This window comes from Acomys minous, assembly GCF_964271855.1.
Source record: "Acomys minous genome assembly, chromosome: 5".
Classification (NCBI taxonomy): domain Eukaryota; kingdom Metazoa; phylum Chordata; class Mammalia; order Rodentia; family Muridae; genus Acomys; species Acomys minous.
Window position 1 is genome coordinate 98,469,634 of NC_140494.1, and position 143,469 is coordinate 98,613,102.

Genomic DNA, 143,469 nt, shown 5'->3' on the forward strand with positions numbered 1-143,469 from the left:
TGATCTGGCTGGCTGGCTGCAAACTGGAGGAGGTGGTCTTGTGGCTGCCTCTCTTCGTGTCCTCGATTTCCCGTTGGAAGTTTAAGTTCCCAAATTTTGGAGCTGGCAAGGCAGCACCTCCCCCACCCCACCACGCACTGCACCAGTGTTCCTGGGCTGGGTAATAATGCCTGTCATTTCCTCTCCCGGGGGAGTGGGGCTGCAACCGCCCTGACAGCCCCGAGGGATTGAAGGCAACTAAAAATAGTGCATTAAATATAATCTGTTGAGGGGCACATTTGCATTGCTTTTCTTTCCCCCCGCCTATCTCTTCATCCTTACTGGTGTGCCAGGCCTAGGTCTAGCTCTGGGCATTGAGACTCAGGTTCTGGGTACCAGCTGTTCTCACTTAGTGGTAGAACGATTGGCACTATTCGAGGTCTGGGGGCGTAATCCATCAAAAGTACAGTTGAGGGTCCTCAGGGGTGCTCCTGGCACTCCTCACCACCTTCTTCTGGGCCTCTGGGTCCTTTGGAACCCTTCCATGCAGGAAGAGGAGTTGGAAGTGGGGGAGGCAGTGTTGACAAGGAGAGCCAGCCAGGGCTTTGTTCTCCCATCAGCCACTTCCGTCTGCTACACAATCTCTCTGAGGTTAAATATTAATTAAGAGCAGAATGACAGTGAGAACTGAACAGTGTCACTTTCTGTCCCAACATAAATGCTAATTTCCTTACAGGTATAAAGTAACTCTGGGTGGGATTGGCAGCCCAGAGAGAAACGCTGGAGAAGAAAAGGATGCAGGAGATGAGTGGTGGGGGTGGGGTCCTCGTCAGGACTATCGAGACGGGGAAGGCCTGGGTGCTTCCGTTTGAGAGGAAGGCCGAGGCTTGCCTGATTACAGAGAACATAGCTGCAGTGTAGTCCTAGGCTCTTTCCATTTTAACAGCAGAGATCTGAGAAACTAGGATAATACTGGCTCCTTTCACTTCTCTAAGACAAGGTTCTTTATCTTTTCTTTATATAAAGCTTTTATGGTTAAAAAAATAATAAATAAAACATACACCCAGGCTTAGTACCTCAGGGCAAAAATCCCAACTGCTCGGGAGGCTGAGGCAGGGAGATTGATTATATAGGTTCAAGGCCACCTTGGTTAGCTCTGTGAGAAATAAAATAGTCAAAATAAAAAAATCAAAAAAGGGCTGAGGAAGCCAGGTGGGATGGCATACACTTGTAATCTCAGCATTTGGGGAGGCAGAGGCAGGTGGAACTCTGTAAGTTCGAGGCCAGCCTGGTCTACAAAGTGAGTCCAGTCTAGGATAGCCAGCTACATAGAAAAACCTTGTCTTGGATTTAAAAAAAAAAAGGTTGAGGATATAGCTCAGGGTTAAAGTACTTGCTTATCTTGCAAGAGGCTTTGGGTTCATACCTAATATAGCAAAACCCAAGAATAATAACAGAATAATTGACAAAGCAGCATTAATGTAATAAACTATATAAATGGTCAATATATGAAACCAAGTCTCAGACTCTTGCAGTAGATCAGAGCCTCCAAGGCACTCAATAGAGTGCCGAGACTAAGAGACCATCTTTGTACTAAGAGACCATCTTTGCAAAGTTCAGAGCACATTCCTGTAATCTGTGTCTTCTGGAGAAATGTGAGGCTCTGAACTTGAACTTTATGCGTTGCTTTAATGGTTTGCCAGACTCTGGAAACTGCTTACAAAACTGCCCGTGTGCACATCAGCAGGTCTTTGGAGACAGAGTTGTGAGTTTCCAATGGGGCTGGTAGATCTACGGTGTCATTCTCAGTATGTGATACTTATCAGGAGAGTCACCCTATACTTACCTTAGCTGAACGTCTGTATTCTAGGCAGGAAGAGGAGAAAGAGAGGGGTCAGAGAAGCAGGTAAATGGGTTAATGAATTTCCCCTAGAAATTCACTTCCAACATACTGTCTCCAGAAACCTGCAAGAGGGACTAGAAAATATAATCTTCTAGCTGGCTGCGTGTAGCTCCACATAAAACCAGTGTTTTTGTTAATGAGAACCAAAGTGGAGCAAATGGTAGCTGACCAGGAGTTTCTGTCTCAGAAAAGATACGAACCTCTGGTGCTGAGGAGAGAGATGTTTGGAAGATTCTAAGTTCAAATCTCCAGACAAAACTGATGGAAGGCAGGTGCCTGGCCTGGAAATGGCTGCTTTGGTCTGAGTTCCATCAGCTTCCCCTAAGCTCACAGCTGGGCTTCCGAAGCTGATTGTTCTAAGTGAAGCTGGCAGGGCTTGTCTTTTACCAAGGCTCAGTTACTTGAAAAGACGCTTATCTTACTCAGCTAGGGGCCCTGGAAACGACAGCCCCTACCTACCAGGCTAGATGTGCCTACTGATGCAACAGTGGCATGACGGTTATGGTATGTAATCAATTGCTTTTTAATAAAATAAAATAAAATAAAATAAAATAAAATAAAATAAAATAAAATAAAATTAGACCTGAGGCCTACTCTGCAGGAGGGATCTCACACTTATTACTTTAAATCTGTTTAAAAGTCCAGGGTTGAGGAGGTCATAGGCCCCAGCAGGAAACCTATTACTGTCGTTTTGCTAAATGGACATGATGTCAAATCTCTTTCCAAATATTTGTTTATACCCACAGATTAATGCTGCAGTTTGCCTTGGCTAGAGAAAAAGCTTCTCTGACTTGAAGTTAGCGACGGTTCATATAAAGACTCCTGATTGAGGTCTTGAGAATAAGTGACTGTTGAGTGCTCATTCCTAAGTGGATATCTGTATAACACCAAATGCTAAGGCTCAGGGAGTATCCTGAGGGGCATGGGAGGGACATAGGAAACAGAGGATAAGGAGGAGGCCTGTAAAACGCTGTGCTCTGGACATGACATGGCCATTGTACTCGTGAACTCACAGCAGTTGTGATTTATTACCTGTGCGAGATCTGCACAAGATGGAATGCATCAACATTCCACCATGGGTATAAGAGGGGCCTTTAATGGATGCCGAGGGAGGAGGAGTTCATTTTCTGCATTGGTGTAGCTATTGGTAAACTGCCCGTGCCTTAGTAAATACTCCCTCACTCATGCCCACGAAGGCAACCCTACCATGAATCTCAGTGGGTCACACACACAAAAGAACAACAAAACGCTGTGAACATAGGAGGGGGGACTTGCTGGGCAGAAGAGGGGTTCAGTGGAGTGGGGGAAGGGTGGGCGATTATAATGGGGAGCTTGAAAACTGATCAGAGTGCATTATACATGTATGAAAAATCTCAAATAATAACGGGGATCATAAGAATAAGAATTAAAGAGGCGCTCATTTCCCCGAGGAGCGAGGCTCGGCAGGGTCTTCATGGTGTGTATCTTTGGGGCTTTGCTTTGGTTCCTGACAAGTGCTCTGGCAGCACTTTGCTCCCCACATCTGGAACAGATGGACAAAGGAAGAGAAGAAATTTTTTCCCTTCTTGAAAAAGCTACAATTGGGGGAAAAAAAAATGTAGAAAGGGTGAATTGAACTGTCTGGTTAGGACCACAGCGATAGGGTATAGTCAGGTCAGCCTGTTTCTTCTGGATCTTTGCACCTTGGCACAGCTGGCATGTCTGACTTCAGTGGACATCTGGAGTGGATTCTCAGTCCTTCTTCAAGGGTCTGCTCTAAGAAACTACTCTTTATTACTCTTCTTTATCTCAACCTTGTCCTGGGGGCCTTCTTGCAACTCTCTGATCGTCTCGTATCTTTATTACCATATTCATCACATTATTCAAAATCTCTTTCCCAACAAGGATACAGCTTTCTGGTGGTAGAAAGGTTTCATGGCGTACGCTTCTTACTGGGGCTCAATTTGTGTTTGCTGGGGATGGACAAAGGGTTTTTTTTTTAATTGAAATTATTCTTTTCTCACGTAATATATTCTGATCACAGTTTCCCATCCCTCTATTCCTCCCACCTCTCTCCCCATTCCTTTTCTACCTCTCATTGGAAAAGAACAGGCTTCTAAGAGATAATATTAAAATGTAACACAATAAAGTATAATAATAAGATAAAACAAAAATAATGCATTTAAATTTAAAGAGTATTGAAGAACACCTACTAAGACCAAGATGCTACAAAAGCAAGAAAAGGAGCTAGCATTAAAAAAACAAAAATGACTTCGATATCAGCTTCTAGAAGCACAGAGATAGAAGACTTAATTCTTGGGCTCACAAAAAAAAGGCAGTGGTATCAGAGGCTAGGATTCTTAGAACAGAAGGTAGTCTACAAAGGCAACACAGGTTTCAGTGATGGCTTGCAGGAAAAGTAGTGTGTATATCTGCGAGACCTGGGAGATGGTGAACCAGGGCACAGGAGAAAGCTGGAGCATGCCTGGATATCAGGTATTTGGGGTCTCAAAGAATTTCTATTTGGCTGAGGGTTTTTTTTTTTTTTTAAATGAGCAGAAACTCTGTGTGTTAGGTAGGTTCAAATTCTGACTTCTGCTTTTCCTGGAAGAAAATTGTGCTAACATGTTCCCATGTAGCTGGAAGGTGCTGGAAGGTGCTGGAAGGTGCTGGAAGGTGTCAGAACTAGTGCGTGGTGCTGCTAGGGGAAAAAAGAAGAGGCAGGAGGCTGGCTGGGGTGGGGTCTGGAATGTCTATTGCCTTTGGTCTGTGTATGCGGGAGGACCTTGGGAAGGAGGACTCACGTTCCGTTCTCCCCTCACCCTTTCTTTTTCTGTCTCTCTTAAAATACCCCGTGTTCTTGCAGCAGCGTGGCTGCTAATCTAAAATAAAAACAGCAGGAAATGTAAATGGTCAGGTTCTCCTAGCAACAGGAGCCAGCCCACGCAGGGCGTGTGGAGCAGAGCAAAACTGTCCTGAGGCTGAGACGCTGGTGGCTAGGGTAAGGAGCAAGTCTCCTCTTCCTGCTGGCCTCCTCTAACTTCCGGGGAGGGACTGATTAGTGGGCAGCCACCTGCTGGGCAGAAGAACCCCCCCCCCACCCCACCCTCTTGTCCCCCCTGTAAGCTGGATTGGCAGAGGACCAAGTGTGGGGAGAAGGTGCAGGGCAAAGAACAGGGGTCAGAAAGCAATATCCTGGCGTGACAGCCCTCCCTTGTCCGGTGGCTGGAGCGGCATCTCTCAGAGAACTTGATGTAAGAGAGGTGACTCCGTGAGTGCCTGGATGGCTGCCGGGAAGGGCTCTGGGCTGGTGTGCATGCTTGTGTGGTCCATTGCAGTCAACTCATGGAGCCTTGCCATTTCCAAAGCTACGGAATGAAAGGAGATGTTAGGTAGTTCATGCTCCCAAGAAAAGGAAACTGACTGCAAAGACTCTCTAAGACTTTTAGTTTAACCCCCTGCTGTGAAGGAAGGAACCCGAGGTCAAGAGAGGTAAGTGAATTTCCCAGGACACAGAAGTAATTAGTAGCGGAGGAGGAATTGGAAAACAGGGTTTCAGGCTGAGACATTTCATCTTAAGTAGAAACTGCTGACATCCCTCCTCTGCTCACAGCTTGATAATTAGAAGCCATGATAACCTGGCTGGGCCCCTTGGGAGAAAAAAAAAAAAAGCCAGACATCTTAGGCATTTCCAAAAAGGCTGAAGGCAAATGAGAGAAAAACTGGGGGTGGGCACAAGCCCAGAGAGGTGCCATGAAAAGGTGAGAATGTGAAAGTGAAAAAGGCATTACCTGGGAGTGATGGGCCTTGGCATGCCTTGGGGCAGGGGTTTCTCCTGCAGAGAGGGGAAGAAGAACGCCTCTTGGTCCAGGAGACTGGGGAAGGCGACCATGACTCGCTCAAGAGGACTGACCCAAATGGGAAAGAACTTGAGAGAGCACCTTGGAAAAGGTTCTGGGTCCTCGGTTCCCAGCGAGGTCCATGTACCCTAGGTGGTGTGGATTCCTATTACATAAGCAACGCCTTCCATTACTCACGCCCTGGCTTGCTGCTGCAATACTCCTACAGCATCTCACCTAGAAAACACCAGGGAGAAAAGGGTTTGGTTCCAGCTGGCTCCCAGAGACTTGGATACACGCTTTGCTCCTACAGGTTCCAGGGGTTGTGGGCAGGGTAGATAAAACAAATGCATCAGGAGAACTGATGTGCGTACATGCATGCCATGGACATCCTCACGGCACCTAGGAGTGCCTTTGGTGCTTGTTTTCCTGGCCAAACCCCAAATGGAAGTGATCAGTTGATGATTAGAAGGACCATGGACTTGTCGTGTCTGTAGCTTGACTCAAGCGTTTAGGTTATTGACTTTGTGACCTTAGACAACTTCTCTAGCTGCTGAGTGCTGGCTTCTTCAACTGTAAAGAGAGAGAGAGAGAGAGAGAGAGAGAGAGAGAGAGAGAGAGAGAGAGAGAGAGAGAGAGACAGAGAGAGACAGAGACACACAGAGAGACAGAGACAGAGAGAGAGACAGAGAGAGAGACAGAGAGAGAGAGACAGAGCGCAACGATGCCTATTTCAAAGATCTGTACGAAAACCTAATATAGACAGGCACTCAGTAAATATTGCTTTCTACTCTTCTTACTTGTGGTTGCAGTTGCTCAGGGACCAGGTGGGAAATTCAGCTGCTATTGCCAAGGCAGGGAATGCTATTCTCTGGGTAGCCCAAGATGGAGCTGCCATTCCAGTTCTTTTTCACACACACACAAAAAAATGCCTTTGCTTTTCCAGTTGATGGAAGCAGCTTTGATGATTGATCTAGGAATGCCATTTCTCTGTCTCGCTTTTTTCATCATCGTATCCCAGGTACGGCAAGCACACCACAGACATTTGCTGAAGTCGTTTACATGCAAAAGGATACATCAAATTATAGCTAGTCAAATGACAAAAGGACACCTGAGTCAGTGAGTGGATGTTTGGTCTGCTTCCGGATTCTCTTTACGGCTAGGTCTAAGAAGACAGCCCAGCAAGCTATAACCCTATGGAGAGTTCTTTCACTCAGTTGAGACAACAGGTTGCAAGAATTCTTGTAGATTTTGAGGAGGTAGGAGTGTGTGTGTGTATGTGTGTGCACGTGTGTGCATGTGTGTGTTTTCCAGCAGCACAGATGCAGGTCATATTTGACTGAAGTCTCTTTCGAGGAATTTGCTCTTTCGTCTTAGTTAGGACTCCACCCTCCCTCCACCTCTGTCGCTACCTCTCATACACAGAGCTGTGAGTTTGAATTTTTTTGTTTTGTTTTGTTTTTTCGAGACAGGGTTTCTCTGTGTAGCCTTGGCTGTCCTGAACTGGCTTTGTAGACCAGGCTGGCGTCGAACTCACAGAGATCCGCCTGCTTCTGCCTCTCTGAGTGGCCAGCTTGTGAGTTTTGATCCTGTCATTTTAAACTCTAGTCTCTGTTACTGTGCATAATGCTGGCTTGTTCATTGTTGCCTTGTTGCTGGAGTAGTAAAAAATCAATGTCCCATTGATGAGATGGTGGCTCCTACATCTAAAAGAGCTCTCTGGGAAATCCCAGAGACCTACCGATGGGCTCAGCATGTGATGACCCCAGAGAATCACAGCCCACCCCTCCTGAGAAGTGTGCACCTGCTGAGCTCCCCACATCTCCTGGAGTCTCAAAAACACCAGAGTTCAGATTCCTTCCTCTTTACTTCCTGCACAAACATACCCCACTCATGCAACAGGGATTAAAACCCCAGACTTCCATAGTGAAAAATAGGGTGTTTGACTTTTCTTTTTCCTTTCTGAAATAAAGGTCCTGGCTCCCAGGAATGAAAGCTGCCTGATAGCATTATCTGTGAAACTGGTAGAAAGTAAGAAAATTGTATTTCTCTTCATGGGTGGGAAATCAGGTCAGCCTCTGCCAAGGTATAGAAAACTCCCTCGGGCTGTAGAGAGCGTGTTCTGGTTTCTGCCCAGAAAAACTATAGAGGCAAACTGTGACTGCCTACTACTGACTATCGGGGTGGTGGCGGGGAGGGGAGTGGGGAGTGGAGATATTTTTAACATACAGAATATCAGTGAACAGAATGCTAAGGAACTAGGAAACTTATTCCAACGAATACGAAGCATATGCTCTGCTCAAAGCAAACCCAGCTTTTGCTACATACAAATTTCACAAAGGAAAAATATGTCGGAAATTGCATTATCTGATGGAAACTGGGCTACTATACCACTGACTACAGGAGACCTGGAGGATGGCGTGGGAAGAGTGGCTAGTGGGTCAGGGGGCATGGTCCTCAGATAGCTTGTCTTGTGGGTCCGGGCTAGTTTTGGGGCCCTCTGGCATAGAAGACACCCACGCCAACACCCCCCCCCCCATCTGTGATGACAGGGGACTCCAACAGCCATCAGAGCGTCATCTCTAGTTTCTCTATTCTGAATTTTCAGTCATGCAAAATGCCTGTCTTGGTGGCAGAGATTCCTACATTTAGAAAAAAACAACAACCAGAACAAAACAACCCCCCCCCCAAAAAAAACCAAAACCTGGCACTTTGGATTTTATGTGACAGGTTCTTCCTCTTGCAGCTAAGGAAGGCAATTTGTATTCATCTCATTAGTGAGGCTCTAGTAATTGGGGGATATTAATTTTATTGCTAACCCTGACAAATATTTTACTCTCTCCTGTAGAGGGTAATTGCATCCCCAACAGCCTCTCCTTTGTGCTGCCAGATGGAAAGGATGTGTATTTGCCATTTTCATTAATACAATTGGTACCTCAGCATCTCATCTGCCCCCTCCCCAGCTGCACACTGCCTAGGTCCTGGAGGAGGGAGAGTGGGAGGAGGGAAAGGAGGAGGCCAGCCTGCCTTAGACTTAGATGCTGGGGAGGCTGTGCCTAGGGGGCTGGCAGAGAGCTGCTGAGAGCTGTTGAGAGCCAGCTAGCACAGCGCCTGGAGGCTGCCAAGCACTAAACCACAACAATAACACCACCGCTGCCACCACTGACAACTTTGTGGTTAGGGAGCAACAAATCATTATGCTGCCTAGAATTCCCTGGGGTGTCATCATGGTCCAAGAAGGGCGTGCACGCATTTGTGGGTGCCTCTGCCACCCTGGCTCCGGGACTGCCTGAGTGATGATGCTCCTGCTGCGGTCTGGCCTCTACTTGTGCTCTGCCTTCTTTTCTGTCTTTGCAGCAGCTCTTACAGGAGGGCTTGGGGGGCAGCTTCAGAAGAAGCGTGTTTGCCTGCTCTCTACATTGCACTTCGATCAAAGCTCTTCCTGCTTTCCCACCCCAAACTGTTGCCAAGTTTACTGTGCTCTTTGCTCCTTAGCCACCTCAGGCTCAGCTGCTTAGAATCGCTGTCTATGCATTTCTTGAAGAAATGGATGTGATAGCTGAAGCCATAGGATACATGAACTTCAACCTGTGTGCCATGCACAGGATGCCATCTGTGGCATCAGCCCATCTCCAGTTGTTGGTCTGGGGTGTCATGGAGACCCTCAGAATAATACAGGGCATTGTTATTGTTTTTGCTTGCCTACCTGACCTTGATGGTAAGATCTTGCCACTGTGGACACCACACAGTATGACCACAAGACAGTAAGAAATCAAGTTGATACTGACCGAGAAACTTTCTCGCTATCAGCTAGCACCTGAGGTAGCTGTGCAGGCTGTTGGAGTACAAAAGACATCCAAAGTCTTACCCAGTTGTGATTTATAATAATGACAAGCATGGCAAGATACACTCATGGGTGCAGCAGTGGCATCAATGTTATGGGGCTAATCAATTGATGTCTGATGGAATTTAAAGGTTACTCTTTGTGAGGAATTGTGTTGCCTGGTACTGTAAATCTGCCTGGGAGCCAGGGGTAAACCTACTACTACTATTTTGCTGAACGGACCACTCTCTATATTTGCATTTCTATATCAATAGGTTGACCAGTGCAGCTGAAATCTCATCAGCGACGTTTCTTTGTGCAAACCCCCTTAACTGTTCCACATGTAGACTATATGCGTGTATGGAGTGGTCAGCCACAAATGAGACCTCTAACTAGCCCCTTCTCCTCCCAAGGCTCAGAGACCATTGCGAAAGAAGAGGCAGAAAGAGTATAGGGGATACTACAGTGAAATGGTGCCTTTTGGACACGACAGGACTGCTACACACAAGAACTGTAGCGCTGTGGTTCCCTGCACAAGACCCACTCAAATTCAAACCAGTCAACACTCCAGCACAGAGGAGCTAAGGACTGACACACCTCTACTCTTGGCCAAGAAGGTACCGACTTTGATGTCTTCTGGGGGAGGGACAATAGATTTTATTTGATGGTGTTGTCTGTGGAAGGTCAACCATGTTCCAGTGTGTGGCCCTACATCCATGAGTATACGAATAGCACAAGTTGGAATCAGTGGTCTATTAAAAAAAAAAAAAAAGACATGCAGGGAGCAGGAGGTAGGGAGAGTGTGTCTGAGAGGAGATGTATCCAGGCGGGTCTGAATAGAATCAAAATGCATTGTATGCATATATGAAATTCTCAGAAATAAATTAAAAGATTAACGAAGATATATTTACTTAAAAAATAAAAACAGGAAAATAAAAACAAAAAGATTTCCAAGAAAGCACACTCACTATCCACTGGCTATTAGATAGGGCTCCCACGGCCGTAACCGATACACTGGAGACTGAGGTTTAAATGACAAGTGTTTATGTTCTGGACGTTGAAAGACCAAGTCGCAGGAGCTGGCTTATCCAGCATCCTTGGAGAGGGCTATCTTCCTGGTCTACAGGCAACAGCCTTCTCTGTGTATCCTTCCATGGTGAGGGGTGACAGAGGGGAAGCCAGCTCTATTTGCTTTTGTTCTGTTGGCCTAAAACTTGTGAGCGATCTCCTGCTTCTGTTTCCCACTATTGTGAATATAGGCGTGGGCCACCAGGTCTCTCTTTTTGTGAGGTCACTGATCTTACAATAGGGCATCACCCTCGGGGATGAACTGCCTCTAAAGACCCCACCTTAAGATAACATCTCATTGGGTAATAATTTTCAGTACATGGGGGGTGGCAAACATAGGCTCTCCCATCTGTTCATAGATGTCACGAAGGGCGGTGCATAATGCCGCTTATTTTCAACCTGGCCATAGCTGGAGGTAAGGCAGAGGTGATGGGGCATCTGTCCTCTACTCTCTCTGGTCTCTTATTGCTGATTTGGGGACCAATAAAAAGGAATCTCAGGGGCCCGGAGAAGAAGCTCACTTGTTAAGAGAACTGGTTGCTCTGCCAGAGGACCAAGGTTTGAGTCCCAGCACCCAGATGCTGACTCACAACCATCTGTAACTCCAGTTCCAGGGGATCCATTTGACACTCTTTTTTTGGCCACTGTGGACATACATATACTCAGGCACACAAACATTAACAAAATAAATAAATATTAAAAGAAAAAGATTCTCAGAATCCAGCTTTGGACAGCAAGTTCTGACCTCACACACATACAAAAAAAGTCCATTTTTCAGCAAACTGTAGTTATTTTGGAATAGGAAGCATTTTTTAAAAGATGTATTTATTTATTATGTATACTGTGCTCTGCCTGCATGTATGCCTGCACACCAGAAGAGGACACCAGATCTCATTATTGATGGCTGTGAGGAACCACGTGGTTTCTGGGAATTGAACTCAGAACCTTTGGAAGAGTAGCCAGTGTTCTTAACCTCTGAGCCATCTCTGCAAACCATAGGAAATATTTTATAAGAATATTAGTTTTGTGCTGGGCGGTAGTGGCGCACGCCTTTAATCCCAGCACTTGGGAGGCAGAGGCAGGTGGATCGCTGTGAGTTCAAGGCCAGCCTGGTCTACAAAGTTAGTCCAGGACAGCCAGGGCTACACAGAGAAACCCTGTCTTGAAAAAACAAAACAAAACAAAACAAAAAAGAATATTAGTTTTAAATGTTTTCATCATAAATATTGAGTGTTTGAGATCAATGTTTATACTAATTTAAACATTATGCTATATTTACATGTTTTGAAAAATTACATTATAGCACATAAATATGTACAGTTTTATGTTTCTACGGATAACTAAAAATAATTTAAATGGCTGCACAATTGTGGCTTATACCTAAAATCCCAGCTGTTGGGAGGCTGAAGCAGGAGACTTGCCATTAGTTCAAGGCTAGTCTGTGCTGTATACAGTGAGATCCTGTCTCAAAAAAACAAAACAAGGGGGCTGGAGAGATGGCTCAGAGGTTAAGAGCACTGATTGCTCTTTCAGAGGTCCTGAGTTCAATTTCCAGCAACCACATGGTGGCTCACAGCCTTTTACAATCTGATGCCCTCTTCTGGCCTGCAGGTGTACATGCAGGCAGAGCACTGTATACATACATGTATACATGATAAATAAATACATTTTTAAAAAAGCCAAAACAAGTTTTTAAAAAAGATTTACTTATTATGTATACAGTGTTCTGTCTGCATGTGTGACTACCTACCAGATCTCATTATAGATGGTTGTGAGCCACCATGTGCTTGCTGTGAATTGAACTCAGGATCTCTGGAAGAGCAGACAGTGGTCCAAACCTCTGAGCCATCTCTCCAGCCCCCCCCCCCAAAGTTTTTAAAACATAAAATAAAATAAATGATCCTCAGATATTTCCAGGTAAAAGGGGCCACAGCTGCCACACTGAGCAAATGTTCCCCTAGGCATGTTAAGTCCCTTTTCCTCAATTTAGGTTAGTGCCTGATGTCATTTCAGCCACTGACTTCCTTCCTGCATGTCATTCCCGTACCTCTTCCTTCTCTAAGAAGTGTTTTCTTCACTACAGCTGTGCAAAACAACCATTGCAGAGAACTCCTGAAGATCCTGCCCTACCTGCCCTACTCCCTGACTGCTTGGGTTGTGTTGTCTGCTACACTTGAGGGTGTAGCAAGAGACTGTGCTTGGATCTTCGGCACAAAAAAAAAAAATATTTTTTTTTCTTATTCTGGACCCCCACTTGAAACTGACAGCCCCATGGGAGTTTCCAGAGCAAAGGGTGAAAGCAACATATTCACATGTGACACACATCATATTGCTTCTAAAATCTGCAGAGGCCGCCCACTCATCTGGCTTTTTCTTTCTTTCTTTTTCTTTTTTCTTCTGATAGAGCGAAGCATTTGCCCCTCCTTCCTGTCCCCAACAAAGTAAAGTCTATTCAAAGTAGATAGTTTTCTTAGAGTTTAAAGGAGAGACCCCAGGGCAGGCAAGCTCCGAATCTCAGTAGCTACCTGGAGGAGGAGAGAAGGAAGAAACAACAACAACAGCAACCACCTGTGCATGTTGAGTGATGCTGACACGAAGGTCAGAAACAAGATGGACAGGCAGCCATATGGCGAGTAATGCTTTAGAGAACGCATCATGACATGAACTGTGACTTTTTGGATCTTAAGTGACGTGGCAAGTCTCTGAGCGGATCTCTTACCAATGCATAAAGTAAGACAACGTTCCATAGCGGTTCAACCAGGTCATCTCTAGACTGCCTTAGGGTAGGCTGAAATACAAAAGGTAGTGTTCTCCTTTCTTTGCTACAAGAGGTCAAATTGTTTCTCACTACCTTCGATGATAGGGATGGTCGGGAAAAGATTTCCTGAAGCTAATTTCTACATACCGGCTTCCAAGGCCTGCAGTGTTTTGCTTCACAAAATTACCGCGTCCAGAATCGGTCATGAGTGATGCCGCTGGTGCGCACATGGTAATGTACAGTCGTCTTCCAAAGGTCTGTGGAGGCAGAATGAGCCACTGAGGAAACTAACGAGGGATGTGGTTGGATTTACAACTCTGCCTGTGTGGAATCATCATTAAGTAGAATCAAGTCTGTAATCCCTTGGGACGGTGGCCTTGCTTTTGGGATACTAGCTTTTTAAGGGAGACTGGGTTAAGTTGGGCTGATTCTAGGAGCTTCTGTTTGCTACTTGGTACCCGCCCCCCCCCCCCCCTTTCTGGCTGTAGTAGATCCCACTGTATGATTCAGGGACTGTATATAAGAGTCTCCCAGTTACCAAACATTGACTCAAAATGCACATCCTGAGGCCAGAAATCACAAAAGGAATGTAAGTCCCACTGATCTTAGACAAAAATTCCATCTTGGACCTGCTTTTTTTTTTTTTTTAAGTAAATACTTGGTTTCTCTGGATAGCCCCAATTGCCTGGAATTTGCTCTGTAGACCAGGCTAGCCCTGAACTCAGAGATCCTCTTGCCTCTGCCTTCTAAGTGCTAGGATTAAAGGCGTGAGCCACCACTGCCTGGCTTGGACTTTTTTAAAAAAGGACACTTTTGTTAGTCAACCAAGATGTCATTTCAGATTTTATTATTGGAGTCAGTTCAATTAGTTCTTCCTTCCTTCCTTCTTTCCTTCCTTCTTTCCTTCCTTCTTTCCTTCCTTCCTTCCTTCCTGTTTTCTTTTTTTGTTTTTAGAGACAAGGTTTCTCTGTGTAGCCTTGGCTGTCCTAGACTCACTTTGTAGACCAGACTCAGCCTCCTGAGTGCTGGGAATAAAGGCATGTGCCACCACACCTGGTTTCTTTTCTTTTTTTGCCTGCTTTTACTGAAAAAGATTTTTTTCCTCCTATAATGTATTCTGATTAAGTTTCCCCTCCCTCTACTTCTCCTACATCCTTCCCACTTCTCTTATCCAGATCCACAGCTTTCCTGTCTCTAATTAGAAAACAAATAGGCTTCTAAGGGATAATAATAAATAAAATATAGTAAGATAAAACAAAAACTAACCTATTGGAATTGAACAAAACAAAACAAACAAACAGAGCCCAAGAGAAGGCAAAAGAAGCAGAGTCCCACTCGTTTGCACACTCAGGAATCCCGTAAAACCACTAAACTGGAAGCCATAATTTACATGCAAAGGACTGGGTGCAGACCAGTGCAGGGCCCGGCATGGTACCCTGGTCTCTATGTCTTCATATGGACTTTTTTTTTACTCTTTAAAGGGCCTTATTTTCCTAGTGTCCTCCATTCCCTCTGGCTCTTACACTCTTTCTACCTCTTCTTCAGAAGGGTTCTTTGAGCCTTGAAGGGAGAAATTTGATCGAGATATCTCATTTAGGGCTGAGTGTCCCAAGGCCTCTCACTCTATGTGTTATGTCTGGCTGTGAGTCTCTGTATTTGTTCTCATTTGCTATAGGAGGAAGCTTCTCTGATGATGGCTGACCAAGGCACTGATCTATGGTTATAGCAGAATGCCATTAAGAGACATTTTATTGCTATGTGTTGTTGTTGTTGTTGTTGTTTGGTTGGTTGGTTTTGTTTCAGAATAGCAGCAGTAATTGTTTTTACCCTAAAACCATGAGCTATCTTGTCTCAGGCTTTTGGTCATGCAAGCAATGTTGGGTATGGGTTCCATTTCAGGGAGTAAGCTTTGTGTTGTCATTGCTTTAGCATATCTGTAAGTCAGGGTACCATTGCAGACCAAAAGCATTTGTGCTGGGTTGATGTTTAGGTTTCTCTTTTGGCAGAATTCAGACTACCTTCCTGCACCAAAGACACTAGACCACAGGGGTGAAGGGTCCATGTAGGCACCAGTTTGACTTCTCCATGTTCAATGAATTGTGTAGATGTTGTTTTTTAGCAATGGGGCCCTACTGTCAGTTTCTGGAGAGCATGCTATAGTCTTGTCAACAACAGCCTATGTTGTTTGGGAATTCTCATGGGACCCTTTTGACCAGCACCTCAATTAGATGTAACCTAATCTTAGGACTGGAGGAAGCCTTATTTGGTGACAAGAGATGGTCAATTGGGGCTCTGTCTCCCTCATTATTTGGAAATTACATTTAGATCAACTTTATAAATGTATATATTTTAGGATGCTTCTACTGTATTAGGTTTCAATACTACCCCTCAAATGGCCCTTATTGTCTCTCTCTGTCCCTCCCTCATCCTCCCCTCTTCTCGTCTCCCCTTCCCCACTTGATCATCCTGTTCCAGCTCTTCCATCCATCAAGAATTATCTATTCTATTCTCTTCTCTGCATGAAATTATCTGTCACCCCATGTCCCTTATGTTATACCTAATGTCTGTCGTTCTGCAGATTGTATCTTATTAGTGACTTAACAGCTAATATCCACATATAAGTGAATATATACCATACTTGTCTTTCTGGGTCTGGGATATCTCACTCAGGATGATTTTTTTTTTCTAGTTCCATCCATTTACCTGTGAATTTTATGATTTAATTTTTTAATGGCTGAATAATACTCCATTGGATAAATGTACCACATTTTCTTTATCCATTTTCCTGTTGAAGAGCATCTAGTTTATTTCTAATTTCTGGCTATTATGAATAGAGCAGTAATGAACATGGTTGAACAAGTGTCTCTTGGTAGGGTGAAGCATCTTTTGGGTGTATGCCCAAGGATGGTGTAGTTGGATCTTGAGATAGACAGATTCTCATCTTCCTGAGAAACCACTACACTGCTTTCCATGGTGGCTTCACAAGTTTGCACTCCCACCAGCAATGGGTGAGTGTTCCCCTCACTCCACATCCTTAGCAGCATATTGATCTTAGCCACTCTAACAGGTGTATGATGAAATCTCAAAAGTAGTTAAATTTGCATTTCCTGGATGCCTAAGGATGTTGAACCTTTTGTTTCAGTGTTTCTCAGTCTTTCCAGATTCTTATATTGAAAATTCTGTTTAGATCTGTACCCCATTTTAAAATTGGGTTATTTGGTTGGTTTGTTTGCTTGCCCCCTTTTTTTTTTTTGAGACAGTTTCTCTGTGTATTCCTGGCTTTCCTGGAACCAATTCTGTAGACCAGGCTGGCCTTGAACTCACGGAGATCTGCCTGCCTTTGTTTCCCTAGTGCTGGGTTAGTGCTGGATATGTACCACCACTGCCTGGCTATTTGTTTGGTTTTTAAAAATCTAGGTTTTTTTTGCATTCTTTATATATTTGAATATTAGTCCAATATTTGTAGTTGTTAAAAACTCTTCCCATTATGAGGGTTGCCACTTTGTCTAAATGACAGTGACTTTTACCTTACAGAAGCTGTTCAGTTTCGTGAGGTCTCATTTATTAACTGTTGATCTTAGTGCCTGTGCTAATAGAATCCTGTTCAGGAAGTCTTTCCCAGTGCCAATGAATTCAAGGCTACTCCACACTCTCTCTTTTACCAGGTTCAGTGCATCTTGTTTTATGTTGAAGTTTTTGGTCCACTTGAAGTTAGTTTTGTGCAGGGTGATAGGTGTGGATCTATTTGGATTTTTCTATGTTCAGCCATCCAGTTTGATGAGTACCATTTTTTGAAGATGCCGTCTTTCTTCCAGTATGTATTTTCAACTGCTTTATTAAAAAATCAGGTGTTGATAAGTGTGTGGATGTATGTCTGAGTTTTCAGTTTGATTCCATTGATCAATGTGTCTGTTTTTGTGCCACTACCATGCTGTTTTTTATTATTATAGCTCTGTAGTTCAGCTTGAAATTGAAGGTGGTGATAATTCTAGCAGTTCTCTTACTACTTAGGACCGTTTTAGCTCTTCTCTCTCTCTCTCTCTCTCTCTCTCTCTCTCTCTCTCTCTCTCTCTCTCTCTCTCCCTTCTCTCTCTCCCCCCATATAAACCCCATATGAAGCTGAAATTTGTCCTTTCAAGATCCATGAAGAACTGTATTGGAATTTTGATGGGGTTTGAGTTGAATCTGTGGATTGCTTTTATTATGGTGGCCATTTTTTACTATGTTACTATGTTACTCCTACCGATCCGTGATCATGGGAGATCTTTCCATATTCTGATATCTTCTTCAGTTTCTTCCTTCAAAGACGAGAAGTTTTATCATCCAAGTCTTTCACTTGTTTGGTTAGAGTTACACCAGAATATCTTATATTATTTTAGGTTATTGTGAAAGGTGTTATTTCCTGAGTTTTTTCTCTCAGTTCATTTGTCATTTGTATATAGGAGGGCTACTGATTTTTGTGAATTAACTTTGTATCAGGCTACTTTCTGAAAGTGTTTATCAGCTGTAGCAGTTTCAGGTCATTTTGTAATGCTTTTGGTCCTCCAAGGAGAGTGTAGCCAGACAGTCATGGATCAAAACACATACAGCATATCCAGGTTACTTTCTCACTGTCCTTTTTCTTTTTCTTTTTTTTTAAACTCCTTACCCATGTCTCCTATGTTCCAGGGAAGTTCCGCTGTCTCCACTTTGCTCCCTGTAGCTTACTTTTGGATAGCTAGGTGACTCCAAGCTGCATCCTCGGGTCATGATAGGAACCCCACTTTCCCCTTAGGCACCCGCTTCAGCACATTCATCTTAATCAAATCTTGTTATATTCTTCTTGGCCTAACAACCGTAATACTCAGTTGAACACATGATTCCCAGACTCCTGATTTAAGGCTTTGAGCTTCTGTTACTCTTTTGGTAGAAACCCCCATCTCCTTTTAGGCCTGGGTTTTATACTTTATCTTCTGGACTGAGTTGGATTTAATTCTCCTGGTGGGTTTGGAAGCAATGAAAGATCATGGAAACAGATATTTAGGAAAATTATATTTCCTTGCATGGCACCTTCCCAAGGCATGATCCTTGAAATGTTTTAACTCATTGCAAAAGAGCAGCTATAATCCTTTTGTTGGAAGTTTAGGACAGTTTCAGCTCAGATCCTAGTCAATTGTATCTGTATATCTCTCTCCAACATCTCAAGGTCTCATTACTTTCCCATCAGTACAATTAGCTTATTGTGGGAGACTGGAGTTGAAGACTTTAAGGTATTCCCCTTTAAGGTATTCTAGATAAGTGGGGATCTTATCCAGAACCTTCCTCATGCTAGTCAAGCACCTTGTCACTTAGTTGTTATACCATTAGCAGTTATGAGGCTCCAGCCCGAGTCTGCCACCTCTTATAAATAAGCCCTCAGTCCTCTATAGGCCAATTAAACAAACAAGAAATAGGGGAAAGCAGAAAAAGGAGATCTATACAATTTATACACGGGGAAAGAAGGATGTAGATGATTGGCAGCTCGTCAAATCAGTCTTCAGGGTCCTGGCAAGAGATTTCGGCTTAACCACGGTGTGAATAGTAAGTAGTCCCAGCCACAAGTCCCAGTCCGAATTGCTTGAAATCTATGTCCCTTCTAGGCAACCGTTTCCTCCTCTGAATGTCATCAGGCTATTTCTGGGAACACGTCAACTTTTCAGGGACCATTGTTTTTTTTAAATCTGAATGCCAAAACAAGGGACGCAAGTGTCTCTTTAGAACTCTTTCTTCAAGACTGGCTATACCACCAGCTTTTCAGATTTCAGTGCTCAGCTGGGTTTGTAAACCCTACAACCATTAAAAAATGTTTCAGTCTTGGTCCTCATTCATATCAGTCCAGTGACCAAAGGAGATGCTTCTTTTAGAGATGCCAGAGAGACTTCTGGCTTCCCGACAGATTCTGAGTTGGGTACTTAAGGCACTTGAGCAATTTTTCGCCCTTGTTTACTGTCCTTAGAGTCATCAGCAGCCATCACCTGACTACAGTCTTTACAATCACTATGGTTACCATGGCAACTAAGTACTCTAGTCACTTTATTTCTGTTGCCCTCCACCTGAATTCACTCCCTGCGGCCACCAGTGATAGGTTGCCTCTGTTATTTCACTGAATACCTTGGGTTGCCAGCAGTCTACCTTCTCCTGGTGGGGAGGGCAGTTGTGTGCTTTTCAACCACATGAAAGCAGCAAAATATCAGACTACTATTTTGGGAGTGTGTTTTCTTGAGCCCCTCCCGGTACCTATCCCTGCATCTATCTGAAGCCAGGAAGGAAACATATGGCACACTTAAATGGAGGTGACTGAGATGGAGTTAATAAAAGAAATATTTATAAAGATGTAAGCAGGAGTGGGAGATTGATTAATGGCCTTTATTGCTTTTAAGATTTATTTTATGCGTTCAGGTGTTTTGCTGGTATGTATGTATGTGTATTATTGTATGTGCCTGCTGCTTTTGGAGGCCAGAAGAAGACATCATATTTCCTGGAACAGGAGTTATAGACAGTTAATAAGCCACCATGCAGGAAATAAACCTGGGTCCGGTGCAAGAGCAGTAAGTGACCTTAACCACTAAGCCATCTATCTTTCCAATCCCAACTTGATTAAAAATATTTTTATAAGTTTTATTTGTGTTTCTGTATATGCATGTACATGTCTATGCACACATGTGTGAGAGTGCCTGTGGAAGCCAGAAGAGGGCATTGGATCCCGAGGAGCTGAAGTGACAGATGGTTGTAAGCTCCTGGTGTGATGCTGGGAGCCAATCTGGTCCTCTAAAAGAACAGCAAGCTCTCTTAGCTGTTGCGCCATCTCTCTCCAGCCCCAGAGCAGGGGGCTCTCTGTCTGCATTTCTACAGTGTGTGTCTTTCTAATTTTCAGCTTAAGAGATGCCATAGGTAGATATTCCTGTTCAAATTTGAATGTGGAGTGCCCCCACACAGGCTTCTATTTTGCACACTTGCTCCTCAGCTGGTGGTTCTATTTTGGGAGGTTGTGGAACCCTTGGGAAGTGGGGCCAAGCTGGTGAGATCGCTCAATAGGGGCAGACCTCTGAAGATTATAGCAAGTCGCTAAGTTGTGTGCAATATTTAACTTTTTATTGTACTACAGGCTTGATGTTGGTGATTTTGCTCAACTTTAGGCTAATGTGAATTTTCTGAGCACATTTCAGGTAGATGAGTTGAACTAGAATGTTCAGTAGACTAGGAATATCATGGTCATTCCACTTATGGTATGTTCCACTTTGGTGGGTCTATTGGATGTAACGCACTGTTAAGTTGAGGAGCATCTGCACTCTTGTTTATGCTCATGAGCCTCTGCCAGAGCCACTGGAGAGAAATGGCCACTAAGACGGATGGAAAACATGGGAAGAGTACTTGCGACCATGAATTATGTACAGTGTGTAGCACTGTGGTTCTAGGTGCAAAATCTTGAAGCAATGATGTCCCGCTGAGCTCATCCTGACTCAAGCAAGCTCGACCGGGCCTGGACCTGGACCTGGAGCTATAGAAACACATATAGCATTGTGGTGTTAGTGTCACACCCTAGTATCCACCAGGGTAAACAAAGGGAGGGGACAGACGTGAGCTTAAAGGATTGAGGGGAAGAAGTTGCTAAGACTGAGGGAGAGCACCTACAAGAGGAGATGCTTGCCTAGAGCTGTGGCTTTCGGCGGTAGATGCAGGAATCCATGGAAACCAGAGTGGGAGCCAAGGGAAATAAACAGCAGCACCTTGCTGTCCAACGGCCCCATTAGAATAGCTCACTTCTTCATAGCAACTGAGGCAGGCTGAAGGTTTGGAAGGGAAAATTAAAAAAAACATTCAACACACTTGGCATCTTTGAAAATGCCTCTGTTTCATTCTCATGACGGTGTGATGGTTTGGTGGGGAGCAGGATTCTTGGCTTGAGATACTTCTCTGCAGAAATGTGAAGGAGTCCTCAGCAGCCTATTAAGTCATCAGCACTCTTTTTTTTAAAAAGATTTATTTATTATTATTTTATGGGCATTGGAGTTTTGCCTGCATGTATGCCTGTAAAGGTACAAAATCCCTTGGAATGGGAGCTATAAACAGTTGTAAGCGGCCACTCGGAAGCTGGGAATTGAACCTGAGTCCTCTGGAAGAGCAGCCAGTGCTCTTAACTGCTGAGCCATCTCTCCAGCCCCTCTTCTTCAACGCTCTTAACCTTTGTGACTGAGCCATTAATTTCTCTCTATCCCTGGGAACTAGTAGGATTTTTCCTTTTGCCTCAATCAGATTTCACTAATTTATAGCATGCTCCTTGAAACAGCTCTACTTTTATCCATTATTCTAGATCATTTATGAGTCTTTCCATTCTGCAACTATTCTTAGACTGTTGGCTTGTAATAAAAAACAATCGTTCTTCTCTTTGTGTGTGTGTGCTATATAGGGCATGTGCATACCATGATATGTGTGTAGAAGCCAAAGGACATTTGAGAGTCAGTTCTCTTCTTCCATTATATGGGTCACAGGGATTGAATTCAGATTGTTAGGCTTGGTGGTAAGTGCTTTTACCCACTAAGCCATCTCACCAGCCCTTCATAATTTATCCTCTTCTGTTTCTCTGTTCTTTTTTAAAAATTCTTTGTTATTGTTAAAAACATAATTATTTGTTTTTATTAAGTGTGTGTGTGTGTGTGTGTGTGTGTGTGTATGTGTGTGTGTTTGTCCATGTGCATACGCTCATGAGTGCAGGTGCCCATCGAGGCCATATGTGTTGGATCTGCCCCCTGCAGCTGGAGTTACAAGTGAGCCATTTAATGTGGATGTTGGGAACTAAACTAGGTCTCCTGGAGGAGTAGAGGGCTACTCTTGGCCACTAAACCATCTCTCAACCCCTTTTCTTTAAAAAAAAAATTACAAATTTTCTCCTCTATTCTCTTTTTCTCCTTTTCCTCCCCCTCATTCCCCTTTCTTCCTCTCCCCCCAGCCCCTCACTTCTTTATCTTTTTCTTTCTCTCTGTTGGAGACAGGGTCCTGTGTTACCCAGTCTAAAATGAAACTTCTGGGGTCAGATTATCCTCTGGGGAAGTTTCTTTGAAGATGATTGACCTGTGCACTGGGAGCCGACATAGTCCCTGGAAATGTGTTCAGGAAAAGAGTCAGAAAAGGAAATAAGTGAGAGAGGAGGGTACCTTGATTCAAGAGAGGTACCAGTCTGCTTGGCCTATAGATGCTTACTGTGTGAGAACCACAGAGAAGGAGCCTGAACCGTTGTATCCCTCAGGCTCATGGCATAAAAGGTGAAAAACAGCAAGAAGAAAGAAGACAGTGAAGAAAGAAGAAATGGAGATAGAAGAAAGTAAAGAAAGAAGAAAAGTAAAGAAGGAAGAAGAGCAGGAGGATGAGGAAGAACAAGGAAGAAGAAGAGGAGAAGGAGGAGGAGGAGGAGGAGGAGGAGGAGGAGAAGAAGAAGAAGAAGAAGAAGAAGAAGAAGAAGAAGAAGAAGAAGAAGAAGGACACCCCACACCATCCCTTGGGTTGTAAATCTAACCACTCCCCCTCCTTATGCGCCTTGACATACCTCATAGTCTTGGATATTTAGTAGTGATTTTATTCAACAGTGCAGAACCACAAGGCCAACTGTATACTCGTGTATACCTATAGGTGTCCATGGAGCCTAGAGCAGGGCATCAGATCCCTTGGAACTAGAATGACAGGAGGTTGTGAGATACCTAATATAGGTGCAGGGAAACGAACTCTGGCCTCCTACAGGAAAAGGAAGTGGAGCTGGGTGTGGTGGCGCACACCTTTAGTCCCAGCACTTAGCATGCAGAGCCAGGTGGATCACTGTGAGTTAGAGGCCAGACTGATTTACAAAGTGAGCCCAGGGCAGCCAGGGCTACACAGAGAAACCCTGTCCCCCAAGCCAAAACCAAAACCAAAACAAAAACAAAAAAACCCAAACAAACAAAAAAAGAAAAGTAAGTGTTCTTTTACCCCTGTTCCATCTCTCCAGCTCTAGGGACACTGTACTGTCTCTTCTGGGGAAGAAATGAGTTGGGAAGCCCCTTTACTTATGGTGCTTATACTTACTTATACAGTATGCTATTGGATGGGTTCACACCATCTGTGTGGTAGATTGAATGAAAATGGTCTCCATAGGACACAACTACACAAACTCTCTACTGTAACCAACATCAAAAATTAAGGGACTTAACAGTCACTTGTCATTAATATCTCTCAACATCAATGGTTTCAATTCTTCAATAAAAAGACACAGACTAACTGAATGGATGCATAAGCAAGATCCAACATTCCTCTGCATTCAAGAAACACATCTCACCCAGAAGGACAGACATTACTTCAGGGTAAAAGGCTGGGAAAAATATTCCAAGAAAACGGTCACAAGAAGCAAGCTGGTGTAGCCATTTTAATATCTAATAAAATAGACTTTCAACCAAAATTAATCAAAAGCAATGAGGAAGGACACTTCATACCCATCAAAGGTAAAAATCAACCCAGATGATATCACAATTCTGAATATCTGTGCTCCAAATACAAGGGCACCCACATTTGTAAAAGAACTATTAATAAAGCTTAAACCACACATCGATCTGCACACATTAATAGTGGGAGACTTCAGTACTCTACTTTCACTGAAGGATAGGTCATTGAAACAGAAACTAAGCCGAGAAATAACATCATTAACTAATGTCATGAATCAAATGGATCTAACAGATATTTAAATAACTTTTCACCCAAACAGAAAGGATTATACCTTCTTCTCAGCATCCCCTGAAAACGTCTCCAAAATTGATCACATAGTAGGTCACAAAGCAAGCCTCAACAGATACAAGAAGATTGAAATAATAGCTTGTATCCTATCAGATTACCATGGTCTAAGGCTGGACTTCAACCACAACAGAAATAACAAAAAGCCTACACACACATGGAAACTAAACAACTCTCTACTTATTGACACCTGGGTCGGGGAAGAAATAAAGAAGAAAATTCAATGAATTCAATGAAATTCAATGAAAATGAAGGAACAACATACACAAGTTTGTGGGACACATTGAAAGCAGTAAGAGGAAAATTCATAGCACTAAGTATCTTTAAAAAAAAATTGGAAACATCCCACATAAGCAACTTAACAACACATCTGGAAGCCCTAGGAAAAAAAGAAGCAGAAACCCCAAAGAGCAGTAGACATCTGGAAATAATCAAACTCAGAGCTGAAATCAATAAATTAGAAACAAAGAGAACAATTCAAAAAATCAACAAAACCAGGAGCTGGTTCTTTGAGAAAATGAACAAGATAGACAAACCGCTAGCCAAACTAACTAAAAGGCAGAAGACACTATCCAAATCAACAAAATCAGAAATGAAAAGGGAGACATAACAACAGACACTGAAGAAATACAAAGAATCATAAGATCCTATTTTAAAGGCATATATGCCACAAAATTTGAAAATCTAAAGGAAATGAACAATTTTCTTGATTGATTCCACTTGCCAAAGTTGAATCAAGATCAGATAAACAAATTAAATAGTCCTATTTCTTTTATAGAAATGGAAACAATCATTGATAGTCTCAAAAAAAAAAAAAAAAGCCCAGGGCCAGATGGTTTCAGTATAGAATTCTACCAGACCTTCAAAGAAGAGCTAATACTGCTACTCTTCAAGCTACTCCAAAAGATAGATAGACCATTACCAAATTCATTCTATGAGCCTACAGTCATGTTGATACATAAACCCCACAAAGATCCAACAAAGAAAGAAAATTTCAGACCAATTTCTCTTATGAACATTGATGCAAAAATACTCAATAAAATATTTGCAAAACAAATACAAGAACATATTAAAGATATCATTCACCTTGACCAGGAAGGTTTCATTCCAGGCATGCAGGGATGGTTTAATATATGGAAATCTATCAATGTAATCCACCATATAAACAAACTGAAAGAAAAAAACCCACATGATCATCTCCTTAGATACTGAAAAAGCATTTGACAAAATTCAACACCCATTCATGTTTAAAGTTTTGGAGAGATCGGGAACACAAGGCACACACCTAAACATAATAAAGGCTATATACAGCAAGCCAATAGCCAACATCAAATTAAATGGAGAGATACTCAAGGAAATTCCTCTACAATCTGGGACCAGACAAGGCTGCCCACTTTCTCTGTATCTCTTCAATATAGTTCTTGAAGTTCCAGCCAGAGCAATAAGACAACAAAAGGAGGTCATCCAAATGGGAAAGGAGGAAGTAAAATTATCCCTATTTGCAGATGGTATAATAGTGTACATAAGTGACCCCCAAAATTCCACCAGAGAAGTACTACAGCTGATAAACACCTTCAGCAAATTGGCTGGATACAAAATTAACTCAAAAAAGTTAGTAGTCTTCCTATATACAAATGACAAACATGCAGAGGAAGAAATTAGGAAAACTATACCCTTCATGATAGCCACAAGCAATATAAAATATCTATGAGTAACTCTAACCAAGCAAATGAAGGATTTGTTTGAAAAAAAAAAGACTTCAAATCTCTGAAGAAAGAAATTGAAGATGACATCAGAAGATGGAAGGATCTCCCTTGTTCGTGGATAGGGAGTAAAAATGGCCATCTTATCAAAATCAATTTGCAAATTCAATGCAATCCCTATCAAAATACGTATACAATTTTTAAAAGACATTGAAAGATCAATTCTCAACTTCATATGGAAAAACAAAAACCCCAGAATAGCTAAAACAATCCTATACAATAAAAGATCCTCCAGAGCACTCTCCATACCCAGTCTCCAGCTGTACTATAGAGCAACAGTAATTAAAACTACATGGTACTGGCATAACAATAGGCTGGTTGATCAATGGAATTGAATTGAAAACCCAGAAATGAATCCACACACATATAGTCACTTGATTTTTGACAAAGAAGCCAAATCAATTCAAGGGAAAAGGATAGCATCTTTAACAAATGGTGCTGGTCTAACTGGATGTCTATATGTAGAAAAATTCAATTAGACTCATATTTGTCACCATGCACAAAACTCAAGTCCAAGTGGATTAAAGACCTCAACATAAAACCAGAGACACTAAATTGGTTAGAAGGAAAAGTGGTGAAGAGCCAGGAACCATTGGCACAGGAGACAACTTCCTGAACAGAGCACCAACAGCCCAGGCCTTAAGGTCAGCACTTAATAAATGGGACCTCATGAGGCTGAGAAGCTTCTGTAAGGCAGGAGACACTGTCAACAGAACAAAGCGACAGCCTTCAGACTGGGAAAAGATCTTCATCAATCCTACATCTGACAAAGGTCTAATATCCAAAATATATAAAGAACTCAAGAAATTCAACACCACCAAACCAAATAACCCAATTGAGAAATGGGGCACAGAACTAAGCAGAGAATTCTCAACAGAGGAATATCGAATGTCTGAGAAACACTTAAAGAAATGCTCAACCTTTTTGGTCATCAGAGAAATGCAAATCAAAACGATTTTGAGATTCCATCTTATACCCATCAGAATGGCTAAGATCAAAAACTCAAGTGATACCACATGCTGGCGAGGATGTGGAGAAAAAGGAACACTTTTCATTGCTGGTGGGAATGCAAACTTGTACAACCACTGGTGCTTTCTCAGAAAACTGGGAATAGGCCTTCTTCAAGACCCAGCTATTCCACTCCGTGGAATATACCCAGAAAATGCTCCAACACACACCAAGGACATCTGCTAAACTATGTTCATAGCAGCCTTATTCATAATAGCCAGAACCTGGAAACAACCTAAATGTCCCTCAGTAGAAGAATGGATAAAGAAAATATGGTACATTTACACTATGGAATACTACTCAGCTATTAAAAACAAGGAAATCCAGAAATTTGTGGACAAATGGATGGGACTAAAAATGATCATACTGAGTGAGTTAACCCAGAAACAGAAAGACTCACATGGTATATACTCAGTTATAATTGGACACTAGCCCAAAAAGCATGTCCCATGAAAGTCTTCACTATCCCAGGAGGATAGATGTGAGGACATCCCCCTGGGACTCTAGGTAAGAGAAATATAGGAGCTATGGAAATAGAAGGATCTAGAAGGTCCTAGAAACCTATAAGAAGAACATCATGACAGGTGGATCAGGACCCAGGGGCATCTGTTCAAACTATTGCACTAACCAAGGACAATACAAGTAGTAAATATCGAACCCCTACTCTGATCTAGCCAATGGACAGGACATTCTCCACAGTTATGTGGAGAGTGGGGACTGACTCTGACATGAACTCTGGTGCCCCATATTTGACCACCTCCCCAAGATAAGAGTTGATAGCCTATGACCATATAGTGGGGGAGGAGGTCCCCCTCTGTCATAGACCTAGAGGAGAGGAATAGGGTGAAAGTGGGAGGGAGGGAGGAATGGGAGGATACCAGTGATGGGATAGCAATTGAGTTGTAATCTGAATAAATTAAATCAAAATAAAAATTTATCAAATGGTCTCCATAGATTCAGAGAGAATTACTGAAATAGGCATTATTTCAAAGGACTACCACATGTGCCCTTGCTGGAGTAGGTGTGGCCTCTTTGGAGGAACTGTGTTATAGGATGTGGGTTTTGGGGTTTCAGAAGCCCTAGCCAGGTCCAGTGTCATTTCTCTTTCTGCTGCCTGCTGATCCAGATGTAGAACTCTCAGCTCCCTCCCCAGCACCATGTCTGTCTGCATGCTGCCAGGCTTCCCACCATGGTGACAATGGACTAAACCTCTGAACTGCAAGCCAGCCCCAGTGAAAAATATTCCTTGATAGGAGTTGCCATGGTCTTGGTGTGTCTTCACAGCAATAGAAACCCTAAGACACCCAGCATGGCATTTCCATCCTTACAAGCTCTGCATCTCCTGCTGTAGAGACCATATTACTCTTGGGACTAGAAACCCTTAGCTACCTGTTAGGGTAAGGCGTGAACACAGGAAAAAGAATGGAGGGACAGAACCGACTTTCCAACAGTGTTGGTTGCTTTTTTTTTTTCTTAATGCTTATCTGCTTCTCCTGCCTTCACTTCTAGCTCTGGTATCAGACACCTAATAGTCCTTTATTTTTTTGTGAATTTTGTGGCACAACCTGTTTCTCAGACTGCCTCACTAGCAGTTTGTAATTCAGGTGTCCCTGTTCTGCTAAATAAATCTGGCTTCCAGCTTTCACATTCTCCGTGTTTGTTGTTCACTTCCTGTTGTCCTAACCAGGACAACATTTTAAAATAAAAACATTTCTGAAGGACAAAGAATTAGTTGCACATGCTTAATTTTCTATGTTAATCCACAAGTTTCTAAATAAAACAAAATCTGGTATTTTGATTTTCATTTAAATTAATCACTGTCTTACTAGAACTTAGAAACCATTATACTTTACAGAGTTTAGTGTTAAGAACTATTAATCCGGTTCACAGAATTGTTACCATATGACCGAAACTGCTGAAGAGACAGTAGCTGTTACAGAGACAGACACTGCCAGAAGCAGCTACTTGCCAGTTCTTGGTCTAAAAGGACAAAGAAAAGTTGGAATTACTAAAACTTGCTTAGGAAAGGGGCCTCCTGGAGCTGAAATTTGGACATCTGAGGATCCTGGTGGGTGGCTGTGTGTTGAAAACAGGGTACACGTGCTTCTGGACTGAGCTGCTGCTCCGGGGACAGGAAGAACTGCTGGTGATACTGTCAGGCATGGGGAGCAGCCAGGAAGCAGCCAGCAGGTGCACCTTCCTCCTGTGGCCTTGAAGTCTCCTCTTAGGGCCTTTTTCAACACAACCTGAAAGAGGTCCAACTGGCAAAGGGACACGCTGTGTGCAGAGAGCAGGCCCTGCATCACAGAGCCAGTTACAGAGCCTTGGAGCGAGAGGATGGCTTACTAACTGACTGGGTCCACCCCTTCGGATACTCAGGATTTTCATGTGGTTTTACCTTCCTACAAGCAAAGTTAATTCTTATGCCACCCCTGCCCTTCTACGGCCCCATCTCTCCCACTCCTGCCTCCATAAAAAAGGAGACACAAACCCCAGTGTCAATTGTACTCACATAGAAGACTGGAGTCTCACAATATATTTCTGGGCAATGTTGATGACAAGTCAGATCCAGTTGTAGCCCCATCTAATCATTTGGTTCTAAACATTATCTTTGGAACAGAGGAGATGTCTCAGCAAGGTACCAAGGAACCTCATACTGGGAGAGGAGAAAACCGAATCCTGCAAGTTGTCCTCTGACCTCCACTTAGCAGTGTGAGGCACACGCGCGCTCGCGCGCACACACACACACACACACACACACACACACACACACACACACACACACCAAAGCTTTTTAAAAAATGCTTGTCATAGTCACTTTTTTATTGCTGTGACAAAATGCCATGACCAAGGCTACTTAATTTGGGACTCACAGTTCCAGAGGGTTAGAGTCCATGACCATCACAGTGGGGGGCATGGGAACAGGCAGGCAGGCAATGGTGCTGGAGCAGTAGCTGAGAGCTCACATCTTGATACACAAGTGTGAGGCAGAGAGAGCTAGTTGGGAATAGTGTAGGCTTCCGAAGTCTCAAAGTGGCATACTTCTTCCAACTCCTCCTGGCTACAGCTGGCTTTCTTTGTTACAAGTGTGGCAACTTCATTCATAAGAGCAAAATAAGTGGGTTCTGGTCCATGACATTCATTTATGGAACATTAAAGAAATTTGCCAGACTGTACATGAAATGTATGACATAGTTTATCAACTACACAACAAAAGAGCTGTGGCTCAAATTTCCTTCTTTTCTGAGAGTGAGTTTTTTTTCTTTTCCTTTTTAAAAAGTCTGGTGCATGCCTTTAATCCCAGCACTCAGGAGGTAGAAGCAGTTGGATCTCCAAGTTTGAGGCCAGCTTGGCCTCTGGAGAGAGTTCTAGGACAGGCAGGGCTACATAGAGAAACCCTGTCTTGAAAAACCAAACCAAACCAAACCAAACCAAATCAAACCAAACCAAACCAAACCAAACCAAACCAAGAAAAGGTTTACTTTTATGTCTATGAATCTTTCTCTTGCTTGTGTGTATGTCCACCATGTTCATGCTTAGTGTTCACAGAAGCCAGAAGAGGCTGTCAGAGGCCTTCCAAGTGGAGGTACAGATGTGAGCTGCCATATGGGTGCGCAGAACCAACCCTCAGTCCTTTGCAAGAGCAGGAAGTTTTCTTGACCACTGAATACCTCAAGATTGTGTGTGTTTCATCTAGCTGAGGCTGGCCTTGAACTTACTACATTGCCAAAGATGACTTTGAACTCCTAATCCCCTGCCTTGGCCTCCCCAGCTCTGGATTCCAGGCACACCTCACTATACCTGGTTTGAGTTGGTGCTTTGTTGGTGAGGGAGCCTTAACACCATTTCCCATATGTTCACTAGATTTAGGTCTTCTTTTTCTGTTCTTGCATTTTGCCCAGTTTTCTATTTTTTCTTCGTATTGACTTGTAAGAATTCTTAGGGTTTTTTTCTTCCTAAAACATATTTGAAGTATATAGATAAGAATGGAAGTTATAACAATTCATGCTTTCACCACTCAACCTCATTGACTCTCAGCACCATTTCAGCCAATCAGGTTGTCCTCCAACTCACTTACAACTTGCCTTCCTCTGCCATTGTGAGTGCTGGAGTTGTAGGGCTATGTCACTGTTCCCAGTTTATCTCATTAATAGAAAAATAAATAAAATGGGTTAGAGAGGTAGCTCAACCTGTATGAGTGAATACTGCTCTTGCTGAAGGTCAAAGTTCCCAGCTCCCACATTGGGTTGTTCACAGCCTCCTCTGTTTCTAGACCCAGGAGACTCTGGTACATCTAGGCCCTGGAGGCATCTGCGCTTGTGCTCACATAACCCTCACCTGTGCATACAAAAAATTAAAAATAATAAAGCTTTTAAAAAGAGAAACAAAGTACTCCATATATGTTCTTCTGTGGCCTGCCCTGATGCTGCTTCCTCTTGTTCTGCTTCTACCATAATCAGTCCCACAGGCTTAGCATTCACTCTTCCCATGCAGTCTTTATACTGGGTAGGAGTTTGTATTTTGTACCCTAGTTCTTTGTTAATTTTATGCAGTTAGAATTGAAAATATCTCTTCTCATTCTGTTGTTGTTGTTGTTGTGTGTGGCTTTTTTTTGTTTTACCTTGCTTATGGTGTTTTCCTTTTTTAACATATGAAAGTCAAATTTTAACATGATCACATTGAATTTGTGATTTTTCCTGCTTCACTCTTGCCTCTCTTCTCTGTGCTCATTTTGTGAATGTATGTTTCACCTTTTAGGTGATGTCTATGTTGCCTAGAGGACAAGTCCTGATTTAACGTATCTCCTTCAATCCAGTGTCTCCCAGTTGGTAGATCCAGGTGGGCCATGGCTGGCCATGTTTCTCTGCATGTTCAGATCCAGCTGCTTTGTTCAGCCAATAGCTCATATCTTTTTCCTTTTTCCTTTTCCTTCTTATCTTCAGCTTTCTATTCTATTTCTTTGCATCAGATTTACAGCACAGGAGTCTTCAGTCTGTTATAAATTACTGAAAATGATTAAAGTGAAGTCAAAGTCCAAAGATTTTTAGCTTTATTTCACTATGTTTTTGATATAATCATTAAACAAACAGATATAGTATGCTTCTTTTGTCCCCACTTCCTGCTCAGTCAGTTTTATCCTAAATCTTGCTCTCCCTTGGAACTACATGACATTTTTAGTAATACAGGGGTTTTCCACCTTTGGCCTGGATAGTTTTTTGGCGTGGTGGTACATCTACCTACAGATATTTATAACCCTCTCCCTCCCTGCCTCCCTGTTACAACACTGAATGTCTCCAGACATTGACAGATGTCTCCTGAGGTAGAAAATTACCCATTTGAGGCCGACTGTCTTAGTTCATTTTCTCGTTTTAGAACATCTGATGTGGACTAATAAAGGAGTGAATTTAGCTTGCAGCTCTGGGGGCTGTCATCAAGTAGCACAAGGACAGAAGGAGAACTCTACCTTCATAGACTTGCCAGTTCTAAGTTCCCAAAGATTTGATGTCCCAGTACTAGGATCCAGGCCATAAGGGTTTCAGTGGATCAATAGGGGTTGGGTGCAATTCAGTCCACAGCAGAATGGCCATGACAGTTTAGGACCTTCTCCTGTTCATCGCTGAGTCATAGAGACACTGACTGACTACGCTCCATAAAACATTATGAAAGAATAGGGCCCTCCAGGGTACTCTAGGGTTTATTTATAGGAAAAGATCAATGACCATAATGACAACTCCTTTTGTTTAGGTACACTGACAGTAAGATTTAATGAAAAAGAAATGCTAACAAAGCTTGAACTTTATCTTTCTACAAAGCACACTTTTGTGTGTTCATCTTAGCTAGGGTTTTATCACTGTGAAGAGGCCCCATGGCCATGGCAACTCTTGTAAGGGAAAAACATTTAACTGAGGCTGGCTTCCAGTTCAGAGGTTTAGTCTATTGTCATCATGGTGGCGTGCAGACAGACGTGGTGCTGGAGAGGAAGCTGTGAATTCTACATCCCGATCAGCAGGCAGCGGGAAGAAACACTGGGCCTGCCTTGGGCTTCTGAAACCACAAAGCTCACCTCCAGTGGCACAGAGGTTTCTTTGTTTTTGTGTTTTTCATGATAAGGTTTCTCTGTGTAACCCTGGCTGTCTTGGATCTTGTTTTGTAGAGCAGGATGGCCTTGAACTCACAGAGATCCACCTGCCCTGCCTCCCGAGTGCTGGGATTAATGGTGTATGCCACAGCCACCACCACCACCAAAGCCCACTCCTCAGCTACTATCCTTAGTGAAATGAGTCATTGAGATTTAAACCAGAAGGACACTTAATATCATTGGGAGTTGTTGGGGTGGGTTTATGGGCAATTTGTGTGCAAATTTGACTGGGTTAAGGAATGCCCAGCCAGCTTATCCAAACATATTTACGAGTGTTTCTAGAAGTGAGCAGTATTTAAATCAGTACACTAAGGAGGGTAGGTCTCCCCTCACCAGGGGAACTCAACAGAGTGGAAATGCAAAGGAAGAGTGTATTCTCTTTTTGGGAGCTGGGGTAACTCATCTTCTTTTGGCCTTAGATACCATACCTCTTGGGCTCAGACCGCTTGACCTCCAAGACTCACACCACAGGTTCCTTCCCATTTCCTGGCCTTTGCCCTTGGACTGAGAACAAGACTTTTGGCATCTGGTGCTCCTGAGCCTTTCAGATTCAGATTCAATTACATGACTGGGTTTCCTCATTCTTCTCCTTACTGATGGCATATCATTCTGGGCCTCCATAATTTAATCGTGTGTGTGTGTGTGTGTGTGTGTGTGTGTGTGTGTGTGTGTGTGTGTGTGAAGCTTTTTCTTTTCCTTTGGAAAATTCTAAGTCAGAGTAGGAACAGAGAGATGAGATAAATATTACAGCTAAGGGCTTTATTGAAATTTGGATCCAATTCTTGAAAATCTTAGGAAAAAAAAGATGGTCTAGCTTTTAGCACATAGAGTTGACTGCAGTCAAATACATAGAAATGTCACTAATCTTAAAGATAGCTTTATTAGCACCAGTGCTGGAGAGATGTCACAACAGTTAAGAGCACTTGCTGCTCTTGAAGAGGACACAGGTTCCATTCCCAGCATTTACATGGCAGCTTACAACTATCTATAATTCCAGTTCCAGGGTATCTGATGTCCTTTTTGACATCCAAAGACATCAGGCACATATATGGCACACATATGTACACGCAGGCAAACTACTCATACATACACAATGAAAATGAATCTCAGAAGTCATTTAAAATAATTACTACCTTCAAAAGAGAGAAAAACCCGAGTTGTAAATAGCCTCCTGGCCTCTGAAAACAGGAAGCGGGTTGAGAAACTCACTGACTTTTGCAAATGCCAGGTGCAGAGGACATGCCAGGTGCAGAGGACATGCCAGGTGCAGAGGACATGCCAGGTGCAGAGGACATGCCAGGTGTGTTCATGAAGCATTATTCCATCTTTCACCGTACATAGAATCCTGATTACTCAGCAGAATTTCACCATTGTCATTGTTATAGTTGCCTTTTTTTAATTCAAAGGTTTCTACATCCGGAAAAGATACACCTGGACCTGGTAGAGATCATTAGCTCCTAGACGTCAAAGATTTGATGGAACTTTTGTGGGGTTAGGATCGCGACTGAATATTTTACATGTGTGGAGGATGTAAGTATAACCAAGAGAGCAGATTATTTAACAGTAGGCTAAATTGGTCCCCACCACTCCCTACCCTAAACTAGCATAAAGTACCCTAAAGGACAGAATCCTTTGCTATGACTGCAAATAGGCAAAGGGTTGTCCTTTGGACTTTAGATTTGGCCAAATGATTTTCTTCTGTCAACCGGATGAAGTACAAAAACTTGGAATATCTGCCTGTCATTCTTCCTGCTTTTGCTTCTGTGGCCATCATGGGAAGGGTGTGTTTGGGGTCGTGTCTTTCAGCAGAGGCACTGCTGGTGACTCTGAGATTACACGGTGTGCCTCGATGTTGAAGTTTTTGCAGTGCTTCCCAAGAGCGATGATGGGAATTAGGATCAATGTGCTCCCATGGAAGTGGTGAGAGATGTTCAGCTCCTGGGTATACTTTACAGGTAGAGCATATATTTGAATCTGGAGATGTAGGGCTTGGGAAAAAAATGGAAGAATGGAGTGTCCATTTGCAGTGTACATTATATTAGTAAGTGATCATGTGTCTGAATTCACAAAGAAGCTGGCACTGGAAGCTGGTTTGTCCCACCCTCCATCTGTGGACGTATGTCTTCAAAGTGTCCGTCAGGATGAGAGGTTAGAGAGACACAGCCTGATGTGAGTAGCCAGCTCTGCCACCTGAGGCCATGGTGCAGTTCCAGCCTGTGCTGCCTGCTGAGGGCCATGTCTGGGTTCATGACTATCCAGAAGCATGGGCCTGTCTTCATTCCCATGGCTCATATTACCACCAAAGGCCATGCAGACCTCCCTGGTCAGGGCCGCTGCCTGGGACCATGTTAAGATGTCCAAGGGCGGGGTAGAGCTGGCCCTGCCCCTCACTGGTTGTAGCACTGGGAGAGCTGGCCCATCTCTCATCTGCTGTGAGGTGGGGTGGTTGCAGGAGAGCTGCTGCCCCTTTGCCCCTTACCACCTGCACCTTTGGCAGGCTGGGGAGCTACCCTGTCCCCCAAGGGTCATTTGTGTAGGAGAGCTGTCCCTACCCCTTACCAGCTGCAGCACTTGGAGAGCAGGCCCTTGAGCCTTGCTAGAGAAGCACAGTAGAACTGTCCCTGGGTGTGGGAGTGCCTGTGGGCTGGCCCGGAGGTCAGGAGAGCAGGAGAGTTGGTCCTGTCCCTTGCTGGCTTTGGTACTTATTTAAGTTAACAGGGTGGGGAGGTAGGGAGGTGGGGGCTGTCGGGCGGGGGGAGAGTGGAGGATGGGGTGGGTGGGGGTGGGGTGGGGTCAGAGCTGGAGAGCTTGCCCTGGTCCCTGGGGGTGTGGGTGCAGGAGAGCTGGTGGGCTGACAGACTCAGCTACTACCAGGCCCACCCCAACATCTACTCCATCTATAAACTGCTGGAGCTTGTGAAGGGGCCAGTGCTGCAGATCCACAGCTGCAGGATCTCCATGGTACAGGGCAACAGCAGGATATTGAGAGGCATCCTGGTGAGGATCTTGTCTTGATGGTATAGCAGAAGCCAGAGGCCTGAACCAGACTAGTATGACTCACTGCAAGTAGAGATGTGCGGACCAAAGTGTATCCTGTGTGACATACCATTATGTACTGCAGTTTCCACAGAGAGAGGTGTTTTTACTGTTTTCTTTTTTGTTTTAAGAAATTTAATTTTAAAAATGTTCTTTTGTTGGGGAGGATACAAGGGCGGAGGTCAGATGGAAAGGGATGGGAAGATGAGTGGGACTGGGGGTGCATGATGTTAAATTCACAAAGTATCAATAAAAGGTTAAAAGTGTCCTTCAAACTGGATGTGGTAGTACATGTCTTTAATCCCAGCAGTTCAGAGGCAGGCAGATCTCTGTGAGTTCAGGGCCATCTAAAGCTACATAGTGAGACACCCCTCCCAAACACACACACACACCACACACACACACACACACACACACACACACACACACACACACACACACCAAAAAACCCATAAATGTTTACCTCCTTGGCCTCTTGTCTGAGCATAGGCTGCCCCATCACTCTGTGACAAGGAGAGAAGAGAACCTCAAAACAGCCCAGGAACAAAACTTTCTCTTGGTGCCAGCTAGATAGAAGGTAAAGCATCTCCAACAGATGTCACTACTATTTATTGTTTGTCCCACCATGTAAAGAGAATCACACCCACAGACAGGGAACTCCAACAAACCTCAGCTTCTCTGGTGGGTTTCTGCGATAGTGTGAATGCCCAATTTGATGATGCCATCTACATATGTTGCTATTTGTTCTTTTATTTGGAAGCCTCACTAGAGGGGGCTCTGCTTTTTTCCCCCCAAGACAGGGATTCTCTGTATAATAGCCTTGGCTGACCTAGACTCGATTTATAGACCAGGCTGGCCGCAAACGGAGAGATCTGCCTTCCTCTGACTCCCTGAGGGTTGGGATTAAAGGCATGCACCTTCCCCCCACCCCACCCCTAGGAATACTGCTTTTTACCAGGGCTCTAGCTGGCTACCTCAGTGGGGCTTTACCAGTTGATTTTTGCTGAATCTATCTATCTATCTATCTATCTATCTATCTATCTATCTATCTCCTATCCTATTCATTACTTTATTTTAGGCATACTATATATGTAATAAACTCACTCACTCAAATGGGAAAGTATGGCTATCATAGGTCATTAATTCTCTAGGCCACACAGAACACTCTTTTCTGAGGCGAGAAACACCAAGAGAACTGCAGTTGGGGTGGGGGAAGGTGGAGATCAGTATCAGAAGTTGTTGGGTGATTTCATTTTGAGAAGCCAGTAGATACCCCAGTAGAAATATTAAGTAGGCATCTGGCTATACAAGGTTAGGGCTGGAGGAAAGCAAGGCCTAGCAATCATGTGAAATGGGTTATAAAGTCATGAGAATGGATGACAGGGGCAGGTGAATATTAACGAGGAGTCTAGTGATTGGGTGTAGAGGGCCCTCAGTGTCTCGTGCTTGCAGCTGACTAGTAATCAGCAAGAGACTTTCAAGCAGGGCTACATACTCAAGCCTTGTCCCAAGACAAAACAAAACCCGGAAGCTGCGTATTTGAAGCAGCAATATTCACTGCTAATCCAGCACATGAATGGTGGTCAATACATTTTCTTTCTTGCTTGCTTTTCTTTCTTTCTTTTCTTTTCTTTTTTTTTCTTTTCTAGACAGGGAGAGATGGATCAGCAGTTAAGTGCACTAACTGCTCTTCCAGGGTCCTGAGTTCAATAACCAGCAACCACATGGTGGCTCACAACCATCTATCCTGGGATCTGATGTCCTCTTCTGGCATGCAGGCATACATGTAGGCAGAACACTGTATAAACAAACAAATAAATCTTAAAAAAGAGAGCGAGACAGGGCTTCTCTTTATAGCCTTGGCTGTCCTGGACTCGAACTCACAGTGCTCTGCCTGCCTCTGACTCCCTGAGTGCTGAGATTAAAGGGCTGTGCCACCGCGCCTGGTTTGTTCACAATACATTTTCAATGAATGATTGCTTGTTATAACAAGAGAATGCCAGTGGGTGCAATTTACAGGAAGCAGAGTCTTTACTTATCTTTACAATAACCCGAACTATTTAAAAAAACCTTAGGGCTCAGTATATAGTTCACTCAGGATCCTGGGGTTCACCACTATCACCATCACCAAGAGAGAAAGAAAAGAAAAAAGCAGAGTATACTTGTAAGGCAACGAGGTTATCATCAGAAGAGAAACATGAGCTTAAAGCTCAGTGTTTAAGGGTGGGTCAGAGAAACTACTCACCAGGTATTAGACCACATGACCCAAGGTCTCTGAATCCGTAGACACTACTGTTCAGATGCTGAATCCAAAGGTGTTTATACACAGCTTGGGACAAGTCTAGCCAATTCTCCTGTTCCCAGGGAAATCTTCAAGGGGTGTGTTTCAGTGGCATGCTTATTAAACAAATGCTCGTGACAGATTTTCACAACAGCACTGAATGTCACTCCACATCAGATCTCCTTTACTGAGGAAAAAAGACAACCACAACATTGATGGGTTTGGATTACTTTTTCATGTTTTCTGGGGGTTAAACCTGTGACCTCACTCTTGTCCCTCTCTTTTCTCTTGTCCAGTTTTATCTGACTTCATTTTCTTTACTTCTTCTCTGGCCACATGTCCCCGGAAGGCTGACTGGATTTTGAGAGCAGCTTGCTCCTCCTTTTCTTTTTCTTCCTCAGTAGACTCCTCCTTCATTGAAAAGAGAGAAATGAGAGACGTTCCCAGAATGCTGTATGTAGGTCCCGCTGACGTGAGTGTATAGATTTAACCAATTTACACATGCAACTATTCGGAGACTGTTGATTCCTGGGGGATTTTATACATTGTCACGTTGTATGTGTACCAAAGGCTGAATGCCAAAAGAGCAGAGATTAACTTACTCTCGTTAATATGTCTTAATACAAGACCCCTGCAATCTTTTTGTTGTTGTTGTTTCCAGATAGTACCTATTTTAAGTTTCCTGAGAAATCACATTGGTTTAGGGTGGGGAAGCAAGAAAGAATCCCTGAAGTACAGCTCTTGTGTAACATCAGTAGATGTGCTGTTTTGAAATAATCATGGTTATATAAAATGGATTAACATGTTAAATTCTAATCTCTAGATGTTTAGACAACGAAAGCCATACATGCAGAAGTGGAGCATGAAAAAGAAAGTCCCTTTACTAGGCTGGCTGAACAGTGATGCACAGCTTCATTTTTTTTTCTTTTAAAATTTGGTATAATTGACAGATGGCAAAATTTATGGATACTAAATGTAGAAGTTAAAATATATATGGCCCTTAATGTATCTTTTTTAAACCACAAAGATGTTAAACACACATTTAAAAAATCCTCAAGTTATTTATCACTTGTTAAAAATCTGAAAGATTTTCACCTCTCCAAATCTTGCTTCTAAGAAGTAAACCATTAATTGTAAGTTGTGTATTTGTGAATATTTATACAGCCTTTCCAATTTTCTTTACTTTTGAGAACATTTACATGAGGACACATTTGTTTTTCATTTTCAAACAAGAAGATGCTTATGGCAGTGCTCTACAGCGATTACCCCATAGAATAATACATCTGGGTATTCTTTTTTCTTTTCCTTTCTTTCTTTCTTTCTTTTTTTTATTAACAACTGGTTTCTTAAATTTTTAAATTTTTATTTTTAGGTACATCTGGTGTTTGGCCTACATGTTTGTCTGTGTGAGGGTGTTGGATGTTCTGGAGCTGGAGTTACAGACAGCTGTGGGATGCCATGTGAGTATGGTTGCTGGAAATTGAACCTGGGTTCTCTGAAAGAATGGCCAGTGCTCTTAACCTTGGCGCCATCTCTCCAGCCCCTAGGTACCTTTTTATGCTATTATTTTGTACATAATTTTTCTCACTTTTAATGGGAGGGACATGACCGTTGTATCGTTATGCTGATGTCATTCATCAGTGATTTAGTCGCTCAGTCACCTACTGATGGACCTTTGAGTTGTTCAGTCCCCTCCATTACAAACAGTGACGTAAGTTTAACTCTTAAACTTTTAAATACAAATAGACCAACACAAAATTCTTCAAGATAAATCCTTAAATATTGGCAAGTGAATTACTCTTGTAGTAAAGTTGGAAGTTAAAAATCACTGAGATCCTAACCCACACATCATAATGGCCTATAAAGAGCACCCATAAAAGAAGAAATGACTCCATTTCCTGAATTCCTATTACATCTGATGTCAGTGTTAGGCTAATTGGGTTTTATCAATATTATCCTAGAATAATTAAATAGTGTAAGAAAAAGTTGTGTCTCAGTGGGCAGGAAGTGAAGTACTCCTTGATGGGCATGCTCATTTTAGGTATCAGATATTACTAAGATATAAGAACATGAAAAGGAACTCAAAGGTTTGAACTCTGACATTAAACAGAATAAATTCTTATTTTTTCTTTTTCTTTCTTTTTGTTTTTCTGAGACAGGGTTTCTCTGTGTAGCCTTAACTGTCCTAGACTTGCTTTGTAGACCAGGTTGGCCTCAAACTCACAGTGATCTGCCTGCCTCTGCCTCCCTGAGTGACAGAATGAATTTTTTTTACACAAAGCCCAGTCTTTCTTAGTTTGTACTACAAAGACTACAGGCCATGATGTGGGTATTTGTTTATGTTTTACTATAATGTGCTATATTTACAAATGTTTAACTATCTCTACATAGAAATAATAGAATAAAACTCAAGAAATTAAATACTACCAAACCGATTAATCCAATTAAAAAATGGGGTACAGAACTAAACAGAATTCTCAACAGAGGAATATCGAAAGGCTGAGAAACATTTAAAGAAATACTCAACATCCCTAATTATCAGGGAAATGCAAATCAAAACGACTCTGAGATTCCACCTTACACCTATCTGAGTGGCTAAGATAAAAAAACTCAAGTGACAGCACGTGAGAATTTAAACTGCAGAACAAGCAGGAAACTTATATTGCTAATCCCACTATACGGGAATAGCTCTGAGACTGGCGGAGACATTAATGTCTAGGCATAGACAATGCTCCTTGTTGGCTACAGAACCCCTATGAATTATTATTAGATGCCATTCTTCATATGGCATGAATGAAGGTTTACAGATGTCTTTTTTTTTTCCTGCTCATATGAAGAGCAGAAAACCAACCTTAATTGTTTTGTGCATCATGCACACCTTATACACATAATTTTAGGACTGTATAATGCTTGTGAGAAATTTTATGTTTTTCAGAACAAAATAACCTGACACTGACAGTAGAATGGACCTGACAGGATTCATTCTTCTCAGCATGCTAGACACTGACATCCTGTATCCTTTGTGTTCCAGCACCAAGTGCTTCAATTGCTGCTCCTCATCTGAACAAGAGAGCTCCCAGGACACTTTCAAAGAAAGCTTCCTATCCCAATTGGCACAACATTTCAGATTATACCACCCAGGACTCTATTTAAGGCTGGAATTTCGCAACATTTAGAAACTGGGCCACAAATGGAATTCCTAGCTTGTTTAATCATTTCCCCAATTTTATTTGGGTCCCTACTAGGTATTATTCATCCCAGATCAGTCAGAAGAAACCTTAAGAGAACGACGTCCCATTTTCTTTAAGGGGAGTCAGGTAGGTTTTTGATTGCTTTTGTGGGCAATAGAGGGTTATTATCAATGGGAGTTGGTTACAAGTAATTATTGGTCTTATTTAGAAAGAAAACAAGGTTAGACTCAATGATGTCTCTCTTTTCTCTATCTTACATTCTTAGGTTTGGAGATAGGGGATGAAAAGAAAGAAGGGGTAATATAGAAATTTATAGGGAAGATAGAACAAAAAGTAAATTAGTGAATCTACTCCTCAACTTAATGCCTGAATTGTCACTCACAAGGTTATTTTTAATTCACTGGTGTAGAATTTTGTATGTGGATGCAAAATAACTTTAATTCTAGATACAATGGCATAGAATTCAAATGTAAGTTTATTCTTCACACACACACACACTATATATATATATGTATATATATACACACTCTAATATGCGGTATTGTACTCATATAACTCAATTATAATACAAGGTTTACTGAAAGTGCTATTGCAGGCTGTTTAGGATAAATAAATTATACAGGTTAATTGTTAGTTGATCAAATCATGGTCATGTCATTCACTAATCTACTTTTATCACAAGAATATACATCTTAGGTGTGGCAGAGAGATATGATTCTACAGAAAGATAAGGAAGGATAGTTAGATAAGGTCTTCAAAAACCTCAGAGATATGCAGAATATGGCATTTAAAAATGTTTTTTGTTATTTTAAAGATTCACTGACAATGAGACAGGCTAACTCCTGGCAACACCTAGACTACCTCAAAGAAGATGATGAGCATCAGAGAACCTCTGTATGGAGACAGCTTTAAATGTTGCAAAGAAGCCACTGGGGAAAATGTCATTTCTACCACAGACAGAATTCTGCCTAAAAATGGGCAATCTTGGATGCAGGCAGAGTTGATGGCCAAACTCTGCCAAGATAGGGTAAGCAAGTCCTCAATAGTTCCTGCCTCACAAATATGTCTGTCAGATATATTAGGCCAAAAGGCTAAAGAAGATGCTCCAACCTTGTAGAGAGTTTTGAGTGACTATTCAGGTAGAAAACTGTCTCTGTCATCTTCTCATTTGGAAAGTACTAACCTGCACTCTCAGCATACTCAGGTAATCAAGTTTTTCCGTTCTCAAGTCTCTGATGGAGTTGACCAGATAGCTTAGTTTCACAGTGAAGCTTAGTTGTTTAGGGGTTAAGATGTTTTTAGGTCTAGATAGATGTTTTAAGTTGATAATGACAATATGTGATAGAGATTTATTTACATTTAGAATTTTAGATGCATCAAGATAGGAAAGATGTTTTTTTCAAGGCTGTCAAATACAAATACCCAAAACACTAAGAATGTAACATTTATATAATTCCTGATTGTGTCACTGTTCTTCTTACTATAAGTAGTTTATTGTATATATGTGTAATAATATAAATGTATATGTAAAAAATAAAAAATAATTTAAAAATAAATAATAGAATATCTTAAATACTACTGAACTCTGGTTTGCAGCGTTTACCTTAGTGTCAACACTCTCAAGGTGGCTAATTTTCAGTTACTAAAACAATGCTGCATTGTGTACAATTACCTCCAAGTGATGGCTTTATCACACCACTGAATAGAGACAGGTAGTATCTTTGAGGGTGGACTTCCCTATTTCTGGGTGACTTGGATATAGACTATCAAGGCAGGCAAACATTTCCTATGGATCACCTTTCATGGAACATAAGTAAGTCATACCGTGTAAGGCCATTTTATTTGGTAGTATGTAATTGCTTTTCTTTTGTTATCTCTAACCTTTGCCTTTGTGTGGAAGTAACACAAGTAGTGGAGAAATTCCCAAAGTGGAATATGAATCTGAGAGATGAAAGGAAGCCCCAAATTCATGTGTCTGCCTCTTTCTCACGGAAAGATTTTTCTGATATAGATTTTTAAAGGGAAGAATGAGTTTCTGAAAATAATTTGCCATCTTATCCTGATGTTAATTATCTAGAAAGCAAAGTTCTATTTTCAATAATATAACTAGTGTGTTAAAGTATATTTTGTGCACAACTTTAAATTTAGTGATGCTAATGTGTGTAGGAATACAAAAGTAAGTGAAAAATACTACGTACAAAGGGAGTAACTGGTGTTTCTTCTCTCCCAGATGACCTGGCCATTTCTTGTTCACATTTCTCAGGTTGTTCTTGGTTCTAGAGAGAGAGGAGAGGGTCACACAGGCATTGTTTTGAAGATAGTAAACTCTTAGATCATGCTGCTTAAGAACTGGAAGTTAAGGTATTGACAATCAGGGGGAAATTAAAGAATTAAATATATTTGTCTTTTAACAAGAATTTGTCTTCGAAAAAAGGAAGTGAACAAAAACTCAAGGGATAAACCACCACCTCACACTAAAAGTTGATAAGGTTTGGCAATAAATCTTGAAGACAGTATGAAAAAAAGGGTTTCTACAACAGCAATAAAATAAAAGTTATTCTATTCCACAATATGAAGCCAGGCTGACTTTTTAATGATAACTATAGATTAAAAACTAAATCAATATTACAAAGAGAAAGGAATTTTGAGAGAGTGATAGAGGATGAATATGGACAAAACACCTTATGTGTATGCATGAAAATGTCAAACATTATGTTGGGCTTGGTGGCCCATGCCCATAATCCCAGCACTCAAGGAGGCAGATGCAAGCAGGTCTCTGTGAGTTCAAGGCCAGCCTCGTCTACAAAGTGAGTCCAGGATAGCCAAAGTTACAGAGAAAACATGTCTTGAAAAGAACCAAAAAGAAAAATTTCACGAAGAAGAGACTTGATACCCTATGAGCATTTAAAGGGGGAGCAAGTCCCCCTCAGTCACAGTCATAGGGGAGGGGAGTAAGGGGAAAATGGGAAGGAGGGAGGAATGGGAGGAAACAAGGGATGGGATAACCACTGAGATATAATAAGAATAAATTAATAAAATAAAATTTTAAAAAAGAAAATTTTCAATCAGTATTTTATACAATTAATGTATAAAAATATATTAAATCAAGGAAACGAGTTTCACTTTGGAGAAAGATAAATGCTTAAGAAGGAGCCAGCTCAGTTGATTCTGACACAGCTAGTCTAGTCTTCCACCAAACAGAGGCACTGCTAGCTCTCTGTCCTGAGGGACAGTCTTTAACATAAGACCCTAGAAACATCTTGAATTTTCTATGTGACACAGGGACTTAACATTCTCTTTCTTTTTCCTCCTCCTCCTCTCTCTCTCTTCTCTCTCCTGTCTTTTCTCGTCTTTGTCTCTCTGTCTCTGTCTCTCTGTCTCTGTCTCTCTGTCTCTGTCTGTCTCTCTGTCTCTCTCTGTGTTGTGTCTCTCTCCCTCCCTCCTTTCCCCCTCTCTCTCTTTCTCTGTCTCTCTCTCTTCCTCCTCCCTCTTTCTCCCTCCCTCCCTCTCTCTCTCTTGGTTTTTCAAGACAGGGTTTCTCTGTGTAGACCAGGCTGGCCTGGAACTCAGAGACCTGCCTGTCTCTGCCTCCACTACTTGGTGAGCTAAGGGTTTCAGCATTACCTCTTTAATTTAAAAAAAAAAAAAAACCAAAACCAAACCCCACAATCTGGTAACACTAGAAATAAATGGAACAGTCACATACATGCAGGTGTAAATGGATAGAAACTCACTTTTGAAAGCAGAGTGACAGCTTCTACAAAAACATTCTCCAAAGCTGCTGGAGAACATTAAATTCTGAACTTTGTTAATGTCTCTTGTGTAACATGTGAGAAAGTGGCATTTCCACAGCTGCTAGAGTAGTACTCTAAAAATATTAATTCATTGTCTTGTTGTTGTTTAGAGACAGGGTTTCTCTGTTCAACAGCCCTGGCTGTTCCAGAAACACACTCTGTAGACCAGGCTGGCCTAGAACTTAGAGATCTGCTTGCCTCTGTCTCCTGAATGCTGCGATTAAAGGTTTGCACCACCATGGCCAAGCAAATTCTTTGTCTTCATAGTGACTATTATTTATTATTTTTAGGTAAGTTTTACTGCCTCTCACTGAGCCTTTTGCATCAGATGATCCTCCTGCCTCAGTCTTTTTTTTTTGTTTGTTTGTTTTTTGAGACAGGGTCTCTCTGTGTAGCCTTGGCTATCCTGGACTCGCTTTGTAGACCAGGCTAGCCTTGAACTTAGTGATCCGCCTGCCTCTGCCTCCCAAGTGCTGGGATTAAAGGCGTGTGCCACCATTGCCCGCTAAAACAGCAGGTTCAGCCTCTTAATAGCTGGAATTACAGAGCCATGCAGTTGAGACCAGCTAGTTTGTTTGTTTGTTTTTCCTTTCTTTTACATTTTAAAGTATCTGCAAATCACTTTGAGGAATGCTGCTAAAATTTAGCCTTTAATCTGGATATGTGGGGTCTATTGAAACTCAATTTTAAGAGGTTTTCAGTTGATGCCAATGACGTAAACCCCACATATGCTTTCTCTATTAATGCGTCTTCACCCCAAGCACAGAACAGAGAATGTACTGACTGCCAAGGACGGCCCAGAACCAGAATCCCATTAGATGTAAAGAGAGACACTGAGTTCTTACATGTAACAGGTGCCTTCAACTCAGGACAGTTTTTGTGAAGAAAGGCTATCTTTGAGATACTATTAATGAGAAAGATGGGTTCAGTCACTAAAGAGATTAACTTTGTAGAAACACTCTATCATTATCTTTAATTCAAATTAGTCTTTTTGTAACATGTAAGTGAAAAAGTTGGACTAATAGTGTTTTATTTTATAAGATATAATTCATGCCTGTGATGCACAATAAAGCTTAAAGACTATGAGATGGAGGTAATTGTGTGATGATTAAGCCCTTTCTCCTTGGCTATTTTTAAATTCATGCTAAGTATTGGTACTCCATTCAGATATTTTAGAATTTCTCATCATTAATAATTTATAATGCTTCTCAAAAATTGGGGGAGACCGTAATAATTTACTTTATAGACTGAAAAAATTATAGGCAAATCTAGTAGCTTCACAAGACTATACCTTGAATGCGCGGTTGTTGTAGAAGCGGTCCTCTAGCTTAGACCCCCATTCTGCTGGATCAAAGTTGGTTTCTAAATAACAAGAATAATTTCATATTTATTTTGTGTTCATTAAAGTGAGCCTAGAACAATGCAGGAACACAAGTTTTTATTTCAAATCATAGGTTCTTTACTGACAGTTGAAAATCTATTGAAACTGCATAGCCTAGTGATGTAGACATAATTATTTCATATATGATGACCAGCTTAACACCGAATGACCCTTAGGCTCAATAACAAAAGCACTAAATACTTTCATAACTTCTGCCTTCATAAAACTCATAAGAAAATGGAAGAGACAGAACAAACGTCAGCATTTTAAATAAATAGACATTTAGACATGCATTAGCAAATGCAAAAAGACTATAAAATACATATTGAATTAGGAAGTTTGGAAAAGTGAAAAATAAAGGAGAGTTTTCAAAAAAGACACAGTAATGTAGACAGTTAATATAGACAAGTTAACTTTCCATCAGGAAAAACTATAAGCCCCTAGCGTAGGGTGCTCTAATAAACCCCATGTGAATATTACCTAGAGACTACAATTATCAAGGCTTATCATTCTCATTTTATCTATACATTTTCAAGCCATCCCCAAGTATCAGATTAATTTATCTAAAGATATTTAAAGATGTATCTCATTATTATATCTAAAATACGAACAATTCATTATAACCATTGTGTATCCAGGCAACTATCCAAAATTTCCCCATTGTCTAATATACTTGCTCACATCAAAGCCTCAAAATGGACACATAATGTCTTCTGTTGTTTTTTTGAATAATATTTTGTGGAAAATCCACCACTACCTTATTTTTCTGTGTGATTTATTTGCCGATTGGGCCAGTTTTCCTTTGGAATTTTCCGGGGCAGATATTTCTGTCTCCCCAGGGGATTGTAACAGAGTCATTTGCCCTTGAATTCCCTGTAGATTGGTAGTTAGAGCTGCAGGTTTCATCTGACGTAGGTTTGATTGTTTTGGCATGAACACTTGACTGATAGTGCCACCTCGTCATCTCAGAATCATATCCTGTTCTATTTTTAAGTACTTTTTATGGGCTCCTGATGATGGTTCTTACCTTGTGTAGGGGTACAAAGTGGTAATGTCCAAATTAATCAGTACTTATTTTGCGGTGGACTCAATAGAGAAAACAGTCAACCATTTGGTTACCCTGAAATATGGCTCTTACAAGAAAGGAAGGTCAGAGTTGATTCCTGTCCTAGATTTCAAAATGATCAGGTGCTCCCAACAGCTTCATATGGTGACCTAACAAGGAGTGCTGTGTGCCTGGTTTCAGCATTATGAGCTCATAAATATTTAGCAACTTGGATGAATTCTGGTCCCCTGGCTTTCATTATTTTTCTTGATTGTCTATTTGTCCAAAATCTGGTCAGTGGTAGCTTATTCAGACACTCAGATGCTACTCAGGTCTTGGCAAGCAGCCCTGGAAACCACTAGGAGTTTGTTCTCTGGGATGGGAAGATGGTCAGCCTAGACTTTCGGATTTATCCCAAGTGTATGGAACTAACTACAAGTCTGGCTCATGGGAAATGATATTCAGAGATTATAATTTAAGGCGAGATGTCAGCTAACTTTTGGCTAGTCATGATTTTGAGGTCTCAAAAATGTATGGAGCCAGAAACTACTTTCATTAAAAAAAGTGAAATTTAAAATAGCACCGGCATGCATGTGTACATCTCTCTATTTATATATGTATGGACACAAGCATGCTTTGGCACATGTTTGGAAGTCAGAGGACAACTTTCAGAAGTCTGTCCTGTCCTTCCACCATGTGGGTCTTGGAAGTAGGACTCTGGTCTTCCATCTTTTCAGCAGTTGCCTTCACTCTCTGAGCTACTTTCATTTTAAAAGAGAAAAGATCACACTGATATCTTAAAATTCAAGATTACAGAATTTTATTAAACTATTTAAAAAGTTTTTTTTACACTGCAAATTTTATTCCCAATACTATCATACTTACTTGATCAGTTCTTTAATATACAAAGTTTCCAGAATAATGCTACATATTGGTTAGCTTTCATCACTGGCACAAATACCCAAGATAAATCAAATTAAAAGAGAAAAGGTATATTGTGGCTCACAACTTTAGAGGCATTAGTTAAAGACTGATTTACCTTGTTGTTTAAGCCAGTGCAAAAATTAATAAAAAACAACCAACAAACAAATACCCCCCCAATATGTGTATTTGTGTTGTTTTCACAAATAATGGTATAATAAGAAGGTGGAACTTCTGGGCATGCCAGTAATTTTGGCATATACTGCAGAGTTCCTTTTCTTTCAATTGCATTTTGCACCTCTAGTAGTAATGGGTATGAGGGATTATTTTTCTCAGCCTTATCTACAAGCCAGACTGTCAAAGTTTTGGCTTTCTGACAATCTAATGGAGCAGTGGTTGTTGGTACATTAGTGTAATTTCTTCTGTTTTTCTTTACATGTATTTGTGTGTGTGTGTCTATGGAAACAGAGAAGTCAGAGCCCCTGGAACTGCAGTTACAAGCTGCTATGAGCTGCCAGGGGTGAGTGCTGCTATCTGAGCTTGAGTCCTCTGGAAGAGCAAAAGTGCTTTTAGCCCTATGCCATCTTGATATCCCCAGTTGAGTGTAATTTTGATTAGAATTGTTATTATGGGACAGTTTGAGTAGCTCTTCGTGTTAAGGGCTGTCTGCGTTTACCTTTGTGTGACCTGTTTGTTGACCTCTCTTGGTTTAGATGTGTTAAACGCACTATTTTCTAAGCTCTTTATTAGCTTTATTAACTCACTGGGATGTAAACTGAAAGCATGTTTCTCAGTTCTGGGTTTGTTTTCTTCATGGTGCTTTCTCACAGACAAGTTTACTTTTTATGCTGTCAATGCCATCGATCTCTTCTATCATCCTTGGTGCATTTGAGTTTGAAGCAATGGAGGCAACTTAGCAAGAAAGATGTTTTCTTAAGTGAGGGACTCTATTTTTTCCTAGCATCTATATGCTTTTTTAGTATTTAAATTTGGAACCAATTTATAATTCATTTGGGTAAATGATATAAAGAACTGATGCAATTTTGCTTTCTCATTTTTATCTCATCATTAAGAAGTCCATTTTCTTCTAATGATCTGAGATATCATCTACATTGTATTTTAACACGTTTCCTGTCACAAAAACCAAGACTAATCATCATCTGTGAAAAAAGGTGGCAGGGGAATTCTTGCAGTGTGGGAGACTAGATATTGTGGACTCAGAAGTCCACAGTGGCTTACTTTGCCTTTACTTGGGAACACTAAGTTTTTATACTGTATTAGTTGGTAATTCACCTTCAGTTGATAGAGGTAGACATGGGTGTGGTGATTAATTTTTGTTTTCAAATGGCTTTAGCCATTTGTTTATCAGAGAACTAGTACTTTGAGGCTGTTAGTCATCAACTGTTTTTATTACTGTGACCTGGTAACAATGACTCAAATATTTTTTAGTGGTACGTTCCTAAGTTCTAAAATTAAGCAAATAACTAAAGATTTTTACTGCATGAATTTATTAAAACTTATAATAAAATTTATGTTCACAAAACCCACTACTTTTAATCAAATGATTTAATAGCTTTTCTTCCCCAATGTTGCAGACTGTGTAGCAAATATTCACCCTGACTGGATATGGGACAGAGCAACAGTCATCAGGAAACTGGTGGAAATTTTGAATTTTTCAAAGGCAGGATCATAAGGGGCAGGGGTGGAGTTGTTCAGTGTCATGGGAGTTGTTTTGATCCCAGCCTTGTTCTGGGTTTCCTCTCTCTGTAAAATGATTTATGGGGGGAATGTCTGTTTGCTTGGGGATATTTCTAGTCTCCTTTGCCCAAACTAATGATAACAAACCTTATATAACATGATTGTTCCAGGCAAAAGAGTAGGTTTTCAGCACAAACATGACTGTAATCATTCCCCCTTTGACTGCTGGGCTGGATCCTCTAGGTCATGAATCGTCAAGGCTGGGAGCTGGAAACTATACTTAGGAAAGGCAGCTTAGGAACTTCACTTTGGCTTGAAATCAAAGCATTACTGTTAGTATGAACCTCAGACTGTGCCGGATGGGACCTGGAGAGTATACAGAATATAAACTACCTTCCCCAGCTGGTGATGCACTTGCCAAGGCAGTTTGTTTCTGTGCCTTTGTTGAAGAAGTTTCATATACCCCAGTGAAAACCAATTTATTTAATCTAAGGAGTGTTGAATTATTTTTATAACACTTATAATACTTTCAAATGAGGAGAATCAAAATTTAAAGAAAGCTGCAAATTATCCTCTCAGGAAGAACAGGCAGTCAGCTGGCGGGAATGCATGAGAGCAGGTCTACCCCGTTCCACACTGTGGACAGGAGAGGGTACAGTGAGAACGGCCTGGGGGTGGGGGGTAGCTGGCCCTGACTGTTTCAAATAGTAACAACGGTATTTGAAACCAATTGCCTCATAAAGGCTTCCTGTACAATGACCATGATCTTAAGGTTCCCCCCCTTTTTTTGTTTATGTGAATGTTCTCTCTCTCTCTCTCTCTCTCTCTCTCTCTCTCTCTGTGTGTGTGTGTGTGTGTGTGTGTGTGTGTGTATCTGTCTGTCTGTCTCGGTGGCTGTGGACATGACACAGGCTGAAGACATTGTATATTCCTCTATCTTATGCTTCACCATAACAAAATGCTTAGTTTAAACATTTTTTTTTCTTTTAAAAGAGCTTACTCTCTCGTTTCTCTAGTAGGTTCTCAAAATACGCTGCGGCAAAAGCTGGTATATTGTCCGGTTGCTCCCTCAGAATCTCCCGGGTCAGTCCTTCAAGAAGATTTCCAAATCCTTGTGGAATTCGGTAGTGGGTGTTGGAGAAAGGTACCGACATCTCCTTGGAAAGAATTGCCTATGGTACCTGAAGATTTAGGAAAAAGTGTCTAAATTATATAATCACAGCTACCATAAGCCAACTCATAATCACAACTCAAATTATTTCTCAGACACACATATTTTGGACTTTTAAAAGAAAGATTCACACAGTCCAGGCAGGCCTGGTGCTCTATCGCAGTAGATCTGAATTAAATCCCTGCAAACTACAGACTGTCTTCTGACTTCCATAGGCGGGGTGTTTCACCAAGGTGGTACCCATTCACATATGTGCACTAAATGAAAACAAAATTCACACCACCACCTCTATTCATTTGTTCTAGAGTTTTGAATTCTATCACAAGCCATAATTTTTTCTTTTTATTTCAGACAGGTCTCTTTACATAGCTCTGGCTCTCCTGGAACTAAGTAGACGAGGCTGGCTTCTAACTCAAGAGATCCACCTGCCTCTGCCTCCCAAGTGCTGGGATTAAAGGTGTGCAACACTGTACCCGGCATATTTTTAAAGTTAGAGGACCACGGTTTTTACTAGATATTAAGTATTTTGTCTTTCTGTCTTTAAATGGTGAGGGTAGTTTTTGCTAGCTCACAATACTTAAGAGACAATGATTTTCTGAGAAGCTAGTATCATCTCCTTTACATTGATGAGAGGAAACCATTTAAAGTCTAAAATTAAAAATAAAACTGGTCAGAGGGCCACGGTAGTGTATTCCTTTAATTCCAACACTGGCGAGGCAGAGGCAGGTGGATCTCTCTGAGTTCAAGATCAGCCTGGTCTATAGGGTGTGTTCCAGGACAGCCAGGGGCTACTCGGAGAAACTTTGTCTTGAGAAAACCAAAAAGCAAACAAAAGGCAAACCAGCAAACTAGTCTTGGTTCTAGAAATTATTATAATTTGTTGAATAAAGTTTCACTTTTCTCCCCAGCCCTCACGTCTGAAGCATGGCCTATAATGTCTTCAAGCACCTCTGGATTCTGAGGATGGGGTTGAGAACGGAAGGCCGTGGTTTTGGAAGCCAACTTTTGAAGTACGAGGAGTCTGGTTTTCTGCTTTTGTCCGGCCGTCTGTTTGGTTATATAAGGGCTGACTTAACGGTGTTTGACAAACAGCGAATTGGGTATCTGAGTAAAGACTGCTTCAGGGTTGGGCTTGTTACCCGAGAATCACAAGGGCGGCTCCGGGAGGGAGTTTAGGCTGGAGGACTCAAGGTTTAACGACGCCTGACCTGTGGAGTCTTCCCTTTCTTTCTTTGGGGGCGGAAACAGGAGATTAGATATCGAATCTTGAGGGTTGTAAAACCCCCTGGGCATGGCGGGGGAGCGCGGGCGGTCGAGGGGGAAGGCAGGTCTAACCGTGGGCGGGACGTCGACCACCTAACATTCCAGCTTCTCCGAAAAAGGGTTTCCCAGGCTCTCTATCTGCTCCCGGAGCTACGGGAGTGTCGGAGATGCTGAGCTACTAGGACACACGAAGGAAAAAGACGAAGCCTACACGTTGGAGAGGGAGTGGGGTAAACTGCCTCACCTCTTCTTTCTCTTCAAGCTGGTGCGGATGGTTCCAGTTGTTTTATCTCGTTGCTGGGTTACCGTTTTTTTTTTTTTTAAAAACTACGGCGGCCCGGAAGGAGAGGGGCGCGCCTTCCGCCGCGCCGCGGATGGTTTCGCGTACTGAAGGCCCGAGGGTGAGGCTCTCAAAGTAGAGCCAAGGCCCCGCCCATCACGCACAGACCACGCCCGTGTCCCCGCCCCCCAGCCTAAGGGCTCTTCCTGACTATGCTGGGTGTTGACCAGGACTTCTTCAAGTATGGTTTCCCTGGCACTCCTTGAGTTAGTGCTGCTCATAATCGTGCGAGCCAGCAGAAGTGCAGGTGAGGTGTCACGGCCCTGGGGATCTTGGCCTGCGTCCTCTCTAAAGATCTACTTTGTGTCAGAACCGATCTTTTCCCATCTAGGCCTGGGATGAAGGTACTGCTGGGCCCTGGCTGCTGCTGCCTTTGCCACCCAAGGTCCCTCACTTGCAGCATAGGTGGCAGATGGAGACTTCGATTTATCAGTTGGGGGGAGGATCCAGTGTGCCCAGACTGAAGCCTTTAGGAGAGCTCAGAGAGAAGGGGGCGAAGCTAGTTAGATAATATTTGGAAACAGGTGACTGAGTCATCCAAAATACTTCAGCACCTGCCCCCTCAGTGGTGCCCTTAGGGAGGGCTTCTATCGGGATGGGTGTCTTGAGGGAATTAAATTTTTACTAGTTTAAGTGGTTATTAGGGCTAAGAATACAACCTCCTCACTAGCTCAGAATAATTTAAGGTTCAGCTCTGATTTTGGATGCAGATGTTAGAGATATTAGGCGAGGGATAAGACGCATCACACTGGGGGGGGGGGGGGAGTTGACTCACGTTGTCTGTAGTGCTGAGCTGGTCTTCTGACTAACCTGGGCCGGACATTGACACTCAGCATGGAGATACCAAAAGATAGAAATCTAGACATTCAAAGTAAAGTGTTAATGCTGGATCCACTCACCCCCTCCCTTCATCCTTGGATCACTGCAAGAGTGGACCCCAAAGACTCAAAGAATGAAATATGAGGTGTTAAGAATATAGCCCAGTGGCAGAGCTCTTGGCTGGAATGCTGTGAATTTGGGCTTCCTACACTACAGCAAATGAAACAAACGAAGGGGTGTCATGATTGTATTCCACTCAAGGGAGTTTCAAAGCTAGGACTCTGAACCCTCTCGTGATCTTTGGGACCTATCATAGGAGGTGAGGTGGGGAGAAGGTAAACACAGCAGAGCAACTGTTTTCTTAGTCTGTCTGTCTGTCTGTCTGTCTGTCTGTCTGTCTGTCTGTCTGTCTCTCTCTCTCTCTCTCTCTCTCTCTCTCACACACACACACACACACACAGGTGGGGAGTCTCTTTAGAAGCACTTGCTTCCCCAAACACCACTTATGTCAGATTCCTTCCGGTATATGACACAATCACTTCCTTAGCCTTGTCTCCAAAAGGAAGCCCTGAAAAAGACTTGTCTTGCATATCTTCCTCCTCAACCCCTGCCCCAAGCCCTCCTCTGTGGCTCCACCTGTGAACACACACTCTTTCCCTTTGGGTTCAGAACTCTACCTGGGTACAGCCTCAACCCCTCCTACCCTTCTTGCACCTTGTCACTTGCCCTCCTTTCTGCCCACCCCCTTTAAAACCTCTTTTTCTCTCTACTGCACTTTGTTTGTTTGTTTGGTTGGTTTGTTCTGTTTTTTACTTCCTTTGGCTCACATCACATGAGCTTGATGAGCACGTGCCAGTGACCACTCATTCAGGCTCCAGATTTATCTCCCTGAGTTCCCCCTTGCCTATCCTTACCCCTTTCCTTTAACACTCTCCTTTTCTCAGGCTTATAATGAAATATAAAGTTACATTTAGCAGTGGAAGGATCTATAAACTCAGTACCCAGTTTGAGAACTATAGCAATGTGATTTTTATTGAGGTTGCCAGTGAACTCCTCCTCCTTAGTACATCTGCTGGGTTCCTATCACCAGTAACCACTATCCTAAAAAAAAATTTTTTTTTTTTGCTAGTCTACTTATAATGATGGCTTCTTCCCCACAACATTCATTATCGTTTTCCACATCAAATCCCAAATGAAGGGGGAAGAAATCCAACACCTTAAAAAAAAAAATCCATGTTTGAATATGCCTGGTGTTTGAGGTGTGTGTTTCTTTTTTTTGCTCATTACTGTTCATTTCTTCGGTATGCTTCACTGTCTAGTCAGCTTACAATATGAACTTTATAAGGATAGGGCATATAATTTTTCTTTGCATTGCTACCGTAATGTAAATGGAGCAAAAAGGAAATGACGATGCTTTTGGAATTGGATGACGTGGATTCCATTTCTGTCATAAACTACTTCTTGAGGCCAGTCAAGGACATTATTACTGTCTCCAGTATCTTAAGCACTCTGTCACATGAGTAAGCTCCTAGGAGATTGTAAGATCCCAGGCAGCAAGAATTTTTTTTAAATCTATTATTGATATTATTTTCCCTTCCACTGTTATAGTCTCAATGTGTAAAGTAGTGCCTGGCATACAATAGGGATCAATAAAGAGATACTTCTTGAATTCACGGCTGTTCTAATTAGTCTTAAAAATTGCTTAATCTATTTGTGTCCTAGTCCCTTGAGGGGTAATATAATTAGGTTATGTCTCTTGATCAGTAAGTAACATGATTATACTATTGTTATAAAGATATTTCCACCTCTAAAACTATTTAAAAGTATTCCCATCTCTAAATTTATTTTGCTCATCACAAGTCTCTTCACAAAAAGGTTCTATAAATGTGTGTTGGCAAACAGAGATTGGCTTGAAAAGGCGTTCCCCAGCCTATGGACTCCAGTTCGTAAGCAGCATTTTCTTCACTCCGTTCCTCTAGCTCCAGTCCTTTCTCTACTTAGCTCTTATTTATGCATTTGCTTTTCGGCTTTTGTTCTGTATCTATCTACCCAAGACAGGGCCTTCCCACACACATGCCTCCCGGTTTCCCCAGTAGGCTGCCAACCTGCTTATGCAATTCTGGGATGTTGTGGTCCCAGAGTATTTTGCTCATGGTACAGGCATCTTGAGCTTGTTAAGCCTCCTGGATGATCTCTGACTGTCATGTAGGCTTCCTGATCAGACTAGCTGCTGAGTGAGAAAGAGAGCTGAGGGTCCTTAGGATTAGCCTGTTACTCAAAGACCAGTATTAATAGGCCACCACGCTTGTGAGGGGACCCCATTAGCTCTACTGCCCTGTAAGTATAGCCTAAGGGGCCTGCCATTTTTTTTGAGCTTCCGGGGAGGAAAATGTCAGCTTTGTTAATTCTAATTCTCTTCCCTGCCTGTCATTTTATTAGAAAGCAAAACAAAACAAAACAACTCCCCCAACCCCAACTCCAATCCAAAACCCCTTAAATTTGTAAATTATTTTCTTTGGATGATTAAAAAAAAAATCTCCCCTGCTGAGGCAAATTGGGATGTAAGTCCTATGATTTTCCTAGTTAAATTTCTGTGAGCTCACTGGGATTATTTGGATCAATGCTCGTTATTTAAAAAGTACTTCGATATAGGCTACGAGTTAAAAATAGACATGATCTCGTTAAATTCTTATTCAGTCTTGTCAGTGACTCTTAGCGCAGGATCCTATGTGCAAACATGCCTCCTCTTTTCTTTTGCTGGTGACATGGTGACAAGACCTTCTCTCAGAGGTTTTAACCTTTTGTCTCTCCATGATCTTAATTTTGTCTCCTGATTTATCTGAGCTTAACAGAAACAAGGACTTGTCACAGTCATAAGTGTGGTATACTGGTTATCAAAATTCCCCTCCCCCCCCAAGAAAAACCCCAAACAAGAACAGCAGCAATATAAATAACGACAGCAAACCCCAAGAGAAAAGGATTTGAGGGCGTTTGGCCTTGATAGGATGGGAAGGAGATAAAGATGGATGCATCAGTAGAGGAGCTGTGTTGGAGACAGTTGATGCTCTTCTCTTTCCTTCTAGCTTCTAGGAGTGGGCACAGCGATGGAGAGGTAAGGAAGGAAATGGTTTGTTTTTCTTATAAACACCATCTGTGAGGTGCATGGAACGTTCATTTTAGTGATTTGAGGCAGGAAAGTTGAGTTCTAGAGCCAAGTTTTAGAGCAAGTGTCGGAGGTTGACCACGAACTGTGAAGGGGAGGGGAGGGGTGGGGGGTAGGTAATTAGTTGTTGCCCTGGGTTCTAAGTTTTCCTTAATGGCCATGTTCAGCTGCGCTGCATATTGTTGGAAACTGTTCTTGTTATGTGGCTTATTTAATTCGGAGCAACAAGACCTGGTTTTGGAAGATTGAAAGGCTTGAGAGGACTCGTATTCTCCTGTACAGGGACTGCATGTTACTTCCTGTTTTGCCAGCTCCACCTGATGCTGAATTTCCCTCATGATGATCTCCTGAGTGTTTGCTAACCTTTTTAGGTGTTGGTTTTCGCTTTGCTTCATACATTGACAATTACATGGTGCTGCAGAAGGAGCCTTCAGGGGCCGTGATCTGGGGCTTTGGTACACCTGGGGCTACAGTGACAGTGACCTTGGGCCAAGGTCAGGAAACCATCATGAAGAAAGTGACCAGTGTGAAAGGTAAGGCAGCCCATTCTCTGTGCAGTTACTGTCTTCTTCTGCCACCTGCTGGATTATCTGAAAATAGTATTTATGGCTCCAGTTCCATCCACCCATCCATCCATCCACCATCCACCCACCCATCCATCCATCCACCCATCCATCCATCCATCCATCCACCCATTCATCCATCTGTAAGAGTTATTTGAGTATTTACTGTGTGGACAGGCACTGAAGATACCACAAGTGATAACAAGGCTCAAAGTCCCTTTTGCCAAGGAGCTCATTGAACAGAACAAATTATGTGGTAGTTGGATGAACACATAAAATATCTGTGGAGTTCCAAGAGATACAGAAGAGAGGCATCTACCTCAGTCTGGTTACTATGGGAAACTTGCTACAGAAGATAATAGTTGGCCTGAACCATACATGCAAGAGAGGCACACAGTCTGGAGGAGAGGGATGGCTCTCTTGCATGTATGATCCTCTTGTCAAGGACCTGGATTCAGTTTCCAGCACTTACATTGGGTAACTCATAACTCCGTACAACTCCTGCTCCAGGGAATCTGATGCCCTCTTCTGGTTACTCTGGGCACCTGCATGTACATGGTGCACATAAACACACACACACACACACACACACACACACACACACACACTTATTAAAGTCTTGACATTTTAAAAAAGAATAAATTTGGAGATCTGGAAAAGAACTTTGACAGTTTACTGTCTGGGTTCTGATTCTCTGATTGTCATTTCTGGGTATGTAATTTGTACATATTATTAAACATCTCTGTGACAGTTTGTTTTCTATATATAAAGTGGAGGTAGTACTTACTAATTCTTAATGGAGCATTATGAAAAGTAAATGTAAATGCATATAAAGTAGTTGGAACAGTGCTTGGCACATTAACTTGAATGGCCATTATTGTTACTACTGCTGCTACTCTTATTTATTCAGTTATTCAAATATGTATTGAGTACCTATAGTGTGCCAGATACTGTGCTAGGTAAAACAGATGTAGCCTCTCCCTTACTGAAGCCTGAAGGGTAAAGGAGGAAACAGGAAAATAAAGACTGCGTATAGTTATGTGAATCATGTGCCACAATAAGGAAGGGCCGTGTGTGAGCTTAGCAAGATAGTAGGGTAATGAACTTAGTTTAAGACTTGTCTTGAAAGAGGAGGCACAAGTTCAGTAGAGGGAACGTCCTGGATATAGGCACAGGGGTACGAGTCCATTTGTAACGCTGGAGAAGTGCTGTGGAGGTAGGTTGGTCTGGGACACTGGGCTAAGTGTCTGGTGGTGGATGACAGGAGATGGGACAGTACGGAGACGTGTTTGTCTCCGCTAAAGCATTTACCTCCTTGGCCTGTAGATTATAAGCCATAAAAGCACATGAGCAGGGTTTGGCAATCACCAGATAGGGTCGGTAGAACTGTAAACAGGCTCTTATGATATGCAGATGCACGTGATGGGGGCTTGACCTGAAAGTACGGCTGTGAGGATGAAGGTTCAAAGTGAATAAAAGGGTCTCTCTGTAGAAGGGAGAAAGACGTATAAGAGTGGGTGCTGGGAACCAACTCAGGTCGCCTACAAGAGCGGCATCCACTCCTGCCAGCTGAGCCCCTCACTGTGCCAGCTGAGCCCCTCATTGTGATTTGTGAGGTATACTGAAGGTGGAGAATTGCAGAGCTGCCTGTACTTTCTGCCTAGTCTGCTCTCTAATGTTTCTTGTAGCTGGGAGTTATATTGATCTTCTGCTCCTTTTACCTCCATTTCCTAACGGGTGGGATCATAGGCATGAACCACGCCATACCCAGTTTATGCAGTGCTGGGGGCTGAACCTAGGACTCTGTGCATGCTAGGCAAGTACGCCACCAACTGAGCTATATGCCCAGCCTACTTTTTGAAAGCATATGAAGTAATAGGTTTAATATTGACATTTTATACATATGAATCATTGTATTTAGCTTACATTCACTGCCCTACACATCCTCTACCTCTGTCTCTTACTGCCTGTCCCCTTTCTCCTCACAAATAGTCCATTTTGATTTCATGTCTCATATAAATATATATATATATAATTAATATATAACATTACATATATTTATATAAATCTAGATTATTTGTAATAGGAAATTTGATATTGCTCTTCTCGACTGACTGGCTTATTTTGCTTAATATGATGCTTCCCAATTTTCTTCATTTTCTTATAAATGACATAACTTTATTCTTTTTATATCTGAATGAAAATCCATTGTATGTATTTGTTTTGTTTTGTTTTGTTTTGTTTTTCGAGACAGGGTTTCTCTGTGTAGCCTTGGCTGTCCTGGACTCACTTTGTAGACCAGGCTGGCCTTGAACTCACAGCGATCCACCTGCCTCTGCCTCCCGAGTGCTGGGATTACAGGCATGCGCCACCACACCCGGCTGCCCATTGTATGTATTACATAACACAGTTTTTACATTTTCTTCTTCATCTATCGATGGGTATCAAGGCTGATTTCTTACCTTGGCTATTATGAAGACTGCTTTAATAAACACAGATGAAGAGATATCTCTGTGATACACTGATTTTTCTTTTTTTTTGTTTTTTGTTTTGTTTTTTTTTTGTTTTTGGAGACAGGGTTTCTCTGTGTCGCTCTGGCTGTCTTGGAATTTGCTCTGTAGACCAGGATGACCATAGATGCTTAGTTTATATTCCCATTGGTAGTAAATAAAGGTTCCCCTTCACCACATCCTTATTAGCTTTTGTTGTCATTTGTTTTTTCTTTTTTATTATCTATCTATCTATCTATTTATCTATCTAGTATAGAGTGTTTTGCCCTCATGTATGCCTGCACACCAGAAGAGAGCACCAGATCTCATGATAAATGGTTATGAGCCACAATGTGGTTGTTGGCAATTAAACTCCCTCCAGCCCGTCATTTGTTTTCTTCGTGGTAGCCATTCTGACTGAGATGCCATGGACTTTCCTTGTTTTTCCCATATAATATAACCAAATCTCAAGAGGGACATTTCACCTCTCCTCTGTTGTAGGACTATTGGTTGAAAGCAAGTCGCAGATGCTATTTGTTCTGGAGGGGAAAGGACAATACAAGGCTGTAACTTTAGAACCCACCCCAAGGTGTGCCTGTCACAACATACTATGGCTTATATAATTTTCATAAGCAGTTTTACTAGGCAACTCTTATAAAAGAAAACATATAATTGGGACTGGCTTACAGGATCAGAGGTATAATCCATTGTCCTGATGGGATGGTACACAGGTAGACATGGTGCTGCATAAGGAGCTGAGACTGAGAGGTCTACATCTGGACTGGTAGGCAGAAGGAAGAGAGAGAGAGACAGAGAGAGAGAGAGAGAGAGAGAGAGAGAGAGAGAGAGAGAGAGAGAGAGAGGGAGGGAGGGAGGGAGGGAGGGAGAGAGACAGACAGACAGACAGACAGACAGACAGACACTAGGCCTCATTGGGCCATTGAAATTCCCAAATTCCCACCCACAGTGACACAATTCCTCCAACAAGGCCACACCTCCTAGTGTCTCTCCCGAAGCATTCTGATCCTTGAGTCCGTAGGGACCAATCTTATTCAAAGCACCATAGACATTACCACTTGCTGGAAGTGCTGGGGAGAGGAGTTTTTGTCACCAGCCATGGGTGTTGAAAAAGCTAAGGGAAAACGCCTAATTAATAAGCTCTCACTACACTGGATGATACCAGAAGGCTAAGAGATAGTCCTGTGTAAAGTTTTCTGGCAGTTGATCTCATCAGCACCCATGAGCAGTGTTGATGGCAGGACAGAGCTTCAGAGAGGTGTGTCAGTGCAGGAAGCCTGGAAAGACCTTGGCAAGCCTGTATTAGGACAGATTGGAACGTCTGCCTGTTCAGAAGTGTGAGCCATACGGAGCACATCACACCTGTGCCACACAATCTGTACTAGCTGCCCACTGTTTCCAAAACAGTGCTTTTTCTGGTTTAGGTTGAATTATGCTTTTTTTATGCTGATGCGTGGCTATTGGTCAGAGAAATACCATAGTGAGCCCAGGGTCCCAGGCTTAGCTGACCTCCTGGAGGCAGAGCAGCAAGCTCAGCTGCCTCAGCTCTTCAGAGGACCAACCATGTAGACACTTCCTCCAGCACTCCAAGCACCCTTTAAGGCTTCAGTTTTTTACTAATTTCCCAGTGTACATCTGGACATTTCCTGCTTCAGCTTAGTTGTCCTTGGCAAGAAAGAACCTTGGCCAGTGCCCAGTGTGGGGTAGGCACTAGGTGGTATTTCTAGTTATTTTTGCCCATAGGTTAGGGCAGTAACTTCATACTGCTCTGCTTCCTGGCTTCCCCTCTCTTTTCCTTTGGATTTAGATTGATCTGATGGCAACCGCTAAGTGTGTTCATGTTAGACATTTTTATGTTCAGATGCTGTTTTCTCTGCCTTGTCTATGTTCCTATTTCACTACTCTACCTTTTTCATATTTTCTGGTTCTTTTTTTGCATACTTTTGCCATTTGGAAGACATTTTCCTTAGATCTCTGAGTATGAGGTTGACAGCAGTGATCTGGTGACTGAGAAGAACGGCAGAGGGGGCTGTGGTGTCCAGGAAGCAAGCTATGACTTTCTAAAATAGGGTCTTTCCTAGCTTAGTGCAGTCCTAAAACCTCAAGTCCTGTATATCACGCTGAAATAATAAGTTGGGCAAGTTAAAATACCTTTTTCACAGAGATTAATTTATATGCTCCCCTCTATTTGTTGATGTGTTAATTTCTGTTTGTTGATGGGAGAACCGAGTGTGACTGGCAGTGTTAATGCTTGTTAGCAAGTATTAACATGGGAGGAGGTAGTGATGGATGGCAAGGGTGATCCTGTTTAGTGAAGGGAAGATTCAGGTTAGAAATGATCTTAGCCTGTGCTCACATTTGATTGGACAATGGCAAGTTAGTTTGGGGTGCTGTGTAAATCAGAAAGGTTAGATTAGATTAGGGTAATTGACTGTTGGGTAGTGGAATGAGGATTTCTACTCTATTTATTTACTTTAACTGCATTTGAATTTTAATCTGTGTATTTTTGTCTCTCCTTATTTAGGATTATAGCTGGGTAACTAACCTTTCTTGTAAATACCTTAGTTAAAAATAAGAAAGGATTGGTACAAATTAAGGATAAAAAGGGTGCTGTTCTCAGTAGCTCTATCTGTCTTGTCTGGAATTTGGCCATTCTTTATAGCATTGAGTACACTTTGTCACAGAGCCTGAGCATAGCCACAGATGAGGTGCGGTTGGTGTTTAACTTCATTTTAGGTGGTTGGTTGCTTAATCCCTTGGAGTCTGTTGTTGTTGCAGCACCCTCCAACACCTGGACGGTGGTACTGGATCCTATGAGGCCCGGGGGACCTTTTGAAGTGATGGCACAGCAGACTTTGGGGACAATGAATTTTACGCTGAGAGTTCATGATGTGTTATTTGGAGATGTCTGGCTTTGCAGTGGGCAGAGTAACATGCAGATGACCATGTTACAGGTAATGGAGAGTCTCAGCCGACAGTTAATGTTGATGATAATGAATGAATGCGGAGTGGGAGACAGGAAAGGAGGAAGAGACAGAAAAGGAGGAGGACAACGAACGGAGGTGGGGGGTGGGGGTGGGGGGGAGGGAAGGCTGTTTCTGTTTACTAAGTACTTGTCATGTGCAAAATCTAGTCTGAGCGCTTTCATACTAAGTAATTTGATTTACAACCTAAAGAGGTAAGCTACTAATTACATTGGCAGTTACTGATTGGAACTAATTGTGTTTATCTACTCAGTTTTCTCCCTGAAGCTATCCCTAGCTCTGTCCTCTAAATGGGATTTTTGTTTTAGCTGATTTATCTTTCCTCGCCTTTCTTGACTGAATTTTTCTGTTTTTGAGAAATATTTAAGTTTGAGGTTAGGAATCTGTACAACCAAGCCATGCTTTCCTTTCAATTCTCTCTTTGATAAAAGTATAAACTAAATGGGCCGGAGAGATGGCTCAGTGGTTAAGAGCACTGGCTGCTCTTCCAGAGGACTCAGTTCATTCCCAGCAACCATGTGTCAGCTCACACCTGTCTGTAAGTCCAGTTCTGGGGGATCCAAAGACACACATACAGGCAAAACATCAATGCACATAAACTAGAGTGCTTTTATATGCTTTAATGTTTTTTTGTTTTGTTTTTAAAGCTTTTATTCTTTGTAGTTGCATTATTCCCTTCAAGAAAACCTATTATTAAATAGTGCTCTTAAAAAGATTGACATGTATATTTCATCATGTTTTCTAATTCAAAAATATAAATTTTTGTATATAAATCTTTCTAATTCTGTGAACTCTTACTTCCTGTCTTAAATATACGGAAATATTTTGGATTGAAATGCCTATTAAGCTGAACTTGGCCTGGACCTAGTTGGCATGTTTGAATGGACACAGTTATGAGGTTTTATTATGATAGGAAGCATGGTTTAGTACAGAAGTGGTGTTGCTGTTAACTCGTTAGAGAAAGCAGTGCTTTCCTCCATGTTTTAATTGGACTCCTGTGTTTTCACAGAACGGCATGGACCAGATCTGTTTGTATCTATATAGTAACTTTCTCAATAGCAGACTATGCCAAGGGATCCCATCCCATTTTCTGTCAGGCTAAATCAGATCTTGATTGCTAAGCGTAAACACATTCTTCCTGCCTGGAATTTTCTCTTGAATATCTTCTGAATTAAGTCAGGGCTGAGAGCTCTGAGATGGAGGGGGACAGTAAAGAGATTCCATCTGAAACATATGTGTTAGTTCTCTCTCTCTCTTTCTCTCTCTCTCTCTCTCTCTCTCTCTCTCTCTCTCTCTCTCTCTCTCTCCAAGGCACTTAGTTTGCAAGGCAGCATTTTAGGTGCTGATAGTACCAAAAGCCACATTTTCCAGGCTTTTAACAGTTTGCAGAACCTTATTTTTTGATAGGAAGAATGCATCACCCTCCCCCACTTTATGCGTTTGCTCCTTTCCCTGTACAGACGCCCAGCACACATAAGCACACACAGTAGCTGTCTCTTTTCCCTTTCCTCCCTCCTTGTGCCTTTTTGAGGAGGTAAGATTCTCACTATATCCTACCCCTCTTCACATTCAAAGAAGGAAATGGCAGATTGTATGCCCATCTTGTTGTTAGGGTAAAATGGAATTTTAAAGCTGAGTGTTATTTATAACACCAAGTGAGATGTTTATAAATGGAGAGAAGTCTAAATGTTCATCTGCCACCTCAGGGTAGGTCTTAAGACTTGGATATTTCTAGTGAGGCTTAGGAAATGATGGCCAATATCAGACGAGAAGCCCAAATTTTCCAATCACTTGGCACTCCCCTCTTTCTTATTTTACACATGGATATACAGAAGAGAGGGATGGGCGCCACATTCCAATAGCAGGCTCTAAGAAGCGTGATGGATGGCGTACTTACAGTCATTACCTCAGCATCAGAACTGATACAGTAGAAGGTGAAACAAGGTACAAAATCTCCAAGTTCTTCTGTTAATTACTGAACTTCTAGATGTCTGACCATCACATGTGTGGGCATGTACATACATTTCCATTCACACACACACACACACACACACGCGCGCGCATTTTGTTCCCCCTTGCAGACCCCATGCTAAGATCCTCTGAGGGAAATAGATTCTTGACGTGTCTTCATTAATTCAAGAATGTGGTATAAAGGTTACAAAATGAACACTGGTGAGCAGCTGCTTTGATGGGGAATGGTCTAGTCTCTTGGGAGACAGCGGTGCTCTCCCTCAGCCCAGGCAGCGCTAATGACTTCAAATACCTTGGTATTCATTTACATCCTCATTTAAATACTTGGTAGGGAAATAATTACACTGAGGTGTTTGATGAGATGAAATCTGATCTCAGCAGATGGAGCAAGGCTTCCCTTTCATCAGCAGGGAAACCAAGTGTCATTTAAATGAAAATCTTCCTGAAATCTCTTTATTCCTAAATTTGCTGCCAATATCCCAGAGGAAATGCTTCCATCAAAAAGGCAGTGGCATTGGGAAAGGGAACCAATTCCAGACGTAATTGTCATCAGGTACAGCAGGAATTCTCCCCACCCCCACCCCCATTTTTGTTAACACCCAGCTTTTCAGTTCTGGCCAATGTGAGAAAAGATGGAAGCCTTCCAGCTAATGTTTTGGAGCCAGTTCGATGTGCTGGTAACAATACAGGAGAATGCCAGCCACCCTGACTCTCCTGCCCTGCCAGTACTTGGGCAGACTTAGGAATGGGGCTGAAAGGCAAGTAGCATGTTCCCCCATCCTGCTTTCCCAAGCTGGTGTCTCATTTCTATGAGCTGCCTGCTTTCCCAGGCAGTGCGGAAGCTAGTGTGGGTGGAGAGAATGAAAGCAGCTTCATCCACGGTTTCCATGGAAGCAACACATGATGCTTCGTGCTCAGTGCAGAGCTGAATTTCAAAGGCGGTGGCTTTACAGGTACTTAATGCTGAAAAATAATTTCCCTGCCAGAGCACACTGTGAGCACTTCAGCTTGCTTTTCTTCACCACCTATTTCCCATTAAACCTGCCAGGAAAGGTCCTGAAGACAGATCAGGATTTCCAGTGGAATTTTCCTGACTACATGTAATCTCTGTCCTGAGTATGTAGACCTTGACTGGCTGGAGTTGCTACCACCCAGGAGGCACATCAGGCTGTGGCTCCCACAGGGACCCAAGAACATTTTTATTTGCATCTGGTTATACCAATGGATGTCTACAGCCAGCACAGTGGTCAAGTCAAAGGCAATTTTAGGAGCAGCACATTTCTATGAAATACTGTGGGGCACACTGGCTGCGTTATCCTTTCTCATCTCTTGCTCTGTGGGCTGGAAGGCCAGCTGTATTCTCTGTGGTGGGTGGGAGGAAATGCAGAGCAGCTGCACTCTCTGTGGCTGGAGGCCAGTGCAAAGTATCCCTGCCTCCTGTGCCGTGCTGTAGCAGCCGGACTCAGCTGCAGAGCCTGTTCCCTGAGGCAAATGGTAACTAGGCGTCTTGATGCTCTTGTTGGTCCTTTGTGTAGGGAAGCCGGAAGCTGGACAGCTCTGAAGGATAGAGGGAACTCGAGAAAACATATACACAGATACAAAAGCAAATCAAGATACTGCCCATCTATTCTTTTTTAAAAGAAAGAAAACAACAACAACAAAACAATAACCCAACACAATAACCCAATAGCAATGGAAGAAACCAAGATGAAAGGAAATTGTAGTGCTCCTTAAGCCTGTAGTGGAATGGGGCTTAACAGGCCTAATGAGTAAGTTGCACAGCATGGCGCACACGGTCTTGCCCAGAATAACCCCAGACCACTGTGTTGTGAGGGTTTGTGAGGAGCTTTGGGAAAATGTGGTGTCTTTGGACAGACAGTTTCTTTTTTTAGTTTTGTGGGATTGTAGGGAGCCTTCACCTGGACACCCCTGTTCAGATTACCTCAGTCACCAACCTTTTCCTTGATGACTACTCGTCAGGTCCGAGGTGAGAATAGCCTAGCTGCCACATTTCTCAGGTATGTTGGTTTGTAATCTATTTCCTGGATGGTATATAGATTACTTAAGTGACGGTCTTTTTATGTTGCCTCCTCAGACACTCCCTAAACACCATTGTTAAAAGAAGTTGATTTTTAACACTTTATGTTATCAGATATCAGTTAAGAGAGGAACAAGTCTTTTAGTTTTACCTTAAAGCAATCTATGGGCTCAGAGGTACAGCTTAGTGGTTAAAGGTATACCAGGCATATCCCTGGCCCTGGTCCCCAGAACCAAGGGGAGAAAAGATAATGAGGTAGCTCACAGTGCTCTTTAGCCTCATCCCTATGCAGCGCTTCCTGTCCAGTTACAGACCTGCTGTGGCCGACCACAGGTTTCATCGTTTGCAAGCTGTCTTCTGGACCGTGATTCACCTTATTGCCTCTGTTGGACAGAAACACATGGTTGTAGGCATTTCAGTCCAGCTCAGTATTGATTTCTTTGATTCTCAGCATCATAGATCCACGTGTCAGAAGGAGCTCAGTGGATTGGAAGATGTGTTTCCTGAGAAGGTGCAAGCCGGTTTATGAACAATCAGGCTAACTGACTCTGATTTCTCCTCTAGGTCTTCAACGCCTCGAAGGAGTTGTCCGACACCGCTGCCTACCAGTCTGTGCGCATCTTCTCTGTCTCCCCCACCCAGGCGATGGAAGAGCTGGAGGACCTCCCTGAGGTTGACCTGTCATGGTCCAAGCCCACTGCAGGTACCTGAGTGCCTCAGCATCCACATCTCTAGGGAGTGGGTTAAGTGCCTTAAGTAGAACCTGTGGCCTCCCAGTTTGGTTCTGCTTATTATTACAGAGCTATCCTTATAAGTCCTATTGGGCTTCCATTGCATTCTGGATGATCACTGCCTCCCCATGTCTGCTTCTCCCCTCTGGGTATCCAGGCTCATGGTGTACCTGGGCTGGACTGGGAGTGCAGCTTAGCTGGGGTGGGTAGGTATAATGCAGAATCTGGATTGGCAGTGATTGCATGAGAAACAGCCTTCTCAGGAGACAGCTGGTTTAATTGGGGGGGGGGCAGCGACAAAGGCTGTTTAAACCTTTGAGGAGTGGGTAGAGGCTGTTGGGGTAAGTGTACATCATTAACCAGGGCCAAGGTGCTGGGAGTGTCTTATTTGCATCAGGAAGACCTGTTCCAGGTGCTTGTTGGACATGACCTTATAAGGAGAAAGAATGTTTAACCTATAAACTGGCCCCCAGGCTATGTGACAGCTTCAGATGTGTCAGAGGTGAGGTCTGTAAGGCCACATGCACTGGGACATGCAGGTCCAGGGGCAAGGAGGGAACAATCCTACTCCTGTTGGCCTAAAGATGAGATTTTGGGGGTTTGGACACACCTCGACCTCACTCTTGCTCCAGATATGGCTCCCTGACCCCCACAGATCACAGTTACATGTCTCTTCTCAAGAATACACCCTGAATCTTCCCCAGTTGTCTTCAGGAAATGCCTCTTCCATTTACTTTAGGACAGTACTGATGCTGCTCAGCATGAGGTAGGCCAGGGTCTTCCTCTGTCATGGTAACCCTTGGTCTCCCTCCACCCTATGCCTGTGTCTGAGGACAACTCACTGATGTCCTTTCCGAGTGAGTTCAGATATGTTCCAGCTTCCTGCAGTGCCTTTTTTTCATCCCTTGGGTCTTACTCTCCCCTTTCTCCTGCATTCAACACAGAGTCTTTATTTCATGTCTCTGCCTCCTCTACAGCAGGCTCTGCACGAGTCCAAGGACACAATAACAAGTACGGCCGACTCACAGTTCCTGCTCTAAGACTTTAGCCTTGCTCTTTGTTTTCACAAAAGAACACAAAGCCAAGTACAGTGAACACCCTCCCTTGCTTTCCATCGCTTTACACTCTGTGGAGTGCCGTTTGTTTTCATTCTTCTCACTGCCTCATTGTGCTTCACCCTGTTTTGTTTTTTTTCTAGACAGGGTTCTTCTGTGCAGCTCTGGCTGTCCTGGAACTTGCGCTGTAGACTAGGCTGCCCTCGAAGTCCGAGATCCACCTGCCTCTGCCTCCTGAGTGCTGCGAGTAAAGGGATTCAAGGCATGCACCACCACCACCTGGCAAACACGGGTCACTCTTTAGGGAAGTGCTCGCCCTCTAAGCATGAGGACCTGAGTTCGGAACCCGAGCACTCATTTCAAAGGCAGCTGTGTCTATAATTTCATCCCTGGTGAGACAAAGTGATCTCTGGTGCTCACTGACCAGCCAGCCTAGCTGAATAGATAAGTTTTAGACGTAGTGAGAGGCTATCTCAAAGGAATGAATGGATGAATGGATGAATGAGGTCAATGGTGACTGAGGAAGACACCTGACATTGACCTCTGGCTTCCATATATGTGCACATACATACTTGCACATCTCGACATACACATGCACACGTACACATACACACACACCTCATTTACAAATAAGCAAATCCTTGTCTCTCCTCTGGCCTCCTAACCTCTTTTCTTCTTAGCTACCTTTCTCCTCTAATTACTAGTCAGTAGGGCCCCTTTAACCGGCTACTCATGGCCTCTTAACACTAGCAAACACATTTGCTTTGATTACATCCTAGACATTAGAGATGAATCAGAGGAAGTCCCTGCCTTCAGGCAACTAAAACTATGTGGAAAGAGAAGTACTGTTCTATTACTGTGAGACACCATGACCAAGGCAACTTATAGAAGACGACATTTAGTCAGGGGGGGTGGGAAGGGGGGGAGGGGTAGCTTACAGCTCTAGAGAATGAGTTGATTAGCATCATGGCAGGGAGTGTGGTGGCAGGCAGGCATGGTACGGGAAACATAGGTGAGAGCTACATCCTGATTTGTAGGAGAGAGAGAGAGAGAGAGAGAGAGAGAGAGAGAGAGAGAGAGAGAGAGAGAGAGAGAAGAGAGAGAAGAGAGAGAAGAGAGAGAAGAGGAGAGGAGAGGAGAGGAGAGGAGAGTTGAAGCCTCTAAGTCCACTCACAGTGACACCTTCTCCAACAAGGTCACGACTCCTAATCTTTGCCGAATAGCTCAACTATCTGATGGCTAAATCTGGGGCTGCCCGCCTCATTCAGAGAACCGCAGAGGAAACGCTGAATGCTCCTTATTACAGGAAGTGCTCTGATGGGGTTGTGCAGAGACAGGAGGGAGTCAGTCTAAGTGAGGCTTTTTATGAACTTCATTTCATTTAATATTTTCTCTTTGTTGTTAACTCCAGCTAAAACTTGCCTGTATATCTTAAGACACTGTATTTTGCCATTTATGTTATTTAGGTCCTCACTTGACTTATTCAGAAAGCTTTAGAATTTATGAGGAGGGATTCTTTATGTCTCTCTCATTGTTGTACCTCAGCCATTGTGTAGTTCTGGACACATAGTAAGTGCTCAGTCAATTCTAATTCATCTGAAATTGATGTGATTTTCTCCCGTTGCACTCTCACGTTTTGGGTTTGGGTCCTTTACAGTACTCACCAAGTGCCTCATGTATAGTAGGTTTTTACTAAGTACTGGTTTGAACTGGCCCTGTGGCTGTGTCTATTTGCATCCTCCTTTCCCTTGTCAGCTTCCTCTAGTATGGAACTCACAGAGACCAGCAATAAGAGCAGTTGAAATCAATTAGCCTGGTGAAAGCAAAACTGGAAATGACTGCCATGTCTCCCTTTTTGCTGGGTTTCTCAGCACTTATGTGTCTATATTTCCATTTCTTTAGCTATGGAATTGGTCATAAAGTCATCCAGAAAAACCTACATCTTCTCTCTGGCTGCTTGCCTTAAATGAGTAGGCCGACAAGAGAAAAGGCACACGAGGGGGTGGAAAAGGGACCTTACGGTTTTGTTTTGTTTTGTTTTGGACCACCTGCCTACTGAGGAGGACTAATATTCCTGGATTCCGAGGAATCCAGGGGCTAGGGTGCCACCAAACCTGCCTAGAGTTTTAGCCCCCTGATTATGTAAGTAAATTATTTATGTTCAGGCGACGACACAGTTGTTTTCCATTTGCCTTCATGCCAGGCTCAGAGCCTCATTTCCTCGTTGTGGGAAAAAGGACTTTGAGCAACTGAAACAACCAACCAAGCTGAAGAACAATCAAGAGAACTCGTCACCAACACTGTATTTTTTTCCCCTGTGGAAATGATTCTCCTGAGGGGGGCTGTGGAAGGCATACTTTCTTCTGGGCGTCCTTACCCCACTTGGGAGGGTCCTAGGCAGGAGCTCAGGGTTGGCCCACACTATCTAGCAGCCCCTGTTTGCCTCCCTCCGCTTTTCTCCTGACTTTCCCTGTAATGATTTCTCTGCACAGGAAACCTGGGCCATGGAAATTTCACTTACATGTCAGCAGTGTGCTGGCTCTTCGGCCGTTACCTGTACGATACTCTGCAGTATCCTATTGGGCTGGTCTCCTCCACTTGGGGTGGGACACCCATTGAGGTGTGGGCGTCTCAAAGATCACTGAAAGCCTGTGGAGTTCCTAATACAAGGAATGAAAGAGTTCGTCAGCCCGAGAGACAGCTTGTGAGGAATGAACGTGAGAGTGAGGAGTCTGAACGTCCTCTTAGGAGGTAAGTGTGTGCCGAGTGTCCACGTTTGTCCTGAGTCTATGGAGTTTATTCATGCACAGGACAAGTGTTGTCACGGGGGTGCAGTCATCTAGGGACAAGCTAAGAGGGGATTACAGTCCTTTAAGTCAGTAACAGTGGTTGCTGAGTTTGCTACCAGCTTCCTAGGCAGGGGGCTTGTCTACTAATCCATCTCATTCTCAAAAGGCCTCCTTGACGTGTGCATATTGCTAATGTGCCACAGTTAGACACCGCGTCCCAGACAGAGTCAGCACGTGGCTCCTGGACAGGCCTAGTAAGTAGGCCAGTCTGGTTCCAATGCCTGGGCTCCTACTAGCCATTGTACTGTCTTTCCTCAAGAATAAAGACATTGCCATCCAGGAAGAATGAATGTATACATATGTCTCTAAAAATATCTTAGTGAGCTAAGTATGAAAGCCCACTTGGGAAAAGCTGGATGGGAAGATAATTTGGGGGAGAGAAAGAACTAGTTAGAGAAACAAACAAAAAAACCAATGCTGTATTCAAATGGAGGTGAACGGAATGGTATGTCCCTCACTTCTGTGAACACTGTCTCATTCGCTCTGGGAAGGCTTCTGGGAGGAGGAGGGGGGCGTGGATGGGACGGAGACATTAAGTTTGGACAAAAAGAATGGCCTTTAGTAGAATTGGAAGGACAGTCCTATCCAGCATGCAGTGGGGGTTTTAAAGCCAGGTCCCTCAGATCTCCCAGGAGTGGGAGTGAAAACACGAATGGTGTGGAAAAGTGGGAATTCTCATCTATAGCTACTGCAAAGATAAGTGCATATATGTATTCCACAGAGAACTTTGGGACCATCTCCAAAATTGAAATAAATTCTTTTTGACTCAGTAATGTCATTGCTGGGAATTTATCTTGCAAAAACGATTAAGCATGCACACAGTGGTTTAGCTATATGGAAAATAATTACGGCATTACTCCCCAAAGCAACACATTTAAGCTAGTCCAAGTGTCTGGTGTGCAATAGTTAGCTGATTTATTGTCTGTAGATCAGCCCTCCCTCTGGCTTTAATGGCCTTATCTGGAAACTGGCATGGCCCACTGTGGACTTACACGCACTTTCCCTCAGAAGAAACTGGAGGCAAAATGACAAGCCTGTTGCCATGTTTTCAAGTGAAATGCTGTGGCCTGGATTGCCTCTGCGCTGTTTTCATCTGAGGTTTGTCCGAGTAAACGTGGGTAGGCTGACTGTTTTGTGATCTGGTGACCTTGTTCATCTTGCTGATTTCAGGTTTGTTCCTGTTGATTCTGTGGCCGGACCAGTAGCCCATTCTGTCCTCTGGAATGCCATGATCCATCCACTACAAAACATGACTTTGAAAGGAGTGGTGTGGTACCAGGGTGAGCTTGCTCTTTCTCCATTGTGTCAGTCAGCTTTGCAGTGTAACAAAGTGCCCCCAAAGAGTTAATAGCTTCAAAACCCAGTGAGTTTGTAATTTTATTTAGCCCTCTCTTCTCTGGGTTAACAGGGTGGTTCACTCATCCATCTATGATGCTTCTGCTGGTTTCACCTAGAGACTCTTACTTGTCCTTGGTTACCTGCTAAGTTATGTGGTGGCTGCAGGACCAAGGATGTCCTGTTTCTCATATCCATTGACTGGGGACAGTGTGCTGACATTCTCAGGTGGCCTGATCTTTAGCCTATTGTATTTCATTTCCATTGCGGTCGCAGAGTTCCAGGAATATCTAGAGAGAGCCATGCACGAAGCGGAGGCCCTTTTGAAGCTTCCACTTGCATCACCCTTGCTGATGCCTCTGACCATCAGCCTCTGGGCATGGAAGGCCACTACTTCAGGGAATGAGTGGGGAAGAAAAAGATTGTATGACATTTTAAAAATCCACACCAAAATCCTCTCCCAATTTTGGTGATTTTTTTTTTAGGAGAGGCCAATGCAAATTATAACAGGGACCTGTATGCCTGCATGTTTCCTGCGCTCATTGCAGACTGGCGCCAGACCTTCCACTACGGCTCCCAGGGGCAGACAGAGCATTTCTTCCCATTTGGATTTGTCCAGGTATGTGTTCAGAGGAAGAGAGTTCATGGGGATGCGTGGAGGGTGAGTTAAGTGTGAGTCTCTGTACAGGAATTTGCATTCCCACTTTTGTCCTCACAGTGAGTGCTAGCTCCAAGCTGTATATAACCCTTAATTCATATGAACTTACTGAAGAGATGATTAAATCTTCAAAAATGTTAAGAAACAGTGAACATTTCTTATTATAAAAGCACTCTAGTTTCACTGGAAAAAACTTAAAAGTCAAAACAAACACCCAAACAAAAACTAAACAAAAAAAGAAATCCCACTACCTCCACCATAAAGCTAAGACTATTGAAAATTCATGAAAAAAAAAAAAGATCAGAGTTGCTTATGCATAATTGTTGTTTCTCTTCATATTATATTGTAAGCATTTTTCATGCCAATAAATATTACTCTTCAACATGATTTGTCATGATTACAGAGTATTCTGAAGTATGGATGCATTGTAACATACATAAATAAATGGGTACTAAGTGGTTGTCATTATTTTGCTTTTACAAACTGTGGCACATTATTTTCCTGGCAGCAGATTTCTTGTAGCTTAATTATTCTGTCAGGTAAATTCCCAGGAATGAAACTGCTGGGTCAAAAGGTACACCCGCAAAGGCTTTGTCCACATCATCGTTTCTTGTTAAAATAATGAATTTGTATAAATTTGTACCCTTAACAACGGTGTTTAAGAATGTGGACTGTTCCGTGCTGAGCTGGCTGAGGTTTGCTTTGCTGCATCGCTAGACCTACTCACAAACTGACCGACTAACCAGTCACACTAACTTCCCCACCGCCCTCTTGGCTTGCTATTATTCCTTAATACCCTCTAGAATTTACCATATTCTCTTTCTTTCAGGGATCATACAAACTTTTTGTTTGAAAGTCTTTCTTTCTTTTACTTTACTAGTTAGGTCTGCCTGGATCTTAGGAAATTATCTGTGACTATTCAGAATCTTGGTTAGATGCTTTTTCCCCAGATAATGCATTGCTTCGAAATCTCTTAATGCTCTTATTTTGACTAGATGTAAGTTGTATTGGTGGCTCTGTTTTTTTGGGTCAGTCTTGTATTTCTAGTGTGTAGTTGGTGGGCACTCATTAAATGACGGCCTATAACACAGAATGAAAGAACACTGTCGAGGGAGGAAGCTGTGCTTTTGGTTAGAGGGAGCTAGTGAGAAGGATTCCACTTTCACCCTTAGATAAAAGGAATAAACGCAAAGGCTAAGTTCGAAATTATATTCATGACCTACCTATCTAAAGCCTAGACTTTTTAGTGGAATGGTAGTTCTGGCTTTTTTGGAATAGGAAATCACACAATTAAGGTATTAGGAAAAGAAGGCACAACCTTCATGGTTTACATGTCATCCTGTGACCCTTATAGATACTTTCTTCTCATTACCCTTCTGTCTGTTGTGCCTCGTTTTTTAAACCATCCTCCTCCTTAAAGAGCCTATTGTGTATGTGTGCTGTGTGCTTATGTGTAAACCACAGTGTGCGTATAGCAGATGCAGGATAAGCACCAACCCTCCCCTGCCACCTTGTTTAAGACAGGGTCTCATTGCTTGCCACTGGGAACCCCAGGCAAGCGGGCCCACAAGTTTCTGGGAGACCTTTCTGTCTCTGCTTCCCATCTTGTTGCAGAAATGCTTGCACCACAGATGTGTGCTACTCAGCCTGACTCTGTGTGGGTTCTGTGGATCTGAACTCAGGCCTTCATGCTTTTGCGGCATAAGCTTTACCCAGTGAGCCATCTCCCCAGCCACCATGCCCTATTTTTGAGACAGGATTTTTATTGACTTTCTTTCACCTAATATGACTTAGTGATTATTTTATTTTTTATATTTATATTCATTTCTGAATTAGTGTTTTCTCTCTCTCCTTCCCTCCCTCCCTCTCTTCCTTTCTCCCTCCCTCTCACCCTCTCTTAGCCTGTGTACTGGTTGTTTGAAGGTGACTATATAATTCAAATAAAAATATGCCCCAGATACTTAGAAACATGGCATTTGGTCTTTTCTCTTAAGTGTGACAGTTTGTAGAGGCCCTTTAGCCTTAACTTTATCACCAACAAAAACATGCTTGTTGCTTGTTGTATTGCCCTGTGTACTTATATTATAAGCCTGTGAATGTAAAGGGAAATACCCAATGTGACAGGTAATATCGTGACTCAGGGCCTGGGTCTGGGATTCCAATCCCTTGAGCTGTGTGGTTTTGAACAAACATCTTTCTTATCTTAAGCATCACATGAGTTACTCTGTGTGAGAACATGTTGGATGTTAGTATCTATTACTGGTGCAAGCAGTCAGGATACCTGAAGGGATGGCTGTCTGGTTAAGGAAAGCTGATGGGTGCTGTTTGAAGTAATGCAACAGTGAGAGCACCATCTAGGACTGGATCCCTGGGAAGAGACCAGGGCTGGTGGGGTGCTCAAGAGTTACTGGTAGAGAGGTGGCTGGGAGCTCTAGAGAAGGAAGGTCCGGAGGCTGGGGTTTTAGAAGGGACCTTAGAGGAACAGATCGAAAACTCCCCCATTATCTCTAACATCTTTTGGATGTGACCAGTTTTGTGGGTTTTTTGTTTGGCAGTTACATGTCTTCATTAGCCTCTGTATTTGTAAGAAGCACCACAGGAGATTAAACCACACTTTGCGGGAGAAAAGAACCACAAGCATTTCATTTGGGTGTGGAGTATGCTGGTGCCCCCACGTGGCCAATGAGCAGTAGTGCCATCAGTGAAACTGGACAGTTGAGGGACTTCTCGGCCAACTGCCATTTTGAGGGAAGTCCTTTAACTGGAGGGCTGGTTGTAGCAGGTCAGCGTGTTGAGCTTTAGGCTGTTTCTAGTGGCTGGCTGATGAATATGGTTCCATTTGCGTGGGCTTGCATTCACTTGTATATGGAGGGCCAGAGGGCAAGCTTGGGTATGGTTCCTCAGACACTGTCCGTCATTTTTTGAGATCAAGTCTCTCATCAGCCCAGAACGCTGTTTCTGCTTCCACGGTGATGGGATTGTGTGTTCTGTGGATCAAGCTTTCCATACAAGCCCTTTATTGGCTGAGCTGTCTCCTCAGACTTATTTTTTTAGTTTTTATGAGATTCTGGTGTGAAGCACAGTTTGCCATTTCCTATGTTAAGACATATTTGCATAGCAGAATCTTAACAAGAGAGCTGAAATGTTCCTTTAAGTCTGTGCCATAGTCAAGGCTCTTGCTTGTCACTATTGCAACATTTCCGTGTTTTCCTGATGTTGCACTCATCTCTCGCGAAGCAGAAAACATCCTTAAAGTTTCATCTGGCCATATGTATAGGGATGGTATCAGGTTTTCTGGGCACTGTGATGAGTAAGACTGGGTAGAACAGTCTGTGTAGAATGCAGCTTCTCGGATGGGCTCAGACATTCTGAAACAGAGTTAAATGACAACTTGGATGCTGGCCAGACTGGTCTGACTTATTGTTAGATCATGGTTTGTAAGGGAGAGACAGGGAGAGAGTAGTCGATGTCTTTCACTCCTGCTAATCTTCCTCTTTCTAGGTATCACCTCTTCTATTTTCATGGTGTGTGTGTGTGTGTGTGTGCGTGCATGCATGTGCATGTGTGTGTGTACGCGTCTGTGCGTGCATGCGCGTGTCTATGTGTTTGTGTTCCAATGCGGAATCATGGGTGAAGGTTTGTTTCCAGGAGCATGGACTCCCTGTCTCATCAACTGTTAACTGCATATACCTCCTTGGGGGAGTGTGGCCAAGCCTGACCTTGTACAGCTCTTGTGCAGGTCATCGCAGCTGTTGTGAGTTCCAGTGTAATAGCCACGTTGTGGTCCAGTCCTCTAAAGGTATACCCTTCCTTTGACTCTTACGTTCTTTTCTCCCTTTCTTTCACAATGCTCTCTGACCTTTGGAGGGATTCTAGGCATCAAATTTATGGCTAGGCATTCAACAGTCATTTGTCCTCAGTACTTTGACTAGGTAAAGAGTCTTTCAGGAGCCTCTGTTCTTCGTAGGGTGAGGGGCATATCAGCTTTGAGCAGCAAGTGTAGTTAGTCCTGTTGCTCACTGTGTAGAGTCTGAAGCACTTCGCAGTTATCCTGACTGCTCCTTCACTAGCCAAAGGCTCTCCCTTGACTAACTGTCTCCTATCAAAGCCTTCCTTCTTGCTTCTACCTTGACTCTTCCTCTTTAGGATATTCTCAATGTGTAAGTCAAGGTTTTAGTGTGTCCTCCATTGACTTACAACTGATGCCAACAAGGCCAACTGTGCTCTGTTCCTGTTTCTCCCTGACCTTACTTCCCAGTGCTCTCTGCCTGTTCCATTGGAGCCATACTGACTATCTGATGTTTTCCTTAAGTACACTAGCATACTTTGATTTTAATTCTTTTTCTCCTGCATGCAAAATATTTTCTCTATTAATTTTCCATTCCTATATAATACTATAGCAGCTTAAAACTATCCAACATATATTTATTTATTATCTCACAATTCCTGTGAGTGTGATGCGAGCCTGAGCACAGATAGCTTAGTTGTATCCTCTGCTTGGGATTACAGTGATGGTGTCTGGCAGAGCTGGAGTCTCTTCTGAGACTTGGAGTTCTTATCTACGCTCCCATGATTGTTGGCAAAATTGGTTTCCTTGAAGCTGTTGTAGGATTTATGGCAATCAGATGCCTGAAGGGCAGCTCCAGATCTTCACTGAAAGGCACCCCCGGTTTGGTCAGGCTCACCGAGATTCCCTCCCTTTTGGTGATCTTGAAGTCAACTGGTTAGCAACATTACATCTAAAACTGCATTCTCTGCCACGAGACAGGATGTACTCATAGGAATGACATCCTGTTACCATAGACTATTGGTTAGAAGCAAGCTACAGGTCCCCACCACAAAGGATGTAATGTCATATAAGGGTATGGGTCAGTGTGTGTCGTCTTAGAATTCTTCCTAACATACTTCCATAGCCACATAGCTTGTTCTCTTATGTTGCTGTCTTTGTTCAGCCTCGGAACTCTCTCTTTCTATATTATATATATATATATATTATTTTCTTGGTGATAAAGTGAGTTATCACATTTATCTTATTTTGTTCATTAGTCATGTCTCTCCTCTGGAATGTACTCTTGTAAAAAATTTGCATTTTTTTTTGTTTTTTTTGTTTTGTTTCTTACTCTATCTTCTTGGTGAGGTTGGAGCCTGAGTCAAGTAAGCCTTTGTTATGCGAGTGAATGAGCACACTGACCGATACTACACCAGCTCTTGACCCTTCACAGGCTCTTTCTGGAACAGCACTATTTCCCACACATTACAGTTGTCCTTGGTGAGCTGCCCTAGATCCCAAGCAGATATTCCAAATGTTACTGATTCCAAACTCTGCACTAACGCTTTCTCTTGGGCTCTATGGACAGGGCTGCCTGGTCCTGCTGCTTTGTTTCATTTCTAAGCATCCCATTCCCATTATGACCCCTTTGGAAAGGTCTGTCTTATGTGCATCCATGTGTCTGTTTGTCTGTCTGTGTTTAGAAATATTAAGCTTTGCATCACCGTAATGAGTACTTGATACAAGTCAACTTAAAAGGAAGAAAGGCTTATTTTGGTCAGAGATTCCAGCCTGTGGCTGGTTGGCCCTGTTGTCATCATTGTGAGATCATGTGTCAGAGAAGCCTGTTCACTTAAAGTACCTGAAGGAAGAGTGGGGGAAAGCCTGGCTTCTTTATATCTACTTTGAAATCAACTTCCAGAGACCTAAATTCCTTCTCCTGGGCCCCATCTCTTAAAGATTCTTCCACCTCCTTCCAGCACCACGGCCTGGGGACCAGTTCTTGAATATGTGCACTTTTGTGGATAATCAAGTTCTAAGCTAGGCAACAAACATCATAATGCTTCCTGACCAGTCAGTTTCTCTGTCTGGTCACCATGCTGTCTTTTCAACTTGCTTTTACTATGTCAGCAATTTCATCACTACACATTGAACTGTAAGGCTGATCAGTTTCTTGTTCTCAGTCGAGCCACAGCACTGTGTGGCCACCACACCCTCAGTGCCTCCCATCAGTCACTGATTCCAATAGCAACTGTGTTCACACACTTGGCCAGCTGTCTTTCCAACCTTGCCTTTCCATCACAGCCTCACCCAGGCGGACTCTCTCAAAACAGCAGTTCTTCTTCAAGAATCGCTTCTTCAAGAAGCAATTCTTCTTTATCCAAGCAGGACTCCTTGAACAACCTCTCATATGGTCTTTGCCTATCTCTTTTTTTTTTTTACTTTTAAATATATTACGAGGCCATGTCTTTGTACAGTAGTAATCACTGTCTATTTGAAACGTATACTCAAATTGCTGTACCACCAATTCAGCTTTCAATTCATGCTATATGATGTGGTTGCATATTAACTGGATTTTGTTATGTTCAGATTCCCCCAATCCAACAAAGCTTTATAGCTTTGTAAGTACTTGTCCGAGCTAGCCACCACTGTGTTACAAACCACTTCCAGATTTGGTGGCTCAGAATAACCTTTATGCTACAGTTCAATTTCACTGGGGTTTAGGTGATCTTGTCTAGGCCCTGCTGGGCTCTGTCAGAGCTCTGGGGCTTGATCAGGGCTCAGCTCCAGATGAAGCAGAGCTGGACTTGTTAGATGCACACATCTGTTCCACAGCTGTCCTAGTTAGGGCTTCGGTTGCTGCAGTGAAACACCATACACCATCCCTCCACCCACCCCCCCAAAAAAATAAGTTGGGGAGGAAACGGTTTATTTGGCTTACACTTTCAGATTATAGTCCATCATCGGAAGTTAGGAAAGGAACTCAATCAGGGCTGGAACCTGGAGGCTATGGGTGGGGGTGGGGTGGGGTGGGGTGCGGTGGCGGCGGTGGTGGTGGTGCTGCTGCTGTTGCTGGTGGTGGTGGTGCTGCTGCTGCTTACTACTTACTGCTTTGCCAGCCATGGGAACCCAGGACCACCAGTCACCATAAGCTGGGCCCTAACTAAAGATCACTAATTGAAAAAAATGCCTCACGGCTCAGTCTCATGGAGGCATTTCCTCAACTGAGGCTCCTTTGTCTCTGATGATGCTAGCTTTTCTTAAGACAAAACCAGCTGGTGCAACAGCTCTCGTCCTCGTCTAGGGAGCAGTAGGCTAGTCCAGCTGCCTTCCTCTGTTGGCGATGACAGAAACACAAGCAGAACGAGACAAGGCCCAGTGAAGCAAATTATTCTACACAAGTAGCTTAAATCATTATTGTATCCTCTTGGATTCCATGCACTGGCTAGGCTAGCTAAGATGCCCTGTGTGTTTGTAGTGAGATTTGCTGGTGTGGCCATCATTTGATTACAGGTTCTAGCATTCCCATGCCTGGCCCCTCAGCTGATACTTCTGCAGTCTCTATACGCTGTCCAAGGTCTTTTCTCTTTACAGTTTCTCCAGCAGAGTACCTGGACATTGCTTTTTCTCATGGACACTGCATGATTTTAGGATGGTGACATCACAAGCAAAGGCCTCTGGGAAAAGACTCAGAGGCTGCATAACAATTCTTCTGCCTTCTGTTGATCAGCAAAGCATAGGGCCAACCTGGATTGAGTGGGAGGATGCATTAGTCTCATAATACATTGTAGAAGGCCATGCGGCTGTTAGAGACTATGTCATCCATCTTTGGAAAGACCCTGAGCAATGTGAAATTCTCAGAAAATACTTGAATAAATGTTTGGACAAAACAGTGGAACAGAAGCAAAGTGTCAGTGAGAAGAAGCATCCAGGGGCCAAAGCAGTGAAAATGACAGCATCTTTTTTTTTTTAGCTGTCTTCATACGTGTTGATGAATTCATCAGATTATGGATTTCCTGAGATACGCTGGCATCAAACAGCAGACTTTGGCTATGTCCCCAACCTGAAGATGCCCAATACTTTCATGGCTGTCGCTATGGATCTCTGTGATAGGGACTCACCTTTTGGAAGGTATGGTTGCCTCTTCAGCTTTGCCTTACCAGTGAATGGTCTTACCTGTAGCCTTTCACTGTGATGTTCACTTGTAACAGGGTGGATTAGACTGTGGGCTAGAGCTTAGATGTACTTTGTATCAATCATTATGCTTGGATGTGCAAATCAAAGCCACCCCCTGCCCCATGGGAAATGCTGACTAACCAACCAACCAAACAAGACCCTCTCGGGCACTACCTTTTTTCTTTTTCTTTTTAGCACTTTGATGCAGTCAAAAGTTAGTCACACTCATATTCTAGCAAAGCAGGTCAATAGAGACTTTGCTCACAGATCCAGCGCAAAAGCCTCCTAAGAGCTGGGATGTAGCTCAGTGGCAGAGTGCTTCTCTAACTTGCCTTAAGCTCTGAGTTCAAGCCTTAGTACCATCACTCCCTGTGGCTTTCTCAGCCTATTTTCTTATAGAATCCAGGATACCTAGCCCAGGGGTGGCACCTCCCACAATGGGTTGGACCCTCCCTCATCAATCACCAACCAAGAAAATTCACCACTGGCTTTCCCACAGGCCAGCCTTTGGTTCTCTCTTCTAAAATGACTTAAGCTTGGGTCATGACAACATAAAACTAGCCAGGATACCACACAATCAGTTAACGACTGCATCTCTGATTGCTCACATCACACCACTAAACTAAATCATGAATATAATCACCTTTAGTGAGAGAAGGCCATGAAATTCTAAGATGGATTCAGGGAAGGCTGGGCCTTTTTTTTTTTTCCCAGCTCCAATGAATATTGCTGTAGGATACAAGATTTCAAATATGAAGTGTAGCCTTATACATTACCTTTACATTATAGAAAGAACTTGATAACACTTACTAAATGAACACACAGAAGGCAGACAGACCAAAATGGTGACCATCTGTTCAGAAGAAGGATGGCTTTTAGTGGCAGGAAGTAGATGTTAGCTGTCCCGGGCTTAGATTATTGCAGCACATCCCAGCATAGATGACTGATACACAGTATGCCTAAGCTGCAACCAGCACTCCAATCCATCCTCTCATACTCTCTCTCCTTTTTCCTTCTAGCCCTCTGTTGCTGTATGTAAGGTTCTAAACCCACTGAAAGCCAGAGCTACATCTCTGGTTATCACTTAACCAGTGTTCTTAAAGCCACTAGCCATTGATCATCAATTTCAGACAACTTTATCCTTTCTTCTTCTATTTCTCTTTCCTTCCTTTCTTTCTTTCTTTCTTTTTTTCTTTAACATTTTGAGACAGGATCTCTCTGTTGACCAGACTAGTCTTGAACTTGCTGTGATCTTTCTGCCTCTGCTTTATAAGTGCTGTGATTACTGGCTTGTGTGCCACCATACCCCAAAAGTCTTTCTTCTCTTTCCTCCTTAAAAAAAGAAAGAAAGAAAGAAAGATAGATAGATAGATAGATAGATAGATAGATAGATAGATAGATTTTAGGGGCTGGAGAGATGCCTCACTGGCTAGGAACACTTGCCACTCTTCCAGAGGAGCCCATTTTACTCCCAGAACCTGGTGGCTCACAACTACCTGTTACTCTATTTCCAGAAGATCTGATACCCTCTTCCAGCCTCCATGGGCGCCACATGTGCATGTGGGTGCACAGACATATGCTCAGGCAAAACATTCATACACATAAAATAAAAATAAATAAATCTTTGAAGATTATTTTATCCTCACTTGAGAGCTTTGAATGCTCTGTTGTAACCCACGGTTACAACCCCCTACCCTCTACTTGTTCTTTACCCTGTAGCATCCATCCTCGAGATAAGCAGACCGTGGCCTATCGACTGCACTTGGGGGCTCGAGCTGTAGCTTATGGTGAGAAAAATTTGACCTTTCAAGGACCACTACCTAAGAAGATAAAGCTCTTGGCTCAAAAGGGGCTGCTCAGCCTCAAGTATGACCAGGAAATCCAGGTGCAAAGACAAGATAACAAGACATTTGAGGTGAGAATAGCAGGCAGGGGAGAAGAGGGGCTAATCTCTGTGGTACCAGTGAATTTTCCTCACTGGGGCTCTTTCTCAGCACTGCAATGTGCTGATGAAACAGCTGCTGGTTGACTGGGGTGGGGGTGAGCCTATTCAGGGGGACAAATGCACAATTACTGATCAGTAGTTTGTACACAAGTTTGATAGTGCAACCAAGGAAGGGAAAATCATCCCCTAAGAAACCATTGTCCTTTTCTATTTCCTTTTTCAGGGCAGCCACTTTTGCTCCAACAATGGCCTTATTTGTACATTACCCGTTAAACTATCATTGCTCTAAAATAACCCCCTAAATCTTGGTTGTCTTTTTTGTTGCACTGTACTAAACCCAGAAATTCTTAGTGAGTTTAGCGTCTCCTTTGGAAAGCTTAAGTTTGGTGATTCCCAGCTTTGTATGAATTAATGTAGCAAAGTCTGCTTTCTGCTACTGTCCAGCAAGGATCACTACTGTGGCATTGGGGCCACTTATTAAAGAGATTAATTAGAATCTTTTATAGTTGACAGTAGAGACATCATTCTGCGTGTCTTTGGAAAACCTGAGGCCACCGGGCTGGGAGACAATGTGTAAAAAGAGGAGGAGATCAGATAATAGCACCAGGCAAACCTCACATTTAGAGTGGAGGAGCCCACACACCTCAGAAGCCTGGGCAGTGTCTGTCCTTGGCTTTTTTCCACACTGTCTTCAGGTGAATTTACGACTGTTGAGCAGGCTCTGTGTACTGCACTCTGCCCATGGCTAACTGGTGGCCTGCCTTTTACTTGGCCCTGGACCACGGTTGAGGTTATGACACAATTTAACCTTTGGGTCCCAGATGGTTTGTCTTCTCTGGATTGCTTTCTAACCTGAAAGCTTGAGTAGCCATGGTTGCTTTGTGCCTGTCCTTACTGCATCCCTCCTCTGGGAGTTCTAGAGAGCCACAGCCAGGTCCTTAGGTCACTCACATTCCTGCTGGCTTTGCCATCTGGAGGGAGGGACCACTGCAGACCACTGTCTCTGAATGCTTGACTATTCTTCCGTGTCTCCCTCAGTGTTAATATTTTATTTAGTTGATTTGAATTCTTTAATCACTTGAACATTAAAATTCCTTTTTGGTCCTGGGATCAAACCTAGGGCCTTGTACTTGCTAGGGATGTGCTCTACCACCAAGATATATGAGCATTTATTATTAACTTGTGGCACTGTCAACCACACTCAATCTGGTATAGGTTCTATTTACAGTAGGAAACTGGTCTTTGGCTCAGAGTGGCCTTATAGTCCCTCCTTTCTAATATGTCTGAAAGAACAGTTCTCAGTTTTTGGTACATTCTTCTAATTTTCTGTTTTTCTTTTATTAGATCTTCTGTTGCAGTGACTATCAGTGCAAATGGCTTCCGGCTCCCATGAACACTTTCTCCACCCAGACCCTGATCTTGGATATCAGTGTCTGTCTTGGCACTGTGGTTGCTGCTGTTCGCTATGCCTGGACCACATGGCCCTGTGAATATAAGCAGTGTTCTGTTTACCACCCCAGCAGTATCTTGCCAGCTCCTCCCTTTATTGCTCTTGTTACACATCAAGTCCCTAGACTTAGGACAGGAGTATCTAAGGACATCTGGAGTAATACCAGCTCTCTTATACAAGGGCGAGTCCTTTAGATTTGGGTATTTAGGAACTTAAAATGATGACAGCTGTTGCTTTTAAGGGCAACTAATAGACACCTCACTGACTAGCTTCTAACTAGCATATGCTAGCTGTATTCTGAGAAGAGCACTGCCTAGCAGACACTTTGAAATGCTCGTATTTGTCCCCTAGTTAGTCCACGTCTTGTGCTGGTCTAACACTGGGTCTTACTAGCATTCACTTCCTTGGTATTACTGCCCCTTCACCCACAACTGTGGGCTTTCAGGCCTGCAAGAGACTTTAAAGGCCTTGGAGGCTGGTGCTTTGCTTGTTCTTTACAACCTCCTGAAAACGGTTATGGCAGTTTGCCTGTGTTTCCTTCCATGGAGCTGAAATCTTTCCTTCATCAAGTCTCACTACCCTGTGACAAATCTTTCAGGTCTCCTTAGACAAACCCCGTATCTCTATCCTCACCAAGCTCCCCCCAAATAACTGTTTTCAGCCCAATCCTTATTCTAAAGCGAATCTTTGAGACACATCAGTTCTGTTTCAGTGTATTGGCAGATGCTAAGGACTAGCCTTATGGAATAGAGAGAGGCAGGTATTCAGGCAAAGGGTGGGGGAAATCTCAGGACACATGGAAGTAGATGTACTTGGGGCAAATAGGCCCTTAAATACGTCTCGGGTCCCCGAGAGGGAGAAGGTTAAAGGCGGCTAATTCTCACTGAAGAAAGAAGTTAGGCTGAAAGTTACAAGATAAGCTTATCGAACAACTTTGCAGGTGAAGCAAGGGTAATGACGTAATTTACCATTTGATTAAAGCAAGCTGGCAGCTCTGAAAAGAACATCTATTAGAAACTGGAAATTAGCCCTGCATGGTGGCCCATGTCTTTATTCCCAGCACTCCGGGAGGGAGAGATGAGCTGGTCTACCTAGTGAGTTCCAGGGCCCCCCATCCACCCCCACCCCGGCAAAAGAAATAAAAAATAAGAGTATTATAATCAGTGATGTGTCTATATATCCAGTCACATTGTTAAGGGACAGCCTTACAATGTGCCCTTGAAGCACGGGGAAGGAGTGCAGTGTCACCCGCGCTGTTTTGTTCTTTGATGTGAGAAGTGGGAGCTGAGGCACTGAGCATTTCTCATCCTTCTTCCCAGCTCCAGTGCCATTAGAAGAAGCAAGAAAGATGTGTCAGTAGTTTATTTTGTTAAAAACAAAGACAAAACAAACTATACATTCTGCATAGGCCTTTGACTTCTGAGGATTTCTAGCCTGCATTTAACTCCTTTGCCCTCTCTGCATCTGGCCCCATGAGAACATAAGCCTAGTGACCGCCAGTTCCCAGGAAAAAGTAAAATCCACCTGCCTGTCCCTGTGCCACACCCGGTGCTAATCTCCCTGAAGGTGAGTAAGGGCCATTACCAAACTCTGGTCAAATTATACAAGCTTTATTTTCTGTCAGACAGGGCTAGCTCCCTAAAGTGGGGTTTGAGAAAATAGCATGGGACACAGGAGAAGGTGGGGTTTCTGTAGTTCAAAAAAAGTCCTCCCCCCCACCCCCGAAACAGCAAACCCCAAAACCCTCTAATAGGGAGTTTTCCAGGTGGATTTCCAGAGGAATTCTGGTTGTGTAAGAACTTAGTTGAATACTTCAAAATTTTTGGGCAGAATGTTTTATCTGGGTACATTTAAGGTGTGAGTCAAATTCCATAGGGTGGAGATGTCAAATTCTAGAAATAGGTCAAAGCATGCTTAAGCTTGAATTTTGCAGCAAACTGAAGTGAACTTATTCTGACCTTGTAACAAGATGGCTTCCATCCTTAAGATGGAGTCAGGCTGGCACTGGGACATGCCTGGATTGTTCTGATGTGGAGGCTGCTGAATGCAGCCAAGAACCACAAAAAAGGCCCTCTAACACCTAATAGAACTTACAGTACCCAACTTTGCTTGAAGTAACACATGCAGTAATGAAGTCATCTTTGAATCAAATTTTTAGTGGATGAACAGTTGTGGGAATTGTGTTATTTCTCCAAATGGAGAAAATTTTTAGCTGTTTTAAAATTAATCACTGACTAGAAAGTGTAAGTAAAAACCAGCTTCAAATCATCACTGAAGGAGAAACACTGCTGAGTTGTACTTTGCCCTGGCTTGTACTGTGTTCCTTATAGCATATACATACATACTACAGTTAAAACCAACCTTTCTGTCTGATGTAACTTTGGTGGGGTATGAACTAGTTTTTGTTTAATTTTTTTGTGTGTGTGTGTGACTATATAGCCCTGGCTGCCCTAGAACTCACTATGTAGACCAGTCTGGTCTTGAACTCACAGAGATCTACCTTCCCCTACCTCTAAAGTACTAGAATTAAGTATGTGTGCCACTATATACCCAGAGCAACTCTTGAAATTTATGCAGTTAGTGAATGAAGGTTTGTAGTTCAAAAGTTGTGGGCCTGTGATAATCTACTGATTGTAAAAAGGTCTTTTGTGATAGGGTCTCACTTCTAGTTATGGCTGGCTTTGAACTCACAGATCTGCCTGCCTTTCCATTGCTTGGATTAAAGGTGTACATCATGGCTGACTTAAAACGAAGCTTTTAGTTTGTCTTTTATTCAGGTTGTGATCCAACAGGCTGGTGTTTTTTATATGGTAGAAGGAGCATGCTGTAGTAACTCCACACAAACCATGGCTGTTCTGGAGTACCATTCTTCTTGTACTCTTTCCTCCTCCAGGCTGGTAGAATGGAGCTGTCAACAGCTAGTGTGGTGTTGATGCAGAAGTGGGTGGTACAGAAAGCACCCCGGCCCGACTGCTCTATGTAGGGCCCAAGAAGTCCAGGTGTGTAGAATTTGGTCAAAGTGAAATGACAATGACTTTATATTGGGGGAAGGGAACCAATCCTCAACTATGTCACACCTGAACTTGTGTTAACACTGGGTTAAAGTGCATTCTTTAATAAGGAACTGAGTAGGGAAGACTGTAAACCCTCAGACAAGGTGCAAATTTTGACACACACACAAAGATAAAATTAATAAATGTATGAAGTCCCAGCTTGGGAATAATCAGAACTTGTTCTATGGATACTGGGGCCTGTGTTGCAGGGACTGGTGACCCATATTCTAATTAGGAGCAGAGGCAAATGTATTGAGTTTTCAGCATCTGTTTACTTCACAAATCAGCAATTTGTTAATCCTAATCCCTCCATGATGTTAGAGTTATAGCCTTAGGGAAGAGAGTAGGTCAAAATGGCTCCACATAGAATTAGACCCCTTATTAAAAACCTGAGAACTCCCTTCCACCATGCAGTGATAGCAAGACAGCTATCTAAGAGCCAGGGGCAAGGTATCACCAGATACCTTAAACTTTGACTTCCAGGCTTCCAAACGATGAGAAATAAGTTTGTTGTTTATAAATCACCTAGTTTATGGTATTTTGTACAGCAGCCCAAGCAGACTCAGTGCTTTTATCAAGATTTAAGTTCACTTCAGGGAGAGCTAAGCAAAAATGATCATATCCTGACTACAAGAAGATAAAATAAGCAGAAATGTTAAGAGATATTTATTATTAAAAGTAAAGGCAACTGAAGTTTACCCCAGGGTACACTGTGAGCACAGGAACATCACAATGAAACATGTTAGTGCCCCCTGCTTCTCAGCAGCTGCCTTCTTCCACAGAGTAAGTTTTAAATTCCTGTTCAATCTGAAGCCTGAATTGGGCTACACTGGGATGGAGACTTCAGGTGCTGCAGGTCAGTGTCTACCAAGGGCTCATGTGTCAGGAACTCAGGCTGGTAAGACGACACAAAGGCTTCATGCTGAAGTTCAGGTAGGTCCAGGGATCCTGGAAAAAACAATTCAATTGCACCGTTGCCTGGGAATCTCGACTGTTTTGCTGGGACAAATACATGGCCTCTTAATTCCTTACACTTGTAAAAGTCAACCCTATTTTGCCCTTGGTTGGTAAAATAAACAGGTATTTAGTGTAACAAATGAGAAAAAAAAGGTGATTTGTCATAAGCACAAACCCTGTATGACCTTAGTATTCCTGAGCCATTGATCACTTTCCATTTATGGGAAATAACCTAAGCAACACAGGTACAGCCAAAGCCACCACCATTCCCGGCATGGCAAACCCTCCCAGTTCCCAGTCAGTCTCACTTAAGTTAAGAGTTACAGAAGAGACACTGAAGTTTCCCGGCATGCTCTGTGAGTAACGTGGGAGCCCCAGGTAGGCCTCAGATCGTCCTTCCTTCACACTCTCTATGGCTAGCTCAGTGAAGCATGCTACTTCCTGCCCAGCAATGTGCAATGAGGATACAGTAGTATAACGACGGTCAGTTTTCAAACCAGAAAGGCAAAGTTAAAAAGGTACCTGGCAGAATGGAGTCATCATGGTCATCATCAAATGTCTGCGTCTGAAAAGCTTCAAGGCTCATGGCTGCATCGTTCTCTGGTAATTCCTGGGAGAGCTGCCCCTTCCTGGGTCTGCATGCATCAAATTTCACCCACTGGTAACTGTGAACCAAAGGGCATTATTCTGTTAGTCCATAATAACCCTTTTTCTTTTTTGTTTTTTTGAGACATAATAACCCTTCTACCAAAGGGATCAAGTTAGTTTTTTCATTAGGTCTTGCCTGCTATATACCTAAAAAACATTGGCAACGAAAGATAGCTCAAGCAAACTTGAGCAGGCAACACTGGTGACAGGAAACAGTATTCCACAGTACACAGAGAATGGCACCAATTGGGCAGCCTGAACTTGAAAATTCAAAATACTCCAAAATATTCTGAGGAACTGTAAAATGCCATAGATGGGAAATTCCACACTTCATGGGATGCTCACAGTTAAAATGAAGTACGCTAAAAATACCGCATAAAAACAATGTCCAGAGTTTATGTGTAACGTGTACAGGAAACAACTGGATTTCCAGGAACTCTATCTGAAGAACAGACTGGCCTTGAATTCAGAAATCCACCTGCCTCTGCCTTCTGAGTGTGGGAATTAAGTTGTGTACCACCATGCCTGGCTACCATATAAAGGCATTTAAAAACCCATAACCAATAAACCACATCTGAATCACTTCTCATGTCAAGTATTCTGGGTAAGGAACAACCAACCTGGTATGCAGCACACCTGTCCAATAGCTAAGTGGGTCAATGCTGTGGCATACTGGTGAAGAAGCAAGCACACCTTTGACACTGAAATGTGTACGCCAACAAATCAGTAACTGCCATTTTAGGATGCTGGTTAGCTGGCAAGTGAGTGCCTACCAATGGAACAGATTTTCTCACACTTACTTGACACAGTTTTGGGCTTCTGGACAACTCTGAATCAGGTTATGGATGGTTGGATGAGAAAATCCAAAGAAGTCAGCACCACATGGAAGTGGGTTAGGCAGCAGTTTCCCCCTACACAGGAGAGAGGGAGAGAGAGCTTTAACTTGAGAGCTTAGGGGAAGGTGGAGAGGGGCTTAGGAACGGAATGGTGGCACGAGCAGACACTACACTTAGGCTTTCCTAATGGACCCGGTGGCTAGATGCTGAGGAGTATGAAGGATATGGCCTAGGTTTCTATAAAGCAAGAGATCTCCAGGCACTGAGAGCAACGGTCTCAACTGTACCAACGGGGATCCTTTTAGTGGGTCCTCAAGCTGTGGCCAACTTACGTTGTAGCGCTGATGGCCCTGAGCAGTTCTTCGTAACAAGCATCTGCAGAAGAGCCGACGATGGTGTTCTGCGGGTCATCTTCAGGGACAATTTCAAACTGAGAACGATGGAGGAACAATCGGGTCAATTTGCAAGGGGGAGAAATAGAGTTATATGATTACTATAATATCTCAGTCTCTAGAGCTGCGGCTACTGTACAACATGCTAGGAGAGGGGCACAATCATGTTAAGAATCCAAGTCCAAGTAAACCGGAAACCCTGCGACTTGACTCTACGTCCTGGCTGACTTTTGGCCACTGGTCAGCACTGAACTTGCCCCACACTTTTCTATCTGCCTACAACCCTAAGTCCAAATACAAATGATACTTTAAAGAAATGAAATATATTGTTCCATGTCATCCTCTATTTCTCTGGCAAACACTAGAATACCTAGAAATATTCTGGGCCAAAGGACACCTTACCAATTTTCATTGTGTATTGGTTTTTCTTCACTGAGGATTACGAAACTAAAGTTACTTGATGTCGGGGGGGGGGAAGGGTGGTGGTGGAAAATCAAGCTGAATTTTTATCATAAATCACATTAACACAAATAAAATCTTGTTTGATTAGTGACTGAAGAATATTAATTTAAAAACATTATTTTTTTTTACTGAGACCCTGACTGGATATGCACTGTACTTATAGATGTTGACAGTGACTCAATCTTCAGGTGGGCAGGCTCATGTCTTCCTTCTGCTCAAGGGGCCTTACCTTGCTTCCAGCTCAGGTTTCTTGGTTGGTAGCTTTATCAGAAAGTGAACCAGGAACTCTGAAATTGCTGTTTTTGCCTGCGGATCCTTGTATCTTAAGGTGAAGCAGCAATATACCAACTAATCTTTGCTGTGTGAACTTGCACTTAACGTAAGCCTCACTTGGTAACATTATATGTGGTAGAAGTATATGGCTTTAAGAAAAAGGTATCATCTGGAGAATTAAACACAGATTTGTATCCCAGATCAAACACCCTGAAGTCCAGGGGTGACAGGGCTAGCCAGTTTTTCTGCATCTTGGTGTTGTACAAATGGTGACTACAGAGTATCTTATACTGTGTCAGAATAAGTAAAAAGCCAAGGATAAAGGAGGTTCTCAAAACAGAAAGGGGGAAAAAAACAAATAAAGGAAAATATTAATCACAATGGAGTGAGTACCTGAGGCTGTACACCACCGTCCTTGATCTGACAGGTGTACAGACACTTCTGGTCTGGGCACTTCATGCTGGCATACACTCGGGTACTGCAGTAGCCCACAGGGTAGATGGCACTCTCATCATGGAAGCCAGGTCGGTTGGTGATGATCTATTAAAAAATCCCCCAATCTTGAGTTGAAGTCACTTAAGGCTTTAGAAACCCAGTTTACTATGGTGGCCTTTGGGGCAGCAGAGTGACAAACAGAGAAAGTGAGCTGTGAGCAGACAAAACTGACCTGGTTTCGTAGGGACTAGAGATTTCCTGCGGTTGGTATGGACCAGCAAGGGGGTGTTGCCAGTGGGAACAGGGAGGGCTCACCCCCACTCCCATGGTTCTGATCCGCATGCCTATGTGCTGGTCTCACTCACCTCCCCCAGGCTATATACTGTGAGACCCCCTAGTCCGATGGGGAACACGGGCTGTCCTGAAGGATCCAGGGCAATGGGCTGAACCAGCTTGCGAGCACCTCCCTCCATTTTCTTTTTCTTGGATGTTTTCTTCAGTACTGAAACACAAATCGCGAGTTATCTACTTTATTTAGGTCCCTTGCAGTGCCAAGCGGAGGGGAAATTTACACGCATATGGTAAAGGCAGAAAGGCAACTTTGGTTTATACAGACGCTCTTTATCATCAAGCGCATTGTAAGTTGAAAATACTGTACGCTAATGCATGTAACACACCTAACTTTACAAACATCATGGCAACACAGTACACTGTGGAGTGTCACATCTTCACGAGTCTGCTAAGCGCTGTGGCTTAACGCCATTAGCTGAGAGTATCACACTACATATCACTATCCTACAAAAAGATCACAATTGAAGATCCAATTTATACTGCTTTTGTAACACTGTAAAACCGAGAAAACCACTGAGCTGAACCACCCTCACTGTGGGTGAGGGACCATCTGTATTCATGAAATAGCCATATGAGCCTTTCCCCCAAAGCCCAAGTATCTAACTTGCCTACCAGCAGTAACCAATTTTAATATGATGCTAAAAATCTTATACTTCTAAGTTCTCTTCAACTGCATAACCAGGAATTTCTGAGCTAGCAGTGTGTTCAAAAGGCCACCCTGCCCATTTCTCTGCCTCTAGGAAAAACTGCAGTGAGTAAGTCCAGACAGCAGGAGCACAAGACGAGGGGAGGAGGCCTCAGCCTGCTTCTCATGACTAACCAGAATCTTCCCCGGGTGGCTCCAGTAAGACACTTGCTTCTCACAGGACTTTAGGGAATGCTCTGAAACACATGGCCACTGTGCCAGCCAGTTAGTTCTACCAGGTCTTTGTTATTAGTAGAGCCACCGAGGCAACTGCTACACTAGCTTCTGAAAATACCTTCCAGTTTGCTGTTCTCTTTGCCCTTTTCTTTCTTCTCCTTTTTGGATTTCTTCCCAAATGGCTCCTCGGCCCCAGTGCTGGGCCCGGCGCCCTGGCTAGTTCCCACAGAGCTGGCTGCACCGTAAGCCAGGGGCAAACTGGAGGCATGGGAAGGAGCTGCGGGCTGCGGGTCCCCTTCAGTCAGAGCGTGAAGCTGGAGCACCTTCTTCAGCAAGTATCTGAGGTGGGACAGGAACAGGAGGAGAGGCATCAAGTTCTGCTTTTCCCCCTCAGTTCAATATTTTACTTAAGCACCAGGGAGTACAGATTTATATACCAAGATGATCACACTCAAACAAAAAGGTTCTTATTGGAGCCTGGAGCCAAGGAAGCCCCGGAGGCTAATCAATACTTGAAGAATCAAGGAACAGCTGGAGCTTCTCTCACACCTGCAGGGATCTTCTACACTGAGGGTGGAAGGCCTGAGGCGTCTGAAGGACACTCACACGAATTAGAGGTAAGCACATACCGACTGCAGTTTGCATAGGAAGAACAGACTGAGTATCTGTACAGTGAGAAACTGTTTTTCTATCTCTTGGTTTTTATCACTGGGAAGTTACAGTGAGATTACTTATTACATGTAGGAAGAGGGCTTTGTCAGACAGGTGAGAAGAACGAGCTTGCTTTTAGAGTCCAACATTTGGATAGGAAACAGCACACAGGTTCGGAGTTCCTCAAGTGGTCAAGGGACCATGCAATGTGCAAGAATCCATAGAAGAGATATCAATCTCCGTAATAATAATAATAATAATATCAACTCACACCCACCAATAAATAATAGCAACAGCAAAAATGAAGCTAGCTTACCTTCTTTCTTCTCTTGCTTTAAGAAATTTTTCCTCAAGACGAGCAATTTCGTCACAAATAGAAGCATTTTCCTTTAAGAGAGAAAAATAAAACCTCAATAATCACATAAAATGAATTTTAAAAATCGAAGCTATTTTCTGGGAGCAAGATCTGTATCTCAAACTAAAAAACTCTCTGTGTTTAAGGCTAAAAAGGAAGCGCTGTTCTACACTGCAGGCAAGCTACTGATACAGCTGTACAGGGCTGGCTCTATAGAGAGAGCTCAGCAGGGAAAGGGCCCGCTCTGCACGCATGACAACGTGAATTTCATCCCCAGAACCCACGGTGGAAGGAGAGAAATGACTCCTGGCAGCCATCGGCTAACCTCCAACATGTGCTCTGTGGCATGCATGACATTAATAGTAATTAGGGGAAAATGTTGGGTTCCACTACAAGCAGAGTCATTACGTAATTTCCGACGCAATGAAGGGACACCTCTGGATGAATACAGGCCCTCGTAACTATGATACAAGAGGATTTGCGTACTTGGAACAAATCAAGGAATGTGGTCACTGCAGTAAATGTAACCTTTGACAGAGAAAAGGATATACTACTACTCGGACTTAATGAATACCGCTACAAAATTCTTTTCTGTTTTCTACTACTTAATTCTAAGGTCTGAGGTGGAGAGGCGGCTCAGAGGTTAAGAGCACTGACTGCTCTGCCAGAGGTCCTGAGTTCAATTCCCAGCAACCACACGGCGGCTCACAACCATCTACAATGTGATCTGACGCCCTCTTCTGGTGTGCAGGCCTACATGCAGGCAGAACACTGTATATGTAATAAATAAATCTTAATCATTTGTATATACCCAAGTATCACCATTCTTGACGGACAACTGAGTCTATCTTAAAACCAATTCTGAAGGAAATGCCCATTTGGATGTTTCACAGGTGGAACCTCAAATACAATGTTCAAAACATCCATTGGCCTTGTAAGATCTTTGTGTACTTAAACCAACATCCTTAAATAACATTATTTTATGCATTAGGCAACTCTAAAATGAGGTGACACTAAATAACAGTAAACAGGGTGTAGCGTTAGTCTTCTTTTCTCCAACACACAAATGTTGAATGTTTTAGGAACGACAAATTTAATGTCAAAACTTTCCTTGATGCATCTACAAAGGCCTAATGGAAATTCTGCAGGGGGGAAAAAGGAGTCGAATTACTGATTCAGATGTGTGAGGGCATTTGGACCGAATACCCATTTCCAAGCATTGAGGTGACTGGTTAAAATAAGAATAGTCTAGTTATTAGACTATTATCAGACTCATTAGACCCTAATAAGTCCTGGTCGGTAAAACAGGTCGTTCACTAAATCCTAAGTTCCGACAGTTAAGGTAGTTAATGGCGGGTGGCGGCCTGCTTCCACAGTGCGTTCCATTTCTAGCACTGGGTGGAGGGGAAGGCAGAAACACCTAGAAGCCTCCCTGTTCTTGCCTCGAAAGACACTTAACACTTGATTCATCTCGCAAATGGACCGTAGCACACTGACGGGGCACTCCAAAGTCGTCATTTACAGAGAAGTAGACAGAAGGAGAGAAACAACTCGTCTAAGGCTGTACAGAACTAATACGCGAGGAAACTGGCGCTGGGCTGTCTGCCTGGGACAGGAACCGAAAGAGCCAACAGTCCCGAGGGAGGGGGCGGCTGAAGCCAGACTCACAAACACCGTGGCCTTGGCCGCTCTGCGCAGCCGCAGGTACTTCAGCCGGTACTTCTCGTTCTGGTTCTTCTTCATGAACCTTTTAATCCTGGCCATGTTCGACAGAGGGGTGCGCGGCTCGGAAGTCACGCCGGCCAACAGGCTCATGATCCGGCCCCGGCTCCGGAGCTCGGGTCGCCTAAGGCACTGGGCGGAGGCCGAATCACCTGGCGTTCCCCCCGCACTTCCGTGTAGATTCCCAAAGGAAGCCCCACCGGAAGTTGCGCAAGAATACGGCCACGTGTAACTTCCGGGCGGAGGAGCGGTGGGCGAGCGCTGGACGAACCTTGGGCGAGCGGTGGACTCGGAGGAGGGGTGTGGCTCAGGCCTGCGAGGAGGTGCTGAGGCCGGAAAGGACCGGTCCTAGCTGGTTTTAAGAGTTCAAAACAGCGGGAGGGGAAAAAAAAAAAGCCCTTACACAGGCGCCGTGGATTTCTCTGCCCTGAGGCGGCTGCGATTCCGTGTCTGCTCTCCCTAGTTGCCTGAGCCGGCCTTCCTGGGCGTTGGGAGGCTTGAACACTAGTGCGGGAACTCAGCTCTCCGCTTGTGCTGCTCCCGCAGATCTTTGGTGGGCAGTGAACTTCGGCGATTGGAAAACAAAAACCTCGATTGTTCGAAAACTTGGCATCTAATTAGCAAACAGTTTAAATAAAATGTAGGAACAAGGTCGGCGTTTAGTGGTTTTGGCGTGAAACCAAGAGTGTTTCAAGCACACGTACCATTTATTTATTTGTTTATGTATTTATCTGAAACATGCCATTTATTTATTTATTGGTTTTTCGAGAGACACACCATTTATCTATTTATTTATTTTTGGTTTTCCGAGGCAGGGTTTCTCTGTGTAGCCCTGGCTGTCCTGGACTCACTTTTTAGACCAGGCGGGCCTGGAACTCAGAGGGATCTGCCCGCCTCTGCCTCCCGAGTGCTGGGATTAAAGGAGTGTGCTACCACGCCTGGTTTGTTCATAGTTCTTTTCTCTCTCTCTCTCTCAAAACAATATATGTAATGAGATGGGTGGGATTTCCAAACTAGTATACTGATACAAAAGATAATTATGGTTAAATTCTCAAAATCTAGACGTTTAAGGTTGTATATGAAAGTTAAGAATGTCATATAATTAATACTTTCTCTGAATTGCTAGAGAAAAAAAAATCTAGTACTAATAAAGATAACTTAGAATTCAGTAGGGACCCAGCTATTTCATCTTGGAAAACTAAAAACAGTTGCAATCTTGACAAAGTGGAACACTGAGAAAAAGCTTGCCTCCTATGACTTCCCATGTAACAAGCTGCCTTTGTTGACTTGCTTGGGTCTTAATGATGCAACTCCAAGGTGTCATTTGACTTCACAAATGTACCTAAGGCAGTCCTGTAGATTTAGTTTTGGAAGCTGTCAGTACTATGACAGCTTATAAAATACATTGTCTTTGAAAATATGTTCTAGAATCTTATCTTGGAACCTGAAATCATTTGTAGTAATCAAAATTGATGCTGTTCGTCTTGTGTGTGTGTGTGTGTGTGTGTGTGTTTTTTAAATATTTTATTTAATTTTAGTTTATGTGCGTTGGTGTGGGGGTGTCAGATCTTGGGGTTACAGATAGTTGTGAGCCGCCATGTGGGTGCTGGGAATTGAACCCGGGTCCTTTGGAAGAGCAGGCAGTGCTCTTAACCACCGAGCCATCTCTCCAGCCCGTGTGTTTGTTTTCTAAAAACAGGGTCTCTCTGTGCAACAGCCCTGACTGTCCTGGACTCTCTTTATTGACAGGCTGGCCTCGAACTCACAGAGATCCACCTGCTTCTGCCTCTCAGAGTGCTGGGATTAGAAGTGTCTGCCTCTGTGCTCGGTTTGACTATATTCTTAATTTAAAAAATGCTTTTTAATTGCCTGATTTGCTGTCTAACTGTATTTTGTTCTCATAGACTTTGAGATCTATCTGATTTTATTTGTATTTGTATTATTGTGTCTTCCTCATGTGTTATGTCTACTGAGGAGGAAAATCCCAGCCTCTGTTTTGGCCAATAGACCTCAGTGGAATGTTCATAACATGTCTATTGTTTCTTCTTCATTAGAGACTTTCCCTTTCACAATTAAGGCACTTTTCTTGCAAATTTTCTGAATTAAGAAGGCATTATTTTATTCTTTTGGCTTTGAAAAAATGGGCCTTTACTGACTTCAAACTATTTGGCAGAAGATGACCCTGAATTCCAGATCCTTTTGTTTCTACCTCCCAAATACTGGGGCTACAGGCATAGGGAACCATGCCCAGCTTGGAGATTTTTTTTTTTTAAACCATTGACTAGGGTCTACCTCAGTCGTAGAACACTCGTCTAGTAGGTGAAAGGCCTTGGGTTTGATTTCTAGCACTTTAAAATGAATGAATGAATGAATGAATGAATGAATGAATGAATGAACGATCAACAGAGAATCCACGAACAGTTTCCAGAAACCACACCCTGTGGCTCACAACCATCTGTAATTCCAGCTCTACGGGCTCTGACATGGGGATTTGAACTCACATGTGCACACCTCTCACCTAGATAAATACATAACAAATCTTTGAAAAAAAAAAAAACAAACCCATTACTCTGAGGTTGAGCCTGTTAATGTTAAACTTTTGTTTGTTTGGGTTTTCAAGACAGGGCTTCTCTGTGTAACAGATCCCTGGCTGTCCTGGACTCCATCTGTAGACCAGGCTGGCCTCAACCTCACAGAGATCAGCCAGCCTCTGTCTCCCAGTGTGCCGGGATTAAAGTCATGCACTACTATGCCTTGCCTCATGTTAAACTTTTGATCTCCATCAGCAGACTAGACAAGAGTTTAAGCAGGAGTTTAGGTAGCAATGCAAAGCAAGCACTATAAAGAGAGGTTGATGTGGCCTGCCAGGAGTGTGTGCGTGAGCTGTAGCCCAGAGGGTTCTATGTTGGGGATTTTAAAGAAATTAAAGGTGATGAGCATCTTCGTGGAGGAAAGTGACTTGTTTTTCTCCAGAGTCATGGTGGGTCAGATTTCCTTTTTTATTATTTTTTTTTGATATTCTTCCCATGACAGTGCTGGTTTGGAGGACTGGTGACAGAAGGTGAAAGTGAAGGAGGAAGGGGAGGCAATGTTATCGGAACCACAATGTAAATGTTATTATAATGAAGCTGAGATCTTTTGAGGACAGAGATCCTTTGCTCATGTACATGTAGGGCCAAGTGCCCTGCTATCTTGGTTTTGGATATAGCAGGAACCACTTGTTAGGAGAGGAAGGCCGCCATGGGTTAGCTGGAGGAGAAGCATATGACCCGTGGCGTGGATGGAGAGTCCAGCCCAGATAAAAAACATAAACAAGTATTTGAGATTATAGATGAAAGGTAGCTTGATAAAAGTTATTAAAAGTAGATGGCATGGGATTGAAACAGGGATCCTATGCCTGCCCCACTATGAAAAACAATTTAGAAGATTGATATCTGCCCTGCCCCAGGTTAACTAAGACTATATTAAAATATAACAAGTGTCTGTGTCTTGATTGCTTACTAGCTGTGCCTACAGATAATACTTGTAAATTTAAAAACAATAACCACTTATTGTAGCTTCAAGGATGTCTAATGGCCAAGGCACATCCTGGTAGGCAGGAGACACAGCTACCAAGATACAGCTGTGGTTTGTTGGTTTGTTTTGGTTCCTTCATATCTAATTTCTTTTTGAGGATTTTCAAAGTGCCATGACTCATCCCAGGACTGTCAGTTAAAAAGCTGATGTCATTCTATGGCACAGCCATTCTGTTAACTTTAAAATCGAAAGCTGGGCACAGAGTTTTAAAGCAGCTTGTTAAGTTGTACAAGTCAGAGCAGGGCCTGGGCTATCTTCTAGGACTCCTTTCTCCCAGCTCCACTACTCATGTCCATCTTTTCCCTGACACAGAGGCAAGAGGAGAGACTGAAGCACTGTGTACATCAGGACAGGGCTTCTGTACTTAGTGAACAGTGAGATCTTTTTATTAATGTCACCAGTGAGCAGCTATAAGCTCTTGGCTTTATGTAAATTTACATGAGTTTGTCAGAAACAGCATGACTTTTCTACTTACCTATCTGAAGAGGAGTCTAAATGTCTTGTGTAAAAGTTCTCTCAAGAAATACATAATTTGCTGCTTAAAAATATTTATTAAGAGACACCAGGGCACTGTGAGTAGAGCACAGTCTTTGGAATCAGAGTGAAGCTTTGACAGGCGCAAGGATGGAACAGTAACTGGAGAATGTACAGAAATGGTTCAATATGAATTTTATGCTCATCTTATTTAACCTTTATTTATTTACCTTTTTTTTTTTTTTTTAATGTGGAGATCAGGCACTAATCTCGAGAGTTGGTTCTCTCCTTCCACCATCTGGGTCCCAGGCATTGAATTCAGGTCATTAGGATTGGCAGCAAGTCTTTTAACCTACTGGCCTTCAGTGTTGGCTGTCAGTGAAGGTGTGGTAAGTGTATCCCTTGAATCATTAAGAACACACCTAGACTCTTTAAGATGTGTGAAAGTGTTCATATTCCATAATCTGAGCCCTTGTGGAAAAAACCCTTCAGTTTATATAATAATAAGTTTATCTGACTCTTAAAGACTGCACTCATGGCCTTTGCCTCTGTCCTTGCATGCCAAGAGCAGAATACAAGGGAAAGCCATCATTATTTATTGTCTCACTCTGCAGGCCATGAAGATATACATAAAGCAAGATGGGCAGGACAAATCAAAGTGTTTCAGGGGTTCATATCCTCATTAATCTCTTACTAAATTGCTCTGCCTGGTCATTGGGGTGAGGCAAGCATGATTTGTCAAGTGAGTGCATATTGTGGCCTTTACAGTTCTGTGTTCAGTGTCTACACATCCATACGTTCATTCAGTGTTACTGTCCTCAGTGTTCTAGGCCTAATTTTTCAGTTCTTTGACTCCTCACTTCCAGGCTTCATTCATTGATTGATTTTTATCTTCTTTTTTTTTTTTTTACCATTTTTTTTATTAATTTGTTCATATTACATCTTGATTGTTAGCCCTTCCCCTGTTTCCTCCCATTCTTCCCTCCCTCCCACTTCCCCCCTTCTCCCCTCCCCTATGTCTGTGATTGAGGGAGACCTCCTCCCCCTATATATGCTCTAAGATTATCGAGTCTCTTCTTGGTAACTTGCTATCCTTCCTCTGAGTGCCACCAGGCCTCCCCATTTTTATCTTCTTATGTATACAGAATATTTCAGCCGAATCCAGCCTTAACAATTTTAAGTGGGCATCATCATCATCATCGTCGTCGTCGTTGTCATTGTCATCATCATTGTCATTGCCTTTTACTTTGTGTAGCTTGAGAAGAAGGAGAGTCCTCTCTACAAAATGCATCTCTCCATGGCTCTTTTTTTAAAACTATGGGTGTTCATCACACATATGTTGGGTGAGATGTTTAGGTTTTGAGGGTTCTAAGCCAGCCAATAAGGTCATAAAATCAACTACTGTGTCAATGTTGTGTTTCTGGGTGGTTGTATCCTTCAACACACATAAGACACTCAGCCAGCTAAAAGAGATGAGCTCAGAGATGTTAGCTCGGAGGAAAAGAAGGATCACATTGAGGTCATTGATAGGGCACCCTAGCATCTTTCTGCTGAGGAGATCAAAAGCTGGGAGCATCTCATAGATAGAGAGGAGTCGTTTGTCCCATTGGCATAGCCGCGTGAGATTGAATATTATCACTGGAACAAGTATGGTGTATATTGCTGCACTGGAGAGACTAACGATCTGGAAAACAGACAGGGAGGTCAGCCTGCATGTGATCAGCTCTGGCACATGGGTCTCATTATGCAGCAGCCCTGTCTTGATGGAGCAGCTGAATTCTTCTTGGAAGAAGACACCTAAGTGGAAGTGGCCAAGGTACAGGTAAGTAGCTGAGGTGAAGATGAGTAAGAGTGAGTTCCTCAGGAGGTAGGTGGCCACTAGCAAATGGGAGCGCTGCTTGCATGCCAGGTACCGTTCCAGCAAGGGGAATTCAAAGTACCGTTCTTTCCGGGCCCTGGGCAGGGGAAGAAAGGAGGCACTGTTAGTTAGGATTATGTAGAGCCACACACCAAAAGTCATGTGGGAGGCGTCCAGGTCTTTGTATCTAACACGACACTAATTTTTTAGCCTTTCTCTTTATTTTGTGTCTATGGGTGGTTAGTCTGCATGTATGTTCCTGCACTACATGCGTACAGTGCCTGCTGAAACCAGAAGAGGGCATTGGAGCCCGTGGGACTGGAGTTACAGATGCTGTGGGCAGCCATGTGCATGCTAAGAGTCTCATCTAGTGCTCTGCAGGAGTAACCAGTTGATTACTGCACGAGTAACCTGCTGATGCATCTCCAGCCCCAAACATTCGTAGTGTCTGTGAAAATCTGTATTATTTCCCTAATCATAACCTCAGTTCTTCCCTCAGGGCAGGTGTGCATGTTCTCCAAACACTGAATGCAGTGGCCTTAACCCAGGGACGATCAATAAATTACGAATGGCCACAATCCCAATGAGTATCTGCTCAGCCAGGTTAAATGAAGCTCAAAGCTGAGGTAGGACTTACAAAGTAATAAGCTTATGATTAATAATACAAACAATGGGATTCTGTTTTCTGAGTATGATTTTGAGGCCAGTTCATTCATTTTATACAGGTTAGTATGTTAACAAGTAATATGTTAACAAGTAACCTGTTGGTGAGTTACAGGTGATCTGACTCTGCTTTGAGAGAAAGGGCAGATAAGATATGCCATATGCAAGAAAATTAGTACTTGTTGCTAAATGCACACAAACTATAGTAGTTGTGAATTTTAGGAGATGGAGTAACAGTGTGAGAGGGTTCGGAAATCACGGTAGAGAATATTGCCTAAAACTTGGGCTCCAAAATGGTGGAGAGGAAGTTTTTGAGAGGACATAGCATGCACAGAAGATGATCACAAATATTAGCTCAACTTGCCTCTCACTGGCACCTGCTGCCCATGCTAGACCCATTTAAAACCCATACCATGCTTATCTCTTAGCTTTCTACCTCTTTCCCCCTCGGTTCCTTTTACTTCTTCATACTGTTTATCATCTACTGAAACATTTTATGTGTCTATTTTGCTTGCTTGTTTTTTGCTTTCCTTCAGTGGAATCATAGCCCCATACTGGTAGATATAGCCTTGTGGCCTTTGTCCTCTGTCCTGAAAACACACACACACACACACACACACACACACACACACACACACACACACGAGAGGGGGTGTCTGATGTACTCATCTCAGTGCCTGGTAGTAGATAGATGACTAATGCCATCAATGACTTGCTCAGGGGTAAGGAGGAGACTACTTAGGCAAGTTGACAGTCCCTGTCATCCAGACTAGGCTAAGTCAATACCCCAAATATCCTTGGGGGTCTGGAGTGTTTCAGATTTTGGTGTTTTTTATTTTTTGTTTTTTGTTGTTGTTGTTGTTTTGTTTTGGAATACTTGAAAGACTTTACCAATGATAATTTTTTGAAAATTGAATTTTGGAGCACTAGGCGATTTGGAGATTAGGACTACTCAGACTGTGACTAAATATGTGAAAAGTAATTGACATTGTGCTTGAGGCAGATATTTGAGAATCTTAACATTTTTGCTAAGCGTGAGGGGAGTTAACTGAGGTTTCTGAGCAAGGCACTAGTGTACAAAGTAGTGTTGTAGAGCTATGAATACCTGTGGTTCAGTGTGCTTATCTGTAGAGGCAGATCCTTTCTACAGGAATAGGAAGGCTTATGCCCCCTGTCCCCCGCCCCTGCACAAGAATGCAGGGTGAACTGAGTCCTTTGCTCTCTTGAGATGGATGGCATAGAGAAAATATAAAGATGATCATGTACAGGTATCCACATAACACTCCACCAAGCCCTCTAGAAAGAGGTAGGAGGGATAACTCACTTCTCTAGCTCATCCCAGAAGACGTGGGGGTCAGAGCTCTTCTGCCGGATCTTCAGCATGTGCTGCACCAGGCGGATGGAGCGGTTGTAGGACTTGTCCAGCTCGCTGATGATGAACAGCAGGTCTGAGCTGAGTGCTGGCACAGCCGCATATTGCCACAGCAGCACTGGCAGGTACATGGCCACAGCCAGGGCCAACAGAGCATAGGGGAGGGCCTGCAAGGAAGAGAAGGCTGAGGAGAGCCCATGGTGCTGGGCCCCGACAGCTAACTGGGGCGTCACTGCTCGCCTATTCCCACTCTAGAAGGGAAGAGAGTGTATATAGTCGATTACCCAAAGCTCTCTGTCCACATGGAATAATATAGTGAGGCTGGTAAAGAAGGGACATCATATCTCCATGTTACCCAGATACATGGCCAGTGTTGACCTATGATCTGTCTGGGGCTCCAGGGAGAAAAAAAAAGAATGAATGAAAGCAAAAGAGGGCTAGAGGATGAAAAGTGTCTGGTAGGGAAGATCTCTTCCTCCACTGCCTCAGTCATGCAGACTGAGTATCCAGCCTGAGATTATGACCAATAGTGGCCCTGACATCCTAGGCCTGAGAAAACTTCATTTCTTCTATGTAACCTATCCTACGCTGGTCTTTGTAGTCTCTGGATCATCAGCAATGTTGAATGATGCCACCAGATACTCTCAGAATTCTTTGGGGGCTGATTCCAGGTGTGCAGATAATGGGATGGGCCTTTAGGAATGCGTAGATCCTGTCTTCTCAGCTACATTGGTGTCTCTGGCTCTCCCTTATGTGAAGATAGGCAGGCATACACAATGAACACACAGGATGATGTGCCCATGAGCCACATAGAAGAGAGAGAAGATCCTCAGAGGAACCAAGATGCTGACACCTTACATTTCTACTGTTTAGGGTGCCCTTTGATGCAGTGGCCCTGGCAGAGTGTATGGGGCTTTACCCCATGGTTTTTTTTTAAAATTATTATACTTAGGTATACAACAGAAGGGAACCCATCTTTGTATCCATAGTACAGTCTCTACTTGTGAAGGATTTTCAAATCTACATTTGTTGCTAGGAACTTAGAGTGCATTATTTCACTTGGTTTACACAAGGATGCTGTTGGTGGGACACCATTCCTGTGCCTATTTCACCCCGAAGGAAGCGGCAGCAGGGCCAGGTCAAGCATGTGTACAGCATCACACACTCAGGGAAGAGTCAAGTTCTGGAGCCAGGGCAGGAGGGTTAGACGCTTATTGTCTGATTGAGTCCTCGACCCATGGCGTTTCCCAAACTGCCGTGTGTGTGTGTGTGTGTGTGTGTGTGTGTGTGTGTGTGTGTGTGTGTTTGTATACACATGTGTGCACCTGCCTGTCTCTGTGTTTTGTGAACAACAACAACAACAGCAGCAGCAGCAGCAACAGGAATAGGTAAACTGGGGCCTCTATGAAATTATTACCATTTTATTCCTGTTCAAGAAATAATATCCCTGAAAACAAGCCTTCCCTTCTACAGAGTGTGTTCCTGGGAGTGAGGAGGAGCCAAAGAATCTGGGTTCTGAGTGCTTCCTGGTGACACTGCTGGTCAGGTGTTTGATCTTTCCCAACATGAGTGGCCTGCAAAAAGTGTGGACTTTGTCACTATCTTTGGCCTGCTGACCTGCCAATGACAAAGGCTCCGTGGATTTTCTCCACCAAGTCTCTGCTTTTGCCTTCTAGGATGATAAGAAAGAGCAAAGACACACTTTAAGGACAAAGTACACAGGGGAGGAGGGCACAAGAACAGCGATGTTGAAAGCTGGAGCTCAGCTGCCTGGTAAACAACACTGGTGTGGGGAAAGGTGGGGCACTCAGGCAAGAACAAAGTATGCAACTCAGAACCAGAAAGACCCAGGGATTAGAGCTGTGGGTGAACCCAAAAAGCAAGAGTCTAAGTTGGTCTGAAACAGAGCACTGAGAAGCCTGCATGAGAAGCTGACCTGCAGACTTTTCTATAAAGTACAGTGTTCAATCAACCATCCTTTCCTGTTCCTGATGCAAGGCTTGAAGTTTTGTCTGTGAAGAGACTAAACATACTAAACTCCATGCTCAAGTCCACTGCAGGCAGAGCTATCCGGAGGTGAGGAATGGAGCCAGATGAGTGAGTGGGACCCATGGCTGAGTTCCCAGAGGGCTAGCAGTCAGGCTTCAGACCAGCTGTATTCTAGCCCTTTCCTTAAATCAAGGACTGAATGCCTTTTTCTCAGAGACAATCCTGGGGCCGGACTAGATACTGATACTTAAGTTTCTTTAAAAAGAGGTACACCAGAGGGATCCCCTTCACCTAAAACTGCTTGTCAACAAGTCCCACCCACATGCACAAAACTTCCAATCAGAGGAAGGTGGGCAACTTTCAGTTGCAGACCAATGTGCACAGCAGAGACCATCAGGCATTTGAAGAGCCCCTGGACTACGAAAGTCAGCTGCCAGAATGAATGGGCAAGGGCCTAGTGAGGTGGAAGGGCGCGGAGTGGGCAAGGGTAGGGGTGCAGGGGGTTCAGTCTACCCCGTACTCCCAAGCCAGGACGCTGTCCTGATGGGGCCCCTGCGTGCTTTACCTTGTGAGGCCAGAGAGATTTCACCGTGTACTGGCCAGCTTCGTCCTGCTTATAGTGAGCCAGTGAGTCCCAGCAGGAGCTGTCCACGTACGCAGCCTGCCTGACACTGAAGTTGCTGGGTGAGAAACAGCTGATCGGAGACCCTGCAAAAGGAGCATAGCTTTGAGGCAGCCTTAGCTGCAGCAGAGGGGCTGGAAATCATTCAGGAGTTTTCTGGGTGAGGAGACATCTTTATGGCTTGGTAACTTCCTGTGGCTGACAGGCCTTGCCTTCTTGCTGAGCCTCAGCTTTCTGGGCCCTGCTCTGCTGTGTCGTGGGAGGACGGGCCATGATGGAATAGGGCACACAGTATTGCTACCAATGCACTGACTTGGTCTTTTGGTCTGATGAGCCTTTTCCCTCAAGGTTCCCCCAGACTGCTACATAGGAAGACGTCAGAGACTCCTTGAACTTGGAAGCTTGCCACCAAAAAGGCTTGGAGTTTGATGGCGATGTTTCCTCTCAAGAGAGGACATCCTTTAAAAAGACCCTTGAAATGATTATATTGTTTATCCTGTGTGCATGGGTCATGGCACACTCACAGAGGCCAGAAGATGAAATTGCTTCTGTCCTTCCACCATGGTTTCACAGTTCTACCATGAGGCGTCTTGTCAGCCTTGTTTTGTTTTGAGACAGAGCATCACTGTGTGGCCCAGGCTGACTTCAAACTTGTCATCCTGCATCAGGATGCTGTAATTCCAGAATGCTGGAATTACAGATGTCAGTACCACAGTCGGACTGAAAGACAGCTTTTCAATATTGTAAACCACAGAGGGCTGGTGCCTGGATTTCTACATGGGAAAGATAACGGGATTGAAGGAAAGGCTCTAGCTTTCCTGTTCTTTTTTTTTTTTTTTTTTTTTAATCAGTAGGAAGCTGAGCTGGGCACCAGTCCTGTTCCCGTCCTTGCAGGTGAAGAAGCGGAGAGAGGCGGAACACCTCATCAGGAAAAGCAGTCAGCTGATGGGCACTGATGGAAAACTAGGGGACCAGAGCCTGCTGTGGAGGAGCAGGCTTTCTGAGTTAACCCAGTGCTTACAGCATCGCAAAAATGCATGTGTTATATCTGTTTATGTCTGGGGTCATGGAGAAGAAGCAGGGGTTTGTTCTTAGCAAGGCTGTATTAACTCTGCAAGTGGGGCTGGGGCTGGGAAGAGAGCTCAGGGAAAAATGCTTTTCACAGTGGCCTAAGGGAGGAGATTTCAAGTTCTGAAGAGATTACAAAGTCCCAACCTCTGTCTACTGAAGCCAGAACAATAGGTTTTTTTTTTTTTTTTTGGTCACTGGTTTGACATAAGATGTATGCCTACTAAAGTGACAACTGATTGTTATTTTAAACATTCATTATTTTTTTAGTTTCTGGTCTATATTTTATGTTGAGCATATTCTCTCCTTCATCCTCCCCTACCCTCCCCTTGCTCCATCCACTCCCTTTCCGCAATTAATTATTTTTTTTTAATCAAACGATTTCCAAGTTGCTTTTTGTAATTTTTTGAGGCTTCTGCTTTGGTGGTGCTCTAGACTTGTGCATGACCTGCCCTTTGGGAATCAAGTCCAGCCCAATGCCATGAAACCTTCCTGAGACGGGAGCTGGCTCACTTTATGGCTGGCGTCGGGTGAAATGAAGTCAGGACTCTTACCGTTTCTCAGCTACTTACCTGATGAGAACTCCTGGGCGAAAGCCAGAGACATCAGGAGCAGGGGGAAGCCCACAGTAACGAACTTGACCATGTTGTCCAGAGGCAGTTCCAGACGCAGTCCTTTGAGGCGAGAGCCCCTGCGGTCAGGCAGCAGGGCATCAGAGAGCATATACTCTGCAGCGGTGTGTGCCAGCGACATGATGCTGCCGAGCTCCTCCGAGGGGCGCAGAGGAATCCTTTAGCAATCCAGGGACAGTGGGGCGAAGTGGGCCGACAGCGGCAGGCAGCTAGTTTGTAGCAGACAGCCTCACACATCTGTGTTAGGACCAGGCAACGGTTCTCCACAGAACTGCCCAGGCTCTGAGCCAGACCCACTGGCAATTAGAGGAAGGCGTAGCCTCGGTGGGTCTTCACTGGAGGAGGGTCAGGCTTCACGTGTGGCTGGAGTGCCAGGCTGCTCGCCTGGATTGTCTCCTAGAGAAGCACTGTGGCTTTTTGCTGCTCTCTGATAAATACAGTATTTTCAGCAGACTGGTCTGCTGAAAGACTAGAAGGAGAGCCATGGGCTCAACACCCCCATGTAATTGGTGTGGAATTTGGGTGGAGATTGCTTAAATATGTGGAAGGCTCTCATTTTGTGGTTTGGGGGTGGGAATGGAGGCCCCAGGATTCAGCCAGGATGGTTACCCCTATAAAAGCAGGCTTTGTTTCAGTGATGTGCTTTGCTTAAGGGTCCAAGACTTCTTCCCAGAAACTGCCCAGTATTTGATGTTAATTTTACTTCCCCGACTCTGGTCTCTCAACAGTGTCTTTACAGTTTTCAGTTCTGTTTAGCCTGCCCTTTCTCTAGGAAGCCGGGGGAGGCTCGACAGTGTGGAGTGGTGGAAGAGTTTGGTCTCTGAACTTGGGGAGGAAAAGTTGGAAACCAAGCAGTGCTTCTATTTCCACTGCGTGGTTTCAGGAAAGTCGCTCTGTCTCAGTTTTCTCTTCTCTCAAGGTTCAGTGTGTTAGAAACCATGGGGGTTGGGTGTCTATAGGGGAACATGTTTGCTGGATTGTAAAACACAGGGCACACCCTACATATTAGTAAGTGTCCACAGAGCCCATGTGTTCAATGCTTGGCTGCCAGCCTGTGACACTCTGGGGAGGTGATCAAGCGTTTTAAGAGATTGGGCCTTGGTACTGGGGCATGCCCTTGATGGAAACTTTATGCCCTTTGTCTCACTCACTCTTGCTTCCAGGCCACCATGAAATGAGCAGCTTTTTTCCTGTGTTTCTGCCGTGAGTCACTGTACCACCACAGGCCCGATACTACTTGGAAATGAAGGTTCTTTTTTTTAAAGAAATTTTTTAAAAGAAAATTTATACCATATATTTTATGATGTTTTCCCTGCTCCCTCAACTACTTGCAGAACCTCCTCACCTTCTTCTTGCCCACCCAACTTTATGTCTTCTTTCTATTTCCCCCTCCACGTCTCCCCTACTGTCTCTTTAAAAAACAAAACAAAACAAAAAAACCCAACCAAACAAACAAAAAAAACCAAACCCAATCCCATAAAAACAAAATCAAAACAAGCAAAAGACAAGCAAGACAAAAAAAGCCAAAACAAAATGGAACAAAACAAAAATCTTAATTAAAAAACCCAAAGACAAAACATGGCCACGCCCTGGAGTGTAGTTAGGGTTCCCAATGACAATTGGAAAGAAAACCCTGTGTAAGATTCCTCTTTGTAGGCAGGCGTGGTGGTGCATGCCTTTAATTCCAGCACTCGGGAGGCAGGGGCAGGTGGATCGCCGTGAGTTTGAGGCCAGCCTGGTCTACAAAGTGAGTCCAGGATAGCCAAGGCTACATAGAGAAATCCTGTCTTGAAAAATCAAAAAATAGCCAATAGCCAGAACATGGAAACAGCCTAAGTGTCCCTCAGTAGAAGAATGGACTAAGAAACTATGGTACATTTACACTATGGAGTATTACTCAGCTATTAAAAACGAGGAATTCCCGAAATTTGTGGACAAATGGATTGACCTAGAAATTATCATAATGAGTGAGTTCACCCAGAAGCAAAAAGAGACAAACGGTATATACTCACTTATATCAAAACACTAGTCCAAGGGATACGTCCCATGAAAAACCTTACTTACCAAGAAAGTGGGTCAGAGGAGAGGACATCCTATTGAGACTTTAGGCGAGAGTAGCATGGAAGAATGGGGAAATAACAGGACCCACAGGGTCCTGGAAACCTACAAGAAGAACTTTATGACAGGCAGATCTGGGTCCTGGGGTCCTCCTCAAACTAAGGCACCAGCCAAGGAGAAATAGGCAGTAAACTTCGAACCCCTACCAAGACCTAGCCGACGAACACGATATTCTCCACTGTTGAGTGGAGAGTGAGATCTGATTCTCACGTGAACTCTGGTGCCCCTTTTCTGACCATGTCCCCTGGATGGGGAGGCCTGGTGGCACTCAGAAGAAGGATAGCAAGTTACCAAGAAGAGACTCAATAATCTTAGAGCATACATAGGGGGAAGAAGTCTCCCTCAATCACAGACATAGGGGAGGGGAGAAGGGGGGAAGTGGGAGGGAGGGAGGAATGGGAGGAAACAGGGGAAGGGCTAACAATCAAGATGTAATATGAATAAATTAATTAAAAAAAAAAAGAAAAATCAAAAAAAAAAAAAAGAAAGAAAGAAAAAGATTCTTCTTTCTAGGCAGACATCCATTGCAAAAAGCTTCTTGGTTAGGGGAAAATGAAGTTTTTTGTTTTTTGTTTTTTTTTTTGAGACAGGGTTTCTCTGTGTAGCCTTGGCTGTCCCGGATTTGTTCTGTAGAGCAGGCTGGCCTTGAACTCACAGCAATCCACCTGCCTCTGCCTCCCAATTGCTGGGATTAAAGGCGTGCGCCACCACGCCCAGCTCGAAATGAAGGTTCTTAACCAGTCTCCTCTTGGCTCTCCTTGGCTGCGATATTCTTGTGGGATGAGGAGTTTGTGGGCTGATGGGATGCAGATGCATCCGTCCTGTGCTAGGCAGAATCTGTGTGCTATTCACTCCTCTCTAGCAGTACCCTTGTCTCTGCAGCTCCTTACCCAAGGGCCTTGGCCTGATCCCAGGGCCATCGTGGGCTCTTTACTCAGGTTCAGGGACACCTCCTAAAAGGATGATTGTGCAGGTGTACACTCAAGGTCTAAAGAACAGCTACTGAGGAGCTATGTGAAGCTGGGCAAGTGGAACATATACAACCATTTGTTAGCGTGGCTGATCATTTTCTATTTTCTTTTTAGATGTATGTGGTATTATATAGGCCTCTATGAACACTTTTATCCTCTGGCCACAAATGTTTAGGCTGGGCCTGCCTTTCCCTCATCTTACTGGCTAGAGGCCCACCTTAATTTATAGCTGTCTCGTGTATGCTGTCTGCATTCAGGCCACAAAAGGAATGCTTTCTTTCTGTCCTCCATTTACCCTTTCTGGACTCTCATTTCTGTATCTTTTAATTACATGTATTTTTTTGTCAATGTTTACAGTCAGTTTCTATGCACATATAGTCTTCTGTTTCTTAAAAATGTTTGTATTTTTGAAGTATACAATACAGACATAGTATACCATGCCTTTGTGTACAGCTGAGTAACGCTTCATCTGATCATGTGAGTCCTCAGCCTGCAATGTCTTCCTTCTAATCGCAGTGACTTCCCTAAAGGTGGTTGCCATTCTAACTTCTAGTAGCGTGGATTAGTTTTGCAATTTTAACACCTTACAAAGATGGAGGGCCACGGATATAGCTCAGTGGTAAAACAGTTGCTAGCATTTGTGAGGCTCTAGGTTCAACCAATCTTTGGAACATCCATTCCCTTTTCTAACAAAAAGAAAAGACAGTTTTTATTTTGGATTAGTGAGATGGCTTAGTGGGAAAAGACATTTGCTGTCAAACTTGACTCTCATGTTTATGAAAATTATCCGGTTTGTTGCTTGTTTTTATATTCTATATACACAAAATTATATTATTTTTCCTGGGATTTGGATTCATGTCCAAAGCACCTTTGAGATTCATCTGCGCTGTTATGTGAATCAAATATCCATCCCATTTTATTGTAGAAACATATACATATTTATGCTTTCACATATTGATAGACATTTGGGTTTCCAGGTTCTGGACACTAAAATAATGTTTCTGTGAGCCTTGTAATATGCATCTTTTGGTGGGCATATGTGTGCACTTATGTTGGATATACACTCAGAAGATTGCTATCACAATGTCACACATATGCTCATCTTTATATTGTTTATACTTTTACCAGTAGCTTCTGAAGGTCTTAAGAGCAACACATCTTTGCCAATGTTATTTTTCCAATTAAAAGTTTTAAGAAATATTGGAACATGTAGAAAGGTAATTCATCATGGTTTCAACTTGAAATGTCTCTAATGTCTAATTAGTTGTTTTGGGTGCTTGGATGCCAGTCTTTTATGAAGTGCATGCTTAAGATTTTTGATTGTGTTGGGCGGTGGTGGCACACGCCTTTAATCCCAGCACTCAGGAAGCAGAGACAGGCAGATCTTTGTAAGTTCGAGGCCAGCCTGGTCTACAAAATGAATGCTGGGCAGCCAAGGCTACACAGAGAAACCCTGTCTCAAAAAACCAAACCAAACCAAACCAAACCAAACCAAACCAAACAAAAAACCCCAAAAAAAGAAAGAAAAAGAAAAAAGATCTTTTGCTTGCTTGTTGGTTTGTTTTCACTTTGCTTAATATTCTGAGACCATTTTGAGAAATATATCTTATTTAATATCCTCTTCCTGTCCATTGATTTCTATTTCATTTTCTTCATGGTGTTTTCTAATGTTCTGAAATTCTCATTTAACTACAATCAAAAGATTGGTTTTTTAAAGATTTATTTATTATTACGTATAGAGTGCTCTGCCTGCACATACACCTGTAAGACAGAAGAAGTCATCAGATAACATTATAGATGGTTGTGAGCCACCATGTGGTTGCTGGGAATTGAACTCAGGACCTCTGGAGGAGTAGTCAGTGCGCTTAACCTCTGAGCCATCTCTCCAGCCCCAAGATTGTTTTTTTAAAAAAATATTTCCCCCCCTCCTTTTTTTTGTTAGCAGAAAGTACTGTATGTGTTCTATATAGGAAACCATTGGCTATTCCAATATCAAAAATATAAAAAATTTCATAGATGTTTTTTAAAAATATACTTTTGTTTTATATTTCCCTTTGTGCCCGGAGTTCATCTAGAAAAAAATTTCAAATATAGGCATGGAGGAGCTCAAGGTATATTATTTTTCACATATATATCCAATTGATTCACCCAGTTTAATGAAAAGCCCACCCATTTTCTATGGTAATGCACTGTTGTCATTGTCAAGTGGGTGATTGAACTCCACTTGCCTAATTTTTTGTACCAATCCTATATTATCAAGTCTCTTCTTGGTAGCCTGCTATCCTTCCTCTGAGTGTCACCAGGCCTCTCATTCAGCAGTCTTATGTTTACCTATTGATTATGTAATTTGTTGGTAGATTCATTTTCTATCAATACAACCATATTACATCTCAATGGTTATCCCATCCCTTGTATCCTCCCATTCCTCCCTCCCTCCCATTTTCCCCTTACTCCCCTCCCCTATGACTGTGACTGAGGGGGATCTCTTCCCCCTGTATATGCTTATAGGGTAAGAGTATACAATATTAGCACCATGGTTTTCTTTTCTTTTCAGTAAATATTGGGAAAATTTACAGGTGAAAACATGAAGTCTTAGAGTTTTCTTTGTGTGGAAGCTTTATTGATGGATATAATTTCCTTAGTGAATGTGAAACTAGACTATGTAGTTTCCCTTGTGCGGCCTATATGTTACTGGTTTTCTATTGTTGCATACACGGTTCACAAAAACTTAGGGCTTAAAACAACAACGAAACGCACTTATCATTATGAAGATTCTGTAGGTAAGAGGTTGGAGAACAGTTTGGCTGGGCTGCTCTGGCTCCTGGTTAGTTGACCTCTCGTGTCAAATGTGCTTAGTGCTTACTGACCTGCAATGTGTCTCTTCAGAGGGTGAGTGACAGCTGTTTTCCTGGAGCAGGTAATGTAAAGGAGCAGACAGACCGCGGCAGTGCCTTTCATCAGCAGACCCCTGCAGTTGCCACTAGCTCATGGTTCTTTTTCTCTTTTATTTACTAGAAAGAGACCACTAAACCCAGCCTGTATACAAGAGGAATTAGGCCTCACATTTTCAAAGAGTGTCAAAGAATTTATGTACTATTTAAAACCATGTTGGAGGCCAGACGTGGTGGCGCATACCTGTAATCCCAGCACTTGGCAGGCAGAGGCAGAGGAAGGCGGCTCTCTGTGAGTTCGAGGCCAGCCTGGTCTACAAAGGGAGTCCAGGACAGCCAATGCTACACAGAGAGACTCTGTCTCGAAAAACCAAAACAAACAAAGAAACAAACAAACCATGTTGGATAAGTAAAAAAATAGAGGAAATTATCCATTTTTATCCCAAATATTGCCATACTACCAATAACATCCCCATATCAACATTTTGTTATATGATTTGAAATACATAGCAAAGTTGAAAAACTTTTATAGTAAACACCTGCGATCTTTAACTTTATTACTTGCATGTTTTGTTATCCATCTGTCCATTCTGTAACCACCAAGCCATTTAAAAATATTTATTTCAAAGAAACTGTAAATGTTCTTTAAAAAAAAAAACACTTCAGCATATATATTATTAACTTACTTTGATGTTTATTTACAGTTTATTTTTTAGATGTAAAATTTACATACAGTTGGATGTACAACGTTTACGTATATGCATGGAATTTCATGCATTCACATACTTCTGCAATCTACTTTCCAATAATGTTAGCATATCATCAAGACCAGAAAAAAACCCATCTTAATTCTATTTTAGAGATCATGGTTTTCTAGTGAAACTCTCCTTACATGGAATTAATTTGATTTTTATTTTATTGACCCTATTAATTAGAAGTATTGTGTAGTTCTTACCAGTAACTCTGGAATCCAGGCAATCTAAGGACCTGCTTTTATTGCCTATTCTTTGTCTTCATTATTGACTGATGCTACAGTTTCATCTGGAGTGTCTGCCATAGGTCCATATGTACAAAGCTTGATGCTTGGTATGGTATTATTGGGGAGGTAGATACTTAAGAAGTGGGCCTGGACGTTTTGTGTCATCAGTTCTTTCCCTTGAAGGGGATTGTAGGATTCTGATCTCTTTTTCTTGTTCTGTTCCATCCACACCACTTCATGACCATGAGACAAAGTTTTTCTCTTCCACAGGTTCCAGCCATAATGTTTCTTAAAGACTGAAAGTAATGAGGTCATTCAATCATGCACTGAAATGCCCATAATAGATGAGCCAAAGTAACCTCTTTTCTTTATAAGTTGATCATATCTGGTGTCTGTTACAGAAATAGATGAGAAAGATTGTCAGATGACCTTAACTCTTTGCATGTCTCTATTTTTTCTGTATTTTAATTTGTAACATATACTGAACACTGTGTATTAAAACCCACAGAATTGCCGGGCGTGGTGGCACATTCCTTTAATCCTAGCACTTGGGAGGCAGAGGCACGTGGATCTCTGTGAGTTTGAGGCCAGCCTGGTCTGCAGAGTGAGTCCAGGACAGCCAGGGCTACACAGAGAAACCCTGTCTCGAAAAGCCAAAAACCAACCAACCAACCAACCAACCAACCAACCAACCAAAACCAAACCAAAACAAAACCACAAAACAAACACATAAACAAACCAACGCCATAGAATTACAGATAATCTAGCTAGTCTGTCGCCAGAGATGGGCCTTGTTTCTTTTGTTAGGGACACAGTGGGGGGGGGGGGAGAAGCTGATCATTAGCCAATCAGGAACAGGCACAGTCAAGCCTGTGTCGAGGAGGCACTAAGATGCATGCTGCATAACTTCCACATTCTGAAGAATGACCTCCCCAGGCTTTTGACTAAAGTCTTTCAACTCTGAAAGACTGAGAATTTTTTTTAAAAAAACTACCTTGAGAGTATTTCCATTTTGCTCCTTAACCTCCAGTTAAGGTAGCTTCAAATATAGCCCCCGCTTTGAAGGATGATGAGTTTTCAGGAGTGGCTTCTGAGCTGGTCCTTCCCTTCAGGACTGTTTTGCTTCCCAGTCACCACAGAGTGAGAGGAGCTTTCACCCTGCATAGGATTCTGTGGAGATGTCAGCACTCAGCAAATGTCCCGTGGGGAAAACCGGCCATGTGTTTGAAGCTCCTCAAGTTTCCATCTGTCACTCCACCCTGGTATCAACAACGTGGGGCTTTGATGGCTCATTTTCTCTCTGACAGAGACCTTCTACTTGGACCAAAGCCAATGGTGAATTGCTGCCCAGAAACAGACGCTTCACCCAGAGTAAAAATTTCTGGTGATACATACACTTCCCCTTATGGTTTCACAAAAGAATTTAGTTAGGATACTAAGTTTCTATAATTTCTATGTCTCATAAGGTCACTGCCTTACAGTAATAGTTCATTATTTTAATTTGCATTTCTTTCCATAATTAATAAATTTAAGTATCTCTTTCTATGTGTAGTAACCATTTATGTGAAATAAATTACTTAATAACTTTAAATAGTGAACACAGCATTTCCACTTTCCATAGGTCAGGAGTGTAGAAGCACTCAGCTAGGTTGATAACAGGTCTTTGCACACCTGCCTCTTGGCAGAAGGCCTCTGTGGCTGAGCCCTTTCCACAGGACTGACTACATGGTTCCTGACCTTTTCTGTAGTAAGCAGTCATAGAAACACAGATGTATCAGATTCATAGAAAAAGGCCAGTGCTGTTGCTGAGGACTCTGGATTTGCTCTCTGAGTCTGATGAAGATGCTGGAGAGATAACGAAGACGAAATATGGGCTATTGATAGTGATTACTGTGTTGAAACTCACCCCCAAAAAATATGGCAATATCATATGGGCTAGTGTAGGAGGAACCAGTGATTATGAACCAAAAGTAGGGTAGTTTTAGTACAAAGTAAAATGTCTACTGTTGATCCAATCATCTCCATTATAAATACTATAACTTGGGCTGGAGAAATGGCTCAATGGTTAAGAACACTGGCTACCTTTCCAGAGGACCCAAGTTCAACTCCGAGGAGCCATGTGGCAGTTCACAACACCTGTAACTCCAGTTTCAGGTAATCTAGTGTTCTCTTCTGGACTTGAAGGGTACCAGGCACACATATGGTACACAGATACAAATGCAGGTAAAACAATCATACACACAAAAGTAAATAAATAAAATAAGAAAGAGAAACAAATATTACAATTAATTAGAAAGCTGACTTTACAATACGTGGTAGCATTGGTTATCAGTCAGCATGTAACTTTTGGTGCAGCAAGTGCAGGGAGGAAGTGTGCAATGCAACATACTATTCTGCTATTCTTAGCAAAAACAACTGTGCTCTTCAACACAAAATTTATCAATATTTTAGGGATAGTGGCAGAGAAGATATCCTGAGTGATCAATATATGATGATAATTGGGCTTGATCCTTGTTATACTTGAATAAACACACACACACACACACACACACACACACACACACACACACACACAGAGAGAGAGAGAGAGAGAGAGAGAGAGAGAGAGAGAGAGAGAGAGAGAGAGAGAGGGAGGGAGACAGTGTTCACTCAGATAGGCTGTGCATAGAAATATTAATGGAACTTGGCTAGTGTAATTTCTGCCACGCAGATGTAAACACTAAAAGGACATAAAGAAACTGTTGTAGGCACCTCATCTGGTCATATGTTACTGAAGAAGGAAAAGACTAAGGAACACAACTGTACACACCCACAACATGTGTGTGTTTTCCCAATTGTGTATTTATGAAAACTGCATTTATATTTGTGGGTACATATACATTGAAAATGGAAGAAAATATGAAGAGAAGTGAGATTCAGCACTTTGCATGCCTATGCCAATAGCTGAGTTTACTTTGCATATGAAATTGGATCCAGCACATTGAGAGTTGGGCTCAAACCCCAGGATTGTCAAAGTGCCAGCTTCTCTGACTAGGCTGGGCACAGTGTTCTGCTGGGGAAAACCAGATATTATTAATCATGAATTTCATGCTTTAAAAATATTGAGCAAATTCTTCTTGGAATGTAGTTTGTCTTCATAAGATAAGGGAGCTAAGAAAAGGAGAGATCTAGAGTATTATTTCTGTGTTCAGAGGAGCTCAGGAAAGTTCAGCTGAGGGCAGGATTGAAATGTGTAACTAGATACAGAATGTGACATTCTCAGGCCAAAAGAAAACTGGCATTTAGGGAACTGGGCCCCCCTCCTCTCTGGGTCTTTTGCATTGTGGTTTCAAGAAGTCTGGCTGTCCTTCACTTCCTTATCATATCTTTTTTTTCCTCCTGAAAAATGTCAAACACTCTCACTGCTCCGTTGCTTTTCTATCCTCAATGTACTATATTGGTTTGATCCTCAATGTACTATATTGGTTTACCACTCTTTTCAACCTCTTAAGGCTGACTGTTGATGGTAATTTATATGTTGAAGCCAAGAGGATTGCCAAGAAACCTTGAGCCACTTAAAACAAAATGACAGGTTGAGGTTTTATTTAAAAGAAATCATTTTGAAACTATGACACTCAGAAGATATTTTTATGACCTAGGATTTGGCAGTGAATTCTTAACTTGACACTAAAAATAGTAGATCTGAAAACTGATAAATTTAGACATTTCCCTGTGGAAAGGATTTATATTTAAAAAAAAAAGCATATGAAAAGATGCTAAATACCATTAGCTATTAGGAAATCATAAAGCAAGCTAACATTTCAATACCACGTCACATCCAGTAAGAATTGTATACAGAAAAGACGGGCAGGGCTGGAGAAATGGTGCAGCAGTTAATAGTCTCCACATATTGCTCTTTATGAGGACCTTGGTTAGGTTCCCAGCACTCATGTGGGGCAGCTCACAAGTGCCTGTAACTATAGCTCTAGGGAATCTGATGCCCTTTTCTAGCCTTTATGGGCAATGGTACACACATAACCATTCCCACCCATAGACACACATGTATTCAGAAAACTGAAAAAAAAAATAAGATGGGCAATAACAAATGTCAGTGAGACTATAAAGAAACTGGAATTCTCCTGGTATGTGAAGACTTTCGTAGTGCATGCCTTTTGGGCTAGTGCCTAGTTATAAGTGAGTATATTCCGTGTGAGTCTTTCTGTTTCTTGGTTAGCTCACTCAGTATGATCATCTCTAGTCCCATCCATTTGTCCACAAATTTAGGCATTTCCTTGTTTTTAATAGCTGAGTAGTATTCCATAGTGTAAGTGTACCACAGTTTCTTTATCTTCTTCAACTGAGGGGCATTTAGGCTGTTTCCAGGTTCTGGCTATTATGAATAAGGCTGCTATGAACATGGTTGAGCATATGTTCTTGTTGTGTGGTGGAGCACTTTCTGGATTGGGCACTAGCCCAAAAGGCATGTCCCATGAAAGTTTTCACATACCAGGAGATTGGGATAAATGTGAGGACATCCTACTGAGACTCTGGGTAAGAGAAATATAGGAGATGGGGAAATAGAAGAACCCAGAGGGTCCTAGAAACCTACAAGAAGAACATCAAGATGGGTGGATCGGGGCCCAGGGGGCTCTGCTCAAACTGTTGCACTAACCAAGGACAATACAATAGGAAACATCCAACCCCTACACTGATCTACCCAATGGACAGGACATTCTCCACAGTTATGTGGAGAGTGAGGACTGACCTTGACATGAACTCTGGTGCCCCATATTTGACCACCTCCCCTTGGTGGGGAGGCCTGGTGGCACTCAAAGAAAGAATACGCAGGCTACCAAGATGAGACTTGATAGCCTATGACCATATAGTGGGGGAGGAGGTCCCCCTCTGTCATAGACCTAGGGGAGGGGAATAGGGTGAAAGTGGGAGGGAGGGAGGAATGGGAGAATACAAGTGATAGGATAATAATTGAATTGTAATCTGAATAAATTAATAAAATAAAAAAATAAACTGGAATTCTCATGCAGAAATGAAAAAACTACATTTACTAATTTTATTTGAGCTTACATTTGTGCTTGCAAATGTGTGCTTGTGATTGCACACTTGTGTCACACTATTTGCATAAATGCCAGAGGACAGCTTGTAGAAGTTGCTTCTCTGTTTCTGCTACATGGGTCCCAAGTATCAAACTCAGGCTTGGTGGCAAATACCTTTACCCACTGAGGCATTTCATCAGCTCACATTCTTGTATTTTAAATGTTGTTGTATTGGAATGTAATTCATTTGTCATACAGTTCACTTATTTGAAGAGTACAATCCTGTGGATTTTAGTATGTTCACACTGTTGTGCAGCCTTCACAATTCATTTTAGAGTATTTTATTACCCAAGACAGCAAATCCATAGCGGTTAGCATTTGCTCCCCATCATTTCTCTAACTGTATACTGAGCCATTTTCTTCCACTTTGTGGTCCCAGAAAATTTCTCATTTACTCTGTCTGTCACTGTGCTCCTCCCTCTTAGTTATTCATACATACACACATGTCTATGCCTATACCTATGTCTATCTGTCTGTCTGTCTATCTATCTATCTATCTATCTATCTATCTATCTATCTATCTATCTATCTTTCACACCCTATTTTACATATTTTACTCCTTTCCAGGTATAACCACACATTCCTTGACTAACATCTTACCACCCTCTACCATAACTATACAAACTTGTGGTAACTAAAATTCTATTATCCCCTTTAGTGAAATCAGTTTCTAGGTTCCACATATATGAATGAGATCATGCGGTGCTTGTCTTTATATGCTTGACCTTTTAAAAGTGTCTTCCAATCATCAATGTTTTTGAAAATGCCAAGATTTTGTTCTCTGTATGCTTAGTATAATTTCACTGTGGATAAATCACATTTTCTTTATCCATCCCTCTGTCCACTGATGGACACGTAGGGTGAATGCATGCCTTAGCTGCTGTGAATAGTCCTGGGAGTGCAGATGTGTCTTCAGTGTACTGGTTTACTTCCCTTTGGATGTATTTACCTAGCAGTGTAGCCCCATTTTAAGTTGCTCACTGAATTTAATTGTGAGCAACGTCTGTACTGTTTTTGCAATGACTATGATAACATATGTTGCTGTCAACATTGTGGGAAGGGAGAACTGTCATAGACTGCTAATGGGAAAGTAAAATGGTGCAGCCACTGTGGAAAAGTTTGGGATGACCTTGTGTTTGGTAGTGGCTTCTTCAAATTTGACATTAAAAGCATAATCAACAAATTTAAAATCAAATAAGTTAAACTCAGACATGGTAGCTACTTGGAGAGTTGAAAACAACGACACTATATCATCTAACCTAAGATGGAACACAACAATGAATGAAGGTTTTACTGTATTTTAAAAAGAATTTAAAATAACAAAAGCATTTGTTTTGCATGTAAATGATTGATACCTATAAAACATTTAAAATCAAGCTGAGCAGTGGTGGCCGCTCAAGCCTTTAATCCCAGCACTCAGAAGGCAGAGGCAGGAGGATCTCTGTGAGTTCAAGGCTAGCCTGGTCTATAGAGTGATTCCAGGACAGCCAGGGCTGCACACAGAGAAACACTGTCTTGAAAACTAAAAAAACAAACAAACAAACAAACAAACAACACCTCAAAAATATTAGAAATCAAAACCATCACATTCCTTCTAACCAAATGTTTAATGTTCTTTTTTCTTTTTTTTTTTAAAGGTTTATTTTTATACAGTATTCTGCCTGCTTGTGCACCTGCCCGCCACAAGAAGGCGCCTGATCTCATTACAGATGGTTGAGAGCCACCATGTGGTTGCTGGGAGTTGAACTCCGACCTTTGGAAGAACAGACAGTGCTCTCAACCTCTGAGCCATCTCTCCAGCCCATGATTAACACCCTTAACTACTTTATACTACCCTTCCGAAGATTACCCTCTGTGTTTATACACCTTATTTTCTGAAAGTGATACTATATCTCCTGTTTATAATGTACATGTTCAGTATCACATTTTACAGAACATACTTTTGGGCTAGAGAGATAGTTCAGTCAGTAAAGCGCTTGCTGTGGAAGCGTGAGGACTCAATTGTGGATCTCCTAACTCTATGTAGAAAGCCTGATGTAGAAACGCACACCTGTAATCCCAGAATTGGGGAGGTAAAACAGGATTCCCAGGGCTCACTGGTTGACCAAGTGGAGAGCTACAGGTCCATTGAGATTTCCTGTCTCAAATCTGAAGATGGAGAGTAATCGAGGAAGATACCACATGTCAACCTCAAGACACAAGGGCATGTGCTTACACATGCACACACACACACACACACACACACACACACACACACACGCACACACACATACACACACACACACGAAATAGAAAACATTATTTTGTTTCATGTCACTTATAGCCTTTCCATCCTAGGAAAGCCTCTTTAGGCTTCTATTTACAGTGGTGAAGATGGGAAGTCCACATTGCAACATGAGCTTTTATACCTTAAATCAGGGCATCAGAGAGGGCGTTATGTATGGCCTTTGGGGTGCAGCTTATCTTCATGTTAGATGAAAGACTTGACATCCAGAGAAGGTTATACAGAGTAATCACTACCAGTTGCCTTGGCAGTGGCAGAGCCAAGGTTGGCACTGACATCGTTCTCACTCCCAAGTCTATGCTGAGCACTGGGTCAGACCATTCTACTTGGCATCCTGCACATACGCCTGAGAACAAGGAGGCAAATGGGTGGTTCTAAGAAATGTTGCCAAACAGGGCAGCGGGGGGGGTGGTGGTGGTGGTGGTGGTGGTGGTGGTGGGGGGGGGGGCGGGCTCTAAAGGCCTCCCTCTACCCACACAGCAACAAAGAAACTGACAAACTCTTTCAGAACCAACTCTGTAGACCCCTGAGTATTAATAGACCCTGCAGCAACCAGGGAACACGTGACTGCTCAGCAGGACAGTGTCATGGCTTTTAGCTTCTCCTGGATGTCTCTTCAGTTCCACCTCATTGGCAGCAGCCTCGGAGACAGCAGCCCACATTCCTGACACGAGTATCTAGCATAGGGCACAACAGACCTCTTAAAGAAGGTGGAAGTCTTTTAATTATAGACATTCAAGGTGAACAGCATGTTTTCTTCCATTCAAGGAGATGGCTTTATTTTGGAATGTTTACGTTTCCTTATCCAACTGACTGCCACACACAAAACTTTTGTTCCTGTCTATGCTGTCATGGTTGTTCCTGTCTATAATCTGAGTACTTCCACTATGAGATGGCAAGTAGAGAATGGAGAATCTCCAGAAGATTCCCTGGACAGCTAGCCTGACATATGAACTTACTCCGTAGATCAGGCTGGCCTGGAACTCAGAGATTCACCTGCCTCCTGAGTGTGAGATCAAAGGCATGCACCAACATCCTCCAACCTTTTTAAAAATTTAAACTGTGGTCTTTATGCTGTACATTATTTATTTATATTTGTTCATTTTATAACACTGCAAGTTTGTACCCTTTGACCCATGTATCCTTGTTGCCCGCTTCTCGTATCTGCAGTGACCATTACTCTGTTCCATTCTGTTCTGATTCTACACAATTAATTTCTACTTAGATTCCACATATAAGAGAGGTCGTGAGAATCTTTGTGTTTTTTGCCCATGGCTTAGTTTACTTAGCATAGTGTGTTCTGGGTTCATGTTCAAAGGTGAGTAGTATTCCATTGTGTATGTGTGGGAGGAACTCAAAGAGCTTGCCTGAAATTATCCCAGAGTGAGATGACCTTGTAGAAAGGGAGTAGGGGTGTGGGTGGGACTTGACAGTCATTAAAGGTGATTATATTAGTTACAGCTTGCATTAAGGTATAGAAATTGGGATAAATGATACATTGACTAGAAGGCATGGGAAGAGAGAGTGGAGAATGAGATACTCAGGTAAGGTAAGACTTCACAGAGCTCCATGTGATCATGAGAAACTAGAAGGCCACATGCCATTGTTATTTTGTTTGTCATTATTGTATGGGGTGTGTGTGTGTGCATGTGCACATGTATATGAGAATATGGCAGTCAGAGGATACTTCTGTGGAGTCTTCTCTTCTTCCACCTTTTAAGTGGGGCTGGGGAATTGAACTCTGGTCTTCAGGCTTGCCTGGAAGATATTTTTACCATCTTAGTTATGTTGCCTGCCTATAAGGTCTCAGGCACACTTAGATTCAAGACTTCTCACAAGAGGCCTGAATAGGTCCTTAGCCCTCATCTTTGCCTTACCTTCAGATACCATTATTTATATAACTGTTTAAAAATGGAAACAACTCATGTGATCATAAATTAATAAATGGACAAATTAAATGTAGTATCTCCACACAGGGAGATGTTATTCAGCTATAAAAAGCAACAAAGGAAAGCCTGGTGATTTTTACCTGTACTCTCAGCCCTTGGCAAGTGGAGTGAAGAGGATCAGGAGTTCAAGGCCAACCTTGTTACAGGGTGAGCTCTAGATCAGCCTGGTCTACATGACACTCTGCTTAAAAAAAAAATGAAGATATGATTCATGCTCTGATATGGATAACCCTGAAAGCATTATGCTAATTGAGAGAAGCCAGCATGAAGGCCATAGAGGCTTTATGTTTATTTAGATGAAACATCCATAATAGGTTCAGGCCACTGGTTTCCATGGGGTGGAGCAAGAGATGGCTGTGTTATAGGCACAGTTATATTGGGGGTGGGGATGGTAGAACGTTTTGGAAGTAAACAATGTTTAGCATTGTACTGCATTATGGATATACTAAAAGCCTAAGGATGGGAACTCTAAAATGCTTAAAATGGTGAATTTTAGGTTATACTTTTACCTCAATCAGAATCTTAGGCGAGACTTTAATCTCAATAAGAATAAAACAACTGAAAAACAAGACGAACCTATGTTTTAATAGCTTTGAAACACATTTGAAATGAAGTCTCCATGGCAACAGTCTCTGTGGTGACATCAACTCAGCTTTCCGTGGCGTTGCGTCATTCAGCCAAGAATCCTCCAAGGTTGTTAGAGAAAAGTCAACTTTTAATGAATCCCGGAGGATATTCTCTTGAGTCCTGAGAGGAGCCAGCCTTCTGGGGCTTATTTGAACTTTGCTATAATGAATTGTTTTTCTCTGTGTGTAACTTTTGTGCAATGAGCAGGGTGGAGAACAGGCATTAGGATTTATTAATGACTGAAAAAAAAAACCCCTCAGCTGCATCCTAAGTAAAACAACCTTCAAGTGATGGGACTGGAGAGATGGCTCAGAGGTTAAGAGCCATTGCTGCTCTTGAAGAGGATCAATGTTGGTTTCCCAGCACCCACATGGTGGCTCATAGCAGGCTATCACTGTGGTTCTAGAGGATCCAACACCCTCTTCTGGTTTACACTGACACACACACACACACACACACACACACACACACACACACACACACACACCCCAAACAAGCAAACAAACAAACCATGAAAACAAGACAGTTACTACAGAGGCTTTGCCGGAATATGAAGCACAGCTGAGGGAACATGGCTGATCAATGAGTCCATACACTCTCGAATAGAAACACGCCTCTTAGGAAGGAATGTGGACCTCGGCTTTTGTGTCGTGACTCCCATATCGTCTCCAAGAAGAGACAGCTGTTGACTGTCCTTGAACATGAGCTGACTGGATTTTGAATTTCTTCAAGGAGAGAGTAATTGATTTGATTGAAATGTCAGTTTCTCACTGGTTTATTGAGACAGATGATTCAATAGACCTCCGTGGTCCTTGCTTTGTAGTCTCAGGCTGCCTTTGAACTCATAGAAATTCCCCTGCCTCAGCTTCCCAAAATTGTGTGACACTATATAAGAATTTTGTTATTTTTTTTATCATAAATGTATTACTAAAATATATTCCTAGTACAAAAGGGGAAGTGATGTGTCTGGGTACTCACATACTTGAAGGGGTGGATGTTATTGCTCCTGGAACCTAACTGTGTAATGAATGGAATTTGCTTATTTTTACTTTTTTATTAGCCTGTATCATGTGATATTTTCACACACATGCATGATGTGCTTTGATCATCTTCATCCACCATTTCTTGCATTCCTTCCCCTAGATTCTGCATGTGCGAGAAAATAGTGAGTCTGCCTTATTTTGCTCGATATGATGATCTTCCATTCTGTCCATTTTCCTGCAAGCAACATACGTTTTGTCTTTCTTTTAAAAAAATAGTCTATTTTTATTTTAAGTGTATAAGTGTTTTTGCCTGCATGTATGTATGTGAACCACATGCTTTGTCTGGTGCCCTAAGAGTTCAGGAGAGTGTGTTGAAAATTTGAAACTGGAGTTACAGATGGTTGTGTAGATGTAGATGCTGGGAATTGAACCCAGGGCCTCTGGAAGAGCAGACAATGCTCTTGACCACTGAGCCGTCTCTCCAGCTTCGTGATTTTGTACTGCTTAGTAGGTGATTAACAGTTTATTATGTATGTAAAATAATGGAAAGGAATTGAGAGGATCTGCTGGCCGATGTCTGGAAAACAAAATTGGGGGCTCACAGTTATGTGTGTTTTTAAAAGTATGTAGGGCTCTTTTGCTCTGCATGATGTCTAGAATCTTCTCCCCTTTGAGATCAGCTCTAGCTTGCTTTCTGTGTGTCCTGAAGCCAACGTGTACAGCGTCTTCAGCATTAGGACCTTACTTTCATTTAAATATGTGGCAACAAAGAGCAATGGCATTTCTTAGGAGCTTATGGAACCTATCTGGCCAACAACACATAGGGAATTGTCCTGAACCTGGCACTGGGATTTTTACTAAAAGCCTATAACTTCTCAGCACTCACATAGGCTACCTTTATTACAAGATCTTTATATATATATAAAGTAGTAGGTTTCTATGTGGCTTTTGCAAACGTCCTTTGTTTTTGTTAAGCTTCTCTTGTCTATAGAAGAGACTGATGCTAACTTTTAAATAATTCATCCCATTTCTTGCTTATTTATCTTCATAGTCCATGTCACAGTATGAATCTCTTGAATATAAGCTTATATTAAAACTCTGGCTTTTCTATGCGTTTTAGAAGTTGCTATTTTTAGTTTTTCTTGGACTAAAAGGAGCTTCTGAGTGAATTTCATTCTTGTCCTTGAAGGTTAGGTATGTCGCCACCAGGTGGCAGTAGCAGAAGGGGGTCATCGTACGGGGACAGACAACGGTGTTCCAGTGTTCTGGCCTGTGCTGTCTTAATCCCTTGTTTTTAACACATAGAGTGTACATATATTAATACATAAATACATATTTATTTTAAAAAGTAAATCATTGCAAGCACTAAAATACAATTTAATGAAAAATACATTTTAGAGGGAAAACTTAAAAAAAAAAACACAGCGAAAAATGAAAATGACAATGTTATTTGGTCTTTATTTCTCATTCTGCGTAGAATTGCTGAGGGTGAGAGGGTTCCCTAAGTGAGCAAGAATGGTTCACGTGTGTCTCCCTGAAAATAGCGGAGCACGCTCTCTAGAGTGTGTCTCTGTGGAGAATATCACCATGGGTATGGTTTGTGTCTTTCCTCCCAGCTGCAACAGGCAGAGCAGGGCTCTCAGAGGCAGGGTGAATACACCTCAGTAGGTGTGCATCGTTCTACAGAACTGAGCTGAATATGGTGCTCTGAACAATGGCTTTGCCTTGTGGAGAATGAGGAAGCCTTTCCCAATCTCCTCGTGCACAAGGGTGTTACCCACGGTCCCCATGAGGATTCTCAGCTGCATCAACCTGCGGGCCCCAGTTCGCAGCGGGAAAGGGAACTAGGGGGTCTTTTCACCCATTGGTGTCTTTGTGGAAGTAAAACTGAGCGCGGAGTGGAGTACGATAGGCCTGCTTCCCGTATGAACAGAAAGGCCACACTCTCTTACCTTCTGTAGGAACTCCGGGAGAGACAGAAAGCTCTGGATTTCTGCATAGGCCCTTGTATATTTATCAATACAACCAACTTCAGCTGTTAGTTCTCTGGCTGTTCTCGAAATGGGACTCACTCTGTGTGTTTACACGCAAACTGCCTGTGACAGCCCAGCGACAGATCAGTAGGAATGTCGGAGTTAAAGGAGAAATTAGTTTATAAAAAGATGTGTTAAGCTTCATAATTACTTCCTGGGGTAATTACAGAAATTATGTATGACAGGTGAAACACAGTTCTGAATTCTATTTACTGAACAAGTATTGGGCAGAGGCAAGAAGCAAACAGGCAGCTGATGGCTCCGCTATTATTGGTGGAATCTCCCAGAGAGAGCCATGATTCTGACGACTGAGGCAGAGAGACAGCGAGGGTGACTATTTGCTTTCTGTCACTGGAACAAATAGCTGTGTTAAATATTTATAAAGAGAGTCTCCATGTGGTCTCCCTAGTTAGGGGAGTAGGTGCTGTCTCTGACATGGACTTTGTTATCCGTTTTTCTTTTCTTTTTCTTTCTTCTTTTTAAAAATTAAATATATTAACTTTTTTTACATATATATTTATATTATTACACATATATGCAATAAACTACCTACAGCAAGAAGAACCATGACACAGTCAGGAACTATATAAATGTTACATTCTTAGTGTTTTGGCTATTTGTATTTGGCAGCCTTGAAGGAAACATCTTTCCTATCTTGGTGCGTCTAAAATTCTGAATGTAAATCAATATCTTTCATATCTTGTTATTATCAACTTAAAGCATCTATCTAGACCTAAAAACATCTTTTTTTTTTTTTTTTTTGATGCAAAAGCAAAGGTTTATTGTTATTGCTGACGCGCCAGGGTCCCTCAGCCCTCGGGAGTTGAAGGACCCTGAGTAGCTGTTACAGACTAGTTTTTAAAGGTTAAAACCACAAAGCACGTAGGGTTCCTTATCAAGCTTAAACCATATGGACATTGGCAGTGGGAGACTTCTTGTGGGGACTTGGGTGTGGGTCCCTAGGGCGGTTACTAGAAACCATATGGGACCTCTGATATGGGGAGCTCGCATGTAGCTATTCTGGGAACTAGGGTGGAGCTCTGAGGCTAGTAGTAACGAGAACTGGGAGAAGCCTCTGGGCAGGGCAAGCAAGCTTCTTACATTTTATAATTTTACAATTTCTCAAAATCATCTGACAAAGACCATGAGTATTGAGGTGTACAGAGTTAATGTTTGTCACCCATATGCCATGTCAAATGGTGACTTCAGTCAGATCAGTTCACACATGTAATGGCAAGGCTGCACAGAAGCCTTGGGAATTAGTTCATTTTATGACTGAGAACTTGTGCCCTTTGGCCAGCATCTCATATGATCAAGAAACCCTATTTCTGGTTATCTACTAAGGGAAATAAAAATTGCTACCTTGGAGAGACATCTGTGCCAGGGTTGATTCGGCTGATCTGGCTGGCTAGGCGGGTGTCCCCTTCCTCCCTCACCGCTCCATGTGCGTCCCTCCCGAAGCTGCGCGCTCGGTCGAAGAGGACGACCTTCCCCGAATAGAGGAGGACCGGTCTTCGGTCAAGGGTATACGAGTAGCTGCGCTCCCCTGCTAGAACCTCCAAACAAGCTCAAGGACCTAAAAACATCTTAACCCCTAAACAAATAAGCGTAATTGTAAAACTAAGCTACCTGGTCTTCAACCCCATCAGAGACTTGAGAAGGAATAAAATTAATTACCTGAGTATGCCGGAAGTGCAGCTTAGCAGCTTCCCAAATGGCGGGGTTGCCTCTCCAGACCACAGGGGAAGAGGGTGTGTTCCATCCTGAGGCTACTTGATGTGCTGGAGTGGGTTTCATGGGGGAAGGGTGAAGGAATAGGGGAGGAGGGATGGGGGAAGAAGGAAGGAGGGATGGACAGGGAGGAGAGAAGGGAGAGGCTACCATCGGGATTTAAAGTGAGTGAATACATAAACAACATATTTATGAAGAGAAAGGTTTGTCCTAGCCACAGTTTTCAGGCCACAGCCTTTGGCTTTGCTGGTCTGAATATGTGGTGAGGGAATAGTGGAGCAAAAGGGCTCGGCTCACAGCCAGGGGGAGAAGACAGAACAAGGAAGAGTTCAAAGTCTCACAACTCCTCAATGACTCCAAGGCCTCCTGCTAGTGCTGACCACATAAAGCTTTGTCCATTTCACGAAGACACCTTCCCACTGACCAAGCCTGCCATACGTGGGCCTTTGGAGGACTTCTGCCATATCACTCTTTCGGATGTGCAATGGTTTAGCCATTATGATACCCACTCTTTTCCGATGCCTGCCATACATGGGCCTTTGGAGGATTATGCCATCTCACTCTTTTAGATGTGCAGTGGTTTAGCCATCCTGTTACTCATGCTTTTCTAAATGTAATGCAGTTTTCTGTGGCTCCGTTGAAAACTATGCTATTTTCTCTGCGTGGAAAGCTCCCATTCTTCTTCTCTTGGTCATTTAGGATTCTCCTTACAATTTAGGAATCATAGTACAAATGCCACTTTAACTTATGATGACATAACTAGTTAAACATGTTAATACATCTAACCTACCAAACATGGTAGCTTAGCTCAGCCCACCTTAAGCTTAACCAGAACACTTACATTATCCTACAGTTGGGCAATGCTGCCTATTATTTGCCTATTATTTGCGGGTGTTCCCTGGAGGTTCATGTGATAGAGGCCTGCTGTTCCCGCTAGTCTGGAACTATTGAGATGGTGGTGGAGTATTTAAACTTGAAAAGTAATCATGTCCTAGGGCATCACTCTTAGAAAGGTTAGTGGCTGCCGTGGGGTAGTGGTTGGTTCTTGTGAGTGGGTTGTCCCTGAATCTCTCTGACTTCGTGTATTGCTATGTGCATTCTTCCACACGTATTTCTCCTATTGTGAATGTCTGCCATAATCCCTTAGTGGAGTCAAAATAAATGGAGTCACCTGATCTTAAACTTCCAGCTTCCAAAGCTGCATGCAATGTATAGTTCTTTTCTTTAAACATATTCAGAATCCAGTATTCTGTTGTAACAATGAAAATAGTCCTTTTACAGGACTTTACACACAGGACACCACGGGGTGTAAATAGTACATACTTAATTCCCTAAGCAGACAGGGTGAAGACAGAAAGTTTATCAGAAACAGGATACCCCACCACTTGTAGTCTCCAAATAATTATTGCACTTTTAATCTGTATACTTCCACAAAGCACTCATGACAACCTGCACACTAGTTTCAGCGGACAAATAACACCTTTAAGCAGACATGGTTGTCCTAAATTGTTTAATGGGCATGAATTTTACAAGCATTACATGTATTAGCGGTAATGGTGGAGGTGGAGAGTATTGCACCTTCTCCAGGTTGCACAGCGAGAGCCACCAATGGTGTGGTGGAACTTGTGGCCCTTTCCAAGGCCACAGCTCTATGTGGCCAGCGGATGTCAGTCCATGCATCTCTCTGTTTGTGGACTGGTTTGGTGATCCACTGGGTGTCAGGATTTCTTCTGATAGCTTTATGGAACGGATCAATGAGGATAACTTCAAATCATTTATATGTGGAATCTTCACCAACCCACTAAGAATTCAGGACTCTCATAACCCCACAATGGTATCTGGCTGTCTCCTCAGCCACAGACTGAAGGCTTTGTGCAAATTTTAACTGGTTAACACCATGGTGGACAGGCTTGCCGTAAGTTGCACCCTTGGGAACTGGGCATTTGCGGCCACCGCTGCGGGCACGAATCCTGTAAATGACATAACCTTGTTTGGCCTTGTATCCCAGCCTTTGTGCCTTATCAGGCCAGTGGGGCGGGGGGCCCTGTGAGCTTGGAGAGCATTGGTATTGCCAGCAGTGGATCCTCAGAAGAAAGCGCGTCACGTCGGACTGCTTCTTCCTCCATAGCTCCTGGATGTATGTGTATGGACCCATCTTTTTAAAAAATATATTTTATTAATTTATTTGTATTACATCTCAATTGTTATCCCATCCCTTGTATCCTCCCATTCCTCCCTCCCTCCCACTTCCCCCTTACTCCCTTCCCCTATGACTGTGACTGAGGGGCACCTCATCCCCCTGTATATGCTCTTGGCTCACCTAATGGCTGCAGCCAGAGGGCTGGGGGAGGCATAATACAAGCTCTTAATCTTCAACCTTTTGGTCTAGTAAATGAACAGCTGTGGAATATCCCAGTTCTTTGTCTTCCTGAGCTTTATTCTGATTCTGGCTAAAGTTTGAAAGTCATTTATCTCTGTTATTGAGATGGCTCCTTGGGTAAAGGGGCTTGGCATCAAGGTTGACACTCAGAGTTTGATTCCTGGAACCCACATGGTGGAAGGAGAGAACAAATTCTTACAAGATTCCCTCTGACCTTAGCACATCCATGTGCACCTTCCCTGCATAAGTAAAATGTAATATATAAAGAAAACTGCTGATCTCCTACCAATTAAGCACTTGTCTTGATTATGTTGTAGTTGTGGGTCCTGAAAATACTGCTCAATATTCTTCAGCCATGTTAAATTAAATAAAAGTAAAAATTTAATATTTAGAATAACATAATAATTACACATCTGGTGAAGCTATAGCACTTTGTGTCTAGCTCTTTTTGATGGGAAATTGAAGAGCTGTTTCTGATGATTTTTTGGTGTATATGCTCACATACTTTGTCTGTTGCATCATTGGCCCTTAGCAGTAAAGCTTGGCCAGTGCTTGATTCATACTGCAGCTGTCTTACTACAGATCCCAGAGGAAGAGAGGTAAAGGGTTCTGCAAACTCCTCTGCTTCCTTGAGAAGCAGGGCAGGTGATCTATAAACCTTGGCAGCTGTCAAGAGGAGGGAGATGTGCGTGTGTGTGTGTGTGTGTGTGTGTGTGTGTGTGTGTGTGAGAGAGAGAGAGAGAGAGAGAGAGAGAGAGAGAGAGAGAGAGAGAGAGAGAGAGAGAGAGAGAGAGAGCTTACTGGCCTTCAGTGGTAACACAGGCCACAAATATCAACATGGTCCCTGGCCACAGTAGATTCACATGTTGGTTAGTCTTATGTCAACTTGACACACAAACTAGAGTTATCTGAAAGGAGGGACCCTCAGTTGAGAAGACGATCCCATAAGATCCAAGTGTAAGGAATTTTCTTAATTAGTGATCAATAGAGGAGGGCCCAGCCCACTGTGGGTGGTGATGCCCTGGGCTGGTGGTTCTGGGTTCTATAAGAGAGCAGGATGAACAAGCCAGTAAGCAGCACTTTGCCATGGCTTCTGCATCCGCACCTGCCTCCAGGTTCCTGCCCTACTTGAGTTCCTGTCCCCACTTCCTTCAATGATGACCAGCAATACAGAAGTACAAGCTAAATAAACCCTTTCTCCTCCAAGTTGCTTGTTGGTCATTTTTCTTCATCAATAGAAACCTTAACTAAGATAGTATTGCAAAATCAGTTAGGGGGCTTGTCCCTGGGGAAGACTGATTGTCTAGGAAGTAAAAAATTGTCATAGCTCTTTATGTAGGGATGGAGTCTTGAGTGATTTCCCCCATCTGTGTTGTAATATCAACTCATAGAGTATCTTAAAAACATTCTTTTGTATTTCAGAGCATGGTTGGTTCACATGCATACATGCACACCATTGATCATTTTCCTGTGTCCATAGATGTGCTCTTTTCAGAATGTTGCATCATTGGAGTTGTGCTCTGTAGTCTTTTCAAGTTGGCTTCTTTCAGTTAGTAATGTACATGTGAGCCCTTTGTGTGATTTTCATTTTCCCTAATGCTGAATATCTCATTGGACGTACAGATACCCATTTATTTAACTGTGACTTGATTGTTGATTTGGAAGAGCTGTTTGCATATCTTTTTTAAAAAGCAGATATATTATTCACAAATATTCTCCCTGGCTTCTGTTTCTTGTCTCCATTAATCAAGGCATCATTTTTATTAGTTTAGAGAGATATCATCAGGTGACTGAAACTGGTACTAAACTCCTGGGCTCATGTGATCCATCCCTCTATCTCCTGTGTAACTGTGATTATGTGTATTTTACATACTTCCACATTGCATGTCTTTTTTTACTCCATATAATTTTAATATGCATAAACAACCTGTGCTTTTATTTTTCATCATCTTTATTTTCTCACTGTGTAGTATAACTCCAAGCTATATTGTCTGTGACTATCCCTAACTATTGCAAAGTCTTCACAACAAAGGATCTGCTAACTTCCTCAAAGGTGGACTATTTGGCCACTTCCCATCACTATGAGGTTGATCTAGAGCCACTGTGCATTCAGATGTTAATTGATCCCCTCCAACCAAAATGACATTAGTGTAACCTTGTCCTCCAAATTATCACTGATTGGCTAAATAAAGGCCTACACCTGTGTTGGGCAGAAGAGAAGTAGGTGGAGCTGAGGTCCGAGGGCTTGGAGGACAGATGATCAAGGTAAAGGGGGGGGGGGGCGGGGAGAGACCACAAGAGGGACAGGCCAGGAGGAGGAGAGAGGTTAGCTTGTAGAAGATCCAAGTGGGCTGGGAGGAGTTAACTCTGAGGATCGGTGTTGGAGAGAAGTGGTCCAGATGAAAGAACAAGCAAGTATTTATGGAATGATGGGTGGGGAGTAGCCCAGATAGGAGTTATCAGAGCAATTGGAATGAGATTTGGGGCTGGGAGGTCAAAGATAGCTTAAGGGTGAAGTTTCTGCCCAGGCCCACAGTTAAAGGCATATTAAAAATTAAACAGGTGTCTTTGTCTTTTACTGATTGGTAGCGGGTCAAATAATACCACTGTAATAACCACATGAATTAATAGTAGATATTAATAATTATTTTCTACAACATATGACAATAATGCAAGTATTGGGGACTTTGGCTGGGAGGAAGATAAATTGATAGTGGGATATTGAACTAGATATTATGTTCAGCTCGGTGTTTAGTTTTCAGTAAATCATAGTCTCAATGTGCAGTTATTTGGGAAAAGTTCTCGTTGAAGAGAAACTAAGGCCTTACTAGTATATGAGTAAATATTAGTTATTAATAGTCATCTATATAACACCAAAAATAATAGCATAGAGTGTTTTTGTACAGCTGTCTGTGCATATGGGAGACAATACATCTGAGTCATATATACCTAGGCCAGAATTGATGGGTTCTGTGGATACTTAGCCTTATGTTTCCTAGGTAATGTCTTACTTAGTCTCATGTTTCCTAAGTAATGTCTTCCTGGTTTCCAGACCAGCCACAGTGAATGAGTGTTCTTCCTCATTTACATGCATCACTTTATCTTTTAAGCTTTTGCCAGTCTCACAGGTGTAATGTCATTTCTTGTCTAGTGGCGGGTCTTGGCCCCATGTCAGGCGGGTCAGTTCAGGTGCTGTTTGCCTCCAGACAAAAAATGGACAGACCTCAAGATCAAAGGTCCCAAGCTCCCATTTCTTTCTCAGGGGCAGATTAGAGTGCTCAGAGGTGAGGTTCATAGCCTGGGCACTAAGCAAGGTTCCCAGCCTCTCCAATGGAGGTGAAAAACGAGTTTCCACATGGGCTGTTACAATTAGCTCTTTTTAGAATGAGACTGCAAGTCTCAAAAAGCAAGTGAGACCCAGGAGCTCCACAAGTGTTACAGCTCCTTGTCTGAGGCACTGTGCCAAGCACAGTAGCTGAAGTAGGCGAATGTCCGAAATCCGTTGGCAGACAGGGTGAGAAACAGGCACTTCAGCGCTTCACTGGTGGGGGGGGTGGGTCGTCGCCGAGCTATCAGCAGGGGTTGAGCAGGCCCCCATGGCTGCAAAGCCCGGCTCTCAGTGGTGGCTTTCCCTGGAATAAATGGATTCTCGGATAGTCATGGTGGAGGAATGGCCAGCAAGAGAGCATGAGTCCGACAGGAGCATACACCAGCACTCACATAAGCCAGCCAGCTTTTATTTATAAACCTTGAGCAGTAGGGCGGGGTTTTGAGGGTGAATGTGTCTGATTCGCTAGGGCTAAAGGTGCCATGATACTTAATCTACATACAGCGGTACAGTGCCTTATTTACCATTAGTAACATGGGGCCCTATCCCAAGAAGGAGAAAACAGTACTTAATTATCCTGTGTGTGAAGGGATGACTCCTAGGTTAAGGGTCATCTGCTGGAGGCTAAGATCTCAGCATGGGGTAGGGCACTTCCAGGAATTCCCTATGCCTGTTAAAGTTCCTTATCAGGAAAGGGTTGGGCCTGTGTTTTTCTTTTATGTGACACCCCGGAGGGGAGTAAGGGGAAAATGGGAGGGAGGGAGGAATGGGAGGATACAAGGGATGGGATAAGCATTGAGATGTAACAAGAATAAATTAAAAAAAAAAAAAAAGAAATCTGAGGTTACCAGGTAAGATGGAGTGAGAACCCCCGCTAAGAAATGAGAGTTTGCCTTCATGGACCAAGCAGGAAATGGCTATTCGGAGAAGTCAGAGTTCGACCTTATCCAGCAGAGTGCCACAGTGTAAGAAGATATATCACTGTTTCAGTTTGCATTTCTGTGTTTAGTGATCTGAGAACATCTTCTTCATGTGCTGGGTCTCTCTGTAACCCCTTCAGGCTCCCTCTGTAAACTGCGTGTTCTGGGCATTGCTTATTTATTCTGATTACAGTTGTTATTCCTGTAGTTTATTGCACATGTGGGTTTAGATATTAAAATGTTATCCCATTATTGTTTGTTTTCCTCAGATTGGGTTACAATACTATCAAATCTTCTGTTGGTGTCTTTTGCTGCATGAATGCTGTAAATTTTTTTTAATAATTAAAATTATCTATTATTTTCTCTTCATGGTTTCTGACCTCAAGATGAACATTTTCCTTTAAAGTTTATTCAAATTACAGTCAAATTACAGCGGTAGAAGTTTCATTTCTTGGAGGAAAGAGAAGAAGGAAAAAAAAAAACCAAGTAGAAATGCCAAGAGAAAATGACTGTCTTAACATCTGTTACATCTTTATAGGCATGTTAGAAAGCTAAAAACTATACTTCCCAGATTATCTTGCACTTAATCGCAAAAAATACTTGTTTTCCATTAATTAGAGACATCTGTGTGACATGTAGAAGGAGAGCACAAATGTAATCACTGTCACCCAGTGCTTGAAAAAGGTTACTGGGCCTTGCTTAGTCATTCGGTAGATTTGGAATTAATCTGAAAAATTTCATATGTAACAAGTTTCCTATGATTCTATTACTTATTTTGGTCTCAGAAGCATGAGAAGTCTTCCTAGAAACATCTAGAGCTTCCCGATTTCAGGATTATAGCCATTGGTGAATTATCTGAGGGCTTTCTTGAAGGATATTTGATGTTTAGAATTTAAGAAGATATTTTAGGTCTGAAGATGTTTTTTGAGTGGTATTGCAAGTTTCTATACAAAAATGATTTAGAGGACATTGTCGACAGAACAAAAACGACAGCACACAGATTGGGAAAAGATCTTCATCAACCCTACATCAGACAAAGGGCTAATATCCAAAATATATAAAGAACTCAAGAAATTAAACACCACAAAACCAAATAATCCGATTAAAAATGGGGTGCAGGTCTAAACAGAGAGTTCTCAACAGAGGAATATCGACTGCCTCAGAAACACTTAAAGAAACGCTCAACATCCCTAGTTACCAGGGAAATGCAACTCAAAACACCTCTGAGATTCCATCTTACACCTGTTCAAATGGCTAAGATAAAAAACTCAGGTGACAGCACACGCTGGCAAGGATGTGGAGAAATGGGAACACCCCTCCATTGCTGGTGAGAGTGTAAATGTGTACAAACACTTTGGAAACCAATCTGGAGCTTTCTCAGGAAATTGGGAATGATTCTCCCTCAAGACCCAGGCATACTACTCCTGATAATATACTTGAAACATGCTCCACCATACAATAAGGACATTTGCTCAGCTATGTTCATAGCAGCTTTATTCGTAATAGCCAGACTCTGGAAACAACCTGGGATGGAACAACAGAAGAACAGATAACAAAACTGTGGTACATTTACGCAGCAGAATACTATTCAGCCATCAAAAACAAGCAAATCTTGAAACGCGCAGGCAAATGGATAGAACTAGAAAAGATCATGCTGAGTGAGGAGACCCAGACCGAGAAAGACACACATGGTATATACTCACACATAAGTGGATATTAGCCACACCACACAGGATAACTACAATACAACACAGAAATATCAACCAAGGACCGTGTATGATGTGGACCTAGACCCTCTGCTCAGATGTAGTAGCACAGTCTCCTTGTGGGTCCCACAATGTGGAGAGTAGGGATTACTTTGGGCATGCACTCGGGCCATCAAATTCTGATCACTTCTTTCTGGCAGGGTGGCCTTGCCAGGCTACAGAGGAAGAGGTTACAGGTAGTACAGGTGTGACTTTATAGTCTGTGGTCAGACGTTAGGGGAGGAGGGCTCCCCTTTCTGAGGACTAAGGGAGGGAGGAGAGGGGCTGCAGGAGGAAGGGGGATTTGGAGGGGATGAGGAAGGGGGATACCATTGGGATATGAAGAATTTAAACTGCAGAACAAGTAGGTAACTTAATATTGCTAATCCCACTATAAGAAATATCTCTGAGACTGGCTGAGACATTAATGTCTAGGCATAGACAATGCTTCTTGTTGGATACAGAACCCCTATGATTTACTATTAGATGCCATTCTTAGTATGGCATGAATGAAAATTTACAGATGTCTTTTTTTTCTGCTCATACAAAGAGCAGAAAACCAACCTTAATTGTTCTGTGCATCATGCACACCTTATACACTTATGATTTTAGGACTGTATAATGCTTGTGAGAAATTATGTTTTCAGAACAAAAGAACTGGACAGTGACACTGGATCATATCTGACAGGATTCACTCCTCTTAGCATGCTGGACACTGACATGCTGCATTCTTCGTGTTCCAGCACCACGTGCTTCAGTTGATGTTCCTCACCAGAAAAAGACAGATCCCAGGACACCTTTGAAGAAAGCTTCCAATCCCAGTTGGTCCAGCATTTCTGACTGTCCCACACAGGACTCTAATTCAGCCTCAATTTTTTCTTCATTTAGAAACTGGACCACAAATGCAATTCCTAGCTTGTTTAATCATTTCCCCAATTTTATTTGGGCCTCTACAAAGGTATTATTTGTCCCAAATCAACTGAAAGAAACCCTAAGAGAATGACACTCCATTTCCTTTAAGGGAGTGGTTAGGGTTTTGGTTGTTTTCTTGGGCTATAGAGGGTTATTTTCAATGGGAATTAGTTATAAGTTATTTGTCTTATTTAGAGAGAAAACAAGGTTGGACTTAGGGATATCTCTCTTTTCCTTTATCTCTGATTCTTAGGTTTGGATATATGGGTTGAAAAGAAAAAAGGGGGCATATAGAAATATATAGTGAAGATAGAACAAAAAGTAGATTAGTGAATCTACTCAACTTAATGTGTTAATTGTCACTCACAGGTTATTTTTAATTCACTTGTATAGAATTTTGTATATAGATGCAAAGTAAGTTTAATTTTAGATACAGTGGTATAGAATTCAAATGTAAGGTTATTATTCATGCACATTAGATATATTTCTACTCCGATATGAGCTATTGTACCCATATAACTCAATTATAACACATGATTTACTTTCAGCACTTTGAAAGTGCTATTGCAGGCTGTTTAGGATAAATAAGTTATACATGTTAATTGTTAGTTGATTAAATCATGGTCATATCAATTACTAGTCTATTTTTATCACAATATACATCTTTGGTGCAACAGATAGGTATGATACTATAGAAAGGTAAGGTAAAATAGTTAGACAAAGTCTTCAAAAACCTCAGAGACTTACAGAATATGGCATTTAAAAATGTTTTTTTAAAAAAATTTTTTATTTTAAAGATTCACTGACAATGAGACAGGTTAAATCCTGGCAACACCCAGCTTACCTCAAAGAGGATGATGAGTATTGAAGAACCTCCTTATGGAGATGGCTTCAAATGTGGGAAACAAGCCACTGGGCAAAATGTCCTCATTTCTACCATAGACAGAATTCTGGCTAAAAAAGGGCAAGTTTGGATGCAGGCAGAGTTGACGGCCAAATTCTGCTAAGACAGGGCAAGCAAATCCTCAATAGTTCCAGCCTCACAAATATGTCTGTAGATATATTGGGCCAGAAGGCTGAATATGCTCCAGTGTTATAGAGAGTTTTGGGTGACTTCTCAGGTAGCAAATTGTATCTGTCATCTTCTCATTTGGGAGGCTACTAACCTGCATCCCCGGTATACTGAGGTAGTCAATTTTATTCCTTCTCATGTCTCTGATGGGGTTGAGGACCAGATAGTTTAGATTTACAATTAAGCTTAGTTGCTTAGGGGTTAAGGGGTTAAGATGTTTTTAGGTTTAGATAGATGTTTTAAGTTGATAATGACAAGATGTGATGGAAGTTGATGTACATTCAGAATTTTAGATGCACCAAGATAGGAAAGATGTCAGCTGAGCTAGTGAGCCTTTTGAGCCTTCTCCCTTGGGAAGTGAGCTGAGTAGGAAGGTCAGCTGGGTGCTTTCTCTGCCTCTCTGAGCTAGCAGGTTTTTCACCACAGCATCTGGCTCCTGAGTCTTTATTGGTAAAATGTAATGATCAGTGATTCTCATTTAAAACAACAGGGCTCCTCACTAGTAATTCTGAGCTAACGAGCATGTATAGGATGGTGGATATTGACCATCTACTTGACAGGTATGGAACCACCCAGGAAGATAAACCTCTGGGCCTGTCTGTGAGTGAGGTTTTACATTAGTTGGGATGACTCACTTTAAATGTGAGCAGTACCATTCTCACCTTTACATTCAGGGCCTTTAAAAACAAAATATAGCCGGGCGGTGGTGGCACACGCCTTTAATCCCAGCACTTGGGAGGCAGAGGCAGGTGGATCGCTCTGAGTTCGAGGCCAGCCTGGTCTACAAAATGAGTCCAGGACACCCAAGGCTACACAGAGAAACCCTGTCTCGAAAAAACCCCCCAAAATCAACAAAAAACAAAAAACAAAACAAAACCAAAAAAGAAACAAAAAACAAACAAACAAACAAACAAAAATTATAGATGCAACATCTAAGTGAAACTTGTGAAATTTGAAACTGTCCTTTTGAAATCGGCTTATTTTGCTTAACATGGTGATTTCTAGTTCTGTCTATTTTATCTGAAAGTGACATAGTTTCAGTTTTGTTAGTGGATGAATGATATACACTGTGTATACAGGATAAATTTTCTTTATCTTTCTGTTGATGCACATTGCAATGGTTAATTGACTGGATTTGAAATCACCTAGGGGACACAAACTTGGGCATACCTGTGAGGGATTCTAGAGAGGCTGAGGAGGGAAGGCTCACCATGAATGATGCTGGAGTCTGACGCTAAATAAAAAGAGGAAAGCAAGGCAGCCAGCTGAGCATTCGTCTTTGGCTTCTTGACTGCAGATACTGATTGTGTGGGAGCGTGCATATGTGAGTGCAGCGTCTGCAGAGTACAGAAGAGGGCGCTAGATGCCATGGAACTGGAGATGTGGGCAGTTTTGAGCCACCCAAAATGGGGGCTGAGTAAGGAATTCAGGCCCTTTGCAAGAACAGTACACACTCATAACCTTTGGACCTTCTCTGCAGCCCCTTGGGGCTCTCTTTGACCCAGTGCTATCAGTTTCTAATGCTTTTTCATTGTCTGATATGAAGGATGTTCTGATTCATATCTTATGCTTTTCACTACAAATCTACAGTCTCCTTTAGAAATTTGCTTTCTTTAGCAAGAAGATTATTGTTCAAAAACACAAAGTAGATTCTAGACTGTATGAGTGCCTCTGGAGTCATCATTCTTTTCAGACAGAATTGGGAAATTTAGGACTACGGAGTTCTCAACTCGTCACTGTTTTCCTCCCCTAAAATGCCCAATATATTTTGTTATTAATTTTTAGGGGTAATTTTCTTAGATGTGATGTATGGTTTTTTCTTGTTTGTTTTCTTCTTTTTCCTTCTCCTATCACTATTAGAGCATGTATGTATATTATGCATATGCATATATGTATATGTATACTTTTCAACCAACCTGTGCAGACCTGAAAGAATGAGGCAGACTAAGTCTAACGCTGTACACAACCTTACTTTAGTTTCAGTGTACTTTTATACATGAATGTAACAAAGAAAGCAATGATATAAGGGAGGTTGTTTGAGTTCAGAAAAACATGGCCAGAAAAACATGTAAATAAACACCCAGAAGCACATACTAAATATTAACAGCTCTGCCCTTTCCCAGAACTTTCTCAGGACAGACCAATTTTAACACAAATGCCTGTCATGTACTATAGATTATATCTGGGAAGGCACAAAAGCCAGAGAGAAGGCCTCCAAATTCAGGGTGCACTGACCAGATTGGGTTCTATAGCTGTGACCTGACATTCAACAAAAGTAAAAAGGTCTTATAAATTTCATGTAAATGCTTCACACAGGAACCATGTCCAAGAACAATTCAAGGAACAAAATACATCAGAGATTCCAGGCCCTCTGCCTTTTTTCCTGAAGCCTCTCTCACAATGCCCCAAGCATTGTTTTCCATGGGTCATTCATTCTTTTGACCATGTTCCTACAGTATGCATGCAAATACCTATATAAATACATACAGGAAGTATACATATATGTATATATACATAATTATGTATAGAAATAAGTATATTTGTATATATATCTATACATATACATGTTTGCTGATTTTATCTTTCATCGTGTGTTCTGTTTTGTTTGTTTGGATATCTTCGCTGAGGCTCTTACTTTAATTCAATCTCCTTTGCACAGTTTCTGTACATACTGTTTTACCACAAAAATCTCTTCATTTCATTTTCAGTTTTTTGTTTTTCTACTTCCCACTTTCTACTTCTCCTAACACACATATTTTGTTTATTTTCTGTTAACCTCTTGTTTAGTCTTTGTGGCTAAAATAAATTTTCTTGTAGTCTTTAATCATTTCCTGAATTCTATTGTTTGCTTTGTAATTTTCTAATTCAAGGTTTTCTGGCCTCTTCCTAAGTTGTATTGGTTTCATAATATATTTTAGATAATTTAAAAATAATGTTATGAGAGTCATTTGTATGTATTCTTGTGTCTTCTTTATGTGTCTTGTAGGAAGAACATTCTGCGTTCCTATAAGTGTTTTAAATGGAATTTCATCTTGATGA

General features: G+C 42.6%; 5 protein-coding genes and 1 pseudogene across 7 annotated transcripts; 2 read left to right on the plus strand and 4 right to left on the minus strand.

The window, feature by feature from the left end:
- The first annotated feature begins 4,316 nt into the window (after positions 1–4,316).
- On the plus strand, positions 4,317–43,724 carry LOC311597609 (uncharacterized protein). Its single transcript, XM_084781867.1, has 4 exons — positions 4,317–4,357; positions 9,937–10,140; positions 39,719–39,806; positions 41,378–43,724. Exons 1-4 carry the CDS (start codon positions 4,343–4,345, stop codon positions 41,497–41,499), a joined length of 429 nt encoding a protein of 142 aa, XP_084637993.1. The 5' UTR covers positions 4,317–4,342; the 3' UTR covers positions 41,500–43,724.
- Positions 38,563–53,193, minus strand: SPA17 (sperm autoantigenic protein 17). 2 transcript variants are annotated; one of them, XM_084781865.1, is made up of 5 exons: positions 53,055–53,193; positions 51,377–51,557; positions 46,623–46,693; positions 43,736–43,813; positions 38,563–38,757 (listed from the first exon to the last, which is right to left on the minus strand). In XM_084781865.1, exons 2-5 carry the CDS (start codon positions 51,528–51,530, stop codon positions 38,611–38,613), a joined length of 450 nt encoding a protein of 149 aa, XP_084637991.1. In that variant the 5' UTR covers positions 51,531–51,557; positions 53,055–53,193; the 3' UTR covers positions 38,563–38,610. The 2 variants fall into 2 exon arrangements, with proteins under 2 accessions (XP_084637991.1, XP_084637992.1); XM_084781866.1 differs by lacking the exon at positions 53,055–53,193 and adding an exon at positions 52,883–53,029.
- A 5-nt stretch (positions 53,194–53,198) lies between these two features.
- SIAE (sialic acid acetylesterase) lies at positions 53,199–87,912 on the plus strand. Its single transcript, XM_084781863.1, has 10 exons — positions 53,199–53,397; positions 57,504–57,665; positions 62,981–63,156; positions 67,760–67,898; positions 71,474–71,732; positions 73,001–73,110; positions 73,651–73,784; positions 81,566–81,723; positions 83,488–83,683; positions 85,058–87,912. Exons 1-10 carry the CDS (start codon positions 53,334–53,336, stop codon positions 85,355–85,357), a joined length of 1,698 nt encoding a protein of 565 aa, XP_084637989.1. The 5' UTR covers positions 53,199–53,333; the 3' UTR covers positions 85,358–87,912.
- A 954-nt stretch (positions 87,913–88,866) lies between these two features.
- TBRG1 (transforming growth factor beta regulator 1) lies at positions 88,867–96,382 on the minus strand. Its single transcript, XM_084781864.1, has 9 exons — positions 96,107–96,382; positions 94,400–94,470; positions 93,551–93,771; positions 92,585–92,721; positions 92,178–92,324; positions 90,990–91,087; positions 90,622–90,732; positions 89,696–89,838; positions 88,867–89,164 (listed from the first exon to the last, which is right to left on the minus strand). Exons 1-9 carry the CDS (start codon positions 96,251–96,253, stop codon positions 89,019–89,021), a joined length of 1,221 nt encoding a protein of 406 aa, XP_084637990.1. The 5' UTR covers positions 96,254–96,382; the 3' UTR covers positions 88,867–89,018.
- A 3,709-nt stretch (positions 96,383–100,091) lies between these two features.
- On the minus strand, positions 100,092–108,849 carry PANX3 (pannexin 3). The gene is made up of 4 exons (XM_084781706.1): positions 108,355–108,849; positions 106,658–106,800; positions 104,056–104,270; positions 100,092–102,165 (listed from the first exon to the last, which is right to left on the minus strand). The coding sequence occupies exons 1-4, from the start codon at positions 108,533–108,535 to the stop codon at positions 101,526–101,528; spliced, it is 1,179 nt and encodes a 392-aa protein (XP_084637832.1). The 5' UTR covers positions 108,536–108,849; the 3' UTR covers positions 100,092–101,525.
- Positions 108,850–131,408: 22,559 nt separating this feature from the next.
- LOC311597658 (large ribosomal subunit protein eL15-like) lies at positions 131,409–132,228 on the minus strand (annotated as a pseudogene). The gene has a single exon. The product of its transcript is annotated as a large ribosomal subunit protein eL15-like (transcript).
- Positions 132,229–143,469: the final 11,241 nt, after the last annotated feature.

Coding starts and splice junctions, on each gene's coding strand:
- LOC311597609 (XM_084781867.1), top strand. Junction 10,141..39,718: donor CTCTACTCTTGGCCAAGAAG/GTACCGACTTTG, acceptor TTTTATTTTTAG/GTACATCTGGTGTTTGGCCT. Junction 39,807..41,377: donor AGACAGCTGTGGGATGCCAT/GTGAGTATGGTT, acceptor TTTGTGTTCCAG/CACCAAGTGCTTCAATTGCT.
- SPA17 (XM_084781865.1), bottom strand. CDS start 51,530: ATGTCGGTACCTTTCTCCAACACCCACTACCGAATTCCACAAGGATTT. Junction 43,814..46,622: donor ACAACAACCGCGCATTCAAG/GTATAGTCTTGT, acceptor CTCTCTCTCTAG/AACCAAGAACAACCTGAGAA. Junction 38,758..43,735: donor AAACACCAGTTACTCCCTTT/GTACGTAGTATT, acceptor TTTTCAATGAAG/GAGGAGTCTACTGAGGAAGA.
- SIAE (XM_084781863.1), top strand. CDS start 53,334: ATGGTTTCCCTGGCACTCCTTGAGTTAGTGCTGCTCATAATCGTGCGA. Junction 53,398..57,503: donor GCGAGCCAGCAGAAGTGCAG/GTGAGGTGTCAC, acceptor TAACCTTTTTAG/GTGTTGGTTTTCGCTTTGCT. Junction 67,899..71,473: donor ATGGTCCAAGCCCACTGCAG/GTACCTGAGTGC, acceptor TTCTCTGCACAG/GAAACCTGGGCCATGGAAAT.
- TBRG1 (XM_084781864.1), bottom strand. CDS start 96,253: ATGAGCCTGTTGGCCGGCGTGACTTCCGAGCCGCGCACCCCTCTGTCG. Junction 92,325..92,584: donor CAGTATATAGCCTGGGGGAG/GTGAGTGAGACC, acceptor ATTTTTTAATAG/ATCATCACCAACCGACCTGG. Junction 91,088..92,177: donor ACGGTGGTGTACAGCCTCAG/GTACTCACTCCA, acceptor CATCGTTCTCAG/TTTGAAATTGTCCCTGAAGA.
- PANX3 (XM_084781706.1), bottom strand. CDS start 108,535: ATGTCGCTGGCACACACCGCTGCAGAGTATATGCTCTCTGATGCCCTG. Junction 104,271..106,657: donor AATCTCTCTGGCCTCACAAG/GTAAAGCACGCA, acceptor TCTTCCTTGCAG/GCCCTCCCCTATGCTCTGTT. Junction 102,166..104,055: donor TTCTGGGATGAGCTAGAGAA/GTGAGTTATCCC, acceptor TCCCCTGCCCAG/GGCCCGGAAAGAACGGTACT.